Source organism: Grampus griseus (assembly GCF_964374135.1).
Source record: "Grampus griseus genome assembly, chromosome: 6".
Taxonomy (NCBI): Eukaryota; Metazoa; Chordata; class Mammalia; order Artiodactyla; family Delphinidae; genus Grampus; species Grampus griseus.
The window spans coordinates 85,063,868-85,181,370 of NC_139000.1; the positions used below are offsets into that span (position 1 = coordinate 85,063,868).

The 117,503-nt window shown below is 43.6% G+C and overlaps 3 protein-coding genes across 3 annotated transcripts; 1 reads left to right on the top strand and 2 right to left on the bottom strand.

The window, feature by feature from the left end:
* The first annotated feature begins 16,581 nt into the window (after window positions 1-16,581).
* CTSL (cathepsin L) lies at window positions 16,582-21,149 on the top strand. The gene is made up of 8 exons (XM_082656356.1): window positions 16,582-16,630; window positions 17,130-17,266; window positions 17,569-17,691; window positions 17,784-17,930; window positions 18,382-18,606; window positions 19,056-19,218; window positions 19,867-19,984; window positions 20,791-21,149. The coding sequence occupies exons 2-8, from the start codon at window positions 17,141-17,143 to the stop codon at window positions 20,888-20,890; spliced, it is 1,002 nt and encodes a 333-aa protein (XP_082512482.1). The 5' UTR covers window positions 16,582-16,630; window positions 17,130-17,140; the 3' UTR covers window positions 20,891-21,149.
* An 8,177-nt stretch (window positions 21,150-29,326) lies between these two features.
* FBP2 (fructose-bisphosphatase 2) lies at window positions 29,327-69,512 on the bottom strand. The gene is made up of 7 exons (XM_082656516.1): window positions 69,232-69,512; window positions 64,744-64,906; window positions 62,444-62,536; window positions 51,287-51,427; window positions 41,938-42,075; window positions 37,157-37,276; window positions 29,327-33,886 (listed from the first exon to the last, which is right to left on the bottom strand). The coding sequence occupies exons 1-7, from the start codon at window positions 69,399-69,401 to the stop codon at window positions 33,692-33,694; spliced, it is 1,020 nt and encodes a 339-aa protein (XP_082512642.1). The 5' UTR covers window positions 69,402-69,512; the 3' UTR covers window positions 29,327-33,691.
* A 12,422-nt stretch (window positions 69,513-81,934) lies between these two features.
* Window positions 81,935-109,158, bottom strand: FBP1 (fructose-bisphosphatase 1). Its single transcript, XM_082657160.1, has 7 exons — window positions 108,841-109,158; window positions 98,107-98,269; window positions 94,714-94,806; window positions 88,801-88,941; window positions 85,760-85,897; window positions 83,921-84,040; window positions 81,935-82,345 (listed from the first exon to the last, which is right to left on the bottom strand). The coding sequence occupies exons 1-7, from the start codon at window positions 109,008-109,010 to the stop codon at window positions 82,154-82,156; spliced, it is 1,017 nt and encodes a 338-aa protein (XP_082513286.1). The 5' UTR covers window positions 109,011-109,158; the 3' UTR covers window positions 81,935-82,153.
* Between the last annotated feature and the right edge of the window lie 8,345 nt (window positions 109,159-117,503).

Genomic DNA, 117,503 nt, shown 5'->3' on the forward strand with positions numbered 1-117,503 from the left:
CAAAGAACCTATACAAATTATAACAAAATGCACTAATAATCAAAGATATGGGGCTTCCCTGGTGGCGCAGTGGTTGAGAGTCCGCCTGCCGATGCAGGGGACACGGGTTCATGCCCCAGTCTGGGAGGATCCCACATGCCGCGGAGCGGCTGGGCCCGTGAGCCATGGCCGCTGAGCCTGCGCGTCCGGAGCCTGTGCTCCGCAACGGGAGAGGCCACAACAGTGAGAGGCCCGCGCACCGCAAAAAAAAAAAAAAAAAAGATATGGATCTGAAAAGCATAGTGTTAAGTGGAAGAAGCCAGACACAGGGAAAGCGTACTGTATGAGTCCATTTATATAAACTTCTAATAAGGGCAAAACTACAGTGCCAGAAAGCAGATGACTGAGGGCCAGGGGCTGGGCTTGGGGGAGGGGATGGACTACAAAGGGGCAGGAGGGAACTTAGTGGAGTGATGGGAATGTTCTGTATCATGACTGTGGTGGTGGCTACACAACTGGATGCATTTGTCAAACTCATCAACCTGTGCACTTAAAACTGATGAAGTTCATTGTTTGTGAAAGATACCTCAAAGCTGACAATAAACAAAGATTTTCTTTTTATTGAAGTGTAATTGATTTACAATGTTGTGTTAGTTTCAGGTGTACAGCAAAGTGATTCAGTTACACGCACATATATACCTGGTTTTTCTCAGATTCTCTTCCCTTATAGGTTATTACAAAATATTGAATACAGTTCCCTGTGCTGTACAGTAGGTCCTTTTTGGTTATCTATTTTATATATAGTAGTGTGTATGTGTTCATCCCGAACTCTTAATTTATCCCTCCCCACACCTTTCCCCTTTGGTAACCGTAAGTTTGTTTTTCTATGTCTGTGGGTCTATTTCTGTTTTGTATATAAGTTCATTTGTATCATTTTTTTTTTAGATTCCACACATAAGTGATATCATATGATATTTGTCTTTCTCTGTCTGGCTTACTTCACTTAGTATGATAATCTCTAGGTCTATCCATGTTGCTCAAAAAAAGATTTTAAAGCCCAGTTGTGGATTTAAGCCAACTAATAGTTCTAGACATTTTAACCCTGAAAAAGTTGAACTCCATCTAGTCCAACTCCTTACTTTTATATTTTATATGTTAGAAATGAGGAAGTGCGCAACTCACTCTGCAAGGTTGCCCATGTGCTCTCCCACAAGTACTGTGCTTCTAATAAACGCTGTGCCTGCTTTAAAAAAAGAAAGAAAGAAAGAAAGAAAAAGAAAAAAAGAAATGAGGAAAAGGAGGTCCAGAGAAAGATTGATTATGTGACTTACATCGCACAGCTTGCTGGTGGTTAGGCCACATCCCAGCACTCAGACCTCATGTCTTTTCAGTCTTATTTCTGTTCTGTCATCTTTCTCAGCACTTTTAAACTGTGAACATATCAAGTCTCATGTTGTCACCCGAACAATTCACAGACACCATAAAATGTCTGGCAGATATATAGTACTTTAATACTGTAAAAATACTACGCCCCTATGTAGTAGATAAGGAAGATATTATTTCCCTTTTTCTGTTCTTAGAATAGAAGCACAGAGAATTAAAATTACTTGCCTAAGGGCACAAAGTAACTCTCACATTTTGTTTTTCAATTGTACAATGAATAACTCTTACCTCATGTCATTGTTGTGAGGAGCGAATTAAATTATATTAAATCAACTCTGCATGGAATGGGTTCTCAATACATGGTAAATACAGTGTACATCAATTATTTAGGGTAATGACGATGATAATGATAAACATAATGGTGAAAATAATAATACTTTGATTTTATAATAAGAAAGTTGAAATTAGAACACCCCCCCAAAAAAAGATATGCAAATTAGATCACATTTTGCCTATTAAAAGAGCTGGTTTACGAGTTGTGAGGAAATTCACTACAGGTGGGATTACACATTGAAATAACATTTTTCAGCGAGTAGTTCCATTTCCAGGAATTAATTTTATAATACTATTTATACACATCTACAAAGATATATGTGCAAAGGTATCGACTGCAGTGTAAAAGAAAAAACGAAAGATAATCTAACTGTCCATCAGTAGGTAAAAAGGAGATTGTTACGGGAATTACGGTTGAACAATGGAAGGCTGTATGTATTGACAAGGGAAGATATCCATGGTATAGTATTGGATCTAAAATAGAAGCGTTTGTATTATTGATGCTATTTATGATCCTAGACGTATTGATAATACCTCAGTGGTGGACAGGGGATGGATTCTCTACCCATTCTTTTAAAATAAACATTTTGCCCCCCTGAGAAATAACTCCAAAGTGGTGAGGCTGCACCATTCCACCACTACCTGTCCTCTCTGATTGGAATATTGGCCCTTGTTTTCTCTGTTAATACGGGGGCACCTGCAGAGGGTAATAGTGAGGTCACCACAGGGACACCATGCGGGCAGCCTGAGGGTCAATGGTGCAGTCAGACGACTCCCTGAAGACTGAGACCAAACATCAGGTCACAACTGGGTGAGCTGGAGCAGAGCCAGGTGGCAGATGCTGGGCCCTGTGATTACAGCAGAGACACCTGAATCCACCAGGCACGTTTGATCTGTAACGAAAGGCACTAGGTCAGAAAGTCTTTTATTAAACGTCGTTCTGGATTCCTCCTTTTCCTGATGAAATCCGGAGAAGAGGAGGCTGCCGTACTTTCTGAGCCTCCCTCCACCAGGGGGATGGGATGGCTACATGGAAGCTTCATCACTTGGGGACCCACAAAATGAGAAAGTGACAGATTGTTAGGTCAATAGAGGAAGAAAGGAAGCGCAAGTCTATATATTATCCAAAGGGAATATTTGATTCATGCCTACTGCATGGACGTGAGCTCCTCCAGCATAGGGAAGTATCAGTGTTTGTTCATCACTGATTCCTCAGCACAGGGCCTGACATAAAGCAGACTCAGTAAGGATTCCTAGAATGAATAGCAAAACATCACTTCCTGAATCTAGCCATTGTGCTGTTATTATCCCAAGGCTCCTGCCCTTCCATTCCAACACCTTATACAGTATCTGCAGGAGGAACAGAGTGGAGAGGAAATGGAGCCAACACCCAGTCCTACAGATCTGGCTAAAGGGCTGGCAGTAAAGGCAATGCTTGGTCATTCGTGTCACTCTAGACACAGGCCTGGCACTCTAGGCCAGTGCTGTGTGCATGAGGCCTTAACTCCTCAATAGCCTTTGTCTCATGCCTACCACTCAATTGGAAGCATACTTTACAAGTCTATCGCCCTCTTAGAGGATTTCAAATCCACTCATAGGTTCATGAGTCCCTGGAGGGAGGCTAGGACAATAACGTGGAAAAAATGGAGGAGATTTGGCAGAGGACCACGCTGAATGGGAAGGGTGCCAGCTCCCATGGTTTTATGGTGATTGAGGACTGCTTCCCTGAATCAAGTTACAAACTTCTCTACTGTCTTACAGTAGGGTTCTAGATGAATGGTAAAATCAATGACATGATCAACCAGACAGTGGTAACAGAGCTCACTGCAATGATAGTGTGCCTTTGGACTGAATGTCATTTCTCAAGGATATGTCCATTTTTGAGGGAGAAATTCTGTAAGGGGCTGCTTATATCAATACTCATGTTATCTCATTTAATTTTTAATACAGTCTTATGCGGTCATTAGTATTATCCACATTTTATAGTGGATGAAACCAAAGCTTGGAGACGATAAGTTATTTGGGGTTTGGGTTTTTTTTTTTAATTTATTTATATTTTTAAATTTATTTTTGGCTGCATTGGGTCTTCATTGTCGCGCGGGCTTTCTCTAGTTGCTACGAGTGGGGGCTACTCTTTGTTGCAGTGCGTGGGCTCCTCATTGCAATGGCTTCCCTCATTGCGGAGCACGGGCTCTAGGTGCATGGGCTCAGTAGTTGTGGTGCACGGGCTTAGTTGCTCCACGGCATGTAGGATCTTCCCGGACCAAGGATCAAACCTGTGTCCCTTGCATTAGCAGGCAGATTCTTAACCACTGCCCCACAAGGGAAGTCCCAAGATAAGTTATTTGTACAAAGTTCATGACTACCAAAGATGAGATTGGAGTTATCTATGTTTCAAAGCCAGTGCAATCGGTGGTAAAACCATGAAGTCAAGGGCTATAAAAATTGTTGTTTCTGTTGGTTTGTCATTTTTCTGTGATTGTTTTAATGCAAACATGGCAGTAACATAGAAAAGTTTTGAAATAGAAGCCTTGGGATGCTCTGTAATTTGTGTTTTCAAAGTTTACTATGTCCAGCAAAACATGATTATTTATTAACGCTTTCTTCCACCTCAATCAAAATGATAAACAGGAAGAAGAGAAAGCATAAATGATTTTCACTGCTTCTTCAATCCAAAAGGAAAACCAAAAAGATAAAACAGAAATAAAAGTTCAAACAAGTCCCAATTTTCTGCCCTTTCATCCACTGGGCAAATGATCAAACTATCCATTCTGAGGTGACAACTTCCCATTGTGTTTACAGGTTTTATTGACTGTGGGGTTCAGTGCCTAGATCCGGAGGGTGTTCAGCAGGGGTAAATGCCAATGATTTTATTATGCTGGTACACGTGGAAATCATTAGATGAGACATTTGGTTAAGATGAGTCTTACCTCCATGCTCATTTTTACCATTTTTCCACAAACTGTTTCCTCCTCCTCAGTATCCTGGTAGGGGGTCTCTTGGGAGAAGGGCAGACAATTCTTAGTAAAATCCACGAGACAATAGCGACATTATGAGACATCATAAAATGTCCAATGATTTCAATCAATCTCTCTCACTTTTCTTTTCTTTTTGTTTTTTAATATTTATTTATTTATTCAGTTGCGCCTGGTCTTAGTTGTGGCAGGCAGGCTCCTTAGTTGTGGCATGTGAACTCTTAGTTGCAGCATGCATGTGGTATTTCCTTCCCTGACCAAGGATTGAACCTGGGCCCCCTGCATTGGGAGCATGGAGTCTTATCCTCTGCACCACCAGGGAAGTTCCTTGGTTTTCTTTAAATTGAGATATAATTCACATATCAGAAAAGTCACCATATTACAATGGACAATTCAGTGGTTTGTAGTATATTCACAGAATTTAGAATGATGGTTGCCAGTGGCTGGGGGAAGGGAGGAATGGAGAGTTATTATGTAATGGGACAAAGGTTCAGTTTTGCAAGTTGAAAATAATTCTGGAGACAGATGGTGGTCATGGGTGCACAAAATGTGAATGTACTTATTACCACTGAACTGTATACTTAAAATGGTTAAAATGTAAATTTTATGTTATGTGTATTTTACCACAATTTTGAAAAAGAACACTATCAAAAGAGTGAAAATCCAAACAACAGAATGGGAAAAAATATTTGCAAATCACACAGCTCATAAATGCATAATACTCAAAATATATAAAGAACTCTTACAACTCAACAATAAAAGGATAAATAACCCAATTTTAAAAATGGGCAAATGATTTGAATAGATGTTTCTCCAAAGAATATATACACATAGCCAACAAGCACATGAAAAGATATTCAACATCATCATTCATTAGGGAAATGCAAATCAAAACCACTAGCTATCACTTCTACCTACTAGTGTGGACACCATTTCAAAATGGACAATAAGATGTCTTAAAGAGGATGTGGAGAAATTAGAACCCTCATATGATGCTGGTGAGAAAGTAAGATGATGTAGCCACTGTGGAAGACAGTCTGGTATTTCCTCAGAAAATTATACATACCAATCCTACGTATATACCCAAGAGAAATAAAAAATTACCTTCATGCAAAAACTTGTACACAAAAGTTCATGGCAGCATTATTCTTAATAGCCAAAAAAGTGAGAAAAACACAAATGTCCATCAACTGATGAATGAATTTTAAAAATATGGTGTATTCATACATTGAAATATTACTCAGCCATAAAGAGGGATGAAGTACTGATACATGTTATAATATGAAAAATCCTTGAAGACTTTATGCTAACTGAAGGAGCCAGGCACAAAAGGTCACATTTTTCATGATTCCATTTCTATGAAATGTCCAGAATAGACAAATCCGTAGAGCCCCAACGTAGATTATGGGAACTGGAGTTGGAGGGAATTGGGACTAACTGAGACTAATAAGTACGAAGTTTCTTTTTGGAGTGATGTGAATGTTCTGGAATTAGATGGTGGTGATGGTTGCATATCATAGTGAATATACTAAAAAACTACAAAATATTCACTTTAAAATGGTGGATTATATGTTAAAATAATGTTATATATTAAAAAAGAAATAGGACATAAGTAAAATTCAATTCCTATATCATTAAGGTAAGTAGTCAAACAGAGGAAATCTTTGTGTTTTGGGGAGAGCTTGCGTATATAAATGCCCTGGGGTTTGTTCCACAGGAAAGGCATCTCCACCTGTGAGTACCTGGTACTCCTGGAAATTAAAGCATGATTAGAAAAGATTCCTGCGATGATAATCATGATTCTCATATCTAAATAACACAGGTGCCAGGCAATGTTCTGAGCTTTTTATATGTGCTCCTTCATTTACTGTTCCCAACAACCCTATGACAGTGGTTCTCCAACTTGAGGGTGCATCTGAATCACCTCAGGGTCAGATTGCCGATCTCCATCTCCCAAGTGTCGGATTCAGTGGGTCTGGGAGGGGGTTCCAGAATTTGTTTTTCTAACAAGTTTCCAAGTAATGCAGATGCTACCAGTCAGGAGACCCTCTTGGAGAACCACTGCCCCAGGAGATGGGTGCCCCATTTTATAGAGGAAGATGGTCACAGCAGTGGGAAATAACAAAATCAAGGGTGGTGCCAGATTCCCTTCTAAAGTGAAAAAATAAATGTGCTTCAGGCCAGCAGAACTTAGAAAAGGAATCTGAGCCTTGGGAACTTTGCCCTCATCCCTCACCCCCCAGCCCCCATCAATCATTTGGCAAACTGGACTCTGGGTGCCAGAGGGCACCAGAAGAATCAACATGAGCACTGAGGACATGGTGAGATAAGGAACGAAAGCTCCCCAGGGCCAGGCTCTGGACTTCAGTGCCAGTGCTGACTTACCTGGTGTCACGTGAAAGGAGGAAAAGACAGGTGAGCCACACAGAAGGCATGCTGCCTGCCCTGGGCTGAGCCTCTTCCCACCCCATCGGCCTCCAGGAGGGTGTTTTGCCCTGTGCCTCCTGGGTGTTTTTGCTTGATCATTTCTTGGTGACAAAAGCTCTGCAACCTACCTCCAATGATAATCTCAGGTTTTAAAAAATGAGGTTCATTCATTCACCAATTCTAAAGGCACACTGAAACATGCTTTTAAAAATTCTAAGACCACAAAAAAGAAAAACAACTGTGTAATCAAGCATCCCCAATTCTCTGTATGATCACTTCAAAAACCAAAACCAAGGATATCATCTCAATATAAACTTTGGATTTTTGACTGAGTTATTGACTCCACTGTGTGGCTTATTTTTGTTTTTCCTTGTGTCCTGTATGTCCCCCCTCAATGCCTAATGCTTGTTGCCTCCCTATCCTGGTTTCATCAGCCTCGAAGCAGACCTGTAGCTGTGGATTCAAGCACATTTAAACTTTATCCTCAAATCTATAGACTCCACTGAGGAACCCAGCCTCTATTTCTGAGAACTAACTTATTCTCTGAATAAAGAATCTGATCGTTCTTGGGGAGCACTGCTAACATGGCCAGATGAAATAGCATGTAAGAGTTCAGTAGAGAACACAGAGTTCTGGTTGAAGGAAGCCACAACTGCTTCTTTTAAATGTATTTTATTATTAATAGCATCCTGTGCCCAGATGATATTCTCTCATTCTAGGAGGAGAAGTTAAGTGGATGGCAGAACACCCAGGTCAGATTTGCAGAAGAGATCCTCCTGTGTTCAGAGGGTTGTTTATAGACTTGGGAGTAGGGATGAGGAATGTGGGGAAAGTGACACAAGGTCACAAGTTTGCCTACTGCTCCAAGACGCTTGCCATAATTTCATTGATATATATCTATCATGACCTGTGCCCATTTCCTGTAAAATCAGGATGATGGTGGGAATCTTAGGTTTTAAAATGGAGAGGCTGAGTCTGAGAAAACTGTCAGGGAAGGAACATGTAGATTGTCTCTACAGAAATTCTCAAACTACACCAAGCAAAGGAGAATGAGTACAAGGTCAGAGCTTAATTAATTCTTTTTGATTGATTGATTTAATGAATTGGCTGACTGTTTAACCCTACAGGAAAAGCAATGTTACAGTAGCTCAGAAAAGTAAGTTGTTTCACAAATGGCTTCATATGAATATCAACAGTCTGTTGTCATAAACAGGTTCTTTTCCATAAAATTATAAGTGATAATAAACCACTTTACAAAGGGACAGTTGTCTGGATACTGTTTCTTAAGCATAATTCTTGGCTCATTAAATTTAATCAAATTGGAGGGTGTTGTTATATTGGGCAGAGCTGTTAAGTGGTCGCAGGGTCTTGAATACCACCACATGAGATTTGTTCACTCCCTTATGGTTTAAAACTTCCAGAGATGGGGTAAAGAATCATATCCTGTTTAACTAGTAAGCAAAAGAAATCTAGACAGATGCACACAAGAATATACTTTCACACAGATAGCCTCATCCATCAGAGGGCAGACAGCAGAAGCAAGAACTACAATTCAGCAGCCTGTGGAAGGAAAACCACATTCACAGAAAGATAGACAAAATGAAAAGGCAGAGGACTTTGTACCAGATGAAGGAACAAGATAAAACCCCAGAAAAACAAATAAATGAAGTGGAGATAGACAACCTTCCAGAAAAAAAATTCAGAATAATGATAGTGAAGATGATCCAGGACCTCGGAAAAAGAATGGAGGCAAAAATTGAGAAAATGCAAGAAATGTTTAACAAAGACCTACAAGAATTAAAGAACAAACACCCAGAAGAATTAAAGAACAAACAAACAGAGATGAACAATACAATCACTGAAATGAAAAATACACAAGAAGGAATCAATAGCAGAATAACTGAGGCAGAAGAAGATAGAATGGTGGAATTCACTGCTGTGGAACAGAATAAAGAAAAAAGAATAAAAAGAAATGAAGACAGCCTAAGAGACCTCTGGGACAACATTAAATGCAACAACATTTGCATTATAGGGGTCCCAGAAGGAGAAGAGAGAGAGAAAGGACCTGAGAAAATATTTGAAGACATTATAGTCAAAAACTACCCTAACATGGGAAAGGAAATAGCCACCCAACTCCAGGAAGCGCAGAGTCCCAGGCAGGATAAACCCAAGGAGAAACACACCGAGACATATAGTAATCAAATTGACAAAAATTAAAGACAAAGAAAAATTATTGAAAGCAGCAAGGGAAAAATGACAAATAACATACAAGGGAACTCCCATAAGGTTAACAGCTGATGTTTCAGCAGAAACTCTACAAGCCAGAAGGGGGTGGCATGATATATTTAAAGTGATGAAAGGGAAGAACCTACAACCAAGATTACTCTACCCGGCAAGGATCTCATTCAGATTCGAGAAAGAAATCAAAAGCTTTACAGACAATCAAAAGCTAAGAGAATTCAGCACCACCAAACCAGCTCTACAACAAATGTTAAAGGAACTTCTCTAAGTGGGAAACACAAGAGAAGAAAAGGACCTACAAAAACAAACACATAACAATTAAGAAAATAGTAATAGAAACATACATATCGATAATTACCTTAAAGGTGAATGGATAAATGCTCCAACCAAAAGACACAGGCTTGCTGAATGGATACAAAACAGGATACATATATATGCTGTCTACAAGATACCCACTTCAGACCTAGTGACACATACAGATTGAAAGTGAGGGGATGAAAAAAGATATTCCATGCAAATGGAAATCAAAAGAAAACTGGAGTAGCAATACTCATATCAGATAAAATAGACTTTAAAATAAAGAATGTAACAAGAGACAAGGAAGGACACTACATAATGATCAAGGGATCAATCCAAGAAGAAGATATAACAATTATAAATATACATGCACCCAACATAGGAGCACCTCAATACATAAGGCAACTGCTAACAGCTATAAAAGAGGAAATCGACAGTAACACAGTAATAGTGGGGGACTCTAACATCTCACTTACACCAATGGACAGATCATCCAGACAGAAAATTAATAAGGAAACACAAGCTTTAAAAGACACAATAGATCAGATAGATTTAATTGATATTTATAGGACATTCCATGCAAAAAGGGCAGATTACACTTTCTTCTCAAGTGCACACGGAACATTCTCCAGGATAGATCACATCTTGGGTCACAAATCAAGCCTTGAAAAATTTAAGAAAATTGAAATCATATGAAGCATCTTTTCCGGCCACAACCCTATGAGATTAGAAATCAATTATAGGGAAAAAAACGTAAAGAACACAAACACATGGAGGCTAAACAGTACGTTACTACATAACCAAGAGATCACTGAAGAAATCAAAGAGGAAATCAAAAAATACCTAGAGACAAATGACGATAAAAACACGATGATCCAAAACCTATGGGATGCAGCAAAAGCAGTTCTAAGAGGGAGGTTTAAAGCAATATAATCCTACCTCAAGAAACAAGAAAAATCTCAAATAGACAACCTAACCTTACACCTCAAGGCTCTAGAGAAAGAAGAACAAACAAGTAGAAGGTTGGTAGAAGGAAAGAAATCGTAGAAATCAGAGCAGAAATAAATGAAATAGAAACAAAGAAAACAATAGCAAAGATCAATAAAATGAAAAGCTGGTTCCTTGAGAAGATAAACAAAATTGATAAACCTTTAGCCAGACTCAACAAGAAAAAGAGAGAGGAATCAAATCAAAAAAATTAGAAAGTGAAAAAGAAGTTAAAACAGACACCACAGAAATACAAAGCATCCTAAGAGACTACTACAAGCAACTCTATGCCAATAAAATGGACAACCTGGAAGAAATAGGCACAGTCTTAGAAAGGTATAAACTTCCAAGACTGAACCAGGAAGAAATAGAAAATATGAACAGACCAATCACAAGTAATGAAATTGAAACTGTGATTAAAAATCTTCCAACAAATAAAAGTCCAGGACCAGATGGCTTCACAGGTGAATTCTATCAAACATTTAGAGAAGCGCTAAAACCCATCCTCTCAAACTCTTCCAAAAAATTGCAGAGGAAGGAACACTCCCAAACTCATTAAATGAGGCCACTGTCACCCTGAAACCAAAACCAAAGATACCACAAAAAAAGAAAATTACAGACCAATATCACTGATGAATACAGATGCAAAAATCCTCAACAAAATGCTAACAAACAGAATCCAACAACACATTAAAAGGATCATACACCACGATCAAGTGGGATTTATCCCAGGGATGCAAGGATTCTTCAGTATACATAAATCAATCAATGTGATACACAATATTAACAAATTGAAGAATAAAAACCATATGATCATCTCAATAGATGCAGAGAAAGCTTTTGACAAAATTCAACACCCATTTATGATAAATACTCTCCAGAAAGTGGGCATAGAGGGAACCTACCTCAACATAATAAAGGCCACATAGGACAAACCCACAGCAAACATCATTCTCAATGGTGAAAAACTGAAAGCATTTCTTCTAAGGTCAGGAACAAGACAGGATGTCCACTCTCACCACTATTATTCAACGTAGTTTTGGAAGTCCTAGTCATGGCAATCAGAGAAGAAAAGGAAATAAAAGGAATACAAATTGGAAAAGAAGAAGTAAAACTGTCACTGCTTGCAGATGACATGATACTATACATACAGAATCCTAAAGATGCCACGAGAAAACTACTAGAGCTAATCAGTGAGTTTGGTAAAGTTTCAGGATACAATATAAATGCACAGAAATCTCTTGCATTCCTATACACTAACAATGAAAGATCAGAAAGAGAAATTAAGGAAACTATCCCATTCACCATTGCAACAAAAAGAATAAAATACCTAGGAATAAATCTAACTAAGGAGGTAAAAGACCTGTACTCAGAAAACTATAAGACACTGATGAAAGAAATCAAAGATGACACAAACAGATGGAGAGATATACCATGTTACTGGATTGGAAGAATCAATATTGTGAAAATGTCTACACTACCCAAAGGCATCTAGAGATTCAACGCAATCCCTACAAATAACTGGTGGCATTTTTTACAGTACTAGAACAAAAAAATCTTAAAATTTGTATGGAGACACAAAAGACCCCAAAGAGCCAAGCAGTCTTGAGGGGAAAAAAAATGGAGCTGGAGGAATCAGACTCCCTGACTTCAGATTATACTACAAAGCTACAGTAATCAAGACAACATGGTACTGGCATAAAAACAGAAATATAGATCAATGGAAAAGGACAGGAAGCCCAGAGGTAAACCCATGCACCTATGGTCAACTACTGTATGATAAGGGAGGCAAGGATATACAATGGAGAAAAGACAGTCTCTTCAATAAGTGGTGCTGGGAAAACTGTACAGCTGCACGTAAAAGAATGAAATTAGAACACTCCCTAACACCATACATGAAAATAAACTCAAAATGGATTAGAGACCTAAATGTAAGACTGGACACTATAAAACTCTTAGAGGAAAACATAGGAAGAACAGTCTTTGACATAAATCACAGCAAGATCTTTTTTGATCCACTTCCTGGAGTTATGGAAATAAAAACAAAAATAAGCAAATGAGACCTAATGAAACTTAAAGCTTTTCTAAAGCAAAGGAAATTACAAACAAGACAAAAAGACAACCCTCAGGATGGGAGAAAATATTTGCAAACAAATCAATGGACAAAAGATTAATCTCCAAAATATGTAAACAGCTCATGCAGCTCAATATTAAAAGAACAAACAACCCAATCCAAAAGTGGGCAGAAGATCTAAATAGACATTTCTCCAAAGAAGACATACAGATGGCCAAGAAGCACATGAAAAGCTGCTCAACATCACTAATCATTAGAGAAATGCAAATCAAAACTACAATGAGGTATCACCTCACAGCAGTTAGAATGGGCATCATCAGAAAATCTACAAACAAATGCTGGAGAGGGTGTGGAGAAAAGGGAACCCTCTTGCACTGTTGGTGGGAATGTAAATTGATACAGTCACTATGGAGAACAGTATGGAGGTTTCTTAGAAAACTAAAAATAGAATTACCATATGACCTAGCAACCCCACTACTGGGCATATACCCAGAAAAAAACGTAATTCAAAAAGACACATGCACCCCAATGTTCATTGCAGCACTATTTACAATAGCCAGGTCATGGAAGCAACCTAAATGCCCATCGACAGACGAATGGATAAAGAAGTTGTGGCACATATATACAATGGAATATTACTCAGCCATAAAAAGGAACGACATTGGGGCATTTGTAGAGACGTGTATGGATCTAGAGACTGTCATACAGAGTGAAGTAAGTCAGAAAGAGAAAAACAAATACCGTATACTAATGCATATATGTGGAACCTAGAAAAATGGTGCAGATGAACCGGTTTGCAGGGCAGAAATAGAGACACAGATGTAGAGAACAAACGTATGGACACCAAGTGGGGAAAGTGGCTGGGGGGGTGGGGTGGGGGTGGGATGAATTGGGAGATGGGGATTGACATGTATACACTAATATGTATAAAATAGGTAACTAATAAGAACCTGCTGTATAAGAAAATAAAATATAATTCAAAAAAAAAAGAATATACTTTCACAGGTATTGCATTTTAAATAGGAATCAGGAAGTTCTGCTAACTGCATTTTATCAAAGGCAGAGTTAAGGATTGGTCACTTGACTAAAATGTGACCATTTTAATAATGAGCACTCATCTAAGTTATTTGGCAAAGAAATGAGATAGAAGAGTAGAAATAAGAACAAAATGGCTAAGCTAATGTCTTTCTGTAATACATTACTTAACAGATTTTGTATAAATAGATGTTGCAGTTTCTTGCTTAAATGGCCTTCTCCCATATTTCTCTGGCATTTAGATATTTCTTGGTCTAATTGTAGATTTGAGGCACATTCAGTATTTTTAAAAGTCCAGTGTTCTCTGATGCATTTGCATCACGTTCCAAGAAACAAAGTAGCCGCCACTCTTCGGAACAGCCTCCAGAGAAGCTATTGCTCCAGGTACTCATGGTCATGCAGTGGCAGGTTTTTCCACCCTCTGACCCAAGGGCAACTGTAAAACCCATATATTAGATTAGGTACTTAGATTTTTTGAGTGAATGATTGTGTTGAACTCCATGGTGTCTTAAAAAAATTTTTAACCTCCAGTCATTTATAATACAACACGCTTTTGTAACCACCTAAGAGCTTCAGCCTCTAGTCCTGTCTGAGAAAGAAAAGTTTCTATTTCCTCAAAGATCTTAAAATATTTAACGAATTGATTTTTCTAAATTGTATGGGGTTGCCAGGACCATTCAATAGGGAAAAGATAGTCTTTTCAACAAATGATGTTGGGAAAGTCGGATATCCACATGCAAAAGAATGAAATTGGACCCTTCCCTTACACCACATGCAAAAGTTAACACAAAATGGATCAAAGATGCAAACATAAGAACTAAAACTATAAAACTTTAGGTGAAAACACAAGGGAAGAGCCTCCTGATATTGGGTTTAGTAATAATTTTTTGGATACGATACCAAAAGAACAGGCAACCAAAGAAAAAATAGGTAAACTGGACTTCATCCAAATTTAAAACTTCTGTGCACCAAAAGACAGTACTGACTTTACGAAAAGGCAGCTCAAAGAATTGAAGAAAATATTTAAGATTGGAACTCTGTGCAATGCTGGTATAATGTAAAATGGTGCAGCCACCATGGAAAACATAGAAAAAAATTAGACACAGGACTACCATATCCAGCAATTCCACTTCCGTGTAGATCCCCAAAAGAACTGAAAACAGGAATTTGAACACTTGTACAACGACGTTGACAGCAGCATCATTCAAAATAGTCAGATGTGGAAATAACCCATATATCCATCCAGGGATGACTGGAGAAACAAAACACGGTACATTCATACAAGGGAGTTTTATTCACCTTTAGAAAAAAAGAAATTCTGACACGTTACAACCTGAATAAACCTTTAAGACATTATGTGAAGTGACATAGGCATAAAAGGACAAATATTAGATGATTCCACTTATGAGAGGTACATAGTCAAGTTCAGAGAGACAGAATTAGAATAGTGGTCGCCAAAGGCTGGGAGGAGGGAGAAATGCAGAATTATTGTTTCGTGGGTACAGAGTTTCAGTTTGGGAATATGAAAAAGTTCCAAAGATGGCTGATGGTGATGGTTGCACAATAATGTGAATGTACTTAATGCCACTTATCTGCACACTTAAAAATGGTTAAAATAGACATTTTTATGTTATGTACATATTAACACAGTAAAATTGCGTCTGATTGTGCTTCCAGAATGCTTATCCATTTAATCTTAAGTAGAAATTAGTTTACAAGGCCAGTGAACCATAACTACATTTTTATTTTAAAAATTCAAAATATGCAGAGAAAAAAGGTAATGTGGAAAGGGACATGAGGTAATGATAATTTTTTTATAAAAGGTATTTTCTACAATGAATATATTTTTATGTAGTAAAGGACAAACATGCACAACTTTTCTGGCTTGTGTTCCTTAAATTATTAATTATATAAATTAATATTTAATATATAAATCTATTTTCCTCCATTTAAAACGTTTCACTAACTGTCATTTAAATCCTGACATTAAATGTAAAGTAGAACTCACTGAAGTAAAAGTTAAATTTCTTAAATCTCAAGAAAAGCACCTTAGATACTAAGGAAGACATAACAATCCTTAATGTCGAGTGTGGGAAGGTAAAACAGTTTCTACTTTCCACCTTTCCTTTTTTTAAACTAAATTTTTCTGTAAATAACTCGTTTCTGTTGGTTTTGAGGAAAGCTTGAGAGGTGAGAGGAACCCCTGACCGGGAAGACAGGAAAGGGGCATTACAAAATGCCATGCCTTCTCTGGAGACCCACCCAGCCCGTCCCCTTTCCCTCCTGGGATTTGGGGAGTGACCAGCGCGTCCCGAGCTTTGAGGAACTGCCTTTCCGGTCCGATTCTTCTCAAACCCAGCTTGTACCACCCTCAGCCCGGGAGGTAAGGCGTCTGCCTGAGGGCTCCGCATTCCTCCAGCGCGCCCCACCTTTGCTGTGGAATAAGCGGGAACCCCTAAACTAGACAGCCCTCCCGCAGACTTTCACCAAAAACTCTAGGACTAAAGGCGGCACAGGGTTGCGCTGATAATCCACTTGGTGCTCCCTATAAGCTTCTTTTCGTGAACCACCGGCCGAGCGCAATCGAGGTAATTAGTTGATCCGGGTCCCCAAGGAGGCTCCGTCCACCCTTCTCAGCGCTGCCCAGCTCGCCGCCGTCGGGTCCACTGAGGCTGGCACCTGGCCAAGTTGGGACCAGCCCCGTGAGACGCCGGGAGTCCCAGCACAGGGGCCCCGCCCACATGTAGCTCAGCCAATCGCGGTGCGGGCTAGCGGGGGGCGGGGCCGGCCGAGCGGAATCCCGGAGCCTTAAATGGGAGGACATGCGCCCACAGCCCAATCTCCGACGCCCCTGGATCCATGGTTGTTGGCTGCGCCTGCGCAGCTGCGCCTGCCGCAGGTGAGCACCCCGGGCTGGGGCCTGGCGCCTGGCGCGGCGGGGTCACCCCGGGAACCAGCGGGACTGCCAGGCTTGGGGTTTGGAGGGGTCCCAGGAGGCGCTGGTCACACAGGGCAGCCTGACCCCCGCAAGCCGGGCTGCAGTGCCCGCTGTTCCCTGCGCCGCGTCAACATCCTCTGAGAGCGGCGGGCGTTCGCTGGCGGCGGGGGGCGGGGCGGCACGCTCCTGGCCTGGCCCCGCCTGCAACCCGGGAGGGAGCTTCGCCCTAGCCGCGGCTCTGAGTCCCAGAAGAGCCTCACCGTCTCCGGCGCGGAAACTGGGGTCTCTGAGCTGTTTTTCTCTATCCACGTACTTAGCATTCCCCTACAGTCCTTGTGTAAATACTTGGGAAGATAAATGTTTTTACTCCACCATAGTGGGTATAACGTCTCAGAAAAAAGTAGGATGGCCTTTTAGTAAGATTGGTTTAATCAGGTACTGATTTCTTTTCCCTTCCTAGGCTTTTGAAACATGAATCCTTCACTCATCCTGACTGCCCTTTGCTTGGGAATAGCCTCAGCGGCTTCAAAACTTGATCTCATTTTAAATGCACAATGGAAATTGTGGAAGGCAACACACAGGAAACTATATGGCTTGGTTGGTAACATCTGAAACTGTCCATCTGAAACTCGGCAGAGAATGGTCCATGCTGTTGGGAGTTTATAGCAGATAGTAACCTCTTGAGGCTGCCTCTTACCAGGGCAGTAACTTCATGGCACCCATTACCGAGTACAGTACGGGCATACGACGCTGTTGTGTGGATGCTGGGAAACAGTTCCCAAGAGTATAAAGCCACCTCTGGCCATGGTTTCTCTTCCTCTCTTTCTGCAAATCCACTTGGTGAAGGTGGGTTGGTTTTAAATAGAAATAAAGAGTATAGGTTACCTGTTTGCCTGTAGAATGAAGAAGGATGGAGGAGAACAGTGTGGGAGAAGAATATGAAAATGATTGACCTGCACAATCAGGAATACAGCCAAGGGAAACATGGCTTCACCATGGCAATGAATGCCTTTGGTGACATGGTGAGTGTGGCATGAACTTTTTGTGCCTCCCCTCCTTAGTACTTTAGGAAAATAACGTCTTGCTTTTCAACATTGTTTCCTTCTCCTTGAAGACCAGTGAAGAATTCAGGCAGGTGATGAATGGTCTTCGAAACCAGAAGCGCAAGAAGGGGAAAGTGTTCCCAGTACCCGTCTTTGGTTTGATTCCCTCATCCATGGACTGGAGAGAGAAAGGCTATGTAACTCCTGTGAAGAATCAGGTATGACAGTATTCAGCAGATCTCTCTCCAAGAGTAAAGCCAAATTGGAGTTGCCGTCCTTGCAATGGTAGGCTGTGGACCAACATGCAGTTCACTCGTTTTTTGTTTTTGTTTTTTCAAGAATTTAAAACATTTTATTTGGTTTCAAATTTCCTTGAGAGAAAAAGAATTGTGTTGATAAGTTTCTTGGAATGAGAGATGCATTTGCTGTGATGAAGAGTTGTTTGCCAGCTCTTGAAGACTTTTCCTTCTGAAGCACTGAAAGTGGACAGAAGAGCCCTCAAATGCCTGGAGAAGAGGTTTCCTTTTGGAAACACCCCATGGCCTGCTCTGAATGACTAGAGTTTGGATGCAATTCACTAGTTTTTAAAAGCATTTTCAGATATATGGGCTATCGTCAAAGTCTTGCTATTTGTTTTGTACACTAAGAGCTTTTAAATTTTGTTTTCAGGGTATGTGTGGTTCTTGTTGGGCTTTTAGTGCAACTGGTGCCCTTGAAGGACAGATGTTCCGGAAAACTGGCAAACTTATTTCACTGAGTGAGCAGAACCTGGTGGACTGCTCTCGGCCTCAAGGCAATGAGGGTTGCAATGGTGGCCTAATGGATAATGCCTTCCAGTATGTTAAGGACAACGGAGGCCTGGACTCAGAGGAATCCTATCCATATTTTGGAAAGGTAAAAGGAGCTCCTTATCTCGTTATCAAAGTTGAACGCTTTGGGGGAAAACAGATACCAATTTAGAATTCACATTTTAGATTGTAGACTCTATATCTGCAGACTGTCAGAACTAGTATTAAAATATGTTAGCCTTGCACAGTTCTCTGTTTAGATAGTTACCATAAAGCTGTTAATATTTCTGTGTCATGTGGAAATATACATACCATTCTATGTAAGTATAAATTTCTCCAGAGTAAACGTTTCTTATGGACAGGTAGACTGAGCGTGTCTCATTGAATAGACACCAGCTACTTTTTCCATTTCAAAACAACCAATATCATTTCGTCTCCTGGGATGCTTTATAACAAACTTGACTTGGAAATCATTAAGCTGCAGACTGTCTTGAACTCATGTACCCCAGGACGGGGATGGTATTAATCAAGTCTCTTCCCCATTACCTTTGAAAGGATGAATCCTGCCACTACAGACCCCAGAGTTCTGCTGCCAACGACACTGGTTTCGTGGACATTCCTAAGCAAGAGAAGGCCCTTATGAAGGCAGTGGCAACTGTGGGCCCCATCTCTGTTGCTATAGATGCAAGCCATCCAACCTTCCAGTTTTATAAAGCAGGTAAGCATTTGTCTGTATGGAAGTTTAGGCAGAAAAATTGGAAAACCACCATGACATACAGCAAGATTGACTCTTTGGTGTGTAGAATTCAGTGTATAATTTGGGGGTGTGTAGATTTAACGTAGTTGTTCATGTAGTGTTTGTGCCTGATGTGTCCGTTTGACATTACTTGAACCATATCCCCATGATTTTAAGCACTTCACAAATATATTTAAATGGCTACTTAATTTGATTCGTATAGCTTAATTTACTTTTTTCCAGTTGTTAGACCTTTGAAATTTTCCAAAGAATTTTACTACTGTAATTAAAACTGGAAAGAACCTCTTGCCTGAAGTAATTTTGTGTTGTGTGCTGTTTCCATAGACTGACATTCTGAAAGTCAAATGATAAGGTTTTAGGGAGTGGTCTTTTATGCCTCTTGACACATTGTTTACAAAAGAGATTGTGCCAGTATTTCTGCTAGTGTTAGACAAGAACCTAGATCCCTAGGCTAGATAAAAAAAAAATAGTTCTTGTTTTAAAATCCTATCTAGATTTATGTCCTTTAGCTGAATTTTGAGGTGTCTCTCTTATCCTAGTTGATAGACTGGGTTACTGTCATGGGTCACTTGAAGGTCCTCACCCCAACCTTGAATTTTATGTTCCCAGGCATTTATTATGACCCACACTGCAGCAGTGAAGACCTGGATCATGGTGTTCTGGCGGTTGGCTATGGGTTTGAAGGAGCAGACTCAGATAACAATAAATACTGGCTTGTCAAGAACAGGTATAAAGTGCCCCAAATACTTATATTTGAGATTGAAATGGGGGTCCCTTTTGGAATCAGTATTTGGATACAGATTCTCAAACCCTTAAGTACACTTCCAAAGTCTTTATGCCACTTAGGGTGAGCACAGACATATTAATGTTTGATTATAACATTAAGGTACTCTCTCAAGCTTGCCTAGAGTATTGATGGAGTTTTGACACCATTGCATTTCTTTTTTAAAAAAATTTAATTAATTTATTATTATTTTTTGGCTGCTTGGGTCTTTGTTGCAGCACGGGCTTTCTCTAGTTGCGTCGAGTGGGGACTACTCTTCGTAGCATGCGCGGGGTTCTCCTTGCGGTGGCGTCTCTTGTTGCAGAGCACAGGCTCTAGGCGCGCGGGCTCCAGTAGTTGCGGCATGCAGGCTCAGTAGCTGTGGTACATGGGCTTAGTTGCTCCACAGCATGTGGGATCTTCCCAGGCCAGGGATCAAACCCGTGTCCCCTGCATTGGCAGGCAGATTCTTAACCACTGCGCCACCAGGGAAGTCCCAGCACCATTGCATTTCTAAATCTGAAAATTTTCTTAAATCTGAAACGTATCTGGCCCCAAGAGTTTCCTTTTTCTGTCTCTAATTTTGCAGTTCCGTGAGAGGTTTGGAGACTGAAGTTATTTACACATTTAGAACTCAACCAGGAACAAGAACAACTGCCTTTCTTGCTTCTTTCTGAGTCTGTCCTGACCTCTGGGGCACTGTTTAAGTGTTAATAAAGATAAGTGTGTTTGATTCTTTGTATAAAATGGAAAACCCTCTCTTCTTTTAGCTGGGGTGAAGATTGGGGCATGGACGGCTACATAAAGATGGCCAAAGACCGGGACAACAACTGTGGAATCGCCACCATGGCCAGTTATCCTACTGTCTAAACCTCAAAGGCAGGATTGAGAACAGAACATCCAGAGGAAGAATTTTCTTTAAAACTAACCAGACCTTATTGTGTGGGATGAAACACTTGAATCGTTGAAGATCCAAGTTGTGATTTGAATTCTGTGACATTTTATGCTGGTGAAATGTTACCACTCCTTTAATACTATTGTAAATAGGTTTGTATGATCGACTTGCCTCAAGAATTTTCATGTTTTAAAAGGATGTATAAAGTTTTACCTTTAAAATAAAACAATTTCAGAGTAGAGGTGGTACATCTTTCTGTTTTTAATACATTAAGTTTTTGTAGAGTAAAAAAGGTAATTGGGCCCTGAAGACGTAACTAAGTGTGCCAGTGGTCTGTTAGAATGGCTGCGTGGCCTTCTGGTTCTTATAGTTCTGAATATGTCAGCTGCCTATTGTCTGTGTCTGACCCAACCCTTGAATAGAACAAAATTTGGCCAACAATCTAAAGGACAAAGGTAAATTATTTTAATAAGGAAAAAATTCACATTTTAGAAAAGTGAACACACATACATACGAGTCCCAAACAAGAAAAGGGCCTTAGAGATCATGATCATTTGACCCACGATGGTGACAGCCCAGCAGAGTTACAGGATGAACGTCACAGAGCCAATTTCTGGTGCATCTTCCCCAACTTCTAGCGAAGACTGTGTGGCTACTTTGCAACTGAGGAAGGACCAGACACAATGGATTGCCAAGAGTGTTTGTCTTTGTGTCCATATGCGATGAAGGATAAGCTCCCACATTTGAGGCTGGGCTTCAGAAATAGTCTTGCAGCCTCAGAGGTGGGCAGTAGGTGAGAGCATCGAAAGAGATAGTCTGAAGCCTAATTTACACCTAGCTTACACCTAAATTCCTGAATTTATTTTAAAAAAGAAAAACTCCCTACATTCCGCAGGCTAAGGAAGCACATAGTTTCATTTGCTGTCTTTGGGTTTAAAATTCTCATGTTCCTTCCTACTCAAGGAAATAAAAAGTAGGTGGAAGCATTTGGTTGTTAGACCCTGTAATTCCTTCTGAAGACATGAGGTGGAGGAGAACTGGGATCTCAGCCCACAAGACCTCCAGCAGCCTCTGGTCAAGTCCATCTGCACTGGACTGTGTGCCGTGCTGGACCCTCAATGTGGCCTTCCCTTGCAGGCGCTTACATTTCCAACTTTCTGACCTAAAATGACAGATGTTGTGTCATTTGGAGTAAAATTCTGTGGGTTTGGGGATAGCGTGATCAAGCCACAGGAAGATTAGGGAGGCTCCCAATCTGAGTCCCTTCTACTGGTTGGGGCCACACTGAGACAACTGGAATTGATGTGCTCATGGCGCCCCAGTCATCACCCTGTGGAAGAGACATTCCCAGCCCTGAGAAGGAGATGGTGCTGTTAGAGGAGGTGGTTCAAACACCAGAAGGAAAAGAAACGGGACATGGACCCAGAGGAGCCGGGCAGTAACGCAGGATAAAAGGGTGGGTATCTGAGCAGAGACGTCCCAGGTCAGAACCCCTTAGAAAAGAGAAACAACATTTAGAGAAAGTGGGAAGGTTGAGGCGTGGGAGATGAGACTGGGCCCACACACAGGTTTTTAGGACACGGGAACCAACGGGGCATGCAGTGAAAAGACTATTCTGGTTATCTATTACTGGAAAACAAACTACCAGGAAACATAGCAGCTTGAAAAAACCATCTTTCCAATTTCCTGACTGGGCTTAACTACATGTTTTCCTTTGGAAGTCTTTCACGTGTGCCCGAATCATTAGCAGTTTTGACTGGGCCGACATCCAAGCAGGCTCCCTCACATGGCTGTCCTAGATGCTGGTGTGGGCTGGGCATTCAGCCCTGGCTTCCCACCAGAGTACCTACATGGGCCTCTCCGTGGCTTGGGCTCCCATGGCACGAAGGGTGACTCTGAGAGGAACATCCCAAGGGAACGTAAGCCAGAATGCCCGTGGGGAACTGCAAGGCTTCTTATAACCTGGTCTTAGTCCCCAGTGAAACCTCTGCTGCCGCATTGCATTCAGAGCATGTCACCAGGGACGCCCAGGTTACAGGGGAGGGGGCTGACCGTCTACCTCCTAGTGGGGAGAGGCAAGGTCACTTAGCAGAAAAGCATGTGGGATGGAAGGCATTGTGGCCATCTTTGGAAAATGCAATCTGCCACCTTCAGTCTCTGAAAGTCCACTAGAAAGGACTCCTTAGTGACTGTCACCTTGCTTCACCGTAACAGGCTAGCTCATACTGCTGTCCACATAATCTTGGAAGTAGAGCCCAAGACTCTAAGAAAATGCCTAGGTGCTGATATGAATGAAAATGTGAAGACCTCTCAGATGTCTTCTGCAACTTTCAAAGACATTTATATTTATTTAAACTTGTGAAAAGTTCCAAACTAAACAATACCTAAATGATTAAACAGATGTTAGAAGGTTCTGTAACTTTCAAAGACAATTAACTTAAACTGAAAAGTTCCAAACAGCATCTATCATAAAAGCTTTTTAAAATAAGCCAGTCGACAGGAATCAAAGCTGAAAACAAATTTTGATTTTACAAATGTGGATGAATGTCGCCTGCTATGTCAGTAAGCCAAGGATGTTGCAGCCATCAAGCCCTCTGCCACTGCCACTGCCCCCAGCTGTGCACCCTGAGGGGATTCAGGATGGAGAAAAACAGGATACCAGCCCTAGATAGTTAAGATGCATATCAAAGGAGTAGTTTCAATAAGTCCAGACTCTGGCATCTTCCTACTCAAAGAAAAGCACTAAATTCATCAACTTGAGATGTCTGGTTTTCTTTAATTAACAGTAATCTTTTGATGTTCTGACTACCTGGTTTTATTTGTTTGTTTGTTTGCAAAGACTCCTATATATATCCTGGCTCCTCCCTTACCTGTTCAGAACAGTCCCTCAGAGCTATCTGAGTGGCTGTCTCTCCAGCTTAAGTCCTCAGAATGTCTGACAAATAAAGCATAATTCTCAACTTTTAGGTTGTACTTTTTTTTTTTCAGTCGACACAAAAAACTTGTCTGAAACATGAACTTACTATCAGAAGCTGAAAGAGGCAACAAAGGATTCCTCCCTAGAGCCCTTGGAGGGGATATAGCCCTGCAGATACTTTGGTTTGGAATTCCAGCCTCCAGGCATGAGAGAATAAATTCCTGTGACTTTAAGCCAGTGAGTTTGTGGTGTATGTTGTGTCAGCCCCAGGAAACTACTGCACTTGTCCTGCACAGCTAGCCTCGTGCTCTCCTTAGCAGCCCAGAGGACACAGGTGCGGCGAGCAGAGCCGCACTTTGGTGGTCTGGTCAAGACCACCAAAGATGGGACTTCCCTGGTGGTGCAGTGGTTAAGAATCCACCTGCTGATGCAGGGGACACGGGTTCGAGCCCTGGTCCAGAAAGATTCCATATGCTGCGGAGCAACTAAGCCCGTGTGCCACAACTACTGAGACCGCGCTGTAGAGCCCGCGAGCCACAAGTACTGAGCCCATGCGCCTAGAGCCCGTGCTCCACAAGAGAAGCCACCGCAGTGAGAAGCCCACACACCGCAACGAAGAGTAGCCCCCGCTCGCCGCAACTAGAGAAAGCCCGCGCGCAGCAGCGAAGACCCAATGCAGCCAAAAATAAATTTAAAAAAAAATCACCAAAGACAAGTCAGACTTGCTTAACATAAGGGAGAGATAAGTAAGAAATCTCTCAGCTCACAATGGTTCTTGGCCTTTCCTCACATGCTTCAATGCTACAGTCCACAAGGAAATGGTTGGCTAAGACGGGAGAAGTTTGGATTTAAAGATTTGTAGGCAGAAGAAAAGACACAAGAAGTTTGGGTATCTTTTCCCTTCCTCACATATCCTCTCTCATCTAAATCAGGCACTGGTCAGCGCTGCAAACCAGGAACAGTCAATACCTCATAGCAACACATTCTCATACATTAAAATGCACTGAAAACAAGCTTTGCTTCCTTCTCTTTCTATTTAACTTGGTGAAAATTAATATCTTCTTTACTCTCTGGCACCTCTTTCACTTGATGACGTCAAATGTTTCCTGTTTTTCTCTGTGAGGGAGGAAAGACCATTAGAAAGATATGAAGGAAACATGGGAGTTAATGCAAGAAAACTTAATATTATATATGCTGCTCAAAAAGTAGTGGTGACACAAAATGGCCTAACTCATGCTGGGGAATACTGTGGCCTTTTTTGACACTAAAGTCCTGATCTCTGATAACAAGTGCTCTTACAGGGTTTCATGCTCTGTCTCCTGAGTGTAGGCTGTGTCCTGTGGCAATTTTTGTTTTCCTTTGGTAAGAGGTAGTCCTGGTCAGCCCTTGCTGGCCCACCATCCTCACTGTCCCTGGATGTCTTGGGAGCCTTTTGCCACATGACTGTCATATTGTCCCGGGTGTCAGTCTAACTTCCAAGAAGAAGATAGCTTCCCGGGGATGAGCTGCATTTCCAAACAAAAAACCCCTTGAGAAGCTCTTTTGTTAAGAAAACATGGTCTCAGGTGGAGTTAACAATTCACCTGGTGGGAACCTGCACTTACCTTCTTCCTACTCACTTTCCCAGCAATCAACTGTGCACCAGCCAATCAAAACTACAATGAGGCACCACCTCACACCAGTCAGAATGGCCATAATGAAAAAGGATACAAATAACAAATGCTTGGAGAGGGTGTGGAGAAAAGGGAACCCTCCTACACTGTTTGTGGGAATGTAAATTTGTGCAGCCACTATGGCGAACAGTATGGAGGTTCCTTCAAAAACTAAAAATAGAGTTACCATATGATCCAGCAATCCCACTCCTGGGCATATATATGGACAAAACTATAACTCTGAAAGACACATGCACCCCAAGGTTCATAGTGGCACTATTTACAGTAGCCAAGAAATGGAAACAGCCTAAATGTCCATCAACGGATGAATGGATAAAGAAGATGTGGTGCACATATACAATGGAATATTACTCAGCCATAAAAAAGAATGAAATAGGGCTTCCTTGGTGGCGCAGTGGTTGAGAGTCCGCCTACCGATGCAGGGGACACGGGTTCGTGCCCCGGTCCGGGAAGATCCCACATGCCGCGGAGCTGCTGGGCCCATGAGCCATGGCCGCTGAGCCTGCGCGTCCGGAGGCTGTGCTCCGCAACGGGAGGGGCCACAACAGTGAGAGGCCCGCGTACCGCAAAAAAAGAATGAAATAATGCTATTTGCAGCAATATGGATGGACCTAGAAATTATCATACTAAGTGAAGTAAGTTAGATGAAGATAAATATCAAGTGATATCACTTATACGTGGAATCTAAAATACGACACAAGTGAACTTATCTGTGAAACAGAAACAGACTCACAGACATAGAGAACACACTTGTGGTTGCCAAGGGTGTGGGGGCGGGGGGGGCTGGGGGGAGGGATGGACTGAGATCTTGGGATTAGCAGATGCAAACTATTATATAGAGAATGGATAAACAAGGTCCTACTGTATAGCCCAGGGAACTATATTCAGTGTCCTGAAATAAACCATAATGGAAAAGCATATGAAAAAGAATATATATATGCATAACTGAATTACTTTGGTGTACAGTGGAAATTAATACAACATTGTAAATCAGCTATACCTCAATAAAATAAATTAAAAACAACAACAACAACAAAATGTGCTCAGGCCATTCCTGAGATATGGTGAGTGAGATTCTGGAAGTAGCATGCTTAAAAACATGCATAGAGTATTTTTTTTAATGTTTTGAGCATTTTTTTAGTTTAAATGTACTTTTATGTATTTTTTGTCCCCTTCCCTATAAGCCTTTCCCCTAGGTGTGTACAAGGCTCCTCCTTCCCCCCTGGATTTGGCTGGAATGTCATCCTCTTTGTGAAGCCTGTCTTTACCAGGAACTAAAATTAAAACAACCCCTGGTAGTACTGTTCTCCCCTCCCCTGATTTATTTTTCCCATAGCATTTATCACCATCTGACATGCTATTACATTTTATTTGTTGGTTTTGTTTATTGTGTCTCTTCCACACATCAGCACTTAGTCTGTACGGAGACCCATACAGAGACAAGGGGCTCTGTTTTGTTCACCTCTCTATCCTCAGCACTAAAGACAGGACCTGGCACAAAGCAGGCACACAACAAGATCTGCTCTCTGGACGAATGAATAATTGATGTATCCACATTATATGAACACATTCTCAGAGTTTCAAGGGTCAAGCAGTGAAGATAAAACAAAGGCCCGTTTTGGAAATGTATCCCCTTAAATATTCCCCTTCCTCAGAGGAACAACCAAAATTATTAATTCAGGGATATTAACAGTCCTTTTGCTTTGTCTTTACCCAAACACACATGCAGTTTTGTTTTTCATTGTTTTTGTCCCTTCTTTTTTTTTTCTTTAAAGATGTAAGTGCAGGGCTTCCCTGGTGGCGCAGTGGTTGAGAGTCCGCCTGCCGATGCAGGGGACACGGGTTCGTGCCCCGTTCCGGGAAGATCCCACATGCCGTGGAGCAGCTGGGCCCGTGAGCCATGGCCGCTGAGCCTGCGCATCCGGAGCCTGTGCTCCGCAACGGGAGAGGCCACAGCAGTGAGAGGCCCGCGTACCGCAAAAAAAAAAAAAAAAAAAAAGATGTAAGTGTGTCTTGTCCATCATAAAACAAGCAAGCAAAACCCCTCTTAACCCTGTGTTATTCCAGTTGCTGCATTTTCCTCCTCCTGTTTCCAGCTGAACCTCTTGAACAGCTTGTCTAAACTTGCTATCCTCCACTTCCCCACCTTCTATTCTCATCCTAACTTAGGTCCGTCCCTACAGTAAGGCTTTCCTTCCAGATCCTCCCAAATGACCTCATCTAGTCTAATTACTTCAGGTACCACCTCCACGCTGATGACTTCCTGTCGCTCTCCTGAGTTCCAAACCCATGTATCCAACTGCCTATGAGACATCCTGACTCAGCTAACCCACAGACATTTCAGACTCCAACGTACAGAGCTGAAGTCATCATCTTTCCCCAGAACCAGGTCATCTCCAAGTGCTCCTTGGCTTTGTGGATGGCATGTCCATCCATATCCTTCATTCCTCCCCTCTCCCTTTCTCTGACATAATCAATCACCGATACATGAACAGCTCTCAAACACCTACACTTCTCTCCATCCTCATGGCTTTTGATCGGGGCCATCATCACCATCAATTTTTGCCAAGATGATGACATTAACCTTCTTGACGGTGACCTAACAAGACTCTAGTTTGACTACTTCAAATCCGTTGTCTATATTGTAGGTAATATTTACTAAAATGCATATTGATTACGTTCCTCCATTGCTTAAAACTCATCAGTGGCTCCCCATTGCCCTCGGGACAAACTCCATACTCCTTAACCAACTCAAAACACCCTGCATGAGTTGGGCCTTTCTTACCCCTCCAGCCTCATCTCTCACTACCCTCCTCACACTCTACCCCCCACAGCCATAATGAATTACCAGTTGTGCCCCCAATAAATCATACTCTAACCATTGTCAAATCTTTGCCCATATGTCCCCTCACCTCTAGGGCTCATCCCTGTCACTTGTCTTCTCCGTCCTCCCTAACCTTCTCCTGACAAGCTTCTAGTCCCACTTTCAGGCCTCAGTTTAAACGTCATTTCCACTGGGAAGCCTTGCCTGACTCCTCACTTCTGGAGTGGCAGCTCCTTCAAATGGCTCCAAAGCAAACACACAGTACTTTATCCCCAGAGTTACACGTGTGTCCCATCCACCAGGCCTGAGCTCTTTGAGGGCAGGGATTTTGTCTGTCTACTTCACAGCTAAATCCCTAGCACCAGGCATGGTACCTGGTTCATGTGTGTGTGTGTGTGTGTGTGTGTGTGTGTGTGTGTGTGTGTGTGTGTGTGAGAGAGAGAGAGAGAGAGGAAGACATGCAAGGAAGCCAGTGAAGAGACAGATGCAATGAGAACTCTGGGGAAGGAGGCACATATAATTACAGAAGTAGGTCTTGGCAGACTGCACAGAAGTTATAGCCACTAGTGAAATGTGAGGGACTGGATCATGTAGTTTTGTCATTTTAAATTTTATTTTATGAAAGTGGCATGGCGTCATATCTATTTGCAAAATGCCCTTTTCCCCTATGATTATAGCTTGGTCATCTTTCCTCGTTTGTACTTCAGATTGTGATGGTTAATTTTATGTGTCAACTTGGCTAGGCTATGGTGCCCAGTTCTTTGGTCAAACACTAGTCTAGAAGTTGCTGTGAAGATACCGTGTAGAAGTGATTAACATTTACGATCAGTTGACTTTAAATATTTTTCTCGATGATGTGAGTGGGCATGTAGGGAATGAAAAATTCTTCCCTACCTTCTTAGGGTGTCTGGCCTGCCTAAGAATTAAACTGACATAAGCCAGATTAACAGAAGAAAATCATACACATTTTATTAAACTTTACACGTACATGGGGACTTTTACAAGAGAATGAAGTTCCAAGGAAGTGACCAGAGCTGAAAGCTTTTATACCCTTTAGGCAAAGAAATGATAAATTTGTGAAAAAATGACAAGACAAAGGGGTTTGGCCTAAGGGCAGTAATTGTGGGGAAGTGACTAGAAGCTGTATATGGGGGCAGAGGGGTGCAAAACTAGTGGAAGATGAGGGTTATTTTAGCAGGTTTGTTCACACAGATCCATTTCCTTGTTGACTCCCAGTCTCTGGTGACAAGCATGTATTTCTCTTCCTGCTACAGGGAGGGCACATCTCTCATGGGAAATTTCATAACCTGCTTTCAGGTAGAAAGGGCAGATCAGAAAGCTCTTCCTGGATCTGCTGATTCTCAAGTGCCTTCAGCTCAAAATAATCAACATGCCAAAGGAGCACATTTTGAGACGGCCTGTCCTCAACCCCTTCGGCCTCTTCCGTCAGCTGAAGGTCGTAAGAGCAAAACTGAGGTTTCCCTGGGAAGCAGGAATTCTGCCTCAAGGCTGTAACATAGGGGCTTCCCTGGTGGCGCAGTGGTTGAGAATCTGCCTGCCAACGCAGGGACACGGGTTTGAGCCCTGGTCTGGGAGGATCCCGCATGCCGCGGAGCAACTAGGCCCGTGAGCCACAACTACTGAGCCTGCGCGTCTGGAGCCTGTGCTCCGCAACAAGAGAGCCCGCGATAGTGAGAGGCCCGCGCACCGTGATGAAGACTGGCCCCTGCTCGCCGCAACTAGAGAAAGCCCTAGCACAGAAACGAAGACACAACACAGCTATAAATAAATAAATTTATTTAAAAAAAAAAACAAAAAACGACTGTAACATAGGTGTGTGTGTGTCCCCTATCGGCTCTGTTTCTCTGGAGAACCCTGACTGATACACAGACCCACCTTATAGACCCACCCACCATTTCCTACCTTCCCTCTATATCTTTCTCATTTGTATTCTCTTCCTCAGTAAAAAAAAAAAAAAAAAAAAAAAAAGCGATTAGATTCCATTTCATGAAAGTGAAGCCAGCGAGTAAAGAACATGTTAATTCTCATCAGGTTAAAAAGAAACAAAAGACCTTAGGGTGCTAGCTGATATATTTCTTTCTGTCTGCGTTTGTCTATTTTGATGTTAAGAATGCCTTTGTATAAAACTATTTAAGGTATTTATTTCCATATTCATAAAAGACTGGAGTGGGTTTGTAAGTCCCAACTTATTTAAACTGCTGCACAACAAATCAACTATCTCCCTACAGGTGGACATTTAAATTGCTCTCATCTTTTTGCCATTACAAGCAACACTTAATTTTTAAAAGACTAATCTAGGCTGTTTTATACATACCAAAGTGTAGGACTACTGGGCCAGAGGGGCTGTCCATTTAAACAGAACTGCCAAATCGCCTTCTCAGAAGGCTGTCCCCACCATCTGTCTCACCAGCAGAGGGAACGGGGTCATTTCCCTGCATTGTTAGCACATTTGATATTTTCAGTCTTCATTGTACCTTGCCAATCTGATAAGTGAAAAGTGATGTTATTTCACTTACATTTCCCTGATCATCAGGGAGTCTAACCATCTTTTCACATGTTTATTGACTGTTTGTGTTTTCTCTTCTGCAAATGGCAGCGTTATATCCGTAGTGTATTTCTCTAGGATAGTTTCCTTTTCCTCTCAATATGCATAATTCTTGATGTTCATTTTTTGTTATAGGTTACAAATATTTTCTCCTAAGCTATCAATTGTCTTTTAACTCTGTGGTGTATTGTTTTTACTTTGATATATTCACATCTGTCTTTCCTTTATATCTTACGCTTTGTGTCTTTTGGTCCCGTTTAAGGTCATAAATATATTCTTCTTTATCTTTTTGCCATACCTTTACAGCTTTATTATTTATGTTTAATTCTGGAATGCATCTGCAACATGTTTGCAGATCTATGTTTTGGGTTGTTGTTTATTTTTTCCCCCAAATGACTAGCTTATTATTCAAACACCAGTCATTCATGTCCCACTGATTTGAAACACCATGTTTTCTTCTTATTTTTAAAGAGTATCTATTAAAATGCTTCTTTCCTTTTGATGTGTTAATGGGTCTGCCCCCCAAGCTGTGGAAGCTCATCTGCCCAAAATACAATAGAAACCAGTGAATGGTCCCACCTTCCCCAAGTGGGGCCAGACCTGTAGAGGGTCCTTTGGGGGCTGCTGGAAAATGGAAAGAACAACTGGATTTCTCCTGAGATAGACAAAAGCATCTAAACTGGGAAGGCAATCTGGAGGGAAAGAGAAACCAAGAGGAAAGGGATTCTCAGATCACTTCGGCCAGAGAGCCCAACTTCTTTCTGAGGGTCTTTCCAGACCCTGCCTATGAAAGCACTGGTCACCCAGGCACCATTGCACCAATGCTCTCAAATCTTTGATATGTAGCCACTGAGAACAGAATGCGAGTCCCATACTCTTCCCTAGTTTCCCGTTCTTAGATTTGAGGTGCAGGGACCAAGAGTCTCAAGCTTGAAGAAGGGAAGTGAGTGAATGGATCTTTCCCTGAGCACCTACCACATTCATCAAAGCAACACAGACCATGATTGAAGTTGCTATCATTCACCTAGAAATCCTTCCCCTCCTGGCTGTGTAGTCCTGAAACCATGTGCTCACTGGATCAATTTATTCCTAAGAAGTGAAGACTTCAGTTTGAATCTTTGAGATATAAGTTTCTGATGAAATGTCTAATGAAGCATTAATAGCCCATTGGTTAGAATCAGAATTTTTCCTAGAAAATCTTTGTGTTTTGTGGAGGAAGATGAAAATTTTTCGATTACGTATTAAATTTTACTGCTTCTGTTACTGCTGCCAAGCAGAGGTGGACTGAGGAACACTACTGAATCCTGAATTATATCCAAATTGAAATCCATCTTTGGGTGGTATGAACCACCTTGTCCAAAGCTAAAGTGGGAAAGGAATGTTTCTTCCCACGGTTTCTCCTAGCCCCCACCTCCCCACCACTGCCTTTTGCTTTAATCTAATGCATTATTTAATGGATTTTCTTTTTTTTAATTAATTAGTTTATTTATTTTATTATTTTTGGCTGCACTGGGTCTTTGTGGCTGCCCTCAGGCTTTCTCCAGTTGCGGTGAGCGGGGGCTACTCTTCGTTGTGCTGCGCGGGCTTCTCATTGTGGTGGCTTCTCTTGTTGTGGAGCACGGGCTCTAGAGCGCAGACTCAGTAGTTGTGGTGCACGGGCTTAGTTGCTCCGCGGCATGTGGGATCTTCCCAGACCAGGTTTCTAACCTGTGTCCCCTACATTGGCAGGCGGATTCTTAACCTCTGTGCCACCAGGGAAGTCCCTAGATTTTCTAATATTGAATCATTCTTGAATTTTGGAGTTAAGCCTGATTTTGTCCTGATGTATCTTTGTTTTAAATATTTCTGGATTTGTTTGTGAATATTTCATTAGGCTTTTTTGGCCTCCAGGTCCATAAACATATATAGCAACTGTTGGGAAAGCAAGCTGAGATTTCTGATGTATATGCCACCCCGTCCCAATCTAGACATAATTTGGACAAATGAAGGGTCATTAACCAGTGCACTCTGGTTAGGGCCTAGGATAGATTAAAACATTTCCTGAAAATATTAAAAAGGAAAAGTCAAGAGGTTGAGAAAAGTAGGTATTAATTTTTAAATATTAATTCCAATTAGCATGTGGCTTTGTCAATAGGTGACCACATTTTTCTATTCAAATAGTTGTTGGTTATCCAAATAATTGCTCCTAATAAAGGCTTGATCCAAAATTTTAGAATTTAATACCCATGAGATTTCTAACTCAAAACCTATCCACAATAAGACAAAAACTTCTAAGAAATTAAGTCAGCCGTTTATATATTTAAATATATATAATGTATATATTTATATACCTTGAATATATATAAGTATATATAATAAGTATATATAAAAAATAAACATATCTATTTTATAAGAAAGGAAATTAATCACTATAGGACTCAGACACTAGGTTCAAATTTTAAGCAAACCAAGACAAATTCTTAACTGATCTCTGTCCCTTTGGCCCACAGGTGAATAGCTGCTGATTACTTGGGCTGCTAGACTTAGAATCACAACCTTATTTGCCACTGTTCATGACAGAAGACAAATCAAAGTTGTTCTTTTCACACGTGGGTTTTATTTTTAGCCCTTGACACTGACCACAGACTCGCCTCTGGCTTCTAGACTTATTGTGAGCCCTTGGCTTCTGCTCCTCTGGATGTGATCTGGTGGATTTGCCTTTTGTTTCTCATCACCGGCATTCACTCACCTATCATTCATCTAGGGTCCTTAACAAGGTACCACACAAGGAGAAGAGGGCTTGAGGGGTCAGACTCACTACCTGCCTGCCTGGTTTTTCTGTACACAGGTGAGATATTCCTGCACGTCATCCGGGGACCCTAGAATGAGGGGGACTCGTTGGTGAATGGCCTCAGGCTTCACGTCCAGCACAGGCTGGGTGCCTGTGGTCGCCATGCCTCCTGCCTGCTCGATGATGTAGGCCACAGGATTGCACTCATACAAGAGCCGGAGCTGCGGAGGAACAGAGTCAGGTGGACAAGTGTTGCAAGTTGTCAAAATTCCCAAGCCACGCCCCTAAAGCTCCACGAGGAATTCCGATTACTCAACTGCTGTCTCATTAGTGCGAGTGCATTTGCGCATCTCAGCGGAGCTGGCTGCCCAAGCCCTACACTCTCCAGGAGGCTGAGTGCCTCCGCTGATGCTTACCACATATGCCTTTGGGGACACCTCTGGTCGACGTCTACCTGTCTTGTGACCTTTATGCTTATGAAAGCTTGGCCTTCTCACTTGGGAGTATGAGATCAAGGTATTCATTTCTCTCTGGTTCCGCAGTGAGGTCAACTGATTCTGCGGGGCCCGGTTAGGAGCCTCTATATGCCAGGCCTTATGGCCAGTCAAGGGTCTAGCTTGGATGGGATCGGAAGGTCACCTCGGGAGTGCTGGCCAGTCTCTCAAGATAACCACAGTGTCCGGCATCGTGGGGAGGAACATCTCAAGTGTCGACTTGGCCGAACAGTTTGCTGGTTTTAAATGGCCTTTCCTTTTGGCCCCTTAGACTAAGTTAGTTAACTCTCTCGTTGCATGCTCTCCCACAGAATCCTGTGCTTCCCCTTTCATAACAGTCCAGACTCTGAAGTTTGTTTAACATCTGCCTTCCTCATTGGATGCCCTCCCTTGAGGGCAGGGGAGGGGTCTGCCAGGTTGGTCTTTGTGGCATCTCCATTCCTAGTACTGCCTAACATGTAGAGAGTGTCCAAACAAGGCTACCGTGTACATTGCACAGGGGCTCCCAGTGGAGGGCAGAAATGGGGGTGGGGGAAATCAGCCTGCACCTTTGTTTGCCAGGCCAGGTACATGTGTCCAGGGCCGAGCCTGTTCTGAGAAAGAAATGCCTTTCTAAAAGGCACTGTGAGAACTAGCAGGTGTCTGTCCTGTGTCCAGTTAGAATATGGTGAATTGATTTGAAATGGGCTGACTGAATGTCCTTTCTGGGTCTACTTCTGTCATTATGTTCTGACTCCCTCCCCATCCCCTGACCCACAGCGGACACACACACACATCACATTAGATTCAGGGTGACATTCTAGCTGCACGCTCTGACTCAGTATCATACTATCTTCTCCTTCCTTCCCCCATAGGTACAAAATCTGTAGTTAAAAAATTTTTCTCCTTTTCTGCAATGAGCTTTCAAAGTGGTTGATCTAGCTCTGTGCAGCCTTTTTCTTTCCATTCTTTTCTTGAAATGCGTTTGTTAAAACTACTTGGAGAAAATAGTTATATCTTGTGCTGATTTTTAAATTATTGTTATTTCAAAGAGAGGAACAAAATATCTCCAATCTGGGTTGGAGAGCCACGCATCCAGGAGAAAGTAAATTAAGACTGTAGAGGGCATTTGTTGCCATTTTGGGAAAACAGCATACCATGCTTTTGTTTGTATCATGTTGATTCAGATACAATAAATAAATAAGTAAACAAATCAACAAATAAGCACAGCATTCTTGCATAAAGCTTGTCTCCGAGGCAAGGTTTGTTCTGACCTTAAAATGCCATTGTTGTAGTAAACGCATCTTAAAACACAATGTCCGGATCTTCATGGTACCTTGACCTGCAGGCCATGCAATCTATTTTTTTTCCACGATTAAAATCTACACTGCTCTACAGAGACAAGCGCACATAGGAGGAGAACCCAACCACGCACCCACACACACAGATGTGGACACAGAGACCTTGAGAGCTAAAACATGGAGGTCAGAAACCAATGATACTTTCAATGTGGTGCTATGAATATAGATCTATATATGCAATTATACATGCTTATGGAAATGTTTTTATAATTATATGTGGATATTTTAAGACTCATTTTAAATCATCTTAATAATTAGTAATGATTAGTCTTAATGTTCTCCCCGTTGGAAATGCGTTCGTGACAAGAGCGGTTCTACTTAAGAATATCCACATTAAAAAAAAAAAAAAAAAAAATAGTGGGGCTTCCCTGGTGGCGCAGTGGTTGAGAGTCCGCCTGCCGATGCAGGCGACACGGGTTCGTGCCCCGGTCCGGGAAGATCCCACCTGCCGCGGAGCGGCTGGGCCCGTGAGCCATGGCCGCTGAGCCTGCGTGTCCGGAGCCTGTGCTCCGCAACAGGAGAGGCCACAACAGGGAGAGGCTCGCGTACCCCCCAAAAAAAAAAAAAATAGGGGACTTCCCTGGTGGTGCAGTGGTTAAGACTCCACACTTCCACTGCAGGGGACGTGGGTTCAATCCTTGGTCGAGGAACTAAGATGCTGCAAGCTGCGTGGCGCGGCCAAAAAAGAATTTCCACATCTTCTACTCTATCTCACTTAATACTCCGTAACACTTTGCTTTCCTCCAGCACGTTTTGTGCAGATTTATCTGTGACTCTTAGTTCAACCAGCTAATACAGGTGAGCTAAACACTCATGTGAAGAAAGATGTCTGACATACCAACCTGCATATTAAAATCTCCTCTCTGGTCTCATGTGCTGTGTTAGGTTCCTTACCGTGGCTTTGAATCTGGCATTCCAATAATTCAGGTCGCCCATGCTGAGAGACATATATACATGTGGCTACTTATTAGTGTGTCAGAGAATACGACAGGGCTTTGTCTGGATTTGTCTACCCACCTATGATTCTGTGACTGGCTAAAAATCAGGCACCTTGCCATGGCGGTGTCTATTCAAAACAGACGCATTGGGATCAGAAAGTTGCAGTGAGACCTTCCAGGAGCTACCTTTCCAGAAATATTGAATGAGTTCTGAGCAGAACTGCTTAGTCTGGACTTTGGGAACTCTCTATGGAATTTTTGGGTAGACCTCAGATCATCGTGAACCCCCTGAAAACATATGTAATGTGTATGTTTACGTGTAATTTTCTTCTGGGAAGTGGGTCCATAAGTTTCATTAAATTCTCAAAAGGGTCTATGATGCAAAATCAGTTGCTGATGAAGCTAAAAGATAGACACAGCATTGGGAAAGTGGGAGATGAACACAGCTGACTCACAGTGAATTGAGGGGCGTGAGGCCCGCGGAAGTGAAGGCCAGTGACAATCACCAATAACAACAACTTCAGCCACCTCCTTCTCCACACCTTCTACCACAGCCTCAGAATTCACTAATGGGATAGAGACTTCATTTCTCTTCCACCTGCCCACTCGCAGACAGACATGCCAAGGACAGGGCAGTAGCCAAAAAGCAGGCATGATGAGAAAGCGAATTCTGACTGGTTCCCTGAACGGGTTCAGCCAGCAGACAAAGGAGAGTTTACCTTGCCCTTCGGATTTTTCTGGTTCGCTGGGTACAGGAAGATCCCTCCATAGACCAGGGTGCGGTGCACGTCAGCCACCATGGAGCCCACATACCTGGCCCCATAGGGAGCACTGCCATCCTAGAAGGCAGAGAGGAAAGAGACAAGATGCAGTGAGCTTAGCAATTACTCAGCACCTGCGTCAGGTCACACATCCAGCTGGTGCGACCTCTGCATTCCAGGGCCTCCTTCTTCCACCCACTAGCTTAGGAATTGAAAATATTATATAACTGAGCATTCCATTCATCAGGAGCCCCCAAACCTCAACTAGTGATTGGACTCATTAAATGTTGGACTACTTAAAGTGAGAGACAGTATGTGTCCTAAGACAGAAGCTAACAAGAAAAAAAAAATTTTTTTTAAAGAAAGAAAAAGGAAGTACAGACAAACGCCAACTGTTTGGCTGTTCCTTGAATCTCCTCCTTGGCCCCCAGAGTTCAGAACACTTTTCAGCTTTCTGAAAACCAGATTCCCTTGAACCATGACAACTTTTGCACTTAGTGTAAGCAGTGTTTATTCACTGGCAAAATTATTTTAAGGAGCCTTAGAAAACATGCAAAGAAATACAACAACTTCCTTATAAACCTCAATTTCATTAGTCATGTAATGAAAAGAATATTTGTTCTGAAAAAAACAAAGTTCATCATTTCCCTCAAGTAGGGCATGTCAGGTAAGGCACGACTATCTGATGAAATGGTTTGGGCAGGTTTGCTTTTCCTCATTCAGCGACCCATCTGAGACTTCTGTGTCTAATCTAATAATTCTCTGACAGTGCAGGGAAACACCAAACTTCCTCAGGGCAGATATCCAGTGTTTTGGGTGGCATCAGCCCTAATAAAATGCATTGATTTCATAAGCATTTATATTCAGAAGCCCCTCCATCAGTCTGTGACGCCCTTGGGGAAAAGACTTCCTGCTTGATCTTGGCATTCCCTGAGCCCAGCCTGGTGTGAGGCAACAAGTACGTGCTGGGAAAATACCTACTGAATTTCATTTACGTGAGATTTCTTGAAAGCACTACTCAGGTTGTTACCTTAAAAATTACATGGGAGGTTTTGCCTCCTCCATTTTATTCACATAATGATACTAAGTATATAAAACACCTTCAGATGCCAATTAAGAGACTTCTCAGTAGGTAAGAGAACACAGGTCTGAATTAGACCAATGGCCATAAGGATGAAGAAAATGGACTAACTTGAGAGATATTTAGGAAATAGAGTTGATAACACCAAGTGAATGATTAGACATGGGCATAAGAAAGAGGTAATCCTCTCGACTCATTCCCCGAATGTTGCTGGGAATGAGCATGATGGTTGAGGCAGTATGGATCAAGAGAAGAAGAACCACGAAGGAGCAGAATTGGGGGTGTATGTTTAGTGGGGGGTGGGGGATAGGAGCGTCAGAGTTGGACATGTGGAGTTCTAGGTGTCTGAGGAGCAAGCAGAACTGAATTCCATCAGAAGAGACTGGATGAGTTCACCCTGGCAGGATACCAAGTGTGAGCTGAGAGGTTTGTTTGGAATAAAGTCCTGTACCAAGCTTGAAGGGCAGGCAGAAGTGTGGAAGCCAGTAAAAGAGGCTAAGAAGATGATTAGGAAGGTGGACGTAAAACCAGACACAAGGCCAAGGAAGGGGTAAACAGCCCTAAATGCCATGGAAAGGTCAGGTAACATAAGGTGGAAATATGACGCTGGATTTGGCAACACAGAAAAAAGAGGATTATAAAGGGCAGACAATGGAGCAAAGAGGGTTAAAGAGGGAATGACAGGAAAGAAAAACTTTAAAAAAAAAGGAAACATCCTTCCAACTTCTGGGTATTTGTCCTAAAAAACTAGGAAATAGAATCTCAAAGAGATTCTCCATACCCATGTTCACTGCAGCATTATTCACAATAGCCAAGAAGTGGAAGCAACCTGAGTGTCCGTTGACAGATAGGTGGATAAGAAAATGTGGTATATACACACAGTGGAATATTATTCAGACTTGAAAAAGAAGGAAATCCTGTCACTTGTTACAACATGGATGAACCTTGAGGACATTATGCTAAGTGAAATGAGCCAGTCACAAAAAGACAAACACTACATGATTCCACTTACCTGAGGTATCTAAAGTAATCCAGCACATAGAAACACATAGGAGAATGTGGTTACTAGGGATGGGGGAGGGGAGGAGGAAATGGGGAATTGTTGTTCAATGGATGTAGAATTCCAGCTTTACAAGATGAAAAAAAGCCCTAGAGATCTGTTGCGCAACAGAAGGCTTAGATTTTAATCCTGGCTCTACCAGTTAAATAAGGTCATCTTTACTCAAGTTACTGAATAAGGAAGAACAAATCTGACTCCATATTGGATCTGTTTATTTTACTTTAACCTTTGTATTCTATTGCTTTTGCTACAAATTAAGAATGCTGCCTCTAGGCTGAAATATACAGGACAGCCCATTCTCAAGGCTCTGACCTTCAAAGGTCACTTTTCCATTCATATAGAGATAAAAAGTTGCAGAACAGAGAATAACATTTGTCTTGTTGTAGATTTACAAGAACATCCTGACTTGACCTATGTTGACAGCTGCAAGAACAAAGATTCTGACACCAAGAAGTCTGCAACAACCAGTCACACCCTCTTCCCTTTTAGTGTAAAAGAAGCCTGAATTCTAACTCAGGTAAGGTGGTTCTTTGGGACACTAGTCCACCATCTTCTTGGTCTGCTGGCTTTCCCAATAAAGTCGCTATTTTTTGCCCCAGTAACTCATCTCTCTATTGGCCTCTATTGCCATGCAGCAAGCAAGAAGAGCTTGAACTCGGTCACATTACTTGACTGTTCAGGGCCTCAATTTCCCCATATGTAAAATGGGGACTGTGGTATTAACACTTATCTTGTAGTCTGTTGGAGAATTGAATGAGTTAGTACACAACAAGCACTAGGAACAGTGTCTGACACAGTATACACTAGCTACTATTATCATGACTCATAGAAGAGTGCAGTCAGGGATAGGAGAAGCTGCTACTGTCAGGAGACAAACAGCAAAGGAGGACTGCTCCTTCCACAATGGCAGAGGGTAAGGAAAAGTGCCTGGACCACTTCCCATCTCCCAGGGGTGCGGTGTGTGGGAGAATGGCAGCCGGAACACAAAGATCCTGCAGGGAAGCAATGGCCTCAGGAAGAATGAGGTGTGGGAGGAGCACTGCCTGCTCACACTCGAGAGGGGCTTCCCGAGGGCAAAAGTACAGGAGAGGGGGCTTCCCTGGTGGCACAGTGGTTGAGAGTCCGCCTGCCATTGCAGGGGACACGGGTTCGTGCCCCGGTCTGGGAAGATCCCACATGCCGCGGAGCAGCTGGGCCCGTGAGCCGTGGCCGCTGAGCCCGCGTGTCCGGAGCCTGTGCTCCGCAACGGGAGAGGCCACAACAGTGAGAGGCCCGCGTACCGAAAAAAAAAAAAAAAAAAATTTATGTTTTTTTTTTCATACGAGTTTGGTTTTTCAGTGGTAAAATATGTATCTTCCTTTATGGGTTCTAGAAGAGGCGCATTTTAGTTTAGAATGGGAACCACCGTGAAATCATCTCCAAGACTGGGAACTTGTAAATAATTTTGACTTTATCAACCTCACAATTCATATCCTGTTACTTCTGCCCTTAAGATGTCTAACAGGTTTGTGCATGACAGCAAAGGAGAGGTACAGGAGACTGCACTTCTAAGAATTTTGCTTAAAGAACAAACAGAACAGAGAAAGAAGAAAACTCTCTAAAGCTTCCGTTTGAGGCAGCAGAGGCAGGTCCCAGCACCCTGTTAACTAACTGCTCTGCACCCTCTGGAATCCTGAGCTTTTTCGCCCTGGAGCTCGTGAAGGGCTTCCCGGGATAGCCAAGCTGGCACATCACACCACTGCTTTCCCAGCCACTTCCAGTGTAGGTCAGACTTCACATTCTTGATCTGAAAATGCTCTGACTCCTTCCCACACCTGTCTTAAAAGCGCTCTTTGTACGGCAGACATACATACTGGATTGTTTGGGCTATATTTTTTGTTTGTTTGGTTGTTTTTTTGTTTTGTTCTTTTTTTGCGGTACGCGGGCCTCTCACCGTTGTGGCCTCTCCCGTTGCGGAGCCCAGGCTCCGGACGCGCAGGCTCAGCGGCCATGGCTCACGGGCCCAGCCGCTCCGCGGCATGTGGGATCTTCCCAGAACCGGGGCACGAACCCGTGTCCCCTGCATCGGCAGGCGGACTCTCAACCACTGTGCCACCAGGGAAGCCCGGTTTGGGCTATATTAATAGCCACATGAAGTCCAGGACTCGGTGATCACACTGAGAGCCAAAGACCTTCCTAAAACTTGGAGTAAACAGCAGGCCTTGATATTAGAGCATAGGAATGGTACTTTTAAATGTAATTATTCCACCTAAATACAATTAAGTGACCAGAATCAGCACAGGTGGTAGCTGAGCAAAACATGACAGGGGAGATGCTCTGACCTGAAACTCTGGATTTTGAAATATTGGCCTCTCCCTTCTTCATAGACAATTTCTCCTGGAAAAACTCACCTGGAGAGTATTATCTATACTACGTAAGTTTTAGCTATGAAAGACTTTGATTGCTTATGAAGAAAGTCAGAGTTTGCCATTCTCATACGGTCCGGAGCCATAAACAGGGGCATCAACCTCTTTCAGCCAGGCCCCGACAGCCATCCCCAAAACAGGAACCCACTGAGACAGCATTCCCCCTGCTTCTGCCTTAGCTTTCTTCACTCACCTCGGGAAATTTCTTTTTCTGCACATATTCTGTAGTGGCGGCGTCAAAGTACTTGGCATAGCCCTCATTGAGGCTGTAAATCTTTCCTTTGTTTTTAATCTTGACGTCTTTTTCCACCAGGACAAATTCACCAAGAGCCTAGAAAGGTAAAAAGAAACACCAGGAAGAAGAGAGATACCAGGAAACAGAAGCCAACAGCACACACCAACAACCAGAGAACAGTAGAAGATGTGGGTCTGCTAAAAGAACCCTGGGGTTTGCCGGGTCCTCTGCAGCCTGCCCAGTGATGTTTTGATGAGTTGTATAAAGAACAGTGACAATATGGAGTCTGCACAGGCAGCTCAAGCAGTGATATAACAAGAAATAAAATAACTCAAAGGAAAAAGAGGGAAAATTTCCTTTGTAACTTTCACCGTAGCTAGGTTACTCATTTGTAAAGAACCTAGCTGTATTTATCCCCCAAGTTCTCACCCCCGGTTAATTCCTAATGTTTTCAGGAAGATTTGGGCCATCAACAATGAGAGGAAAGAGTTACTCAAATGGGATTTGTCATGAAAGTGGGGGATGCAGTTAGACCACTAATTTGTGGTCCAGTTATTTTTCTTTAACTTATTTATCCTGTATTTCCTATAATGTTTTTGCCATCCTCTTCCACATTCAGTTCAGCTTTTTTTTTGGGGGGGGGCAGGCACATGGTGAGGCACGTGGGATCTTAGTTCCCCAACCAGGGATCGAACCTGTGCTCCCTGCATCGGAAGCGTGGAGTCTTAACCACTGGACCGCCAGGGAAGCGCCCAGTTATTTTGTTTATCTTAACGACTCAATGTTGGAAACCATTCAAAGTTCCTTGTATCCCAACTACTCTTATATGGGTAAAGAGAAATCCCTTCAGTCAGAAACTGTATTCGCTCAGCATGAGGAACAGTTGATAAATGGTTTTTTTTGTTTTTTTTTTTTTTTGCAGAACGCGGGCCTCTCACTGCTGCGGCCTCTCCCGTTGCGGAGCACAGGCTCCAGACGCGCAGGCTCAGCAGCCATGGCTCACGGGCCCAGCCGCTCCGCGGCATGTGGGATCTTCCCAGACCGGGGCACGAACCCGTGTCCCCTGCATCGGCAGGCGGACTCTCAACCACTGCGCCACCAGGGAAGCCCGATAAATGTTTTTTAAATCCTCAGAATTAGAGCGCTGACAGTCTCATCCCTAGGAATGTACTTAGCTAGCTGCAGATTCACTTTGAAAGGCTGGATGTCTCTCTAAGTCACTAGGAAGAAAATCAGACCCTGGAAATCTAATCAGTTTTGATTAAACTTTGAAGACTGAGAAAATAAAAATCCCCCATGACGACAGCTCGCAGCTAGAAGGCTCCGAATGAACGTCTACAACACTCCCACAAAGAGACAAGGCCACACTGACCGTGTCTGAAATAAGACAACGATGAGGATACTCAAATGCAAAAACAACTCAACACGCCTCTCTTCTGCCACATGTGAGGTATGAGTGCTTCTTTACCACTGAATCTCTACCGTCACTTTAAACTTCCCACCTCCTACATACAAACTGAGATACACCATCAATCATCGTACCCGCATCTAGACAACACCCAATCCAGAACTGACCCTCTCTTTCCCAAATACTCCTTAGAATCATCAAGCAAAACCCCAAGGGCTATAATAAGCCCAAGCCAGTCCCCTCGTAGCACAGTGCCTCATGGTTCCTCCAGAGTGCCTTCTCCCCTGCTAGTAAACCAGCTTCTTATGTTGCGGGGAAGTACTTGATGGTCTCTGGATCATGAGCTTTAATCACTTACTCTGGACATTGGTTGCTTTGGAGCAGCTCAGCATGGAGTTCCACGTCCTAAAAGTACCCGAACTTCCTTTGAATAATTAACTTTTCTCATTGGAGGCCAGTCTAAGAAGACTCTAAGCTGGGCCTCCTCTAGCCCAAGGTCAGGCAACGGACTGAGCTTAACAAATTACATACCCCTTCCTGGCATTTGAAACCTGAGGAGAGACACAGCATCAGGGGTGGTGTCCAGACCAGACAGGCTGTCCTGTGGGACCGTTCCTGTGAATCCCGCTTCCCAGACCTGCCCATCTCTAGCCTGGGGCCTGAGCTTTCCCATTAATACAGTAAGTCCTTTACTTAGTTTAGCCAGGATCCTTTTCTTTTTGTTTATCAGCAAAGATCAAAGACAGATACTGTTGTCTAAATAATGTCTTCTCTTACTTATCCACCCCAGGGGCTGTGGGTGTAGACACTCAGGCCCCTGGAGAGTTGTTCCCTATTGTGGGATGGAGGAACTGGCTGTAGAGCCTTACTCTAACCTGGAAAATAAATGCCTTTTTCTGACTGTGTGATCACTGGCACCCACTGAATATTAAAAAGGCCTCCCACAGGGCTTCCCTGGTGGCGCAGTGGTTGAGAGTCCGCCTGCCGATGCAGGGGACACGGGTTCGTGCCCCGGTCCGGGAAGATCCCACATGCCGCGGAGCGGCTGGACCCGTGAGTCGTGACCGCTGAGCCTGCGCGTCCGGAGCCTGTGCTCCACAACGGGAGAGGCCACAACAGTGAGAGGCCCGCGTACCGCAAAAAAAAAACCAAAAAGGGCCTCCCACAGCTTTGAGAAGAGGGTACCTGATTATCAGGCACCATATCCTTGTCACCCAGAAATGATATCTGCTATTTGTAAACAAATGCCTTGTCATTGTGGCTTATACCACAGTTGAGAGTTTGGTTAACGTGAGGCGGTCTCTCCGTGCCTGAACAAAATGTGTGCTCTGACGAAATCAAATTACCAGCCCTGCAAACTCACAGATCAGTTGCCCCACCAAGGAACTCTGGCCTGTGAGGCCCTGCCTGAGTAACCTGCTGGCCACCCTCTATGGTTTTCTACCTGTGACAATTGCCATAAGCTGCTTCAACTTGAAGTCAACCTTTCAAACTGGTCCTCAGCTTCATACACTGCGTCCTTGCTCAAGTGTCCTTTGTAGTAGGGCGATGTGATGCAAAGGGTTTTCAGGCTAATAAAGAGAGCTCAGCAGAGAGCATGCTATGGTTCGTCTCTTCTTTCTGATGTGTAATCAAACTGTCTGGCCTACCTGTATCCAGACTGGGCCCCCCTATCGTGACCGAAGGTGGAAAGCATGAGCTGTGTCTCTAGAATCCTTCAGCTGGCCCCCTGAGCCAAAGGCACCTCCCTACTACCCGTAGAACCACTTCAGAATGTTCTTGGAGATATTTTGCTTGTAATCGAGAAAGTTTATTCAAAATTGTCTGGTATGATAGTTAAACACAAAACTGCCTGTGAATTGGTGTGCCAAGGCCACTTCCTCTGTGTGTGCGTTTATGTGTGTTTATGTGTGTGTGTTGCGGGGGTGGGTAGGGGAGGAGTCCCACCCATACTGTTAAGGAAACCACTGACAGAAACCGCCTGCCCTGGTCAGGTACCATAGTAACCACTTGCATGGGTTATCTTACAACAGGAGGTCCTGGTAAGGAACATGGAACTAATAAGCTACCGCCAACCAGAAGAATTCGGTAAAGGTCAAAAGGAGAGAGGAGACCCCAGTCCATATATATATCCTACCAACCTCCCAGAATCCTTCTTGGTTGAGCAATGCAGGCACCACCAGGAAGGACCCTCAGTCAGAGACAACCCCGAAACTAATCCCATTACCATAAAACCCAAGACTGTGAGCCACGTGGCAGAGCAGTTCTCCTGGGTTCCCTTCCCCTGCTGCTCTCCGCCTGGGCGCTCCTTCCCAATAGTCTCTTGCTTTGTGAGCACGTGTCTCCTTGGACAATTCATTTCCAAATGTTAGACAAGAGCCCATTCTCGGGCCCTGGAAGGGGTCCCCCTTCTTGCAACCATTCAACCAAGCAATTCTCGGACACCAGCAGTGTGTCTGAAATTCAACTCAATTCTGACACTATCTACACAGAGATAGCATCAAATTCTACAAGTGAAGGGTTCAGTCCTAGAAGTCTGCCTTCTCCCAAAGTGGGGACACTTCAGACGCCAGTTCCAAACCCAGGTTGTCACCTGTAATTCTGACCGGCCATAAATCAGAGGTTCTCAGGATGAAACTAAGCAGGGCCCTGTGGGGCTCCCAGGCATAGAGGCCTTTCTGTCCCCCATTTCTTACAGGCAAGACTCCAGCCTCCGTGACTTTCCGTGAGTTCCAAAGGGCAGATTCGAATAGTTGCTAATTAAGAGAGGAGCAGCCATGAAACCACCTAAGGTAAGATAAAAGGGACCAGAGAAGCTCATCAAGATTAGGAGACCTGACCACCTGAGACCCTGCACAACCCTAATCTTGTCAGCACCCCCACCCTTTTGAAACTTTACAGAAGAAAGAATGCAAGACTGTTACTGCCTTGATCCTTATCACATACCTCTGACCTGGAGCCCAGACTATAAGACCTCTCCCTATTCCCCAGGGTGGGGGGCACAGTGCTTGAGGCGCTAGCCTACTGTGTTCCCTCTTTGCCTGGCAAAGAAATAAAGCTTTCTTTCTTCTCAACTCTGTCTCCATATTTCTGTTCAGCAGCAGTACGCAGGAAAGCCAAGATTTTGGCATCAAGGACCTCTTTCTCAGGGCAGTTAATTTGCTACAGTGGCTCCCAGAACTCAAAGAAGCACTTTACTTACTAGATTACTGGTTTCTTATAAAAGTCTATAACTCAGGAACAGCCAGATGGAAGAGACGCACAGGGAAGTGGTGAATGAAGAGCTCCACTGCTCTCTCCAGGCTCACCACTCTCCTCAGTCTCAACCCAGAAGCTCTCTGAACCCAGTCCTTTGGGTTTTTATGGAGGCTTCATTATACAGGCATTATAGGCATGATTGATTAAATCGTTTGCGATTGATTCAACCTCCAGTCCCTTTCCCCTCCTCAGAGGCCAGGGGGTGAGATTGAAAGTCCCAACCCTCTAATCACGTGGTTGGGTCCATTGGAAACCAGCCCCCATCTTTAGGAGCCTTCCAGAAGTCACCTCATTACCATAACAAAAGACCCCTTTAGCACTCTCAGCACTTAGGAAATTCCAAGGGTTTTGGGAGCTGTGAGCCAGGAACCATGGATGAATAACAAATATATGAGGAATATATTTTGGTCATCTTGAAACCGTGCACCTCAGATTGGACCTTGAACCCCTGTGCCAGAACTCGAACACAGCCTAAACCCAGATTGGGACTTGAACCCACACTGCTAGGACTCAAACCTGGCCAAAACCCAGTCTTCCAACCGAGATCCCACACCTGGTTTCAGGACTTAATGAAGCTCATGTTCTTGATGTCTCACTGCAGAAAGAATTCAGTGAGTGACAAAGTGATAGGTAAGAAGTGGATTTATTTAGAGAGAAACACACTCCACAGAGCGTGGGCCATTTCAAAAGGTGAAAAAGGAACCAGGGTATGGGGCTGTCAGTTTTTATAGGAGTGGGTAATTTCATAGGCTAATGAGTGGGAGGAGTATTCCAGCTATTACAGGAAGGGGCGGGATTTCCAGGAATTGGGCCACCGCCCACTTTTTGATCCTTACGGTCAGTCTTGGAACTGTCATGGCACCTGTGGGTGTGTCATTTAGCTTGCTGATGTGTTACAGTGACCATATACTGAGGCTCAAGGTCTAGTGGAAGTCGACTTGTCCGCCATCTTGGACCCATTTTGTTCTAATCAGTTTAAGTCATGTCCTCGGGCTATGTCATTCTTTCAAAGGTCGTGCCCTGCCCCCTTCCCTCCTGTTTCAATCTGAATGATCAAATTTATTTTTTTCTTATAAATCACAATTATCGGGCTTCCCTGGTGGCGCAGTGGTTGGGGGTCCGCCTGCCGATGCAGGGGACGCGGGTTCGTGCCCCGGTTCGGGAAGGTCCCGCATGCTGCGGAGCGGCTGGGCCTGTGAGCCGTGGCCACTGAGCCTGCGCGTCCGGAGCCTGTGCTCCGCGGCGGGAGAGGCCACAGCAGTGAGAGCCCTGTGTACCACAAAAAAAAAAAAAAAAAAAAAAACACAATTGTCACAGCCTGAGTGTGACTCTTGGCTCCACTGCTACTAGCATGACCTTGGGCAAGTTACCCTCTCTGTGCCTCACTTTCCTCGTCTGAAAATGAGAATAATAGTAGGACCTACTCTCACAGGGCTGCTGTGAGGCTTAAATACATTAATATATGCAAGTTGCTAAGAACAGATACCTATCCACCACTTAATAAGCACTGTCTAACTGTCAGCTACTATTCTGAGAGTATTATTGTAGCAGGGAAGAGCTAAATCAGACTCCATGTTGATCTGTTTCTTTGACTTTAACCTTTGATTTTTGTTGCTTTTGTTATTATAATCATACATAATGGCCTGCCACAGGGAACCCTTACCCTGTGCCTGAATGTTAAACTAAAGTGCCTTTGCTTAGCTCACAGGGAGATAATCTGACCCTGACCACCTGTGAATGGCTGCACAAAAGAAGAAATTAACACATCACCTCCCCATGTTGGCCAAGACAGGCAAAACTAATGGCCTCTTCACTTCCTCACCTCCTCCCAGTCTCTGTTGTATAAATGAAAGTAGCATCCAGACCCCAGTAAGATGGTTTTTTGGGGACCCTAACCTGCCATCTTCTCGGTCTGCCGGCTTTCCAAATAAAGTCGCTATTCCTTGCCTCAGCACCTTGTCTTCAAATTTATTGGCTGTCATGCGGCAAGCAGAACAAGCTTGGGCTCAGTAACATTATTTGTGAACTACAGATTCCTGCTTCTATGAAAATAAGGAGAAATTAGAGCATCAGTAAACCGACACAGCAATGCGTTTTGCTCTGATGGGTTTATATGTGAAAAATTTAGACTTTAAAATGTACCAGATGGACTTCCCTGGTGGTGCAGTGGTTAAGAATCTGCCTGCCAATGCAACGGGACACGGGTTCAAGCCCTGGTCCAGGAAGATCCCACATGCCGCGGAGCAACTAAGCCCGTGCACTACAACTACTAAGCCTGCACTCTAGAGCCCGCAAGCCACAACTACTGAGCCCACGTGACACAACTACTGAAGCCTGTGCGCCTAGAGCCCATGCTCCGCAACAAGAGAAGCCACAGCAATGAGAAGCCCACGCACCGCAACAAAGAGCAGCCCCCACTCACCACAACTAGAGAAAGCCCACGCGCAGCAACGAAGACCCAATGCAGCCAAAAATAAATAAATAAATAATTTTTAAAAATAATAAATAAATATTAAAAAAATAAAAGATACCAGATTTCCATACTCTAAAGTTTAGTTTTTTAAAAAATAAATAAATAAATAAATAAAAATTTTAAAAAATAAAAGATACCCTATTTCCATACTATAAAGTTTAGTTTAACTGTTTTGAAATTTGTAACCCCCTTCCCTCCACTCACATGTGAAACAGGAAAGAAGGGGGCAGGGCACAACCTTGAAAAGAATGACAGCGCCATTGAGGACACAACAAAAACTGGTTAGAATCAATTAGGCTCAAGATGGCAGAAGACTTGACTTCCAGTGGACCTTGAGCCTCGTATATACGCTCAATGTAATACACCAGCATATGCTAAATGACACACCTACCAGAACCATAACAGTTCCAAGGATGACCATAAAAGGCCAAAAAGTGGGCAGTGGCCCAATTCCTGGAAATTTCTGCCCCTTCCCCAAAATAGTTGGAATAACCCTCCCACTCGTTAGCCTATGAAATTACTCAGCCCATAAAAAGCTAACCACCCCATATTTCCGGGCCTCTTGCCTTCTGAGATGGCCCTCTGAGATGGCCCACACTCTGTCTGTGGAATATGTTTCTGCTTTGGCCACTCTCACTTTCCAAGACAACCCCATGTCCTGCGGCCATTCTCGCCTTTTGAGGCAGATTCTGTGCATGGAATGTGTATCTCTCTAAGTAAATCCACTTCTCACATATCACTTTGTCTCTCACTGAATTCTTTCTGCGATGAGACATAAAGAACCTGAGACCTGAGACCAGGTGTGTGATCTCAATTAAAAGACAGTTCAAGTCCCAATCTGAGTTGTGCGGTTTCACATGCACCAGCATGTAAAATCCTGAAATGTTTGTCTAAAATGTTTGTTTGATCAGTGCATTATCTCCCTCCACTGCCTAGAATGGTATTTGGGGACACACTAGATGCTCAATAAACATTTGTAATTTCAAATTAAGTTGAAATACTGAACAATAGCTTTTGCTTCACAGAATACTGGAAATTTTGAAATGGACTTTGGTCAAAATTATTTGAGGGCTTCCCTGGTGGTGCAGTGGTTGAGAGTCCACCTGCCAATGCAGGGGACACGGGTTCGTGCCCTGGTCCGGGAAGATCCCACATGCCATGGAGCGGCTGGGCCCGTGAGCCATGGCCGCTGAGTCTGCGCGTCCGGAGCCTGTGCTCCACAACGGGAGAGGCCACAACAGTGAGAGGCCTGCATACCGCAAAAAAAAATTTGAGTTTTCACAGGACCTGATTATATTTAGCAAAGTAGTTCACAAGTAATAAGCAAAACATCCAGCATTTAAAAGAGAAATTCTGTAAGTTACACATATTTTCCAAAATTTCTCCTGAACATTTTTAATGTACATTTGCCATGAAGGCTCACCCTTTATTTTTGAACTCTTGTGTCTTTATCCAATTATGTCGTCCTCCAAACAGCGTCATGCTATCATATTTTTCATCTACCCAGAGGTTGTGCTTCTTCCCCTTCTGAGCATTTTCTCATTGTGGAAAGTGTGGAGAACAACACAGAATCTGATAAAATAGCTTTCTACCAGTCACTCCTCCCATTGGGAAGAACATGTGTATTAGGGGAAGTCCTCCAAACTGGTGTCCAGTAGGGTAGCCACTAGTCACATGTGGCTATTTAAGTTAATTAAAAAGAAATAAAATTTAGAAACCCAGTTTCTTAGTCACACTAACCACACAGCAAATGTTCAATGGTCACAGGAAGCTAGTAGCCACCGTAACAGACAGTACAGATTACAGCACATAGCCATCATCACAGAAAGTTCTAGTGGATGGTGCTACTCTAAAGAATCCATGCTTCTGGCTGGAAATTGGCATCATCGGGATTCTTAAGTCATTGCATTCCCATAAACCAAAGAAACTGAATGCATTTTTTCGTCATAAATTCCTTAAGAACCGGGCCTGAGTTGCTATGATTGACTTCGTAGAACCCCTCAAATGCCCTCACTTGAACAGAGGTTCTTAATGTTTTTAGATGATTCTGTTGGTTCTCCAAACTAGACTCTCTGGCCCCAAGAGCAAGTATTAGGAATGACTAGGAAATTATCTCAGAGGACAGGAATTAAAGCACAAAGGCCCATACTGTCTTATTGGGTACCTACTGGGTCAAGCATGAAGAGGTCCACTCCTTGCCCAGTGGAAAGAGCCACCAGTGTTGCACTTCCATAGAGAGCATAGCCCGCGGCTACAATGTTGCGGCCAGGCTGCAGGGCGTCCTTTTCAGAAGGCTCATCCTCTGAGGTCTGCAAAAGAGAAAAGGGAAACATTACTGTCTCTGGAGAGAACCCTTTGCCAGAGGCCTGCATTTCAGATCTACTTGAACCACTGGAGGAAACGCAGTTCTAGAATTTCAAGCCACAACAAATGCATCTGGAGGAAACGCGTTGCCATGTTAATGAATGGTTCTAGCTGAACCATTGCAAAGGCCATTCTTGGACTTCTCCCTGTTTTCTGAACGTATTTGTCTCCATCCTGCCAAGAACAGCACCCCAAAGTGCTAAAACTACACCTTCTCTTAAAAATCATAACCCATGCTCCTTGCTGATTATAACGACCAAGGTCATTGAGCTCTGATTTTGTGCAGTACCTCATTCTACATACACAACAGCACTCCAAGGTAGATACCGTTATGACCTCCATCGTTCAGATGAAGAACTCAGAGCCTGAGCGACTGGATAACTCACCCAACATCAAGAGGAGCTGGAGTCAACCCAGGCATCTGGGCCCAGAGCTCGTCACCGTCCATGCGCTGCCCCTTGAAGACACTGCCCCTGTCTGTCCCCAAGTCTACAGTTCTGGACGTTTTCTTGAGGAAGCCTCTCTCTTTGGCCAGCAGCACTAACAATGACAATGGGAATGGGAATTCAGAGAGACGGGGCAAGGCAGGCATGCTGACGAAGGAAGAGCGAATGTCATTGAAGGAGGGGCAGAGCCACACCTGAGACTGGATTTCACAACCTACTTTTCGAGGTATCTCTTGAAGGGCTCGTCCCTCCCTACTTCCTTGTGCTCAGAAAGGCAAGGAGGGACTTCTCTGGTCGTGCAGTGGTTAGGATTCCGGCCTTTCACTGCCGTGGCCCGGGTTCAATCTCTGGTCAGGGAACTGAGATCCCGCAAGCCGTGCCGCGCAGCCAAAAATAATAATAAAAAATAAAGTTTTACCTTTAAACCTGGAATCTATTTTGAGATGATTTTGGTATAAAGTATAAAGTTTAGGTTGAGTTCTTTTTTTTTCCCTCTGTGGATATGCAGTCGCTCCAGCATTAATTGTTGAAAAGACTCCTTTTTCCATTGAATTGTTTTCACAACTTTGTCAAAAGCTGTTAGCCATAAATTGTGTGAAACCATTTTTGGGTTCTCTGTTCTGTTCCATTGAACATTAGTCTGTCCCTCTGTTAATATCATACAGTCTTAACTTTTAGAATAACCTTATCTATATCTACAAAATATCTTGCCAGGATTTTGAGAGAAATTGAGTCAAACCTATACATATATCAGTTTGGGGAGAATTAACATCCTTTACAATGTTGAGTCTTCCAACCCATGAACATGGTATGTTTCTCCATACAAGACATATTATTTGATTACTTTCATCAGTAATTACTGGTAGAATTACTATTCCTTTTTTTTTGAGTAACTGTAAATTGTATCATATTTTAAAGTTTAGTTACCATATGTTTATTGCTGATATATAGAAATCCAATTGATCTTTGTATGTTGATTTTGTATCCTGTGACCTTGCTGAACTCACTTATTAGTTCTAGGAAGCCGGCTTTGGTTTTGGTGTTTGTAGATTCCTTAGGAGTTCTCTACAATGGACCATCCTATCGACAGTTTTTCATTCCAATCTGTATGGTTTTATTTCTTTTTCTGGTCTCACTGCCCTGGCTAGCTCTTTCAGCATTATGTTGAATAACAGTGGTGAGATTGGACATCTTTCCCTTGTTCTTGATTTTAGAGAAAAAGCATTTTGTCTTTCACTGTTAAATATAATGTTAGCTGTTGTCTTTTTATAGATGTTCTTTATCAAGTTGAGGGAAGTTTCCCCTCTATTTCTTGCTTCCTGAGAGTTTTTGTTTGTTTGTTTTGTTTTGTTTTACAACTGAGTGTTGAATTTTGTCAAATGGTTATTCTTCATTGATGGACATGGTTCTGATTTTTCTTCTTTAAGCTTGTTGATGTGGTGGATTACACTGACTGATTTTTGAATATTGAACCAGCTTTCCATCACTGGAGTAAACCCACTTACTCATGGTATATAATTCTTTTTATGCATTGTTGAATTTTATTTGTTAATATTATGTTGAAGATTTTGCATCTATTCATGAGAGATATTGGTCTGTAGTTTTCCTTTCTGAACTGTCTTCATCTGGTTTTGGTATCTGCGTAATGCTGGCTTTAGAAAATAGACTGGGAAGTATTCCTTTCCCTTCTCTTTTCTAGAAGAGATTGAATCATCTTGAATCATTTGGTATAATTCTCCAGTGAAACCATCTGGGCCTAGAGATCTCTCTTTTGAACTCTATTTTCTTAGTAATTATAGGGCTGTTCAAATTATCTATTTCATACTGAGTGAGTAATAGTAGTGTGCTTTTTAAAGAATTGGTCTACTTCATCTAAGTTATCAAATTTATGTGTGTAGAGTTAGTTATAGTATTACATTATCCTTTTGATGTCTCCAAATGTTTTAAAATATCAGAACGACTCTGAGATGAAAAATCTAGTGCATAAACATGTGTTTCTCTGATTATTTTCCCAAGAGAAATTCCAAATAATAAAAGTATTGGGTAAAATACTTTTGATACATATTGAAAAGTTGCCGTGCAGAATCTGATAAACATAAGATAGTATTGTCTTTTCAACTTGGCCAGTTTGATAGGTGCAAAAAAAGACATCTGCTTTAATTTCCATTTTGTATAATTAATAAAGTAAATTTTTATATATGTACTGACCATTTTTATTTCTTATTTTGTAAGTTGCCTGTTTGATGTCATTGCCTATTTTTCTATCGGGGTACTCATCTTCTTATTTTTAATTTTAATAGCTTTTTATATATGAAAGATATAAATACCTTATATGTTACAAACATTTTCCTCAATTGTCATCTGCCTTTTAATTTTATTTATAGTGTCTTTTTTTGGAAAGTTGATTATTTTTCTTTTAATTGATGTATAAATTACATATAGCAAAGCACACAAATTTTAACTATACAGTTTGATGAATTTTTACATATATATAGTACATACTGATGTAACTACTAAGATCAATTTATAGAATATTTCCAGCCACCTAGCAGTTTCTCTTATACCCTCTTTTGTCACTATCACCTCCCCCAAGGTAACCTCTATTCTGGCCTTTATCATCTGGACATCAAAAGAATAATTACAAAAGACTGTTTTGGACTTCTTATAAATGAAATTACAAAGCATGTGTTCTTTTGTATCTGGCTTATGTTTCACAACATATGTCTTTGTGATTTTTATCTGTGTTGTTGCACATAGCAATAGTTTGTTCTTTTGCATTGCTATGTAGCTTTTTGTCGTGTGACTATATCACAGTTTATTTATCCATTCTTATGTTGATACACTTTTTGATTTTTTTCAGTTTGGGTCTTTTATGAATAATTTGTACACATCTTTTGGCAAACACAGGCACCCATTTATCCTGGGTGCACTCCAGGAGTGGACTTGCTGGGCCATAGTGTATCAGTATATGTTTAATACTAGCAGGTGCTATCAAATTTTTCTGAAGTGTTTGTATCATTTTCTACTCCCACCACCAATATATTAGAATTCCAGTTTCTTCATCTACAGTTGGTATGGTTAGTCTTTTTAATTTTAGCCACTCTGGTTGGGGGTGATGTCTCAGTGCTGTTTCCATGTCCATTTCCCTGATGACTAATGATGTTGAGCATCTCTTATGTGCTTATTAACAAGCTGGGGGAAAAAATCTCTTTTTTGAAGTTCCTGTTCAAGTCTTTTGCCCATTCCTTTGATAAGATCGACAGTATTTTTTATTGATTTGTAGGAGTTCTTTATTTATTCTGTATATGAGTTCTCTGTTGGATGTATGCATTGAAAATTTTTCCATCCATCTGTAGTTGCCTTTTTACTCTCTTAATGTTGTCTTTTTTTTAAATTAATTTTTATTAGAGTATAGTTGATTTACAATGTTGTGTTACTTTCTGCTGTACAGCAAAGTGAATCACTTATACATATACATATATCCACTCTTTTTAGATTCCATTCCCATATCGGTCATTATTGAGTATTGAGTAGAGTTCTCTGTGCTATATAGCAGGTTCTTATTAGTTATCTATTTTATATATAGTAGTGTGTATATGTCAATCCCAATCTCCCAATTTACCCCTCCCTCCCCTTCCCCCTTGGTAACCATAAGTGTGTTTTCTATATCTGTGATCCTATTTCTGTTTTGTAAATAGGTTCATTTGTACCATTATTTTAGATTCCACATATAAGCGATATCATATAGTTATTTTTGTCTGACTTACTTCACTCAGTATGACAATCTCTAGGTCCATCCTTAATGTTGTCTTTTGATGAACAAAAGTTCTTAGTTTCAATGAAGCCCAGTTTCCTAGCCTTTTCCTTCATGGTTAGTACTTTTTATGTCCTATTTAAAAAATCTTTACCTTCCCCAAAGGCATGAAGATATTCTCCTGTGGTTTTTTTTCTAGGAGCTTTATAGCTTTACTTTTTACAGTGAAGTCTCTGGTCTTTAATTAATCTTTGTGTATGGTGTGAAGTAGGAGTCAAGTTCATTTTTTCTCATACCGATATTCACCTGGACCAGCATCACTTATTGAAGGGTTCATCCTGTACAAATTAAACTTCAGTATTGCCTTTTCATAAATCAGGCAATCATTCGTGTGTGGGTTTATCTCTTTTGTGTTCCACTGGATCTCTTTTGTGTTCCACTGGTCTATGTATCCTTATGTCAGTAAAAGAGTAGAATTTTGGTGAGGTTGACTTACCCATAGTAATGGGAGACGGGGTCTCCTGACCCTGTAGGGGTGTTAAAACCCACACCCTTGACTTACTCAGATCAACAAGACCAGCTCCTCACATCAGGACAACTCCCTCAGTCCTCCTCTTAAGCCTCTGGTTTTCACTTTTCTGATTCTGGTCCTCTGCCCCTTACCTTGTGTTTATTGCTTGTTCATTTCAATGAGCTCAGCCACGAATTTAAAGGATGATATATTGTATCCAAAAGTTCTGGATGTCTTGAAGGGAGAGAGTTTGCACTTTGTCTAATCTGTGACTGTTGGAAATGGAAAATGTCAACTTCAAGAAAAAGGAAAATCATAGAACAGGGAGCTGAAAGCAGTATGGGACACCATGAAGGGTGTTTTAGCAATGCTCTTCAGAGATAAGGGGAAGAAAATACTTTTGACAGTTCTCTGACAGTCCTGAAACTTCTATCTTGATGCTTATAGAAAATCAAAGAAATCCTGGTCAGAAACGGGCATCATCCCTGGCTTTGATAAGGTTCTAAGAGGCTGTGACAGCCCCATGAGGTCTCTGAAGCAAGCTGCTCTCTCATTAGATATTGCTTAAGCATCACAAAGCTTTCTCTTCATGTCTCATTCATTTCTCAAACTTGCCCCACTTCTTTAGAAACAGTATCAGAGAAAATCTATGGTTATTTGGACTAGCCTTCAAAGCCTCTGGTTTATTTGAATTTTAAGACAAAATCTCTGTATTCAAAATCACCAAAATTCAAGTGTGAATATCCCATATTACGTATAGTAATATTCCTCTTTTTTTGTTTCAAAGACTTCATTTTTTTGAGAACAGTTTTAGGGTCACAGAAAAATTGTGAGAAAGATACAGAGATTTCCTACATACTCCCTGTCCACACACATGCAGAGCCTCCCCCATTATTCCTCTTTGTTTTTAAATCAGTTGGCTTTAAGAAGCTATTAAGACCATCAACAAAATGAAAAAGAAAAAAATATTTGGAGATAATACATAGAATAAGGGATTAATATCCAAAATATACAAAGAACTCACACAACTCAATGGCATAAAAACAAATGATCTGACTGAATAGACATTTTTCCAAAGAAGGCATACAAAGGGCCAACGGTTATATGAAAAGGTGCTCAACATCACTAATCATCAGGGAAATGCAAATCAAAACCACAATGAGATAGCACCTCACACCTGTCAGAATGACTAATATCAAAAAGATCAGCAATAAAAAGTGTCAGTGAGGATGTGGAGAGAAGGGAATCCTCGGGCACTGCTTGTAGGAATGTAAATTCGTGAAGCCACTATGGAAAACAGTATGGAGGTTCTTCCAAAAATTAAATATAGAGCTATATAAGATCCAGCAATTACACTTCTGGGTATATACCTGAAGGACATGAAATCACTCTTTCACAGATATATATACATAAAATTCAGCAATAAAGAACAAGGAAATCCTGCCATTCATAACAATATGGATAGACTTTGAGGGCATTATGCTAAGTGAAATAAGTCAGAGAAGGACAAATACTGTATGATCTCACTTACATGTGGACTCTAAAAAAAAAAAAAGCTCATAGATACAGAGAACAGATTGGTAGTTTCCAGAAGCAAGGGGTGGGGTAGGTGAAATAAGTGAAGGTGGTCAAAAGTACAGACTTCCAATTATAAGATGAGTAAGTCCTGGGGATGTAATGTACAGCATCGAGACTAGAGTTAATAATACCATGTTGTCACACTTTCTTCTCAACTGCTCATGGGACATAATCCAGGATAGATCATATCTTGGATCACAAATCAAGCCTTGGTAAATTTAAGAAAATTGAAATCGTATCAACTATATTTTCTGACCACAATGCTATGAGACTAGGTATCAATTACAGGAAAAAATCTGTACAAAAATACAAATACATGGAGGCTACACAATACACTACTTAATAACCAAGAGATCACTGAGGAAATCAAAAAATACCAAGAAACAAATGACAATGAAAACAAGACAACCCAAAACCTATGGGATGCAGCAAAAGCAGTTTTAAGAGGGAAGTTTATAGCCATAAAATCCTACCTCAAGAAACAAGAAACACCTCAAATAAACAACCTAAACTTACACCTAAAGCAATTAGAGAAAGAAGAACAAAAAATCCCCAAAGTTAGCAAAAGGAAAGAAATCATAAAGATAAGATCAGAAATAAATGAAACAGAAATGAAGGAAACAATAGCTAAGAGCAATAAAACTAAAAGCAGGTTCTTTGAGAAGATAAACAAAACTGATAAACCATTAGCCAGACTCATCAAGAAAAAAAAGGGAGAAGACTCAAATAATAGAATTAGAAATGAAAAAGGAGAAGCAACAACTGACACTGCAGAAATACAAAGGATCATGAGAGATTACTACAAGTAACTATATGCCAATAAAATGGACAACCTGGAAGAAGTAGGCACAGTCTTAGAAGAGCACAACATTCCAAGACTGAACCAAGAAGAAATAGGAAATGTAAACAGACCAATCACAAGCTCTGAAATTGGAACTGTGATTAAAAATCTTCCAACAAACAAAAGCCCAGGACCAGATGGCTTCCAGGCAAATTCTATCAAACATTTAGAGAAGAGCTAACACCTATGCTTCTCAAACTCTTCCAAAATATAGCAGAGAGAGGAACACTACCAACCTCATTAGACAAGGCCACCATCACCCTGATACCAAAACAAGACAAAGATGCCACAAAGAAAGAAAACTACAGGCCAATATCACTGATGAACATAGATGCAAAAATCCTCAACAAAATACTAGCAAACAGAATCCAACAGCACATTAAAAGGATCATACACCATGATCAAGTGGGATTTATCCCAGGAATGCAAGGATTCTTCAATATATACAAACCAATCAATGTGATACACCATATTAACAAATTGAAGGAAAAAAACCATATGATCATCTCAATAGATGCAGAAAAAGCTTTCAACAAAATTCAACACCCATTTATGATAAAAATCCTCCAGAAAGTAGGCAGAGAGGGAAACTACCTCAACGTAATAAAGTCTGTATATGACAAACCCATGGCCAACATCATTCTTAACAGTGAAAAACTGAAACCATTTCCACTAAGATCAGGAACAAGACAAGGTTGCCCACTCTCACCACTATTGTTCAACATAGTTTTGGAAGTTTTAGCCACAGCAATCAGAGAAGAAAAAGAAATCAAAGAAATCCAAATCGGAAAAGAAGAAGTAAAGCTGTCACTGTTTGCCGATGACAAGGTACTATACATAGAGAATCCTAAAGACGTTACCAGAAAACTACTAGAGCTACTCAATGAATTTGGTAAAGTAGCAGGATAAAAAATTAATGCACAGAAATCTGTTGCACTCCTATACACCAATGATGAAAAACCTGAAAGAGAAATTAAGGAAACACTCCCATTTACCACTGCAACAAAAAGAATAAAATACCTTGTAATAAGCCTACCTAAGGAGACAAAAGACCTGTATGAAGAAAACTATAAGACACTGATGAAAGAAATTAAAGATGATACAAACAGATGGAGAGATGTACCATGTTCTTGGATTGGAAGAACTAACATTGTGAAAATGACTCTACTACCCAAAGCAATCTACACATTCAATGCAATCCTTATCAAACTACCAATGGAATTTTTCACAGAACTAGAACAAAATATTTCACAATTTGTATGGAGATACAAAAGACCCCGAATACCCAAAGCAATCTTGAGAAAGAAAAACGGAGCTGGAGGAATCAGGCTCCCAGACTTCAGACTATACTACAAAGCTACAGTAATCAAGACAGTATGGTACTGGCACAAAAACAGAAATATAGTTCAATGGAACAGGATAGAAAGCCCAGAGATAAACCCATGCACATATGGTCATCTTATCTTTGATAAAGGTGGCAAGAATATACAATGGACAAAAGACAGCCTCTTCAATAAGTGGTGCTGGGAAAACTGGATAGCTACATGTAAAAGAATGAAATTAGAACACTCCCTAACACCATGCACAAAAATAAACTCAAAATGGATTAAAGACCTAAATGTAAGGCCAGACACTATAAAACTCTTAGAGGAAAACATAGGCAGAACACTGTATGACATAAATCACAGCAAGATCCTTTTTGTCCCACCTCCTAGAGAAATGGAAATAAAAACAAAAATAAACAAATGGGACCTAATGAATCTTAAAAGCTTTTACACACCGAAGGAAAACATAAACAAGATGAAAAGACAACCCTCAGAATGGGAGAAAATATTTGTAAATGAAGCAACTGACAAAGGACTAATCTCCAAAATTTACAAGCAGCTCATGCAGCTCAATATCAAAAAAGCAAACAACCCCATCCAAAAATGGGCAGAAGATCTAAATAGACATTTCTCCAAAGAAGATATACAGACAACCAACAAACACATGAAAGAATGCTCAACATCACTAATCATTAGGGAAATGCAAATCAAAACTACAATGACATATCACCTCACACCAGTCAGAATGGTCATCATCAAAAAATCTACAAACAGGGCTTCCCTGGTGGCACAGTGGTTGAAAGTCCACCTGCCGGTGCAGGGGACACGGGTTCGTGCCCCGGTCTGGGAGGATCCCACATGCTGCGGAGCAGCTGGGCCGTGAGCCATGGCCGCTGAGCCTGCGCGTCCGGAGCCTGTGCTCCGCAACGGGAGAGGCCACAACAGTGAGAGGCCCACATACAGAAAAAAAAAAAAAAAAAAAAACTACAAACAATAAGTGCTGGAGAGGGTGTGGAGAAAAGGGAACCCTCTTGCACTGTTGGTGGCAATGTAAATTGATACAGCCACTATGGAGAACAGTATGGAGGTTCCTTAAAAAACTAGAAATAGAACTACCATACAACCCAGAAATCCCACTACTGGGCATATACCTTGAGAAAACGATAATTCAAAAAGAGTCATGTACCACAATGTCCACTGCAGCTCTATTTACAATAGCCAGGACATGGAAGCAACCTAAGTGTCCATCGACAGATGAATGGATAAAGAAGATGTGGCACATATATACAATGGAATATTACTCAGCCATAAAAAGAAACAAAACTGAGTTATTTGTAGTGAGGTGGATGGACCTAGAGTCTGTCATACAGGCTGAAGTAAGTCAGAAATAGAAAAACAATACTGTATGCTAATACATATATATGGAATCTAAAAAAAAAAAGAAAATTGTTCTGAAGAACCTAGGGACAGGATAGGAATAAAGATGCAGATGTATAGAATGGACTTGAGGACGTGGGAATGGGAAGGGTAAGCTGGGATGAAGTGAGAGAGTGGCATGGACTTATATACACTACCAAATGTAAAATAGATAGCTAGTGGGAAGCAGCCACATAGCACAGGGAGATCAGCTCAGTGCTTTGTGTCCACCTAGAGGGGTGGGATAGGGATGGTAGATGGGAGATGCAAGAGGGAGGAGATATGGGGATATATGTATATGTATAGCTGATTCACTTTGTTATAAAGCAGAAACCAACATACCATTTTAAAGCAATTATACTCCAATAAAGGTGTTTAAAAAAAAATACTGTATTGTCTATTTGAAAGTGGCTGTGAGAGTAGATCTTAAAAGTCCTCATCACACACACACACACACACACACACACACACACTCTCACACACACACACACACAAATTGTAACTATGTGCGGGGATGGATGTTGACCGTTTCAGTGAATTTTGCCAACAGCCTAAGCGAGCCTGGAAGCGAATTCTTCTCAATAGGATGCCAGGCTGGCTGACACCAAGATTTTGGCCTTACAAGCCAGAGAACCTAGCCGTGCCTGCCAAACTTCTGACCCAAGAACTGGGTGATAATTAATGGAGGTTGTTTTAAGCCTCTAAATGTGTGGTGAATTGTTACAGCAGCAACAGAAAGCAAACGCAGTAAGATTTAAGATACACAAGGAAGGAACAGAGGCGCCTTCAGATGCCACCAGGAACCTAATTCCACGTCTGGCATCTGTGTTGCCTCCAGATTTTCAGAACAAGGCCCCATCTATCAGCTCACCCTCCCTTCCTAGGAACGCCGAGAACAGGACTGAAGGAAATGAGCGATTCGGGTATTCAAGGAGGAGCCCGAGGCAGAGCGAGGTTCATGGCTTGCCTGCCACGGTGTGTCTGGTTAGTGGGAGGACCGAGGTTAGAACTCCAGACTCGTGGCTCCCAGCCCAGGAACGTTTGGAACCACCAGAGGAAGGAGGTGTTACAGAGCATACTGTTTACTCACCTTTCTGTAGATGGCAAATATGGTTCCAATGGAGGCCAGGCAGTCGATGTTCGAAGATCCGTCCAGTGGGTCAAAGCAGACCACGTATTTCCCCTACATGCGCAGAGGGCAGAACACCTGGTCAGGTCACCTTCCGAGCAACACACTCTGTGTACGTGGCTGTGTGTGTCAGACAACGCTACACCAAAAGCGATTCAGAGCAAAGGGATATCCTTGTCAAAAAATGCAATTACTTAAGGAGTGCAGAGTGTATCAGCACATATTAACTGTGCAGCTCAGAGCCCGCCTGCCCATAAACAGATTAGTTGACACCCACAGTGGGTGACGGAGGTCCCACCCACCTCCAAATAGCTCTCCTCCCACCTGCCCTGGCTCCGCCCTCCCCTCCTACCTGGGACCAGTGGGGACTCAGAGCTGCTGAGGGTGTGAGAGGAAACCAGGTCTGAAATGGGCACCTTGCAGGGAAGAGGTGGAGAAGCTGAAGACGACCTTGGATAAGCTCTACCCACGTCCACAGTAAGGTCGGCTACTGATTTACTGATACTTCTGAGCCTCTCCCCAGACAGGCTTTTTTCATTTTAGCACATTTTTACTGAAAGAAAATCTCAGAACAATGTCCCAGGGCCTCTGGGTGTGTCTTATTAAAATAGCTGTTATGTATGACTACATCAGGAGAATAAAAATACTCCTCTGGGTTTTGCTGCATCCACCCTACCTTGCTGATGTGACGACCAGAGACAGAGTAGGCGGGGTCTTGAGACACCATGTCCCTCATGCCCACTCACGCTGCTGTCGCCGGCAGCTCGGGGGAAAGAAAACACCAGATACTTTTTACAGGCCTCCTATGTGCAAGATTCTGTGAGAGCCTTAGTGTTGGGGACTGGGGTGTCCTGGCTAATTAAACACTGGTGATCGAGCCTCAAGTAAGATGGGAGTCATTTTTCCCACCACTAATCTCCTTTCCCCTGACTTTCCAATGAGTAATGCCCTAGCTTAATGTGAGATTTCTTCCTTTCTTTCTTTCCCTTTTTTCCTTTCTTTCTTTCTTCCTTTCTTTCTTTCTTTCTTTCTTTCTTTCTTTCTTTCTTTCTTTCTTTCTTTCTTTCTTTTTTTCTTTCTTTCTTTCTTATTTCTTCCTTTTCTCCTTTCTTTTTTCCTTGTTCAACAGGAGGTGAAGCGGGGAGGGCAGTGGAATTCATAAACCTGGAAATTCCCCATTCTCCCTGTAGATAAGCCAATTCAGCCCCTTCATTTCACACATGCATGCATTCAACAGATATTTGTTGAACATCAGACATATGCTGGAGAAGGTTCACAAGCTGACGTGGGAACAAGCAAGGAGTATTCAAGAACTAGCGTGAAGACCTGTGTAGCTCAGGCCAACGGGGAAAGAAAACGTGAGATTTGATCAGAGAGATAATCAAGGGTCATATCGGTGGAAGTTGAAAGTTGAAAATAATAGGTGTGACTTAGCCTAATTATGTGAGACAACAAGTATAACGTGTTTTGGCACAGTCCCCACCATACAGCAAGTGTTCGATAAATTTGGCTTTACTTTACTTTTTCCATCCTTTCAGCTAATCACAAGGAAATGGCACCTTGTCCCCAGGACCCACTGTACAAAACAAGGGCCAACAGTCTTAGCGTTTATTTGGCGTTACCGTACGGCAGCTGAATACCGGTTGAATTTTTTGGCCACCAGCTTTTTTTTTTTTTTTTAATAAACTGTGAAAACATAGTGAATATAGACCCTCCCCAATCATGCCCTGCACTAACCAAGTTTACCATTGCATTAAGGCCAGAGCAACGATCTTTATGAATTCTTTTATGTTTTAGTCTAACAGTTTGTCAGGCATGAAGGAATCTCTGCTGAAACCAAACCCCCTTGGGGAAGGGGCTGGGAGTATAGTGGGGATGAGAAGATTAAGAGACGGTATAGTACCACAAGAACTCTACTTTTTACTGGACTGGATTTTCAAGCGCTCCAAAATGTTGGGACTTGTTACCAGTACAGTAAGTGAAAACCCATGATGAACCCCATCCACTGAAAAGTTACAGTAAAGCACTCTGATTTATTTCCTGAATGAATCACTGCCTTATTACGGAGTCTGTTTGACTAGACAGCATAAGGATTCCAACTAAAGAAGCATGTAATCCCTTGTTTTTTTCCACAAAACAAAAAATTAAGCAATAGAGGAAAATACCAGAAATAAAAAAAAGCAAGGCAACCAGAGTCCTCCCAACTCAGTTGCGCCCTCTACTGGTGAGTAAGGGAACTTCAGCAAGGCTGCCACACTCACCCTCTTCTCCTGGGCGGTGATAAGTGCGTCTTTATTCTCTTCCGAGACCAGGACGCAGGTGCTGTAGGAGGACTGGAGCATGTTGATCACCAGGGAATTGGATAACACGTCCAGTTTCTTCACCTCATCGCCTGTCACGTTCACGCTTCCCGCGATTCCGTACCTAAGAAGACAAAAGGTTGGAGGAAATCAGGAAGGGAGCCTGGACTCCAGCAAAGATGCCCAGACGCCAAGATACCGCCGCTGTATCCCTCTTTGCCCTTCATGGCTCCAGAGTCTCCAACTTATAAATACGACCAAGTGCGTCCTGTCTCACAGCGCTGGTTCTTACTCTTGCTTCCTTTACACCTCAGGGATATTGTCCTAAGTCCCTCGTCGTCCCAGTAAACACGAACCAGAATTCAATCTTACTAACGAGCAACCCTGCCCCCGGCCCTGGGAGAGAGAATTCATAAAGTCAGACACATCGCCATAATTAATAACTCTAAAAAGTAAAGGACCGTGGCTTTCCAGCCCCGGAATTTCTAGTATTTGTTGATTATCCTCAAATAGTGGCCTGCTGGGCTGAATTAAAATTTGCTCTGCTGTAGCTTGGCATTACTTGAATAAGAAGGAAAGTGGGGGACAGACTTAACTCGTTTAATTTGATTCTTTACCACCATTCCAAGCAATGTAAGAATGAACACTACTGTAAGAATTCTATCTGAAGGCTTTGTGTTTTAGAGGATTGCTATGCAAAGGTCTCCAGGGAATTCCTTGGGGGTCCCGTGGTTAGGACTCAGTCCTTTCACTTCCCCAGGCCCAGGTTTGATCCCTGGTTCGGGAACTAAGATCCCGAAGCTGCGTGGCTCGGCCAAAAAAAAAATAGTCTCCAGCTCCCACCCTCGTGGGTGGGATCCTTCTAAAATCAGTCAGATCACCCCTGTCTCTCCCAGAGTTCCCAGGTCCTCCACAGTGGGTTTCAGGCCGCACCAAGGAAGGCCTGGTCCCACACTGGCCTTGCCTCTTGGCCCTCTCACCCTCAGTCTCAGCCTCTGGAACCCAACGGGCACACACCTGCCTCACACAGACCCCTGGGTTCCCTGTCCCCCACCCCTCGTGCTCTTCTCTCCGTAAGCCACATGGCTACCACCCCCCTCAAGCCCTTCTCATGCCAACAGCCACCAAGGTCCTGAGGCCACCAGCACCCAGCAAGCTGCTTCTCTCCTCTCCCCCTTCACTCATGGTATCCCCCCCATGGGAGTGCTTTCTGCCCACAGACAACTTTCTTCTACTTGCCCTCCTAACCTCTTCCAGAAGCTTCCCTGGTGCCACACACACCAGATACAGCCTTGTCAGCCCTTCCAGAGCAGCTCACAATCTGTTTGTGGGAATGCCCTTCCTGCTGGATTATCTGCTCACCGAAGGCAAGAGCTGTGACTCACTGTACTTGTTTCCACAGTGCTCAGATGCTCAATATACGTTCACTGAATTAGAAGAATGGATGGCAGGAAAGTAATTCCCCCCCTCTCCTTTTTGTTAACGCCATTTATTTGTTGAAGCAATCCTCAGGTGGCTCTAACAGGTAGCCAGGGTTGAGACCCACTGATTCACCCTAAGCCGGGGCGGGGGACAGCTCATTTCCCGCCCTTTTCCCTGATTGACAGCCTCTCCCCTCCCCCACCGATTCCCCCATAGCTTGATATCTGATGTGATGAGATCTGCCTTGGAAAACAATACTGGTGGCCTCACCTCAAAGACTGTACCTTCTGGTTCAAAATAAAAGCAAACAAATACACAACAGCAACCACAAAACTGGGTTATGTTGCATCAGAATTTAAAGGGTCCACAAACCCAATCCTGTTGTTTAACTGGAATCTTGATACGACTTCTACCGGAGAATGAAGAGCTGGGGTGCCCGAGGCCTGTGGGTGTTGGAGAAACAGGCTCTCCGTCCTATGCTTTGCAAACACTTCCTCCATCTCCACACAAACCCCGCCCTTATCCCGCCCCTCAACCCACCCTCTGCACCCTCCCTGCAGGTGCGGGGCATTCTTCTCTGCCTACCCCCTCCCACCATCCACACCCCTCCTTTCAGAAAGAATGGAAGATCGTCACAATGAGATCTAGTCGCCTGACAACTGCTCCAAGTTAGATCATGGGCAGAAAAGTGCTTTTTAACCCGTAAGACTATTTCTTAGATCTTAACTAACATTTAAGCTTTACTGATAATTTTTTAATGGATTGTTCTACTGTTTTGACATTAGAAAGCCGTGGAGAGGATTCCAGGGTGGTATTCTAGCATCCCCTTCTTCCTACAGCAAGGAGCAGAGAAAACAGAAGAAAAATATGAGACTTTCTGATCCACTTTGCATTTATCGAGCAGGTGCCTAGAAATGTCTTCCCAAAAAGAGGAAGCAAAGGAATGAGGGGCTTGAGACCCCCTAAGTGGGAAAGTGGCAGGAATATGTTAAAGTCCCGTTTTCATGAGCAGAATTGCTCTGGGATAGGATGCAAACTTTTAGCTCTTTGAGAAGAAATTCCAGGGTCCTCTTAAAATTATCTCAGCATCTTATTAGAAAGAAGGAATTTCCAGCCAATGGACTTCTCCCACTGACACCTTGGGTATCTATTACAGAGGTACCCAGGGAAGGATGCCGCCTGAATTGGCAAAATACGTGGTCTCTGCCCTATGGAGGACACCTGCCTCAGCCTCCGAGAAAATGCGAAATCCTGACGGCTTGTTTCCACGGGCTGCGTCTGCCACCTAGTGGTGGCTCAGCGACATCGCCCTATTAGCCGGCAAATTTCCCCAGGTTCGGACTTGGAACCACAGTAACAAAGAGCATTTATTACGGGGCTGGCACTGTCGAAATCATCATCACATGCACCTACGAAGCTTTACAACTAGCCCTACGAGTTAGGTGCTATTAGTATCCAATCCGTTTTACAATTTTACAGGCCCTAGCGAGAGTAGATCATTGACCATGATCACATGGCACAAAAAACCAAGTCAGAGGAGCACCTGAATTATCCAATCGCTGAGTCCACGTCCTCTGGACACTCCATGGCCACAAAGTCAGAGTTCTGCAGCGATTAGCACAACCCCACCACAGCAGCCCCTGCCCAGCCCATATGATGCACTGGGGAGCCCATTAACATGGGTAACACTGAGAGGTCAGCAGGCAATTCAGGAAACTGCTCTATGCGTAGCGCAGCTCACCACCAGATAGGAGCAGAACAGAGGCAAGTAGCTGTGTCTCACGTTCATGAAGGTCTTTAAAGGCAGAGCTGGCCGTTATTGCCAAATGAGGTACTCGTACAGTTACAGCAATACAGAGAGGGGGAAAACCAGTCACAATCACCTTTAACTTGGAGCTCATTACTGAGTCACCAAGCATTATATAAATAAACTCTGTAATTATCTTTTTTTTTTTTTTTTCCTGCGGTACGCGGGCCTCTCACTGTTGTGGCTTCTCCCGTTGCGGAGCACAGACTCCAGATGCGCAGGCTCAGCGGCCATGGCTCACGGGCCCAGCCGCTCCGCGGCATGTGGGATCCTCCCGGACCGGGGCACGAACCTGTGTCCCCTGCATCGGCAGGCGGACTCTCAACCACTGCGCCACCAGGGAAGCCGCAATTATCACATTTTTTTGTGTTAAAAGTACTAAGTTGTTAGAATAAATATTTCAAATTATTGGACTTTGTTATTTCTTCATTTTGGAATAATAATAATAACAACAATGGGTGTGTTCATCTTCTGAGAGGATCTCCACTGCAATCGCTACCAGGAAAAAGGAAGCCCAAAGAAAGACTGCTTCTTTTCACCACAGACTTAAACTGGACCCTTGGCTGTGAGGATTGGCAGCTGTAGCATGAACTTGGGTAAAGCACCAAGAGGGCGAAGTGGAAGAACGCTCTGCATTCCCTCCTCCCGGGCCCAGCACCTCCCAGCTTCCTGCACACCAAGTGGAGAGAAGATTGAGTCACAGAGAAGAAATAAAATATTGTTTTAAAAGCAAAAGAGTCTTTTCGATGGTGAGAAAGGAGACGGACGACGGGCCCTGGGATTCAGTAAATGATTTCTACCTCCTAATGACTATGATGGGCAAAGGTCATGGTAATAAAACGCTCATATCTGCAAAGGGCGTCAAGCGTCCTCTCAAGTCTCCTGGCGGTTGCTTTGCGCCAGTGAGAATGCAAGCACAAGTCACGATAACTCAGGATATGTTTCAATGGAACAAGCCCCTGAGCTTATCATTATAATACATGGTAACTGGGAAAATTATATATTTTTTCTCCGTAGCATGTCTCCAAGTATTTTGTTTCTTTCTTGAAACAAGTCGAAGGCCCCTTTATCGAAGGACACCTGGCAGAAACTTTAAAGGCAACTTCCCTCCAGGGCTCACGGGCTAATACTTCTGAGTCTGTTTCGGCCCAAGCACCTACAGCTCTGCCCACCCGCACCGGGGCCCCCCATCACTGCGTGTCGCAGCAGGGCAGACTCACAGGTGGGCCAGGCCAGCCTTGCGCACGGCCGAGGAGATGGCTTTGATGGCCGTCAGCATGGAGTTCAGCAGCTGTGTGAGCTCCCCGGTGCCTTTGGCCTGACGCCCCTTTTCCATAACGTAACGGGTCAGGGTGAGCATGTCCGTTTCGAAGGGGCTTCTGTCCCCCATTGCGGCGGGTAGTTTTTCAAATCCTTTTCTCCCTGCAGAAGAAAGCCTTATCTCTAAGGGCCGGTCAGTGGCTCTGCGGTATCAGAGCTGATTAGAAATCTGTACTGGCCATGCCAGGACCTTTAAGGGAAAGTGCCCCAGGCCACGTGGTTGAGATAACTGGGCGAGTCCTCAAGGAAACCTCTCAGGACTGGCTGATCTGAACGCTGCCAAGCTGTAAATAGAACCGGGCAGCTGGGAAACACAGACCTACTTCTTCTTGACGAAACTTTTTCTTTAAAGATCCTAAGAAGCAACTGTTTAGTAAAGGTAAGAGATGAGAATTCCAGCCACTAAAAAAAAAAAAAAAAGATCCATAAAACCCTCTTATTCAAAGACTCAAAAGGTTTCTTCTCATGTATCTACTGCAGGGCCCCATTCCCTCATATTGCAGGAGGCAGACTGGCAGATATCTTATCTGGGGTACAGGTCACGTAACAAAATGATGGCAATCTTGGGACTTCTTAGCCAGGGTTCTTTCATATGTTTGAAAAGGATGCTTTTAAATTCCAAAAAGCATGTATGATCGGATGGATATTTATAATAGGTATTCAAATCTGGAAGAAAAAACTATTCCTAGTGCCTAGCACTAGGGTTATGTGATCAATTCTTTATTTTTTCAATTTCTCTAGATTTGCATTTTTATAGCAAAAATGATGCTTGCTGATTGGAAAGGAAACACTACAGAACCAGCCCATCCTCCAACCCACTGCCAGAAATAACTGCATTAGAGGTGGTGGGGATCTGTATTTGTAAACAGGGGAGGAGATCTGCATAGGGTGGTCCAAGCACTTTCTCTGGGGGCAGAGACACCTGGCTCCGAGTCCCAGGCTAGTCATCTGCTAGTTGTACAGTTTGGAAAAGCTCCTGAAGCCTCAGTTTCCTCACTTGTAAATGGTGATAACGATAAAACATCTACCTGACAGAGTGGTTGTGAGGATTAAAGTGATAAGATATGCCTGTCATAGTAGGTGCTCAATACTTGCTAGCTGTTATTACGCTTCCAATTTGTTGATGTATGTATAACTATCATGTATACATATACAATTTCATTTTACAAAATAGGACAATATGCACATTGCTGTGCAAGCTGATTCTTTTCCTTTGACAGTTACTTCAATCAGAATATGTTTAGCTGCAAGTAATAGTAAACATAGAGTGATTTAAATATGTGCGGTTCATTAGTCTCATATTTTCTCCAAGGCAGCAGCTGGCATTCATTTAGCTGGTCAACAGTTCCATTAGGAACCCCTCTCTGTCTCTTCTCCGTCATCCTCGGTCAGCTGGTTTTTGCCTCCAAGCTTATCATCTCACGGGCACAAAATGGCCACTACAGCTCTGAACATCTGAAGACCGAAAGAGGGGAGAAGGGCAACCACATCTGTTCCCTTTTATTAGGAAAGAAATAGTTCCCCAGAAACACCCTCTGCCTACCCCGCACCCCCACCCCAAGTAGCCTTCCACTTTTGAAGCATTGGCCAGATTTACGGCATATGATGATGTTTTGCTGCAAGAGTCGGGCACTGATATTGAATCAACCAATCAGAAGTGTCTTCCACAGCAAAACAACTGGGAAATACATCCGTGTCGACACACAGAGACACACTGCTTTCCTGCTGTGTGGACGGTCAGATATTTTTGAAATATTTGCTCCTCAAACAATGCTGTACCAAGATCCTTACCTTTGTGTATGTGCTTGTGTGAGGGCTTCAGTAAGATACAGCCCTAGAAGAGGAGCTTCCATGTCAGAACATTTTAATTTTGACATCACCAGCATCTAAATTGGAAAACTTTCTTTTTCTTCCCCAAGAGCTTCTGGAAATTGTGAGGACTGTAGAATGGAACTTTCCTTGACCCTGATGCTTCATGTTTCCATCAATAAATAACTCAGCTTTGTCTTTCACATGGGAGATCAACCATGATTCTTCAGACATAATTATAGAAAGAGCAGTGGCTGGATATTAGGAGTTCTGGGCCAGTAAATGGCCACAAGATAAAGAGAGTGGCCCGGCTGATTGGTTTCCAGATTTCCTTGGAAGTCGAATGTCATCTGATTAAGAGGGTTTCCCCTCTTTGTGGTGGTACAAAACGATGCCACTCAGAGTGGACCGTCACATCTTCCCTAGAGAAATGAATCGTATGTTCACACCAAAACCCATTCGTGAATATTTATAGCAGCTCTATTTAAAATTGTCAGGAACAGCTAACACCCAAATGCTCTTCAATAGTGGTAAAGAAACTGTGGTGGATGCATACAATAGAACTCTATTCAGCAATAAAAAGAAACAAGCTATTGTTCCATGTGGCACTGGGACTAATCTCAAAGGCATCATGCTGGTGAAAGAAGCCAGTCTTAAAAGAGTCCACCTGCCGATGCAGGGAAGATCTCACATGCCGCGGAGCGGCTGGGCCCGTGAGCCATGGCCGCTGAGCCTGCGCGTCCGGAGCCTGTGCTCCGCAACGGGAGAGGCCACAACAGTGAGAGGCCCGCGTACCGCAAAAAAAAAAAAAAAAAAGACTATATGCTGTATGATTCCCTTTATATGATATTCTCAAAAAAGACAAAATTAGAGAGTTAGAGACCAACTTCATGGTTGCCAGGAATAGTCGGTGTGGGGCAGGGAGGACAGGATGGGGAATTTTTTGCCTGATGGAACTGTTCTGTATCCCGATTATGGTGATGGCAACTTGAACCCATGCATGTGTTAAAATTCAGAGAACTGTACATTTTTAAAAAGTCTTTTTACTGTAAAGTGAAACTCTGTGCCTATTAAACACTAACTCTCTCTTCCCCCTCAATCCTCAGTCCCCGACAACCTGCAATTCTACTTGCTATTTCTACGAATTTGACGATTCTAGGTACTTCATATAAGTGGAATCATACAATATTTCTCCTTCTGTGGCTGGCTTATTTCACTTAGCATCATATTTTCAAGGTGCATCCGTGTTGTAGCACGTGTCTGAATTTCCTTCCTTTTTAAGACTGAATAATATCCCATTGGTGGATATACCACATTTTGTTTATCCATTAATCCACCGACGGACACTTTGGTTGTTTCCACCTTTTGGCTACTGTGAATAATGCTATCATGTCCACGGTAGGACGAATACATGTTCAAGTCCCTGCTTTCAGTTTTTGGGGGGTATATACATACACAGAAGTAGAATTGCTGGATCATATGGTAATTCTATGTTTAACTTCTTGAGGAATCACTGTACCATTTTCCACAGTGGCTGCACCATTTTACATTCCCACCAGCAGTGCACAAGGGTTCCAATGTCTCAACATCCTTGCCAACAGTTGTTATCTTCTGGGGTTTTTTTGTTTGTTTTTTTATAACTAGCATCCTAACGGGTATGAAATGGTATCTCATTGTGGCTTTTTTTTTTTTTTTTGTAGTACGCGGGCCTCTCACTGTTGTGGTCTCTCCCATTGCAGAGCAACAGGCTCCGGACACGCAGGTTCAGCGGCCATGGCTCACGGGCCCAGTCGCTCTGTGGCATGTGAGATCTTCCCGGACCGGGGCATGAACCCGTGTCTCCTGCATCGGCAGACGGACTCTCAACCACTGCACCACCAGGGAAGCCCTCATTGTGGCTTTGATTGGCATTTCCCTAATGATTGGTGATGTTGAGCATCTTTTCATGTGTTTATTAGCCTTTCTAGTTAATTTTTATTATGTATTTGTTCACAAGAGATTGGAAGTATACAAACTAGTGCTTCAGCACAACTGTCCGGAGAATCCCTGGTGCCCAGCACACTATGGGTGTTAAGAATGAACAAGACTAGATAATTTGGGAGTCAGAAGGGAGAGTATTGGCTGGTGTCCTTTATAAGCAGTCAACCACTCGTCCATAAAGGGATCCGAGGAAGGGGCTGCTACTTCTGTCACCGTCCAGCCCAGGCTGACAGCCGGTACAGCAATCCCACCACTTTGCAGCTGCATTTAAATGTCAGATGTTTGTTACCCAATGGTCTAAAATTGCAGCTGATGACCTTTCAGCAAATGCCAAAGTTCTTTCAGGGCACAGGACAGGGTGGAAACTGAAAGAGCAGCTGTGGTGAAAGCCCAGAAGAAGGTAGAAGAGCCTCCAGCTCAGTTATTTCAGTGCCAAGGATACACTGGTGACCACAAAGCTATCTATGGCTTTGCTCTGCTTAGTGAAAGATGCTCACAGGACTGAGTCTAAGTAAATAAGGTCAAGCAGACCGTCCTAACGGCTGGGGCAATCTTGCTGCTGCCTCGGGGCCCTCCACCCAAAGACAAGGACCTGGAATGTGCCTCTTGAATATCAGCTGAGGGACCAAGCTTTGTTAGCAAAACTCTGCTGAGATGCTTTATGGAATCCCAACATAGGTTTTTTGGGTTTTGTTTTGTTTTTAATACTTATTTGTGTATTTGGCTTCACCTGGTCTTAGTTGCAGCATGCGAGATCTAGTTCCCTGAGCAGGAATTGAACCCGGGCCCCCTGCATTGGAAGCGTGGAGTCTTTAACCATTGGACCACCAAGGAAGTCCCCAACATAGGTGTTTGTTTTACTTTGTTTTTGAAGTTTTCAATCAGAAAAGGTTTTATTATAAGAAGTAATGCTGGGCTCCCCTGTTGCGCAGTGGTTAAGAATCCGCCTGCCAATGTAGGGGACATGGGTTCGAGCCCTGGTCCGGGAAGATCCCACATGCCGTGGAGCAACTAAGCTTGTGCATTACAGCTACTGAGCCGGTGCTCTAGAGCCCGTGAGCCACAACTACTGAGCCTGTGTGCCACAACTACTGAGCCCATGTGCCACAACTGTTGAAGCCTGCACACCTAGAGCCCGTGCTCCACAACAAGAGAAGCCACCACAGTAAGAAGCCCGCACACTGCAACGAAGAGTAGCCCCCGCTCGCCTCAACTAGAGAAAGCCAGCGGGCAGCGACGAAGACCTAATGCAGCCAAAAATATAAATAAATAAATTTGGAAAAAAAACAACAAAAAAGAGGAAATAATGCCATCAGGTAAAAATGCAAAAAAAATTACAATTATGGCAAAATGTTTCAAAATACCTACACACTTGCTCCCATAGGACTACAGTACTTACTACATACTTGAGCACTGAACATTGAGTGCCATTCTAAACAGCTTCACATAGGAACTCTGTTTCTTTGCAGATCACACCTTCCTTTTCTCACGTGCCAGTGAAACCAACTTGATAATTAAGCATCAGCTTTGTTGGATAACAGAAAACAAAGATAAAAAAATAAAGAATACAATTTCTGCTTTCCTATAACATAGTTTTACCAAGATACCAAGTCTAGTTTTCAATGTATAAAAATATGTAGGAAAGTGCTATGTACATTCTTCAAATGCAAAAATAAAGTTAAAGTGGGGCTGGCATATGTTGGAACTATATTTTAATTCTTTGGTACCCATTGCACCACTTAATTATATTCTCATCATACTATGCTTTTTTAAAAAAATAATAATAAGGCTTTATCTTTTAGAGTAGTTTAGGTTTACAACAAAATTGCGAGGAGTACAGAGATTCCTCATTTCCCTCTGTACCCACACATGCATGGCCTTCCCTGTTATCAACATCACAATATCACTCACCAGAATGGTATTTGTTTTTTCTCTCTCTTTTTTTTTTTTTACAAAAATGAACCTACATTAAGCCATCGTTATCACCCAAAATCTATAGTTTACCTTAAGGTTTACTATGGGTGTTGTACATTCTGTGGGTCTGGACAATTGTATCATGACATATATCTATCTATCATAATATCACACAGAGTAGTTTCACTGCCCTAAAAATGCTCTGTGTCCTGCCTTTCATCTCTCCCCACCACCTCACCCCTCGTGACCACCGATATTCTTATTGCCTCCGTAGTTTTGCTTTCTGCAGAATGTAAACTAGTTAGAATCATACAGTAGGTAGCCCTTTCAGATGGCTGCTTTCACTTAGTAATATGCATTTAAGATTCCTTCACGTCTTTTCATTGCTTGATAGCTCATTTCTTTTAGCAATGAATAATATTCCATTGTCTGGATGGACCACAGTTTATTTATTCATTCCTCTACTGAAGGACATCCTGGTTGCTACCAAGTCTTAGCAATTATGAATAAAGCTACTATTAACAACAGTCTGCAGGTTTTTGTACTAATGTCAGTTTTCAGCTCCTTTGGGTAAATACCAAGGAGTGTGATCATATGGCGAGAGTATGTTTGGTTTTGTAAGAAACCTCCAACTGTCTTCTGAAGCGGCTGGACCAATTTGCATTCCCATCAGCAAAGGATGAGAGTTCCTGTTGCTCTACATCTTCACCAGCATTTGGTGTTCTGGATTTTGGTCATTCTAATAGGTGTGTAGGAATGTCTCGTTGTTTAAATTTGCATTTTCCTGATGACATATGATGTGGAGCATGTTTTCATATGCTTATTTGTCATCTGTGTATCTTCTTTGGTGAGGTGTCTGTTAAAGTCTTTGGCCCATTTTTTTGGCGGCACGTGGGCCTCTCACTGCTGCGGCCTCTCCCGTTGCGGAGCACAGGCTCCGGACGCGCAGGCTCAGTGGCCATGGCTCATGGGCCCAGCCGCTCCGCGGCATGTGGGATCTTCCCGGACCGGGGCACAAACCCGTGTCCCCTGCATCGGCAGGCGGACTCTCAACCACTGTGCCACCAGGGAAGCCCTGTTTATTTATTTATTTAGCTGCATCGGGTCTTAGTTGTGGCACACAGATCTTCATTGTGGCATACGGGATCTTTCGTTGCAGCTCATGGGCTCTTTGTTGCGGAGCACGGGCTTCTAGTTGTGGCATGCAGGGTCCAGAGCATGTGGGCTCAGTAGTTGTGGCATGTGGGCTTAATTGCCCTGTAGCATGTGGGATTTTTGTTCCCTGACCAGGGATCAAACTCATGTCCCCTGCATTGGAACACAGATTCTTAACCACTGGGCCACCAGGGAAGCCCCCTTCATCATCGTTTTAATTTCCAAACGATCTGTAGTAATGTTCCATCTTTTATTTCTGATACTAGTAATTTATGTCTTCTCTCTTTTTTCTTAGTTAGCCTGGCTAGAGGCTTATCAATTTTATTGATCTTTTCAAAGAACCAGGTTTTGGTTTTGTTGATTTTCGTTACTGATTTCTGTTTTACTTTCATTGATTTCTGCTCTAATTCTTATTATTTCCTTTCTTCTGCTTACTTTGGGTTTAATTTGTTCTTCTTTTCCTAGATTCCTATGGTGGAAACTTAGATTGATTTTAGATCTTTCTTATTCTCTAATATATGCATTTAATGCTATAAATTTCCCTCTAAGCACTGCTTTTCACTGTATCCCACAAATTTTGATAAGTTGTATTTTTATTCTCATTTAGTTCAAAATATTTTAAAATTTCTCTTGAGATGTTTTTCTTTCATTCATATGTTATTTAGAAGTATGTTATTGAATTTCCATGTATTTTGGGATTTTCCACTTAACTTTCTGTTATTGGTTTCTAGTTTATTTCCATTGTGGTCTAAAAGCAGACATTGTGTGATTTCTATTCTTTTAAATATGTCAAGGTGTGTTTTATGGCCCAGAATGTGGTCTATATTGGTGAATGTTCCATGTAAGCTTGAGGAAAATGTGTATTCTGCTGTTGTTGGATGAAGTAGTCTGTAGATGTCAATTATATCTTGTTGATAAATGGTGTTAAGTTCAACCATGTGTTGATTTTCGCCTGCTGGGTCTTTCCATTTCTGAGAGAAGAGTGTTGAAATCCCCAGCTATGATAGTGGATTCATCTTCCTCCTTACAGTTTTATCCATTTTGCTTCATGAAGTTAGATGCTCAGTTGTTAGGCCCATACACTATTATGTCTTGTTCAAGAATTGACTCCCTTATTATTATGTAATACCCCTCTTTATCCCTAATAACTTTCTTTACTTTGAAGTATGTTCTGTCTAACATTAATATAGCTACTCCGGCTCTCTTTTCATTAGTGTTAGCATGATATACTTTTCTCCATCCATTTACTTTTAATCTGTGTGTGTCTTTATATTTAAAGTGGGTTTCTTGTAGACAACATATAGTTAGGTCATGTTTTTCATCCACCCTTTTAATTGGTGTATTTAGATCATTGACATTCAAAGTGATTATTGATACAGTTGGATTAATGGAAAATAGTAACCATATTTGTTACTATTTTCTATTTTTTGCCCTTGTTCTTTGTTCCTATTGTTGTCTTCCTTTCTTTTTCTGCCTTTTGTGATTTTAATTAGTCATGTTATATGATTTCCTGTGCTTTCCTTTCTTAGCATATCAGTTATACTTCCTTTTACTATTTTTAGTGTTTTCCCTAGAGTTTGCAATATACATTTACAACTAATCCAATTTCACTTTCAAATAACATATAACTCTTCATGGGTAGTTGTACCTTATAATAACAAAATAATTCTAGTTCCATCCTCCTGTCCCTGTATAATTGCTATCATTCATTTCACTTATATGTAAGCATACATAAGTGCATATATATGATATATACATAAGCAGATATAATTGAATACATTGTTGCTATTTTGAACAAACTGTTGTCTATTAGATCAATTAAGAATAAGTCATAACTGAATACATTCTTGCTATTAGTATTTTGAAAAAACGGTTTTCTGTTAGATCAATTAAGAATAAAAAATAAAAGTTTTTATTTTACCTTCTTTTTTTCCTTCTTCGATGCTCTTCCTTTCTTTATGTAGATCCAAGCTTCTGACCTATATCATTTTCCTTCTCTCTAAAGAACATCATTTAACATTTCTTGCAAGGAAGACCTACTAGCAAAAAATGCCCTCAATTTTTGTTAGTCTGAGAAGTTTTTGTTTCTCCTTCGCTTTGTTTTTTTGGAAGTCTTTATTGAATTTGTTACAATATTGCTTTTGTTTTACATTTTGGAGTTTTGGCCTTGGGGCATGTAGGATTACAGCTCCCTGACCAGGGATCAAACCCACACCCCCTGCATTGGAAGGCAAAGTCTTAACCAGTGGACCACCAGTGAAGTCCCTCTCCACTTTTGATGGATAATTTTATAGAGTATAGAATTCAGAGGTTGATGGGTTTTTTCCTCTAAACACTTTAAATATTTCACTCCAAGTCTTCTTGTTTGCATGGTTTCTGAGAAGAAGTCAGATGTACTTCTTTGTTCCTCTGTAGGTAAGGTGTTTATTTCCTCTTCTGGCTTCTTTCAGGATTTTTTCTTTATCTTTGATTTTCTGTAGTTTGATGATGTTAGGCTTAGGTGTGGTTTTTTGGCATTTATCCTGTGTGTTATTCTGTGAATTTCCTGGATCTGTGGTTTGGTGTCTGACATTAACTTGGAGGAAATTCTCAGTCATTATTATTTCAAATATTTCTTCTGTTCCTTTCTCTCTTTCTTCTTCTTCTCCTGATGTTCCCAATATGCATGTTACATCTTTTGTAGTTGTCCCACAGTCCTTGGATATCCTGGTTTGTTTGTTAGTTTTTTTTTCCAGTCTATGTTTTGCTTTGCTTTTCAGTTTTCAAAGATTATTGATATATCCTAAGGCTCGGAGATTCCTTCCTTAGCCATGACCATCAAATTCCAATCAAAGCCATTCTTCATTTCTGTGACAATGTTTTCTTTAATCTCTAGTATTTCTTTTTGGTTCTTAGGATTTCCTTCTCTTTGCTTACATTGCCCATCTGTTCTTGCATGCTGTCTATCCATTAGAGTCCCTAGCAAATTTATCATAATTGTCTTATTTTTTTTTTGAATTTTATTTATTTTTGGCTGTGTTGGGTCTTCGTTGCTGCGCACGGGCTTTCTTTAGTTGCAGCGAGTGGGGGCTACTCTTCGTTGCGGTGCATGTGCTTCTCATTGAGAGGATTCTCTTGCTGCAGAGCACGGGCTCTAGGCACGTGGGCTTCAGTGGTTGCAGCCCACAGGCTCAGTAGTTGTGGCATGCAGGCCGTAGAGTGCGCAGGCTTCAGTAATTGTGGCACACCGGCTCAGTAGTTGCGGCACACGGGCTTAGTTGCTCCGTGGCATGTGGGATCTTCCTGGACCAGAGATCGAACCCATGTCCCCTGCATTGGCAGGCAGATTCTTAACCACTGCACCACCAGGGAAGTCCCATCATAATTGTTCTAAATTCCCAGGCTGGTAATTCCAACATCCCTGCCATGTCTTGTTCTGAAGCTTGCTCTGTCTCTTCAAATTGTGGTTTTTTGCCCTTTGGTTTGCCTTGTAATTCTTTCTTGAGAGCTGGATATAGTGTACTGGATAAAAGGAACTGCTGTAAACAGGCTTTTAGTAAGGAGGTGGTGAGATGTGAGGGGAGGGACCTAGTCCTATGATTAGGTCTCAGCATTTTGTGAGCCTGTGCTTCTAGATTATGAACTTCACAAGTGTTTCTCCGTTTTTTTCTCCCCCCTTAAGTGGTATGGGATGGCTAGAATTGGCTAGAGTCGGGTATTTCCCTTCCCCAGGTCAGTTAAGACTGATAATCCTTGATTGGGTTGCTCTAGTTAACTAATTTCCCTTGAGGGCAGGCTTTGTTAAGAACAGAGTGCTCTGGTGTGTTTCAAAATGTTTCCTTCCCATCCCCAGCCAGAAGCCCAGTATTTTCTCCAGCATTCACTGTGGTATCCTGGTCAAGCTCCTAGAGGTAAAACTCACAATCCTGGGGGCCCCCTGTAGGTTGCCCTGAATTTTTTTAACTCTCAGAACTGTCCAGGCCGAACTTCCAGCAATCTGTTAATTACAGTTCAGGCTTTAGACCCCAGCACTGGCTCCTGCAGCAATTTCCCTTCATGAGTCTTTGCTCTGGTGAGATGTGACTGCCTGTTTTCACCTGTCTCGCCAACCTTGGGGACAATGGTTTGCCCTGTGTCCTTCCTTCTCTTATGGACCCAAGAAGAGTTTTTGACTTTTCAGCCTTTTCAGTTTTTCACTTGCAGTTAGTTAGGCTGGAGTGGTGACTTCCAAGCTCGTGACAATGCAGAATCAGCCCGGCATATGCCTTTTCATGTAACCTCAACGTCCCTGTGTGTAGCATAGCAGATACCTTTGAGGTATCTGCTTAGCCCATGATCCCCATCTTGGAGAAAAGTGCACCCTGCCCATAAGAGGAAGACTCAAGACACATTTGCTTGTGTGACCCTGTCTCTGGCTGCAGCTGATTGGATCAGAGGTAGACATTTGATATAAGGTGAGCCAATCAGATTTTCTGTCCTGGGAACTTAGCTTGAGACACAGACACTAGTGAATTGGATGATAATGCTGGAACTAAGAAGGATGTGTTCTTTGTAAGCTGTCCTCCTCTGCAGTGGTACTGGACTTCATGAATCTTTCCAACAAATTCCCTTTCTGATTTAGTTGGCCTAAGTAGGTTACTTACAGTGAATATGGCCTTGACTACAACAATAAGTACTACAATTAACATTTTTTTAATGAAGAAACTGGGGTTCAGAGAAGTTAAAAACAAAAACAAAAAAAGCTTTCCCAAGCTCAGTCTTAGGATGGCCTAGGTTATGTTGCAATAACTAATAAGCCTGAAATCCTAGTAGCTTAGTACATCGAAGGTTCATTTCTATTTCACATCACAACCTAATGTAGACAGAGTGGTGGCTCAGACACCCAGGCTTCTGTCCTGTTGTAATACTGTCATTGAAACTCATGACTTTTAATGCATGAAAAAGAGTGGATGAAGGATTATTCATTGGGTTTTCAAACTAGAATTAGTATACATCATTTCCACCTACATTCCATTGGCAAAATCCTAATATATGTAGAGCTTAAGAAAGGCCAGATGTTTCTTAACATCGGATATAACTTGCTATAATCTTGGAATTCCAGTCCAGAAAGAACCAGGGTCAGCTAAGGGAGGAACTGTTTTTACACAGAGCCTAATAGAAAAGTGCTTGTTTGCAACCAATTGTATTTCCTAAATCTTGTTCTTATGATGAATCCTTTTCTTTATGGTAATTAAACCTTAGGAATTATTATATTATGTTAATTCAATGAAGTGTTATGTTTTTATAAAAAACTTATCACTGAGTAATAACTTAAACCTTCATTTGTGCCTCAGATGCTTACACCCATGTACAGGAGGCCAATAGGTCCTAGATGGGTACCACCGATCATATATCACTTCTCCAGTTCCCAGGAGGGCTTAAAAGCATTGCTCATGTTGATGCTGCACACCCAGACCTGAACAGACAACACACAGGAGAAGTGATTCATTAACTCCGAGTTTAGTGGCCAGACTGCCTGGGTTCATATCCCAGCTCTGTCGCTCATGGGCTGGTGACCTTGGGCAGATTACCGCAGCTCTCGGTCCTCCATTTCATCAACTGCAAAATGGGTTATTCACAGTGCCCAATTCATAAGGTTGTTATGAAGATTAAATGAGTTATCTAATGATATACGCATTAGCTGTTATTATTATTACTGTTATTTGGCACAAAGCAATGAAGACTTTTTTTTTTTTAGAAAAAGGAAGAATATGTTTATTTCTCCTCTATCCACTCAAAACATATCGTGACCATCTGTGGCATTACTGAGATAGCATTTTGGTTAGGCAGCATAAGGCATTACACAGCATTTGATGGTGAAAATATCCATACTTTTTATTTCTATGTCTAGGAATATCTGATGCACAGTCAGAATCGGGTAGCACCCTGTGAGATCAAAGGTCCAGATAAAAGGTAATTCTGTTTGGTGTGGGCAAGGCCAGCTCTTCATTTGGCAGCGTGCTTCTTATATAGCTCCAGGAACTCAGTCACGTCTTCAGGAGACCCCAAGATGATTGGCGCCCTCTGGTGGATGTCAGTGGGAACAATGTCCAATACAGCTTCCTTCCCAGTGGTAGCCAATCCTCCTGCCTTCTCCATGACATAGGCCATGGGGTTACATTCATACAATAGTCTCAACTGGAAAACAAGAGCAGCATTCTCAGAACAGAATAGATTACACAGAAAAGAGATCTGCTTCATAGCAAAATAGTGCAGAGCTGATCAAATGAACTGATACTTTCCCTTACTTTCCATCACAAGGTTGCATCTAAGACTGGATGGTTAATTTAACCATTTGGTTAAATTAAGCCATCCATCAAGAGCCAGCAATAGATTGCCTGATGCAGATGTGAGGCAGACCACCTGGGCTCAGGACCGAATGACATTTTGGCAGAACCGATGTTTCCCTTCTCTTTATAGCACGGAAACTGGACCTAATGAGTGATTCTGTGTGTGTTTTGGATGGACCTTTGCCTATTCTATAAGCATTTAAAAGTCCATGGTAGTGTCTGGCTGCAGACATCTGGAAAGCAGACTGGCTCCTCCAAACAGTATAATATTGTTTGCAACTCTGTACACATTCCTTTTACAATTCTCCTAAGGCTTGAGGGTTGGGATTTAGTATGTTATACATCTTGGAATTTACTTTTAAATATTCACTTTTTTATTGTATGCATTTTCATGCAGTCTGCCTACTGAGTAGACAGCTTTTTGCAGGTGTTTCCTGACTCTATTTCCATCCAGGTGTCAGGGTCAGATTTGCAAAACTGAAAAAAAAGGAAAAGGAGGAACCTCAATATTTGTGTTAAGGAACAATTTTTTGAGGCATTAGAGAAAAGTGCTATAGAGCAGGCTAATCACATAGGTTGGGATGCCCGAGGTAGGTGGCTATGGTAAGAGTGAATGTTTTAATGATTTCAGTGAACTGGACGCCACATGCCATAAACAGAGATCTGAGCACATCTGAAATACATCCATTTCTAACTATGGGGATTATTCCTATTCCTTCTCTCACATTAAAAATAAAATAAAATAAGAAAAACCTGTCTGTCCTTTGGGAAAAACAAAGGGACAATACTTGAGAAGGAAACACACTGTCCCTCTGTGTCGAAGAAAAGTGGGTGTCCCTTCTCCAGCATAAGCAAGCACAGCCCACCCCCTGGCTTGTAAGAAGGTTGTGGGCATGAGACCAATGCATCAGTTGCAGCTTACCTGAAAGCTCTAGGTGTCCCCAGAGATGCTTTCCTTCCCTAGAAAGGTAGCATTTTCTAAGCAGCAAATGTCAGCTCACTAGTCATTTCAATGTTATGCCTTTTGAAAACAATCAAAGAAGACCTCTGTTTGGGATGCATATGTGATTTGCTGCCTTGGTAATGAGGCTGGACTGTTTCATTTCATTTTATGAATGGCATTCATTTTGCCCAAGCCAAACCACGTGTATCCAGTAGAAGCAGAAAGCACTTTTAGTACCCTCTGACCATAGCATCATCACTTATCTTTAGCAATGAAAGGGCTCTCAAGAGATCATCTTTAGCTGATATCACCTGGCTTTAACCAGGACAGCCTTTAATCTAGAAAAGAATATGCCACAGACATCCTTGGCACCCTACTGCAGAGCATAACAGCTACCATGACCTTTCTTCCTCAGTCAAATCTCCCAGGCTGCAAAGGAAATCCTCTGCTTCTCAACCACTCTTCAGGGGACTTATTTACCTTTCCGTTGGGACTTTTCTTGTTAGCTGGGTACAAAAAGATCCCTCCGTAGACCAGGGTGCGGTGAACATCTGCCACCATGGAGCCCACGTACCTGGCACCGTAGGGGGCTGAGTTGTCCTACAAGGTTAAGACCAGCAATAGTTAGGGTTACAGAAGAGAGAGCTCTCTTCATGTCCTCTATGCTTATTTGATTCAACAGTCAAACAGAGCGCCATCAAGGTGTGCGTTTGGGGCTGTGCTAGGAAATGGGATGAAAATTCTGTCCCCAAGCAGCAGAAAATGGAATCATGGAGACAGCCTCTTACATCTTACAATAGCTCAAATTACCTGAGGAGGCCCTAAGGAGGGTGTGGTGGATTCAGGCTCGGGGTGGGGCAGGCATTTAGCAGGACCCTGAAGGAGAAAAAAGATTTTGCAGAGCTACGGAGAGGGGGCAAGGGTGGGGTTTTCATCTCTGCAGGAGCAGGAACTGCCCAGCCAAAGGTGGGGCAACTAGAGAAGCACCTGCAGTCTGCCTTGGGCCCTGGGAGGAGCCTGGTGCAGCTGGGGGCAGGAAGGGATCTCTAGGGAAAGGTGGAAGGAGAGATAATAAGGCTGGAGAGAGAGCCTGGGGCCAGCTTGGAGGGCCCTGAATGCCAAACCAACAACATCTGGGCTTCTTCCTCAGAACACAGCAGCCTTCCATGGCATTAAGCAAGAGGGAAAATGAGTGAGGCCCGGTGGGGCTCCCAGGCATGGAGGCCCTTTTGACCCCCGTTTCTTGTAGGCAAGACTCCAGCCTCCATGACCTTCCCTGAGTTCCAAAGGGCAGATTTAAACAGTTGCTAATCAAGGGAGAAACGGCTAAAAAACCACCTGAGGCAAGATTAAAGGGACCCGAGAAGCTGGTCAAGATTAGGAAACCACCTGAGACGAGATGAAGGTGGGCAGGCCCTGCTCACACCCTAATCTTGTCAGAGACCCCAGCCTCGAACCACTGTTATATAACCCTCATCAAATCCTCCCAGGGTGGGACATATAGTTTTCTTTCTTTCTTTTTCTTTCTTTTTTCTATAAAACTTTTTTAAAAATATTTATTTATGTATTTATTTATTCTAGCTGCGCCGGGTCTTAGTTGCAACATGCGGGATCTTCACTGTGGCATGCGGGATCTAGTTCCCTGACCAGGGATTGAACCCGGGCCCCCTGTATTGGAAGCGCAGAGTCTTACCCGCTGGACAACCAGGGAAGTCCCTGGGACACACAGTTTTCGAGGGCAGGAGCCCAGTGTGTCCCCCTTTGACTGGCAAAGCAATAAAGCTATCCTTTTCTACTTCACCCAAAACTCTGTCTCCGAGATTTGCTTGGGCACCGGTGTGTACAGAGAGGCCGAGCTTTCAGTAACAAGAGTAGGACAAGATTGGATATTCCTACATAGAACCGTCTCTACAAACAGCCATTTCTTCTCCTCGTGTTCAGTGATGTGTAACCTCTTTAGAGAGATGCCACGATGGCTGCTCTCAGTCTAGAGGTGACTGATAGAAATCCTTCAGGTGCCACAGGGCTGGGGCCTGGGCTGCAAGGACCACGTTTCGTACCAACTGGGATCAGGGACCCCAGCAGTGAAGCATGTTTTACTGCCATGACTTCGTTCATCTGACGGACTTTACAGTCCTGATTTTCCTCTGCCAAGAGAAAGTGGCAAAGGGGTTGCCGTCTCAGGGCAGAGGTTCCGGTCCCCAGCACAGTGGAATCCACCCGCTTCTGTCCCTGCCGCCTTTCTCTCCAGGGTAGATCATGAATCAACACATAACTCAGGGGCCCTCCCCCAACCCCGACCCCGCAGCCCTCACGTACTGGGGGGAACTTCTTCCTCTGGACATACTCCGCGACAGCAGGGTCGAAGTCCTTGGTGTAGCCCTCATTGAGGCTGTAGATGTTCCCTTTCTTTTTGATCTTCACATCCCTGTCCACCAAGATGAACTCTCCAATGGCCTGTGAAACAGGAAGGAAAGGTGGAGCCGTGACATCTCCTTCAGGCCTGTGGGAGGGGGTGGCGTGAGGCCTGAGGTCACGTGTGTCCTTCAGCACAAAGAGCTTGGTTTTTATCTTTTTGTTTTTTCAACTGACGTATAATTGACATAGCATTATGTTACTCTCAGGTGTACAACATAATGATTCAATATTTGTAACATTGTGAAATGATTTCATTGTGAAATGATTTCTCCTTGGCCTGGGACACCCATGCCTTTGGGAAAAAAAAAAAAATTGGTGCAGACAGGAGGTAGGATATCAGGAGAGATGGGCAGCTGAGTTACACCAAAGTGTTCATGGCTGCTCTTAGCTTTCCATTTGTTCGTTTCTATCTTGATGTCACTTTCCCCGAGCACCGTGAGTTTCGATTCACAGCATATATAGCTTCCGGTGCCTTTGCTCACTGATCTACAGAGTGCTTCTCAGAACTCAGCCTCCCACGAAGTCCCAGTGCTAAGCTGATGCCTTTAAGGCTTAGGTTCTTCAAAGGAGATTCGAGCTTTGGAGCAAAGTGTCACATAACTCCTATAGCTCTGGACTGAGGACTGTTTGGGGCTCCTACGCGTCCCTGATAAGAGAGTGATTGAGGCTCCGCCCATCTGGGGAGGAGACAGAAGGGAGGTCCCACCTTGGACACCTCTCTCCCCAGCCACTTATTCCCATAGCAAAGCTTGGTTTCTGTTGGAAGTAGAGAGGAAGTGGGGGAGGGAGAGAGGAGGGTAGGGGGAGAAAAGAGACTAGAATTAACAGTGGTCACTGAAAGGTGTCACTGTGAGTGATTCTTTTCTTTTTTTCTTTTATGTTTTTTTTGGTAAAAGTCTGGAAAATGAAGGCATCACACAACAGGTGCTCATGAAGCCATGCTTTGTGGGCACCCCGCCCTGGTACCTGGCCAGAACATCCTAGCTGTGAAGGAGGTTAGTCTCTTGTATGGGAGAAAGAGACTGAAAAGCTTTTCAAACCTTAAAGCCTGCTAGAAATGCAAATAAAGCTGCTGTGGTCTTCTTAGCGGAAGCTGTCAGCCAAAATGAAAAGAAAGCACTAGGTTGACCCCTACCCTGCAGGCATTCATCAGATCTGGGAGGTCAGCCAGCAGGGGGTAGCGCAGCCTCCAAACACTGAGTGGCCATTAAGTGTGAGGTGGACAAAAGACTATCAAACACACAGAGACTTACTCCCCGACACAAGGTCTGCAATCTGGAAATAAGAAGAGGTTTCATGTTTTCCACACATCCATAAACTGAAAGGTAACAGAGAAGTTACCAGAAGAATGTCTGGGGAAGCGGTAAACACCTGCTGAGAGGATAAACCCAAAACATCAGTGATTTCGGAAACTGTACCCTGGGCTCAGAGTGAACTTCGCTCGGGTTCTGCCACCACTTTACCCTGAAATCACCTCCTTTGGAGGCTTAAACTTGTGCTGTTTCCCTACCCTTGTTGATTTATTAAGCTCGGGTGCTTCCAAGGAGGCAAAGTCCAGTTGTGCAAGCGTGCGGGAGACAAAGGCAGCCTACGTTCCGATTTCTCCCACCCGCCACCCACAAACCTCGAGGCCCCACCACCAGCAACCGGCCCCTCCCAGGATTCTAGCAGCTGACCGTACCTGGGGTTCGGTTTGTCAGCAAAAAGCACCAAATAAATAGTTTCATTAATGTCATCTGAGGACATTTCTAAAACTGAAAGGTATCTATAACCTCAATTCTTTTTCCCTTGGGACACTGGACCCAATGCACAATGAATGTGCCGACCTACGGAAGATGATTCTGTGGAGTTCATTTCAATGGTGGGTTTAGTTATGCCAAATATGTAAAGAGATTTCTTTGCTCAATTCATCTGCTCTGTCGAAACTGTCATCTAAAGAAGTCCAATTAATACACATGTGGAAGAAATTATCCACAAATTAAAAATTGTTAATGAATATTTTTCATGGCACCTTGGGCTCCTCTCTGTGAGGAATTTGTTTCGTTTTTTGTTTTCTGGCCGAACCACGTGGCTTGTGGGATCTTAGTCTTGTCAGGGACTGAACCTGGGGCCCAGCAGTGAAAGCGCTGAGTCCTAACCACTGGACCACCAGGGAGCTCCCGAGGGTGTTTTTCTCTATAAGTTGGACAGACTAAGGAATTATCTTCATTTCCTTCTTTATTTTCACTTCCTTGAGTTCGTCAAAGCCTTTCAAAACCACAAGGGTTCACTGAAGGTTTGCGTGCTCGTGCACATCAAATGAATTTCGGAGCTAATTTTGAAGAAATGAGGTGGTCCACTGCTTCAGCCGGGACACCCATTCACCTCAGGAAAATAAGCTAGTAATGGATAGCGTGGGTGGCAAACAGACCATCTATGGGCTCCATCTGGTCCACAAACGTGTTTTAATTGGCTAGCACAGTGTTTTACACATCCAGAAACATTACATTTTCTAAAAATCTAGTGTTTCTTGAAACATTGGAAGCCTTGGCAAGACTGAGCCTCTATTCCCAAGGAGTAACAACTGACAGACCTCCCCAGTTCCCCAGTGCCCCGCCACTGCCCTGCCGCCACCCTGACCATCCTTTCCCAGCACACTCCACTCATCTGTGTGGCCTGCTCAGCCCAGTGGGCATCTGAGTCAGCTGAGTCACGTCCACTCTAAAGAATTCATCGTGGAAGAAAGACTCCTTATGCTCTGGACAGACACCATTTCTCACCTCGATAATCTTCTCATGGTGGTCCCTCCATCTCCCTTCCCCCCTTCCCCAACCCATCATCTCTGCCCCTTCACGGGCCTCATCTTCCACCTCTAGGTACTGCCTCTCCCCCAACACACACACACAATAAACACTCACTCACAGCCACCAGCGAAGCACCCAGCTTCCCCTGGGGTCTCTCACCGGGTCCAGCATGAAGCCGTTGACTCCATTCGCCGTGGCCAGGACCAACATGGTGGCACTGCCGTAGAGTGCATAGCCAGCAGCCACCAGGTTCCGGCCGGGCTGCAGTGCATCCTTCTCAGAAGGGTCATCAGTTGAAATCTAGGACGAGAAAGAAAACACAACACGTTTTTTGTTGTGTTCTGTTTTGTGGTTCTTTTTTGCAGTTCATCCATTAGCAAGATGCATTATCAAGGTGCTCTCGTAATGAAATAGGGCATCTTCCCAGAGAGACCTTCCTCCTCACATCAGTAATATCCTGATTATATTACCACAGCGGCCTTCCCACCAAACCCCAAATTTCGTGCATCTGGATCCTTCTTTCCCATCAGGGTCCTCCTCCAATTTTACTAATTTGATATTCCCTCATCTCTCCATTATCACTCTCAAAAAAAGAGCATGCCTCCTTGCCAGCTCCTACTAATTTAATCTTATTACAGTCATCAATGTCTTTCCCCTGCCTACTCTATCTTTATTTAAACAAATTAAAACTGGGCTGCAGGGCTTCAAGTCTGGTAAGGAAATCAATTTCATGAGCTCCTGCCAGTTGCAGCACATACTCCAGTGAGCAGTGTGGTCCATACTCACACAACAAAGAAAGTCTCAGAAATACGGCAACTGAGAATCTCTCTCCAGAGTTGTTACAGTGTAGGGCAAATGCTTTCCCTTTTTTTGACCATGACCCACAGTAAAAAAAAATACATTTTGCATCACAAACCAACAGTACCAACACACATGCACCTGCACACACAACTACAAAAATTTAATAAGACAATACTTACATTTAGAACATGACATGTACTCTAATCTTTTCTTTGTTTTTTATTAAAAACACAGCCCACTGGTCGTGTGACTGTTTGTTCCCTAATACTAAGGAAAGGAAAAACTTAAGGGCATGGCTCCTAATCAATGATTACTAACTGATAATTACCTTCTTAACACTTGACAATTGGCTTCTATGGTTCTCAAAACAGCCTCAAACAAATCTTTCAGCTTGAATATTCTCTACTTGAATTTAAACAGAAGTGAAAATGGGCAGTTTCTGCCAATTTCATTTATTCTCTCCCCAACCACAGATTCCAGGGGCTGAGAATAAGTAAGGGCATCTATCTATATCATGATACCAGAGATGGAGGTCATCTCAGCAAAAACATTCCTGGTATGGGACTTCCCTGGTGGTCCAGTGGGTAAGACTCCATGCTCCCAATGCAGGAGGTCTGGGTTAGACCCCTGGTCAGGGAACTAGATCCCTCATGCATGCTGCAACTAAGAGTTCGCATGCTGCAATTAATAGTCCGCATGCCGCAGCTAAAGATCTCATGTGTCACAACTAAGACCCAGTGCAGCCGAAATAAATAAATATTTTAAAAAAGAAATACATTCCTGGTAATTTCTTCCTATAACTTTTGAAAGTGTGGTCCAGAGACCATGTACATCAGAATCACTTGAGATGCTTATTTAAAGTGCAATTCTGGGGCTGCAGCCTTGACTTACTGAGTCAGACTTTCTAAGGTGGGCCCTGGGAGTCTGTATTTTGCCAAGCACCATAGCTGACTCTTGCACTGAAGCTTAAGAACTACTCATGTAAAAGGAAATGTCACAAAAGCCATTTCTCTCTTTTTTTCCTCTTGTCTCCAATCTTTGTGTTTAACAGTTTTCATCTAGCTGGTTGGTTGCTTGCTTGGCTGGTTGTGTTGGGTCAAATTATTTAATTTAGTTTGGTTTGTATTCACAGGGTAGTGCAGTGCAGTTAAACACAGACTAAACACAGTATCAGAAAATTGAGTTGTTTCTCAAACTCCAAATTTTGCCAGTGTACAACCTTGAAAAAGGAACCAGCTTCCTTCAAAGCCAGTGACATAGTGGGAGGAAAACAGTCAGGCTCTAACCGCTTCCTCTGTCATAACTACTTAACCCTGAAAGCTCAGCACAAAATAAGACAAAGACAACATGTAAATAAGTAAGTTGACTGGAAGCCCCTAGGCTTGGAGGAGTCAGTTCTCCACCAAGAAAAGTCCCCCAGAGATTCATCTCATCCAGAACCACCCATGTCTGTCTGTGGCACAAGGATGAACAGCCTTTCTCTGAAACACTGTCACCAAATAATCTCAGCCTTCAACTTCCTTGCATGGAATAAGAAATGGTAACATTATCTATGATCCATACACTCAAAAGGAAGACAAAATAATTCCATCTAGTCATTCATTTGGGGGAATACTTTTCTACCCCGTCCCCCTTTCTAATGCATGAATTCCCTCCTCCAAACCCTCAGCAATGAATGCCTTTGTTCCAAGGGAATCCATTACAGTCTCATGTGGATACTCATGGACCAATGTGCAGAAAGCACTTGACAAAATTAAAAAGCATCTGGACCCTACCTTTACTTAGCCCAGGCCACCACCTGCTGTAGGTGTTGCTCTGTTTTAATCCACGTCACTCCATATAGAGTACGAAAGACACCATGGATTCTGGAGACTTGAGGTGGTGGAGGAGAAAGTCAGGCAGAAGTGGGGTGGGGCTGTCCTATCATCAGATGGTCTTCCCTCAGAGCGGCAGCCAAACCCTCCCTAGAAGGTCTCATAGGGCATATGGCAGAGTGTCCAGTAACTCAGCCACTATTGTTCACCTACTATTGTACCAGGCTGCCTAGCAGACAAAAAAATATATAAGAGAAGGTCCCTGCTCTCAAGGCATTTATAATCTGCAGTGAACATCCATTGATTTTGCCTGGCCAGCACTCATCACCCTTCTGCTGATAAATGCACCTTAACCTTCCTCAAACTACTACCCCCCTGGCCCTCAGCTCCAGGAGTGAGCACATGACCCTGGTCTGGCCAATCAGATCACTGCATGCCTCAGGCCATAGTGATGGGTTGAGAGATGGACACATGACCTAAAGCCAAGACAATCAGGGCCAATGAGATGATATTCTTGTTGGAATTGTTGGAAAAGAGGTTTGCATCTTCTGTTTGAGTTGCTGAAAGGATTGGATGTGGGCCCAGACCTACTGGGAGCCATTTTGCCACCAGAGAGGAGGGAGCAATAGAGACGGAGAGGAAGTGTGTCCCGTTTATGTCATCTGAGTCCTTGAATACAGCTGTACTACCCACTGGACTCTCTAGTTAACATGAACCGATAATTTTCCTTTCCTTTCCTCCCTCCTTTCTTTCCTCCCTCCCTCCCTCCTTTCCTTCCTCAAGCTAGTTTGATTTGTGATACTCTCTGTTGAATCTTAATACAAAAAACAAGACAAGTAATATTAATAGCTACCATTTATAGAGCACTTTTTATGTGCCAGGCACTATTTTCATTGCCGTTATGCTTAATTTTCAGTATCTCCCCTTTATGGATATGGAAACAAGAGGTTACCTTGCCCAAGGTCCCACAGAGCTAGTAAGCATCAATGTCAGGAAACCACACTCCATATGGCTATTACATCTCCCTGTGCCCAGTTAAGGGAAGTGAATTGGATTCTGAAGCTTCTAAAGCACTTTTGAAACTCTGCTTTTAGTCGTGGGGACTGGATATTTTTAAAGGGTGTTGAAAATTAGAATGGTATCCAATAGAGGGTGACCACACTAGAGAGGTCGAGAAACCATCTCACATGAAAGATATTCAACTTAAAGAAGATTTAAAAGAAGGGGAGGGGAAGGCAGAAAAGCCATTTCCAAGCATGTAAAAGAGTCTTATTTTCTGATGCTCTAAAAGGCCATATGAGCAACAGGGAGACAGATTTTGACCCAATATTTGGACAAACACTCTAGAATTCTACCTTTTCTGCATGTCTCCAGCCAGAGGTGGGGTGACCCTTCCGAAGGTGCTGTGGCAGGAACTTCGTAGAAATACTGGACCACAGGCCCTAAGACATCCCTTTGGAGCCTATTTTCAGGCACCATGTGGGCAAGACCAGATCACTGTTTCTGAGTTCAAGTTACCAACTAATGTTATGCCACTGAGCGGCTGCACCAGGGAGCTGAACTCCAGCCCAGATCCAGCTCTACGGAAAGCAGGAAAGGTCTCCGTTAAAGCATCAGACGGTCAATATTTATGCCCCATAAATCCTCAAACAATCAATAAGGCTTTTGAAAACTGAAGTGACTTAAAGGGAATGGTGACACTCATCACCTCTTTCGGTCTTTTAAGAGAGTCACTTCAGGTCTATTGAGAAGAGCGTGGAGACTCATTGTTGAGTTGTTCTAGCATTTGTAATTCGAGGTGTTATTGCAGGCTGTTTTGATTTTTTTTTTAGTTGATAACCAGTGCCGGTTTTCTAGGGTTTTTTTTTCCCTTAAAAAGAGTCTTTATTTGGGGGGTTAAGGTAGAAACTGGGGCTGGCAAACATTAGTGTTGCTTTAGCTCTGGTTGTCTTCCTCTACATGAAGTCTTCCCCTACATGAAGAATTTTGCTGCAAAGTTCTCTTGCTATACTATATAGATCTGATAACTTGCAGGTAAAATTACATGCCTCCTCGTCTATAACAAGAATGGGATGTTTCATGGTATGACTTGGAAAACAGATTAATTACTTTGCCTTTGTCTTTCATTAGGACTTTCAGTTACTCAAATTGATCTGCCTCCCAGCCAAGACAAACACAAGATACATTTCAATGAGGAAAGAGAACTGTCCCATGGCGGTCCTACTTCCCATGTTTGAAAGGAGATTATGTGCAATAGTAGACAACAAGTCACTTTGAAAAACAAAGCACAAATTGCGGTCTCGCTTCTTAAGTTATGGCCTCTGTATCCCAGAATAGGAAAGTTGGAGGAACCTCAGAGGTTGGCTGAACTAGCCACCTCGTCCATTAAGATGAAGGAAAGGGCTCAGCCTCAAAGGCATCTGTGAGGTTTTATTTCTAAAATAAACAAGAAGGCTGAAGCCAAGATGACATATTTTAGATTTCATCATTTTTTATGATGGGCCCGTGGCTATTCATTCTATTTTCACTTGTATATATTTGAATGCACTTCCACCAAACCGCCCCCCTCCACCCCCAAACACACACACACACACTTAAAGTAAGAGAAGGGAAGAGAGACTTTTGAGGTAGAGTTACCTGCTCAGGTCACCCAAGTAGAAAAGACCCAGGGCAGGAGCCTGGATCCCCTCACTGTACCAGTGTGCTTTCTATAATTTATAGCAGAGTCAGCAAACTCTTTCCATAAACCAACAGATAGTAAATATTCTAGGCTCTACTGTCACACAGTCTTTATCAAAATCACTTAACCCTGCCTGTGCAGTGCAAAATCAGCCAGAGGCAACATAGTAAACAAGTGAGCTGACCATATGGCATTAAAACCTTATGGACAGTGAAAATTAAATTTCAAATAAATGTCACAGGTCATGAAATATTATTCTTTAGATTTTCTTTTTAGCCATTCAAAAGAGTTATTTTTTGCTCACAGGCCATAACAATCAGGCAATGAGCTGGATTTGGCCCAGGGACACCATAGTTTGCAGACCCCTGATTTAGAGGATTTAAAGGACAATTTTGATATAAGTACTCTCGATGGTTGTCACACTCTCACAGTTCTCAGTTCACATAGTTACATCATTGCAGCTACCCTACACTGTCTCTTTTGTTTTTAATTTTATTTTCTGTCACAAAAGGAAGCAAGGTACAGTTAAAAGAGTGAAATATCTTTCTCTTCCCACCCACCTTTAACTACATTTTCTTTTAACAACCTAATAGATTTTCACTATGCAGTTAAGGCAGAACTTGAAAGGTCAGAACTTGACATATAAACCTATTTCAAGCCTCACAAGGTTTCACGATGTACGTTCTGGCTGTGCCACCAATAGTGAAACAGGACTGGATGTTCAACCTTAACTCTCCTTTTGGTCCCAACCCAGGAGCTTGATCCATGACATTTTACCTTTCTGTAGATGCCAAAGATGGTTCCAATGGATACAAGGCAGTCGATGTTGGAAGATCCGTCAAGAGGATCAAAACAGACCACGTATTTACCCTGAGCAAAAAAAAAAAGAAGACACAACTTTACACTTAAAATGAACACATTGGGGCTTCCCTTGTGGCGCAGTGGTTAAGAATCCGCCTGCCAATGCAGGGGACATGGGTTTGATCCCCGGTCCGGGAAGATCCCACATGCCGCAGAGCAACTAAGCCTGTGCGCCACAACCACTGAGCCTGTGTGCTGCAACTACTGAAGTCCACGCACCTAGAGCCCATGCTCCGCAACAAGCAAAGCCACTGCAATGAGAAGCCTGTGCACTGCAACAAAGAGCAGCCACTGCTCGCTGCAACTAGAGAAAGCCTGCGCACAGCAACAGAGACCCAATGCAGCCGAAAAAGAAAAAAAAAAAGAACACATTGTAACGAAATAAAGAGTATACACTAAGGGGTTAAAAGAGGGAATCTAGGCGAAAATTCAAGAAATGTGTCTTATTTATACTCTGTCAGGGAAGGTATGAGGTGGCATACAGAGTGAAAATAACAACAAGAAATACATATCAAAAGATCATTAGGCAGAGGAAACACAACTTAGAATAGGAGGCATAGATATAGATGAAGGTGAGGAATACAGATAATTAAGTAATAATTTCCTATATCATTGATTTGAATGAATCATAATTTTGGTTGGAGTTTCCTGGCAGTCAAAGGAAGAAGAGAAACAAAACTTTATTCATAAGGGCAAAACACAATATCTCAGGTGAAGCAAAGACAACATTAAGATCTCTAAGAGGGCTTCCTTGGTGGCCTGGTGGTTGGGAGTCCGCCTGCCGATGCAGGGGACGCGGGTTCGTGCCCTGGTCCGGGAGGGTCCCACATGCCGCGGGGCGGCTGGGCCCGTGAGCCGTGGCCGCTGGGCCTGCGCGTCCGGAGCCTGTGCTCCGCAACGGGAGGGGCCGCAGCGGTGAGAGGCCCGCGTACCGCAAAAAAAAAAAAAAAGAAAAAAAGAAAAAGGAAAAGCTCTCTAAGAATATTTTCATGCAGTTCTTATAGATGATACTTGGGGTTACAGTGCACAAAGTTCTCAACCATATTTCTACTGTAATTCCCAAAGGAAATAACCCTCAGCTGTTGTAGGACTACTAAAGACTAATTCTTTGGATAGGATTTTCAGGGGTATGTGGGAGCTGGCTGGAGTCAGCTCTCAAGGGCCAATGGTGCACATCTCTTCCCAACTCTGTTTTCAGTGATGTCATGTTGGTAGCTCAAAATCAACTCTGGGGGACCATTTGCACAGTTGAAAGTGGCAAGTGCTACAAATCAGAGGGGTTTTTTTCTAATAGAGAGCCAGCTTACCAGCACACCACTGGAGATTTTCCACCTCCAAATTAGCCACTTTAAGAGGTGGTTGTTAAATTTCTGCATCAAATTAAGGCAATTCTTTGATTCCCTGACCGCTTGCTCTGAACAAATCACCTTGGTTGACGCAGGAGAAACTGTCATCAGGAAAACAGGAACACGCTTACCACGAAGGCACACTGTACTCAGAGAAGTTGGGCAGACCCACAGAGAATACTAAACAACAAATTCAATCCACGTGCCTAAAACTGCCAAGTACCTTCAGAAGCCCAGCAGAGAACAACATGAACTTTGAATCTGACACGTAGTGTATTTTAAGAATGATGTAGGGCTTCCCTGGTGGCGCTGTGGTTGAGAGTCCACCTGCCGATGCAGGGGACACAGGTTCGTGCCCCGGTCCGGGAAGATCCCACATGCCGTGGAGCGGCTGGGCCCGTGAACCATGGCCGCTGAGCCTGCGCGTCCAGAGCCTGTGCTCCGCAACGGGAGAGGCCACAACAGTGAGAGGCCCGCGTACCGCAAAAAAAAAAAAGAATGATGTAAAACAAGTTAATCAGATGTGGCTCCCCATCCCTCTTATAAAGGTCAGATTGGATATCAGGCAGTCTCTTTAAATTCATCTTCTGATTGATTTTCTTCTCATCCTACTCCTTCATGTCCCCAGTTCATCTCAAACAGGGAAAGATAGTAACTCATCTCAAATGGGTTTTTTTTTGTTATTATTATTACATGATTTTTGCTGTGCAGTGAAAGCTGGATATACTCTTTCATTCACTTTTTCAACAGTAATTTTTTGTTGATCCCCTACAATGTTGTGCTAGAGGCTGGGGTACAGAGAAGAATATAATTCATTCTCTACCCTCAAGAAGCAATCAGACCGTAACTGAGCAGGACCCTACAGGGCTTTCTTAAGACAGATTCCCCCCACACCAATGTCCTCTGCCTGCCTCCTGTCTGTAGAAAAACACTAGCCAAAGAATAAGTTTAACCAGAGAAGTGAGAAAATGAAAAAACAAAGGAAAACAATCAAATAAGACAAAATAATAATAGTTTAGTCATTAAACAAACTCAGGAAGCTTTAGTTCCTCCTCATGGGGTATAGATAATATTCTGAGCCATATCCTTTAAGCTGTTTTGCAGATACTGAATTACCCACAGGTGGAAGAAGTTAACTACATGATGACCAGACTAGAAATGACAAAAGCTCCTCCATCTTACACAGTTCTTTTTAAGAACTGGCCTCAAGGAGATGGGAACAAACCGACCCTGGAGTTGAAGATTAGCTGTACTTAAAAACAATCAAGATGACACTGATCAGACCACCACATGGCCAATTTCAAGATGATTATCAGAGCTAACTGTGCTGTTCTGCATGTAGCCCCCTCCCTCTGCTTATACACCCCTGAAACTGCCCTTTAAAAACTCTTGTCCCCAGATCGGCAACAGGGAGTTGGTTCTTTGGGACATGAGTCTACCTTCTCCCCAGGATTGCTGGCTGCCTCAATAAGGCTATCTTTCCTTTTACCCAACACTTGTCTCTCAGTATTGGATTCTTGAGCATCCTGAGTTCGGTAACAAGATTAATAGGATTCCAATGCATGAATCACTGATACGAACAGCTTAGATTGGCAGGAAGGTTGGTTATGAAGGTTGGGAATTGGGTGGATGGAAGGACGTAGTTAACAGAGCCAGACTTTGAAGAGCCTTGAACATGACAATAAAAAGTTAGAAGTGGAGATGAGTATGAGTATATTTGAGTCTCTCCCATGTATGAGCATGCGGGAGAGATGATAACGGCACGGACTGTGGTGGAAGTGTGGATAGGAGAGGACAGTTTGAGATATGGCAGTGAAGTGGAAACTGTGAAATGATGACTGATGGTTCAGGAGGGATCTAGGCTGTGTCCTAGGAATCCAGCTTGGCTGAACAAGTGGAGTCCTTTATGAAGCCAGAAAGAAAAATGATTACATTAAAATCCTCGATAGTGTAGCAGACCCACCCTTTTCTCAGGTTCTACTATTATGGCGTGTTTATCTTCTTCCGACACAAGAACACAGGTAGCAAAAGATGACTTTAACACATTAATAACCAGGTCATTGGCGAGGACATCCAGCTTCTTCACCTGATCACCCGTCACGTTGGTAGAGCCAGCAATTCCATAGCTACAGGGAAGAAAAGATACAAAAGTATAAGCCATGACCACCAGACTATGTCAATGCATCTATAAACTCACTCAAAGAGGGCATTTGGTAAGATTTAGAAGAAAGGAAAGGAGACACATGGTTTGGGAGAAATAGAACGAGAAAGGTGGTCATCCATCTGGATTGGCTCCTGGAGAGAAGGAGATATTGTCATTCACCTGTCCAGTGCCTATCATGGTACCCAGCACACCTTTGTGGTTAAATCGATGTTTCTCAAGCTTTTTTTTCATTATGGCCCCTAAAGAGGTTTTTTTTTCCCTAACACACTCCCCCATGAAATTTTAATATTGCAGATAAAGTGTGTATCTGTTTATGCACCATATGTACATATATTTCACACCCAAAAAGATTGATTTTTTTTCACCTGCCCCAAGAACCAATTTTCACTCCCAAATACATGAGCTAATGCATAATGAATCAGTTGACAGACACAGCAAGCAAAGAAACCTTCTGGGTGGGAAGGAGCCTGAGAGGGAAACTAAGCCACGGGATCTATGGTTTTATAGCTGATGAGACCCTAAAAGAAAAGAAATTTGACAGATCCCACTACCGCATTTTATGGAGGAGGATGCTCACTCCAAGACACCAATGGGCTCCTCTAAACTGGAGCAGCAGAGCGGAGGCGAGAAGCTCACTTTGACTTTCAAGCCAGGCCTCTCCTAAGGGCACCTCACTGCCTCTGGCAGGAGTCCTAGGGGCTGAAGGGATTGGGAAGTCTGGAGTCCTTACTTTATTTTCAAGGTATCTGCAAGTCAGTTATTGTGGAGCTTCCAGAATCCAAGTGGCTGGTCCAAAATGGAGCCTAGTTTGTTAGAATGAAGGAAGAGGAGGGTTGTCATAGCCTGGGGTTGAGGAAGAACACTGAAAGGAGGGGAAATGTTTTAGAAGGAGGATGCACTGAACCAGATAAGAGACTGGATGTGGGAAGGGAAAGAGTAGGAGCATTGAAGATCCCACCAGACAGCTGAGAATGGGAGAGCAGGGGTACCATGCCGCCCTTCGCTGAGATTGCTGGGAGCACTTGCCTGGGGACTGATTGTCATGGCATTCACTGCTCAACTCCTGAAAATGCATTTTCCCTAAACATAACTTGCATGTCTCTTGCTGGACAAAACTGAGCCAACACCAGAAATGGTCTGAACCCAAACGGTTCGCCTGGCCTGACTCTCCAGGAGGTAACTCCAGTTAGCATCAAGCCCATTCTCCAGTGTTGCCTCTTTCAGCATCGTTCCCTCGCCCACCTGGAAAACAGCGTCTTGTCCCTCCAGCCCTCCTCCCACTTCTTTTCATCATGTCACTCCTGTTTCATGAGTAGAAGACCAAGGGATCTATCAGACTTGCAGCTGGGTTTTCCCTTCTCTTTCCACATAGTCTCTTTCTCATTTCAATTGTGAGGCCGACACTGATGAAGAAAGAAGGCAGCCGAATTCCGGATGGAACTAGGGCTTGGCAGGGGCCAACATCTCAATGGCCTGCATCTTCCTCAGTGGCCCTGCTGGCACCCACTGGCTCTCCTTCCTAGCCCGACACTTCCACCATTAAAGTCACTACTGACTTCAGGAGGGTGAATAACGCTGATGGAAAAGAACATGGGCTTCGCGGCAGAGACCTGGCTCAGCCCTCAGCTCTGCAAGTCCCCTGCTCTCTCCGAGTCCTCCTTCTCAATCATGACCATGGAGGGTAATGATGCTTCATGGGGCTGTTGGAGGATTATACACTTATCACACATACACAAAGGGTTTAGCACAGCCCTTCACGCCTCATGTTAAGTCCCTTGTTTGGTCGCTAAAGGAAGCACTCATTAGGGATCTGCAATACTGTGGGAGGGTCAAGATCCCCCAGGCTTCATCATCTTCGTGTTGGCATGGCTGTTTAATCTGTACTTCCATGAGGATGAGGACAGAGGGTGTGTTTTCCCCCACTGTGTCCCAACTTCCAGCACACAGTAGGCCCTCTAGCAATACTTGCTGAAAAGCATCCGCTGAAGAGAAGGGAAACCCAAGCCTGAAGGAATAAGTATAGGAGCGGCACCTTGGCGTTTGGAGGAAGCCACTGGCACAGTCCCCAGAGGGACCGGCCTATGGGGACAGTTCCAGGGAGGCCTGGGAGGCTGGGACAGCTGGACAAGGCACTGAGGCAGGCATGGGAAAAGCCTACTTTACACTTTGTTCTGGGTATCTGGCTCAGCGAGAGAGGTGAAGAACAGTCAGGCCTCAGTTCCTCTTACTCAAAAGCTTCCTAGAGGCCTGTGTGAGTGATCATTTATTCCACAAATATCTATTGTCCCCACTGTGCTGAGTGCTGGGGTTACAGTGCTGAGCAAGATGGATGAGATCCCTGCCCTCATGGAGCTTATATTCTAGTGAGTGAGGCAAACAAGAAACAAGCAAGTGCTTTTGAATGAATAAGATCATGTTGGATAGTGACCGGTGCGCTAATAAAATGAAACAGGATGCTGGGGGATGGCAGGGCAAGGGGTTTAGATGGTCAAGGAAGTTCTCACTGCAAAGGAGCAGTTCCAGCTGAAGGATACTTTGAATGTTTTTCAAACGAAAATGAAGCTATAACAAAGCCTTAAAAGAGCCCAAATAAGCCAGCTAGTAATGATTCCAAAGAACAGCTCTGGGTCAGTAATTTATCCAAAGGAACAGGGAATTTGTTTTTCACATATTTCCAAACGGGAGGAGTTACTCTGTGCACATTTATACAAGTAACTTTTTATTTATTTATTTATTTTTGCTGTACGCGGGCCTCTCACCGCTGCAGCCCCTCCCGTTGCAGAGCACAGGCTCCAGACGCACAGGTTCAGCGGCCATGGCTCACGGGCCCAGCTGCTCCGCGACATGTGGGATCTTCCCGGACCTGGGCACGAACCCGTGTCCCCTGCATCGGCAGGCGGACTCTCAACCACTGCGCCACCAGGGAAGCCCTATGTAAGTAACTTTTTAAACCTCAAAGTCTTTTTCCCATGCGGTGGGCTACAAGAGGTTACAGTCAGCGTCAGGGCAGCTGGATTGTCCAGCCAAGACCACCAGCCAGGTTCCTCACTGCCGTTCCAGGGTTCTGAGGTGGATCCTGCCCTTGGGTCACAGAGAGTGGCATCACCTGTCCACGGGGAGTCGGGAGGGGCCATATAACAGCTGCAGGATGAACACTGTAGGGGACACTCACCACACCAGAACTGAAATGGCCATCTTCATGGCCAAACCATGCAGACCACTGGATGGTTCCGCCTCCCTGCCTGGTTGGGTGGTCACCCCTCCTTCCTCCTCTTTACTCCCATGGAGTGTCCCTCCTCTGTTCTAACCGGAAGGACCTTTCCCCATCTATCCTCCAGTTGCTTGTGAAGCATAAAAAACATGGGGATAGATGATTCTGGGACCCTCAAACTCAAAATTCAGGCACTTTATAACTCTTCTAGGTCATCTTCTGGGAGGGTTTCCCTTGGTGAGACCTTGTGTTGGGAAAGTCTTCGAGAAGGCCCAGGAAAGTGATTCTAAGGTAGAAGCAGGATTCAGGAGAATGAATTCCCAGCTTGCCATGTCAATAGTGACAATATCTGAGTCTATACCCAATCATCTCAGATTCTGTACGTTGCACCTTAGCGCAGTAAGTTAGCCATGACACGAGGAGTTTCTCACACAGCCCTGTGTCATCCCGCCCAGGGATGATGAGGCAGGACTAGGCAAATGCTCAGTCAGGCTTCTCCCAAGATGCCTCCAGAAGGGAAGCAAGACCCCCAAGGGAACACATTCCATGGATCAATGAAAAGCCGGAAGCAGGAAAGGCTTCTACAACTTTGACAGAAGAAAAAAGCCCTAAGAAAATCCTCAAGGAACTAATTAGCCGAAGAGCACATAGTTTATTTTCTTCCTAAGTTTTCAGAAAATCCCTTAGAAACAATACTCTTCTGCATTCTGATCAGTCATCATTCCATCAAAGGCCCCAAAGGATAGAAGAAGAGCCTTTACTGTATAACCCGATGGGCACGTGCAGGAGCAGTGGGGAAAAGGCAGCATCATCAGGCACTTTCCTCCATGGGCTGGGACTCTAGACCCTGGGGTTCAAATCCCAGCTCTGTCACATGTTAACCAACCCTGTGCAAATCTCTTAGCTTCTCTGATCTTTGGTAAAATGGGAATTTAGTGTATCTATGTCATAGTATGTAGAGAGGGGGAGTAAATGAGTTGACATAGGTAAAGGGCTTAGAACAGAGACTGGCACCAAGGTAGTGAACAAGAAATGGTATCATTCTCTTCCATCCCTAACTCCCCGCAGCAGTAATACAACCATGCTGAGAAGCAAGGTGGGTCCTGACAAGAACACAGCACCAGGGACCTGGGTTCAAATTCTGCCTTTCCTCTTACTGATTATATGACTTCCATCAAGTTGTCTCAGCTCCCTGATTGTTTCCAGGCTTTGTAAGGGTGAGGGCTACCCAACGTGATGCACCTGATTCATAGCAGACAATGGCAGCCATCATTGTTCTTAACGGAGCCCACAGATTGGTTGTACAGGTTGGTTGATGAAGGGGAGGGGAAATGACTTCTAAACCAGTTTTTCAGGCAGCTTCTGGGAAGACAGGCAATGCGGAACAGTGTCACAGGTAACTAAGTGACAAGAAAAGAAAGTGCTCAAAGTTCACGTTTGACTGAAGTCTCCCTGGGAATATTATTTCATTTGAGATGCTTATGATATGTCACTTCAATTTTATTCATATTAGTTGGCCCTGCAGCCCAAGTTGTTCAGGGCAGCACAGCATCCTGTAGTTTATGCTGTCAGGGTTTACGCCCCTGTGACTGTTTGTTTTTCAACCCCCAGAGACATAAAATTTCTCTTTCTGGAGTTTGGGGAGAAAAATCAATTTGAGAAGCTGCTGTCTGTAATATCTCTTCTTTTTGTTTTGTTTTGTTTTTTTGGCCACAACACAGGGCGAGTATTGTAATATCTCCTCTTATGCTTACTGTAAAAACCTCACTGAAAATTTGAAACAACTGTTAAGTCATTTTCATTCATATGATGGGAAACTCTTTAGAAGGATAGGTTAATTTGGCCAGTATTTTTAAATCCTTAGATACTTGGACTAAACATTAACATGGTTTTTCAAATTTGCATACGGTTTCTACAGCCATTTCACAGCCATAAAGTCTGTAATTAATGATGGTCAGGGGAAAGGCTCCTTTCACATTTCTGAAGCACATCCCTAGACACAAGGACCGGAGCCAGGGCCACACTTAGGGAAGAACTTTCGATGACTTCCTTGATTTGCTAACTAACTAGACCTTTTCCTTCTGATGTCAGCATGGCAGTGTAAAGCAGGCCACCCTTTAGATAGCATGCACGAGAGCCAAGTGGAAAAGCTCATTTTTAGAAGAAAAAGGGACGCAGATTACTATTTAATCCTTATCACTGAAGTTGAAGGTAACATGACTTGTTACTGATTGATTCTGAAGTAAATGACCAACCATTCACCCACCCCAGAACATCCAAAGGTCGGATGAGAAACACAGGCCACCCTCGGTATCCTGGGTTCTGCATCTGCGAATCTCCCCCCGTAGTTAGTTGATCCGAGATCACGCAGGGCGGACGGTACGCAGCCATTTTACCTAAAGGACTTAAGCATTCGCGATTTTGGTATCTGTTGGGTGTTCTGGAACCAGTCCCTGGTGGATTCCTAGGGACGACTAAACATTGAAGAAGAGGTGTCAACCAGAGCAGCTTCAAAGTCCCCAAGGTTCGCTTGAGTTCATGCCAGCCCCAAGTGAGCAAATAGGATGGTATGTGGCTGGCTCTGCTTTTGGTGTGGAAAGGAAGTTACAATTCCTTTTTGGTAACATGGAGATGATAATTCAAGAATATAAGATACCTATGATAAAATTTCCAGAAGTTTAAGATTGTAAACTCTGCAAACTTGAAGATAAGCTCAAGTATGTGTTAACTGACCTGTAATTCCAAAATTAAAACTGAAGTTATTTATTATTTTCTTCCACCAAACAACAGAAGTGACCTCATATTTATAAGAAAGTTTTCCCGATGTCACGTGAGCATGATGGGAAGTTTCCGGTAACCAATCTGAGGGAGCAAAGTCATCTTAATATATAATATTCTAGCCTGGAATATATCCCTGTTGAAATGCACGTGGGCAACTACTAAGGAATGAAAAGCAGGATATAGGCTATCTGTTTTCCAGAAACAAAAAGCTTCAACCTAGGAAAACAATGATGACAGTATCAATTGAATGAACTCAGTTCCTCCGCATACAACTCTTTGAGGATTAAAAAAAAAGTTGTCTCCATCTTACAGGTGGGGAAGCTGAGGCTCAGAGATGTTACGCCAATTGCCTAAATCCTCACAGAAGTTAAATAGCAGAGGCAGGAATTTGAGCCCAGCTCCACCTCTCTCCAAAATGTGCTCTTAGGGCTTCCCTGGTGGCGCAGTGGTTGAGAGTCCACCTGCCGATGCAGGGGACACGGGTTCGTGCCCCGGTCCGGGAAGATCCCACATGCCGCGGAGCGGCTGGGCCCGTGAGCCATGGCCACTGAGCCTGCGCGTCCGGAGCCTGTGCTCCGCAACGGGACAGGCCACAACAGTGAGAGGCCCGCGTACCGCAAAAAAAAAAAATGTGCTCTTAAAGCCTTGCATGTTCCCGTTCTGCTAAACCGGATCCTAATTTTCTTCTCCTCTTCCTCTTGCCTGAGGGTGAATGTGCCAAAGTCCAGTGGCCTAATCTTCAGTCAGCTCTTCACACCCAAATTCCAGACTGTCGCAACTAACTGCAGCCTGGGCAACATCCCCAGCTGTATGGCCCTCTAACACCTCAAGTTCCGCATCACCAAAATGTCAGCATCATCTTCTTACCCTTCTCCAGCCTCTAAAACTCAGCTCCTCCTTTGGAATTCTGGGTTTTGGGGGGCTTCTTTGTTTTTTCGTTTTTGTTTGTTTTTAATGGCACAGCCCTGCTCTCGGGGTTCTTTGAGAACCTCCCTTGCTGTCCTTCTCCTCCATCCCCACCCAGACTTCTCCCAGGTCCTCCCCCTCTTTCCCTCTAATCCCCCAGTTCTGAATGCTGCTTTCCTCAGCTCTCCGGAGCCTCTTCAGCTGGTGTTCCACATGTCCTAGCTTTCTCTCTTTTAACTCTATACTTCCAGCCATAACTGCCCCAGATGAATCTCCATTCATTCCACCACCCCATTCAAAAACCTGTACCGGGCTTCCCTGGTGGCACAGTGGTTGAGAGTCCGCCTGCCGATGCAGGGGACATGGGTTCGTGCCCTGGTCCGGGAAGATCCCACATGCCGCAGAGCGGCTGGGCCCGTGAGCCATGGCCGCTGAGCCTGCGCGTCCGGAGCCTGTGCTCTGCAACGGGAGAGGCCACAACAGTGAGAGGCCCGCGTACAGCAAAAAAAAGAAAAAAAAGAAAAAAAAAAAAACCTGTACCTCTCCCCTTTGCTTATCCCCCCAAATATAAAGTATTCACCCTTGCCATTTGATGTTCCCCCAATGCACCCACAATTTAACACCTGCAAATGCCCCACCACTACATTACTTGAAGTAGTCCAGGCTTCAGTCAAACTGAATGAGCAACTTTTCCAGCAACATCTTCCTACTTTGTACATTTCCTCACACGATGGCCCAGCCTAAAATGCTCTCCAGCCATCAAGCCTATGACCATCTTTTCCTGACCATTGCAAATGCCTATCTTGATACTCCACAGTCCTCTGCATCCACGTCATATTTTTGGTACCTCTAGGAAAGTATCTTTCAGATCTCTATTGGTTTATAATTCTATACTTGTACTATTTTTCCTACAGCATAAGCTCTGTATCATTCTCATCTCTCAGTCTCTTCTAGAACTAAAGAGACAGAGAGAGAGAGAGAGAGAGAGAGAGAGAGAGCTCTCCAGGCTCTATGTTTAAACTCCTGATCTGTCCCTAATGAGGAGTCAGGGCTGAGCTCCATAAACTGGTTCCGCAAGGCTCCCGCAACCTGCAATCATCTTGTCGCTCTGGCTAGACGCCCTTCTAGGGCAAGTCACCAGCACTAACAAGTTATTTGCAGGCATGCTGGCCTCTTCATCCAGGATATCGAAGTCATGAGTGTACTCTGGAGGCCTAGGTTAAGATCTTGTCTTATTGCCCCCTGCTCAACTACATGTGATACTGAGACAGTCAAACTTACTTTCCCACAAGAGTACTTAATGTCCTCCTCTGTCAGCCACCCACATGGCCATGCATCAACACCCATTTCACAGGTACAATGCTGTTTGAAATAGTCAAAGACCAGTGGCATGCCCAAACATATGGGAGATGTCAAATAGCTCATGACATGTCCGTGCAGTGGAACACAATGCAGCAATTAAAAAGGAGGAGGCGGATTTACATGTCCTAACATTGAAGGATGTGGAATATATATATTGTTGAATAATGAAGGCAAACTGCAGAAGAATACATTAAGTGTGATTCCATTCTGTTTGCTATTTACAAAGAGTCATATGGAAATATGTACCCATGTATAAATTTATATTAATATAAAGAAGTATCTAGTATAACTGACTCACTTTGCTGTGTACCCAAAAACTAACACAACACTGTAAATCAACTATACTCCAATTTTAAAAAAAGACATAAAAAAAGAAGTATCTAGTAAAATAACCAGTAAATTATGAATAGTGGATACCCCAGGGAATGGGTAGAGGTGGGTTTCACTTTTCCCGTTGTGTTCTTCTGAGTGGTTTGAATGTTTGTTGAGTGCAACTTATTAAGGAATTTATAATTATAGCAATAACAATATTTTTTTAACCTGGTATTTACAGGTACCTAGTGTAAAAATATACATAATTTATATAGCCAACATTAGCACCCTTTGTCCAGGTCCCACTATCAAAATCCCACTACCTAAGGTCCCACTATCGGACATTACTTAAAAGGTGGGAAAGATGCACCTCAAAGCAGATCTTGTGTTTCTGAGTCTCTTTGGGGTTGTGAAAGGTGCTGACACAGTTTAAAATAATACAAGAAATGACAAGCACTCTTTTTGAAGAAGCTCCCTGGTTTTCAAAGGCAGATAAAGCTGTTAGGACACTTTTACTTATTGTAAATTAAATTTGAAGTAAGATTTTAATTGAGTGTGTTTCCTAACGCACAGCCTCCTTAGAAATGTATTAAGAGGGACCATAGGTGAAATAGTAATGGAATCACCACCTTCCTAACGTACTGTCCCATCCCTGCTTGACATCTGAAAATAAATGTGATGTTATACTCCTTCCTTAACAGTTAGCTCGGATAGGTTGGGAGTTTGGGATTGACATGTACACACTGCTATATTTAAAATAGATAGCCAACAAGGACTTACTGTATAGCACAGAGAACTCTGCTCAATACTCTGTAATAACCTAAATGGGAAAAAAATTTGAAAAAGAATAGATACATGTATATGTATGACTGACTCACTTTGCTGTACGCCTGAAACTATTACAACATTGTTAATCAATTATACTCCAATATAAAATAAAAATTTAAAAAAAAAGAGTTAGCTCTACCAAGCCATACTGTGGGACCAAAGGCAAAAAGCTGACCAGAAAAGGAAACTAGGTTACAGGGGTTATACTTTTTCAGATCAGCTAAGAGCACTGTGCACAATGTTTAAGGTGTTCCTAAGTGTGGGAAATATTAGGAAGGAGTGTGGGCAATCTGAAAACCCAGGCACCCTTCAGCTATACTGAGGACCAGTCTAAACATAAAATGCTCGTGCACACCAGAATAAACCAAAGGGCACTTGTGTTACTTACAACAAGCCACACAAGAAGGTACTCTTTGAATCCCCATGTCCTGTGATTGCTCTGCTAAACACAATGTGATCTGCGGACCAGCGGTCTCAGCACCACCTACCACAGAAGAACGTCTTAGAAATACAGCATCTCAAGCCCCACTCCAGACCTCCTGCAGCCCTGTGCACACCAGCACTGCCGCCCCTGAAAGCTCTGGACGGAGGGCCTCCTCGCAGTGGGGGTTCCACTCACTGCTCCTAACAGGACTTGTCTAGGGTCAAGGAGATACTGAATTAGAAACCTGACTTGGGACCCCAATTCCAAAGGGAGTGAAGGAGGTCGAAGAAAAGAAAGGGAAAGGAAGGCACCTGGGCCAGCACTTTCCTGTTTGAGGCTAGGATGGGTATGGCAGTCAGGCCAGGTGCCCACCTGGCCAGCCAATTTCATGAGGAGGAAGCCAGAGGGGTGCTAAGGCAGGCTGCTCAGCCCAGGGGAGCAGGCGGCAGGGTGGATGCAGCTGTGGACTGTGAGACAGGCCCCCAGGTGGGAAGCTTAATGGAAGGCGGAACTAGGCTTGAGTGCCGCTTGAGCTTCTGCAGAGGGGCAGAGAGGGAGGGAGGGAGAGAGAGGGAGAGAGAGTCCCAGATGTCAGACAGAGAGACTGACAGCAGGGGCAGAGGATCAGACATCGGACTGCTCGGCAGATCCCCTGCCAGAGAGAGAGAGGCCAAGGTGAGGGGTCCGGGGGTACAGAGGCCTGACTCACAGGTGCGCGATGCCCGCCTTGCGCACAGCGGTGGAGATGGCTTTGACCGCGGTGCAGAGCGAGTTGAGCAGTTGGGTCATCTCGCCCGTGCCGCGGGCCTTCCTGCCCTCCTCCATGACGAAGCGGGTCAGGGTGATGATATTGGTGTCGAAGGCCGCCTGGTCCGTCATGCTGTGGCCGGGCTGCTGAGCGCTGGGCGGCAGGTGCAGGCGGCGGGACGCGGTGGGACGCGGCTGGAGCGCAGACAGACGGAGGGTCAGCACCGCTCGGAGTGGGCCCGGTCCCAGCGGGGTGTCCCGCGGAGCCTATAGGCGCGGGTCACCGCCTTCCGCCCACAGGAACACCTCCGCGCCCTGGCCCCGCCCCTCCAACTGCAGCCCCGCCCACTCCGCCCTCCACCCCCACCCCCCGTCCGGGATCCTTGTCCAGTCTCAGTTCCTCCAACAGCGGGGCTGCTCCCTCACCCGCGGCCCACCGCCACCTCCGGTTCCTCCTCTGTCGCCGCGCCACGCCTCCTCAAAGCACTGCCACTGGCGTAGTGGAGTGCTGCCCTGGGCCACCTACATGGTCTTTTTCAGTCCCTACAACGACCCTGCCACAGAGGTGCAATCATGATTTTCCCCCCAAGATATAAAACGTAAGTTGGGAAGGGTAGGCGTGGTGCTCAGTGCAGCGCTGCAGCCCAGCTGCTCCCGGGTTCCGGCAGGAGGCTCTAACCGCTGCGGTTCCCTCCCCCACCGTGGCCACCTGCCATCTGCTCCCTGCCCTCTGTCCACCCCTGCTTGGCCTGTCACCTGGCTCTTCTGACCAACTTCAGGAGACGTGGATTCCCTTGTTCCTTACCTGTCTGATGACCCGGCTTTGGTTCCTTAATTCAGGCCTCTTCTCAAGATTCCTGTAATTTGAGAGCTGTTGGGGACCTTCCTTTCCAACAACTGCATTTTGCAGAGAAAACAGTCACAGACACAGGAAAGTGTCTCCTGGATACCATACTGAGGACAGGGGCTCCGAGGCCACATCTTGACTGCTTTGTAGGCACATTGCTGCAGTCCTAAGGCAGTTCATACACTGATTCATAGAACAACATTTATTGAGCACTTACTCTTAGTGAGACAGTGCTTTGAGAACTATCCCGTCTCCTTGTCACACGTAACAAATGCTTCTGTTTAATCAAAGTACTTGGTGTGGGGACTTCGCTGGTGGCATAGTGGATAAGACTCCACGCTCCCAGTGCAGGGGGCCTGGGTTCCATCCCTGGTCAGGAAACTAGATCCCACATGCATGCCACAACTAAGAGTTCACATGCCGCACTCAACACCCAGTGCAACCATATATATATATATATTTTTTTTAAGTACTTGGCGTGTTCATTGGCTAAGCACCCCAAAAGATGGACCCATTGAGTCCAGTACAATTTCTGGCAACTCTGGTAGGACGTGTGCCCTGACCAGGGACAAGGGGAGCTGGCCACACTGGAGTGAAGTAGACTTATTCGCTTCTGGTATTGGTCAGATCATCCGGGTTCTCTTGGTCAAACACTGTTCTTCTGGGCATCAATTGGTTCAGAGACTGCTCGCCCCCTGGATCTCTGTGGGCAAAGTGGTCACGCGAACGACTCTGTTCAGTGCTAGTGTTATCGAGGCCAGTGAATCGGAGAAGAGCTGTTGAGGCAAGGAATACGACTTTATTTGGAAAGCTGGCAGACCGAGAAGATGGCAGACTAGTGTCCCTGAAAAACCGTCTTATCAGGGTTTGGATGCCAGTTTCTTTTATCGCACAGAGAAGGGGAGGAGATGAGGAAGTAAAGTAAAAAGGCCATAAGTTTTGCAAATATCCCCTAAAATGGCCAGCCTCAGGGAGGGGATGTGTTAATTTCTTCTTTCTTGCAGCCATCCACAGGTGGGCGGGGTCAGATTGTCTCCCTGTGAGCTGAACAGAGGCACTTTAGTTTAACATTCAGGCAGAGGGGCAGGGTTCCCTGAGGCAGGCCATTATGTATGATTATAATAACAAAAGCAACGAAAAGCAAAGGTTAAAGTCAAAGAAACAGATCGAACATGGAATCCGATTTAGCTCTTCCATGTTACGCCAGCAGACTTCAGAGCGTGTGTAGAATTCGGGACCGGTGCTATAATAGGTGGGGATATCAGGATAGCCTCACTTTTGATTAAAGCAGAATTTGAGAAACACACAACTGGGCTTGGGTATTTGATTTCACCCTGGGTTTGAGTCCAGGGGTTCTGATTTTTATAACTGGGAGGTTGCATTCCTGTCGGTAAGGAACCGCAGGTCTCTGTGAGTGGGAACTCCATTCCTACTATTCTGGAAGGTTGCATTCCTTCCTGTGGGAAACTAGAGACCTCTGGGCTTAGAAGCCACCTTTTCTGTGACTGGAGGGGGGCGAGGGTTGAGTTCCTTTTTAATAAGAAACAAGAGATCTCTGGGTGCAGGGAACACAGGTGTGAACAGGGTCCCTGAAATCACTCTTCCAGATGGCAGAAACTGACTGCCAGACTTGGGTCTGATTATCTTATATGTTTAAAAACATTAGTTGAGGGCTTCCCTGGTGGCGCAGTGGTTGAGAGTCCGCCTGCCGATGCAGGGGACATGGGTTCGTGCCCCGGTCCGGGAAGATCGCACATGCCATGGAGCGGCAGGGCCTGTGAGCCATGGCTGCTGAGCCTGCGTGTCCGGAGCCTGTGCTCTGCAACGGGAGAGGCCACAACAGTGAGAGGCCCATGTACCACAAAAAAAACAGAAACAAAAACAAAACAGAGGGCTGTAGTCACAACCTTTCATTAACCTGGCAGCCCTGTCAGGTGGCTTCCACTCATGCTCCTATCTTTCCAGATGAGGGAACTGAGGCTGTTCAAGGTCAAAGAACTTGTCCACGCCTGTGGCCAGCCAGGAAGTGGTAGAGCCAAGCCTCAAACCCTGGTCTCTCTGATTTTAAACCCCACATTCCCACTGGCCTGTTGGTTCCACAGTTGCCTTGGTGGTGAGGCTCTAAGCTTGCCAACCACAGCTGCAAAAATCTGCTCTACAAATTCTCTACCCATTAGCTCTAGACCTACTTCTTAGGCCTGTGTTCATTCATTCACTCAACAAATAAGTTATTGAACACCTGCTGTGTGCTAAAACTGTACCACACGCTGGGGTTACAGTGGTGAACTAGACAGACCCATCTCTGTCCGTATGAGGCTTACATTCTCAGGAAACAGAATCACAGAATAGACAGGGGGCAAAGAGTGCTATGAAGCATGTGAAACAGGGCAACGAGGTAGAAACTGATCACAGAAAGATTTCTTAGGAAATGACCTTTGATTCAAGACTGAACAACAGAAGGAATGGGACAAATGAGCATATAGAAGAACAAGCAGAGGGCAGCAGGTGTAAAGGCCCGGAGGTAGAAATAGGCTGGAGTATTCAAGGACCAGAAAGAAGAAGATCAGTGTGGCTAGAGGGGTGGGGGAGGTTGGGGCAGAGCCATAGGAGATAAGGTTGAAAAGAGAAGCAACAGCCAGATGATGAAACGCCTGAGAATAAACTGTAGGCGGTCAAGGTGGAAGTGGGAAGACCAGCAGAAGGAGTTTGATCCAGCCTCTACTTGATTGCCTGTCAAATGTGTGAAGACTGGGGCTTCCCTCGTGGAGCAGTGGTTAAGAATCCGCCTGCCAATGCAGGGGACACGGGTTCAAGCCCTGATCCGGGAATATCCCACATGCTGTGGAGCAAAAAAGCCTGTGCACCACAACTACTGAGCCTGCGCTCTAGAGCCCGCGAGCCACAACTACTGAAGCCCACATGCCACAACTACTGAAGCCTGCGTGCCTAGAGCCTGTGCTCTGAAACAAGCCAAGCCACCGCAGTGAGAAGCCTACACACTGCAACGAACAGTATCCCCCGCTCGCCACAACTAGAGAAAGCCTGGGCACAGCAACGAAGACCCAACGCAGCCAAAAAAAAAAAAAAAAATGTGTGAAGACTGCTGTCATATTCCTCAGAAATCTTTACTTCTCCGCCACACAGTTTCAGTTCCTTCAACTGATGCTCATATGGCAAGGTTCTGAAGTGTCTTCCTGTCCTGCTCTGAACCCACTGACTCCTTGAGACTCCTTCCCACACCATGCTCCATTTCTATGATGCCTCCCCCTCTCCTTCTGTTCCACCCCACTCCCCAGTGATCCATTCTCCTACCTAACAAGTCAGCTTTCTTTTCTTACCCCTGATGGTAGTAAACAGGCTGATTATTGCAGCAGCAGGATGGAGCTCATGGTGCAGTCACAGGAGAGGGCTCAGCCAGCCCTGTGGGGACCTCTGAAGCTGGGGTGACCCTTCAGAGCAGTCTGTAGCTGGGGCAAGGGGGCCAGAATTTCTATCCCCGTGTCAACCTGTCATTGGCTCTAGGCTGCTGTGGGAGGGGTCATGACATAGGAGAGGTAGCTTTCTTCTGCCCAGGCAGTAGTCTCAGGAGCTGGAGAACAAGTTCTTTGACTTCAGTGAGGAACTGGGTGAATAATAACCGAAGAAGTCTAGGAACTGGGGTGAGGCAAGCGTCTCTCTGCATCTCTCAGTCTTCTTTTCCTCCGTGTGTCGTCACTCAGACACTCTCCCCCTTGAAGGCGCGTGTATGGCCAAAGGCATTTCCAGACCTATGTTCTACCAGCTTAGCTACTCCCCACCCCCCGGTTCCAGCCAAAATCCAATGTTGAGCTCTCACTGGTCCAGATAAGTGATCATTCCTCAGCCAGTGATTGTCATTATTGGGATAACACTGAATCTCCTCTAATCTACAAAAAATGTAAATAATTATTAACATTTTGCCTGTTATACAGGTTCAATGAAACCATGCATAAAAGCTTAGCTCCTGAAAATTAATAGATGCTTAATCTACTGCTATTGTTAGGATTTAGATAGGTATTGAGGGTTGATATCCAGGATGGAACATTCTAGAGTTAAAAAGAATGAGAAATAGCATAAGAAGACTGAGTCGAGTTTGAGGGACAGTGAGCCAACCAGACTGACAAGGTGGAAGGTTGTGATGAGAGAAGAATAGTGGAGAAGCCTGGAGAGTAGATTGGCTGAGACTGTGGAGGGTTTGAACATCAGAGTAAGGCGTTTGAACGTAGTTCTGGAGGCCATTGCCACTGCAGGTGGGATCTGGTCTGCAGCGTTCATTACCTGTCTACGATAAGTATAGAGATTGGGAGTAAAAAGTCACAGCAATTTGACAACAAGTGTATGTTTAAGGAACCTAATAATAAAAAATCGGGACCTGGGCTTCCCTGGTGGTGCATTGGTTGAGACTCCGCCTGCCGTGCAGGGGACACGTGTTCGCGCCCCGGTCCAGGAGGATCCCACATGCCGCGGAGCGGCTGGGCCCGTGAGCCATGGCCGCTGAGCCTGCGCGTCCGGAGCCTGTGCTCCGCAACAGGAGAGGCCACAGCAGTGAGAGGCCCGCGCACCGCAAAAAAAAAAAAAAAAAAATTGGGACCTGTATTTTATGTCTTTTTCATCTCATTTTTCTTGAAATTCACTTTTATTGTATTCTACAGAAGCAATGACCCATGATGGATTGGGAATGTTTTTTAAAACCAGTCTTTCACCACAAATAGTTTGAGAAGCACCACTGAGGATGGCAGAGGACCTTCAAACTTTTATGACAAATGACATGTGACAAGATTCTACTTTTCCTAGATGTAACGCTTGGGGTAGATTGAAGTGGAGAGAAAATTGAGAAAGAGACACCAAGTGGGAGGCTCCCAGGACCATCTGGGTGGGAGCCAATAAAGGCCAGTGGGAGCAGAGATCAATATTCTGTTATAACCTAAATGGGAAAAGAATTTGAAAAAGAATAGATACATGTATATGTATAACTGAATCACTTTGCTGTACACCTGAAACTAACACAACATTGTTAATCAACTACACTCCAATATAAAATAAACATTTAAATGATGAAGTCATAAAAAAATTTAAAAGACAAAAACAAAAACAAACCACTCACAAGATTATCACCTGGAGATTCTTTTAACTAATGGAAAGTGTTTCACTTTATGAGCATACCAAAATACTTCTCACTAGACTCTTACTGATGATATCCATTGAATTGTTTCTGTTTTTAAAAATAATAATGGGGACTTCCCTGGTGGCACAGTGGTTAAGAATCCACCTGCCAAAGCAGGGAACACGGGTTCGATTCCTGGTCCAGGAAGATCCCACATGCCACGGAGCAACTAAGCCCACGAGCCAAAACTACTGAGCCCATGCACCGCAACTACTGAAGCCCCTGCACTCTAGGGCCTGCGTGGTGCAACTACTTAAGCCCGTGCGCCTACAGCCCATGCTCCACAACAAGAGGAGCCACTGCAGTGAGAAGCTCACGCACTGCAATGAAGAGTAGCCCCTGCTCACCGCAACTGGAGAAAGCCCGCCCACAGCAACAAAGACGCAATGCAGACAAAAAAAAAAAGTGATAATAATAATGTATGATGCAGTGATGTATATTCATGTACACCAAGTGTTGCCCGTATATCCAAATCTTTCCTTTTAATAAATTCTTCCAAGCGTAATTTCTCAAGAAAAAAAAAAGAAATAAATAAAAAAAGAAAAAGGGCATAATGGAACATCCATGGGCTGGGTTTCTTGAATATGTCTTCACTGCCTATGACAGTGATTATTAATCCCTATGACAATCTCCTGAGGTTCTTAGCTCCATTTTCATAAAGCTTAGACAGGTTTACTCTCCTGCCCAATGCCATACAGTAATAAGTAGCTGAGTGGGGATTTGAACCCAAGCACTAAACATACTGCTACTGTATCATGGGATGAGACTAAGAAGGATTCCAGGACCAGCTCTGCTAGAAACCAGCTTATCTTATGAATGTCACTTAATCTCTTTGGGCCAAGCTTCCTTACTTGTAAAATAAGGAGGTGAAACTCAATGTTTTTGCAAGATGCCTTCCTTCTTTTACATTCTTTGACTCTGAGTAATAATCATAGCTCATAGCTAATGTTTGTTGAGTTCTTATTAAATGCCTAGCAGTGTGGCTTTAAACAAATTATCTCATTTGATCCCACACACCCTTATGAATAAATGCAGCTGTGATTCCACTTTGACAAACGAGGAAACTGTGGTTTGGAGACATTAAGTAGCCCTCCCAAGGTCACACAGCTAAGCAGCCGGGTTAGAAGGTTCTAACTCAGAGAAGCTGCCTCAGGAGTCTACTTCTCAGCCTGTGTGGCTTCCAAGATCTCTGTAGCCCAGTTCCCTCCTGCCTCAAGCCTGGGCCACTTGCCTGAAACAGTTCACCCCCTCCCTGAGCTCACTTGTCCCTGGTAATTCTTGGCCACCAGACAGGTCTCTGAGGCCCAGCTCCCTGGAGCTGGGTCAGCTCCCCTCCTGTGGGCCCTCACTGCCCTTTGGACCTCCTCCATCATCTACTTATTCCAGTGCTCGGTACCTTTGCTGCCCCCCACACTGGGCTACAAGCTCCAAGGAGGGCAGGAACTGCCCTTGCTGCCCCAGGACGTAGAACAATGCATCGTACTGTAAAAGGGTAATGTTTTTACTTAGAGCTGCACTCGCTGAGGAGATATCAAGATGGAATGCTGCTTCACCTCAACTCATTCTAACTGACTGAAGAGACCCAGGATGCTAGACCCATAGTAGAACTCACTGAAGACGCTTCTGTGACCAATGAACAAGGGACTTTTGTCTAAGTCATCCTATCCAGGGTACATGCTGTCAATCCTCAATTAGCATAGCTACCACGAAACCTATTTTTTCTAATTCCTAAAACAAAAGAACCCTGAGTTTTCTCCTCCCAGAAAACAAGTGAGTGAATTTCTTCACTTGCCTGACAAGTAAATAAGTTCAGCATTATTATAATTAGTAGCAGTTGTAGTATAGTTATGTATGTATGGCTCTCTCTGATGGTCATTGTATTATTCTTTGACAGCACATAGTAAGTGCAATAAATATTTGTTGAGTGTCATAAATACAAATAACTGTTGCATCAGGTGAGGAATGATATGCACATGGATTCCTCAGGAACCAGGGAGAAGGCAGAATCACTTCTCCATGAGGTAACCGGGGAAGCGTTCACAGAGGAAGTGAGGGGTGAACTTGGGTTTGGTAGTCATCCTCTACTCTTTCCTAATCTACCAGCCTCTTTGTTCCAGACTTCCTTTTCCAGCAGAGATCCCACAAGGCATCATTTCATTGACATTCTTGGCAATATTCTCAACTCCTTGCCCTCCTGTGTTTTCATCACCTCCGCCAGGATAAACCCAGCTATTTGCTCTCTCCACTGATCACTCCAAAGGAGAAAGTCATACCAGCTGGCTCACCATAGATTCATACAGCCATACTTTGCCCTCAACACTGTTGGACATTTCTCCAATCAATTCACCCACCTATTCTCAAACCTCCAGCCCCTCACCGCCAACTTTATTGATGAAATAAAAGCTTTAGATAGGAGCTCTTCAACTTCTGCCTAAGTGAGAAATCTAACTACATCTGCCTCTAATCTGACCCTCCTAAAACCAATTCTGCATCTGAGCCTTGGAGCCCATCTGTTTGCTGTCTCAGCAAACTCTGCCCCACTGTTGACTGTCTGCTGCTTGTTCATTCAACTACGTCCTCTCAAATGGATCTGTCT

Coding starts and splice junctions, on each gene's coding strand:
- CTSL (XM_082656356.1), top strand. CDS start 17,141: ATGAATCCTTCACTCATCCTGACTGCCCTTTGCTTGGGAATAGCCTCA. Junction 17,931..18,381: donor TAACTCCTGTGAAGAATCAG/GTATGACAGTAT, acceptor TTTTGTTTTCAG/GGTATGTGTGGTTCTTGTTG. Junction 19,219..19,866: donor CTTCCAGTTTTATAAAGCAG/GTAAGCATTTGT, acceptor TTATGTTCCCAG/GCATTTATTATGACCCACAC.
- FBP2 (XM_082656516.1), bottom strand. CDS start 69,401: ATGGGGGACAGAAGCCCCTTCGAAACGGACATGCTCACCCTGACCCGT. Junction 64,907..69,231: donor AAGGCTGGCCTGGCCCACCT/GTGAGTCTGCCC, acceptor TTGTCTTCTTAG/GTACGGAATCGCGGGAAGCG. Junction 62,537..64,743: donor TCACCGCCCAGGAGAAGAGG/GTGAGTGTGGCA, acceptor CTGCGCATGTAG/GGGAAATACGTGGTCTGCTT.
- FBP1 (XM_082657160.1), bottom strand. CDS start 109,010: ATGACGGACCAGGCGGCCTTCGACACCAATATCATCACCCTGACCCGC. Junction 88,942..94,713: donor TCTTTGGCATCTACAGAAAG/GTAAAATGTCAT, acceptor TTCTCGTCCTAG/ATTTCAACTGATGACCCTTC. Junction 82,346..83,920: donor AGAAAAGTCCCAACGGAAAG/GTAAATAAGTCC, acceptor CTTGTTTTCCAG/TTGAGACTATTGTATGAATG.